At 40.2% G+C, this 132304-nt stretch overlaps 6 protein-coding genes across 9 annotated transcripts in view; 2 read left to right on the forward strand and 4 right to left on the reverse strand.

Annotated features, from left to right (window-relative positions):
* The window catches only part of LOC146317342 (uncharacterized), a 7898-nt gene extending 3557 nt beyond the window's left edge, over positions 1-4341 (reverse strand). Inside the window, exons 1-6 of the mRNA XM_084732434.1 lie at positions 4022-4341; positions 2355-2546; positions 2125-2246; positions 1885-2050; positions 80-195; positions 1-3 (exon numbers count right to left, since the gene is read on the reverse strand). The exon at positions 1-3 is cut by the window's left edge and continues 3557 nt beyond it. Of these exons, the coding sequence (XP_084588560.1) occupies positions 1-3; positions 80-195; positions 1885-2050; positions 2125-2246; positions 2355-2546; positions 4022-4283 (861 nt within the window). The 5' untranslated portion in view covers positions 4284-4341. The remainder of the gene's footprint in view (positions 4-79; positions 196-1884; positions 2051-2124; positions 2247-2354; positions 2547-4021) is intronic.
* A 1686-nt stretch (positions 4342-6027) lies between these two features.
* Positions 6028-14600, reverse strand: LOC146317343 (profilin-2-like). 2 transcript variants are annotated; one of them, XM_084732027.1, is made up of 3 exons: positions 14258-14600; positions 10370-10562; positions 6028-8155 (listed from the first exon to the last, which is right to left on the reverse strand). In XM_084732027.1, the coding sequence occupies exons 1-3, from the start codon at positions 14384-14386 to the stop codon at positions 8058-8060; spliced, it is 420 nt and encodes a 139-aa protein (XP_084588153.1). In that variant the 5' UTR covers positions 14387-14600; the 3' UTR covers positions 6028-8057. The 2 variants fall into 2 exon arrangements, with proteins under 2 accessions (XP_084588153.1, XP_084588154.1); XM_084732028.1 differs by having other exon boundaries at positions 6028-7838; positions 14258-14599.
* A 6333-nt stretch (positions 14601-20933) lies between these two features.
* On the forward strand, positions 20934-55298 carry LOC146317344 (TSC22 domain family protein 2-like). 2 transcript variants are annotated; one of them, XM_084731396.1, is made up of 4 exons: positions 20934-23349; positions 37690-37764; positions 52230-52281; positions 53936-55298. In XM_084731396.1, the coding sequence occupies exons 1-4, from the start codon at positions 21617-21619 to the stop codon at positions 54299-54301; spliced, it is 2226 nt and encodes a 741-aa protein (XP_084587522.1). In that variant the 5' UTR covers positions 20934-21616; the 3' UTR covers positions 54302-55298. The 2 variants fall into 2 exon arrangements, with proteins under 2 accessions (XP_084587522.1, XP_084587523.1); XM_084731397.1 differs by lacking the exon at positions 37690-37764 and having other exon boundaries at positions 20936-23349.
* Positions 55299-57752: 2454 nt separating this feature from the next.
* On the reverse strand, positions 57753-66409 carry LOC146317345 (UAP56-interacting factor-like). Its single transcript, XM_084731398.1, has 9 exons — positions 66199-66409; positions 65915-66055; positions 65645-65811; positions 63156-63304; positions 62792-62864; positions 60288-60343; positions 60062-60136; positions 59752-59878; positions 57753-58327 (listed from the first exon to the last, which is right to left on the reverse strand). The coding sequence occupies exons 1-9, from the start codon at positions 66269-66271 to the stop codon at positions 58226-58228; spliced, it is 963 nt and encodes a 320-aa protein (XP_084587524.1). The 5' UTR covers positions 66272-66409; the 3' UTR covers positions 57753-58225.
* Positions 66410-69107: 2698 nt separating this feature from the next.
* Positions 69108-76283, forward strand: cpdp (CPD photolyase). Of its 2 annotated transcripts, none has more exons than XM_084732798.1 (10): positions 69108-69223; positions 69491-69870; positions 69994-70142; positions 71034-71216; positions 71331-71489; positions 72032-72230; positions 73682-73834; positions 74082-74203; positions 75459-75618; positions 75714-76283. In XM_084732798.1, exons 2-10 carry the CDS (start codon positions 69609-69611, stop codon positions 75860-75862), a joined length of 1536 nt encoding a protein of 511 aa, XP_084588924.1. In that variant the 5' UTR covers positions 69108-69223; positions 69491-69608; the 3' UTR covers positions 75863-76283. The 2 variants fall into 2 exon arrangements, with proteins under 2 accessions (XP_084588924.1, XP_084588923.1); XM_084732797.1 differs by having other exon boundaries at positions 69142-69296.
* A 14177-nt stretch (positions 76284-90460) lies between these two features.
* Positions 90461-95322, reverse strand: LOC146317347 (neuromedin-U receptor 1-like). The gene is made up of 4 exons (XM_084732255.1): positions 95247-95322; positions 93333-94051; positions 92345-92575; positions 90461-90886 (listed from the first exon to the last, which is right to left on the reverse strand). Exons 2-4 carry the CDS (start codon positions 94018-94020, stop codon positions 90576-90578), a joined length of 1230 nt encoding a protein of 409 aa, XP_084588381.1. The 5' UTR covers positions 94021-94051; positions 95247-95322; the 3' UTR covers positions 90461-90575.
* Positions 95323-132304: the final 36982 nt, after the last annotated feature.

A 132304-nucleotide genomic window follows, 5' to 3' on the forward strand; every position in this document is an offset into this window, starting at 1 on the left:
ATCCTGGAACACAAACATCAGTGAGTTACACCAACAATTTTGCACTAAGAGACATTTTAGAATTAAATTTATACTGTACCTTTTTCTCCAGGCATGATGCATAGCCAACAGAGATGACCACACCTTCAGGATGTACAACTACACCGAATCCACATCTGGGTGAGGCTTTCATCAGTGGCTCCCAGTTACCATTCACTGTAAAGGGTATACATTACTGCCAGCCACACTTTCTAAACGGAGCATAAATTCTCAGGGTCTTCCTTTCTCTCAAAAGGAATTTAAACTATTCTTTAAACAAAATAGAAAACAGTTCTAAATAGCCCTCAAACAATACCAACAGACAAATCCTATTACAGCTTGCTTCACTGAATATAACCTCCATTCGAATTCTGTGAGTCAGTCATACATAACCCAATTGAGGGCTAACAGACCACCACTGCAAATTTGCCCAATAATCCAAGTGTAGTCACATCACTAAAGGCTAAATTTGTTTGACTTGACAATTTTGATTTTGCTGGCTTTATGGAACCATTAAAGTTTCCCTTAATAAAGATTTTAAAAAAAAAAAGCTTTCAAGCCCCAGTAAACTTTGACAGTAGCTATTTCGACAAGGAGAACAGTGTTACCAAAGATACTATTAAGGTTCAGTTACATTCAGGTCAAACAGAGGATGCTGCTCTTGTGTATGCTGAAAGGCTGCAACATAATGGAACATGACCATAATTAGTATCATTGGTAATACCTGTGTTTACCCCAACATTTATATCGATATGTCTGCTGCAAATCAGTTTTATAATTGATATATTTATCATAGCTGTCAATCACCAGACAAAATTTTCACTTTATCAATGCATGGGATGTGCCATGTGCACAAGAGTTTCAGGACTTCACAGTGCAGATCTTGTGATAGTGGAGAGCAGGAAAAGCACAGGTTGCAACTTATCCCCCTCTATCACTGGACAGAAAACCCCCCCCACTCACACTGGTTTTCGTCTTCAGTGGGAAGGTACTCACCATTCATTTATATAGCGGCTCCAGCTCCAATTGGCAGTGATCAAACATGACACCCGGATGGGCACGGTAATTTAGCACCTTTTCGGTAACTTCTGAGACCCCTTTGCCCCATTTTCTGTACACATGGGCCGCTTGGCTCGACTCTTTGCGTAAACCCAGCACAGCTGAGCTTGCACCCACATGAAGGTGTGCATTTAACTAGTACGAAGTAGTCCTAAGTCAAGTGTATGAGTGGTGTATAAACAGGTCAATTCTTTCAACCATTTGTCATCTATAAGCTTTTATTGTGACGTGTCAATATTGGGTTGAGCAGTAACTTAATCCATAACTGAAACAACAAACATGAAACTGAAAAATAAAGCAGACAAAGACAGGAGAGAAACTAAACTTCAAACCAGAGATTAGGCTAGAAGCAACAAAAATACTGAGAGTTCACTGACTTAAATAGGTGATTTAACAATAGCTCCATTGGGAATGAGAAAAAGTTCAGAGTCCCACTCCCCATGACATTTCCTGTCCGGTCCAAGTCCTGCTATTAATAGACACATCTACTCCCATCCCACAGGAATCCAGTGTCCCATAAGATTAGGGATAAAATGTCAACCTCTAGTTAAAAAAAAAATAAAAATAGCATATTTCTGCAAATTTTGGTGTAAATGGCATTAAATAATGATGCAGTAAGCACACACAGAATCCATGGGCCCTGACAACTGAACTGAAGCAGCCATTATGTGAATGGTTACACTTGTTTTGGCATTGTCTGTAGATGGACAAGTTATGCATTTCTTCAATGTCTGATTTCTTGTAAACATAAGATTTAATTTTAATACAGAAGCTATGGCATAAAATATTAAGAAAAGCAAAACTTACAGTTTACTTTGATTTTAGCGACAGGAACAGTCCATTCCGTTTTCACAACCATGCCCTCAGCGTGGCAGGTGACCATTGGAGGGTCAGTTGAAGTCTGCCTCATAGAAGGACATGACATCTTCACCGGTAGCCCCCACCAGCGCAACGGAAGAATGTAGCTATCCTCCTGAAAACAGCAAGAAAAATGTTACAAGTGTAGACTGTTCGAGGGCGCAGCACTCTCACATCAAAGAGTCCCACCTGAAGAGTGACAAAACAACCGTCATAAGGTGCAACTAAGACCAGATCTCTCCGTGTTGACCTGATGGTGTAACCACAGCTTGCTGGCAACTTGGACAGAGGAAGAGGAGACAGCTCCTTTCCTGAGAAAGTCGGTCAAACAAAAAGAGGAATTTAAAATATTTTCACAAAAAGGGCTCTGCATATACAGGTTTCTGCTAAGTAACTAAACGAATGACTCCAAAACTCACCCCTGTCCACAAAGAGCAGAGATCCTGGGGTAGAAGCAGCATCTTGGACTTTAAGCTTCATCGAGTCTCCTGTACATTCAACCTTTGGTTCCATTTTAAGGAGTCGTTCCACCGCCACATCATCGTGCTTCAACTTTGAAAATTCATCATTGTCGTTGTCGTCCCCTTTAGGTTGCTTGGGCTGACCCCAGCCTTTTTTAAAAATAAAAAGGCTTGTAAGTTCAAATAAGTGCATCATTATTCAAATGATAGTCTACTGGAAACCCCTGTTTGGCCTGTATGAAACCCAGTAACACCTTCCTATGAACATTTGATTAAAACATCACCTACAGGCTTATCAGATGAGACTGAGCTCATTTCCAGTGTTATGACGAGCTAATTAATTGCCTTACATTGGAAATGGCAATTTATTAGCTAATTACACACACTCACACTGGAAAGGGCTTCTTTTTGTTTACTTAAAAGATTAATAGTACAGTATTCATCTATTTGTTCATTTTATTAGACAAACCATTTCCTTTCCACTAGCCCATTATTAAACTGTTAAGCCTACTTTGTATTTTCAGTTATTTATTTCATTATTTTATTGTCAATGAGAATTTTATGTATTTGATTAAAAACATGAATTTTTAATTATGCTATGGTATTTTATGTTGACTTGGTGCAAATGTTTTCAATGCATGTCTGATATCTTAATGTCTAATGCATTTTTTTTTATTATTCTTTCACTTAAAATGTTTTTTGAAAAAGGCTGTTAAGTTATTCCAAGGGACAATTGGAGGTCCTCAGTATAATGTAAGGAGAAAAAAAAATGCAAAACCTCTGGACTAGATTACCCTCCACTTGAATTCCCTCCCATACTTCCAAAAATATAAACCGTGTGATGGTAGAAATGTATTTCAGTGTGTTATTTTGACACTTCATTGTAATGGCCGATGAGGGCTTTAAAATGAAATATGATACTGGCCAAAAAAAATAAATAATAAATTCTGCTTAAAAGGCATGGTTCACACAAAAATGGAAATTCAGTCATTATCTACTCACCCTCATGCCAACTTAAGGTCGGGTTTAGGTTTTTAGTCCACAAAACACTGCTGGAGTTTCACAGGAAAACAGTGTTGCAGAATCTCCCAAACAATGGAAGTGAATGGCGACCAGTTTTGAAACGTTAATGAAAAACATAAAATGCCTCTATACTGGTCATGTGGTTTAATCCAAGTCACCCAAAGCCCCAACATGCCTGACTAAAAGAAAATAATTTACACCATGTTTTTATCCTGAAACTTCACAGTAGATCTTTAGCTTGGAGCCACGTTCATGTGCACACTGTCTGAACTGTGTGTGGTGTGACGGTGTGCAAACAGCATGTCAGGGCTTCAGGAGACTTGGATTACACCAGACGAGCAGTATGGAGGCATTTTATGTTTTTTTTTTATTAACGTTTGAAAATTGGTTACCATTCACTTCCATTGTTTGGGAGATTCTGCAACACTGTTTTCCTGTGAAACTCCAGCAGAGTTTTGTGGACTAAAAAACTAAACCAACTAAAGGTTCAGTAGATAGACTGAATTTTCATTTTTGGGTGAACTACCCCTTTAAAGTTATAATTACCAGTTTCTGCAATGCATTTTGTGCAGGTTTGAAACACAAATTTAAACCTTACATACCCATATCTCCTTGGTAGTCCTGGAAGTTCTCCGTAGCCTTGTTTCCATTGAGTTTGGCACCTTGCAGAAAATTTGGCCCAATCAAGAGTCTTCCATGGCTCACTTCGCCTCCTTTAGCCTGACCACGGCCGAGCATAGAGTTCCCTCCCGGTGTATCCAGTGCCTTGAGCTTTGTCAATTTTTTGCAGTGGCAAGTAGCAACCAGAAAAAGTCCTACACATAATAAAAACTTACTACTACCCCCTCTCTCTCCACACGCCATTGGAATAAAGAATAAGCACTGCACAGGCAGGTTGCCTCAGCAGCGTGCAGCAAATGCTGATCTTCTCTTCTCAGCAGGCAGTTTTCAAGTCTGAGGTGTAAGATTAGGTCCTAATTGTGAGTAATCAAACACCTGTCCACAGCAGCTGCTGCCATTTGGGTAATTAAGGGCAGAGCAGCAATTTGTAGCCCTGAACATCCCATAGACTGACATGTAGGCTTTCAGATGTGACAAAGACATGATATTAATATTCCTCTTGACAGTCTTGCCAAGTTTATTTGGACAACACCTTTACTCAGTCCCTCCAGGATTTCTTGGGCTTTTTAGGGGGATTGTTGTGGATTTCACAGCAGCTTTTCTAAAAGAAAAAATTGCAAGGCATGTTGCCATGTTTTTTTTTTTTTTTGGTGTTTTTTGCTAAGAAACTGCAAGAACAAGAAAAAAAAATGCCAAAAAGGTTGCAATTTTTAAATTCTTTTTATCACTTATTGTGTAATTCATTAAAAAAATAAAAGAAAACTTGTTCCGGGGAGAATGAAACCACACTCTACTCTGAGTGTTCAAAATATGCCTAAATGTAAATGAAGAAGTTCACATTATCATACATGTGATAAATGTCAATAAAAATGATAAACCTCTTCAATGCCGGTGGCAAAATAAAAATACAACAAAATAGTAAGTAATCAAACAGTGTCTGTTCATTGAGATGTACATGTACTGATGTATGATACTGATACTGAAAAATGTTAATTTAACATTTTTGCGTAAGAGAGAAAAGATTAAGCTCTTAGAAAACAGTGTAACAGTGAGTGAATGTCATTTCAGAAACCATGACAACACAAATAATTGAAATGAAAACCTCTAGATAAGTATACGGTATTTACCTTTATCTAAAATGGGATGTTACTGAGCTACAAAAACTAGTGAAGCTTTAAAAGTCTCAAAGTTTTTGAATATGTAAGTTAAATCTCTTTTTTCTGGGGAGGGTCCCCTCCACCCCGAGCCCTAATTGTGCCACCCCTGAATTTTGCCTTGTAAAAGTACACAGTATTTACCACCATCTGAAACTGAAAAGAATTCCTCAAAGTTTTCAAATAAAAATTTTAAATAGAAGAAAAATACCAAATTATTTAAAATTAATAACGTTAAAGCTATGGTGTCCAGTCCATTAATGAAAGCCATGAGTTTATTTCTTTGGTCGAATCAACATGTCATAAAGTGTCCAAGTTTCTTTATTAGGTAGCAAAAGGTTCGTCTCCTCTCATTCATTCAAAGCTTTTGTCTAATTGTGCTTTCTTTGAGAGGTGCTTATGTTTATGACAAATTTGACACTACTGCAAGAAGTAGAGTCTCCTCAGAATAATTCATTTCTGAACTGTGACAGCCTGCAGCCCATCAAAAATGTGGATTTTCCTTAGGTTTTCTGGGCAGAAACAATTTGTTAGGCTAGTTATTCCAAGGATTGAGTAACAGTTACGGCCACAGGGAGCGAGAACGTGACCACATCCCGACACGTACATTCTCCCATTAGAGACGAGTGGAATCTATTAATTCAAGAATGATGACTGAGAAGTGCTTCCCAGTTTCATGAAATCAGTATGTTTTAACAATCATGTAGAGCTTCATTAATACAAGAAGTTGCAACTGGATATCTGAATTAAAGCTACAGAATTTAAAACTCTTGAATCGGTCATTATACAAGTTGGTACTCAGGAGGCAACAGACAGGACATGTTGGCTTTACCTCTGGTTGGATTAACTTTTATTTGATCTGTCTGTAAACAAGATGTCTCATCAATTCATGGCATTTGAAATAGCAGATTTTGTGGCAGAAGGAATTTCCAACTCAAAAAAAAGACAAAATATTTCAAACTTATTTTTTTTTTCTGTTGTTTTAATTCTGTACATATTCCACAAAGTCTGGAGATTACTGATGCCAAAATATCCCTTAGGAAAGTGCCATTAAAAGTTACTTCTTGCTGGGGCAGCAGTTAAAAATCCAACTCGGTAGTAGCAACAGATCAGATCGATTTTTATGGCACAGAATACACAGTTATTCTCAGAAAATTTTCACAAGACAACTTACAAATGTTCTTATTCCAACCAACACCATTTTCAATATGTTTAGTGTACACAGCATCATTTTTTTTCTTTTAAATATACTTCTAAGTACCGTACTATGACAATTTGTGAATACACCTTTGATGACTAAAGCACAAGGCAAATAATTCCAAGGTGTTGGAGCCCAACAGCCTGGGTTTACAGTCAAAATGCATTCATACTGTAGTAAAATGACATTGCCGTTTCATTGGTTAATGGATATGAAGTTAGCGACAAATCAATTAGTGATGAAAAGTTTAAGTAGTGTTGAAGACTAAGGAAGCAGTTAAATGTTTTACAGTCATCTGAAGTTGTCTTAACCATTTACAGTCAACAGGTGATGCCAACAATCATCAATCAGAATGAGCTGAAGTAATTCTGATAATCCTCTTATACTGACAATTGGTCCAATGGGGAGGGGAGGGGAAAAAAATAACTTCACAAAGCATGAGTGTGTAGTGTTTTACAGAAAGAATTTACAAACAGCAGAAAGCTGACTGACAAATGGTTGAGCCGTCACAGAGGTGGAACGTCCACTGAGACTCCTGGATGTGGTGAAGTTATCAATGAGCAATGCTGACCTTTAACACTACACTCAAACAACAGCCCAACACCACATCATTAACTTTTTTTTTTTTTTAAGACCACATTCAGGTACAACAGCAAAAGCATGAAGTGATGGGAGGGTAAAAGAAGCTGTGGTTGAGGGCGGCGAATTGATACACACACGCACACACAAACGTACAGGACTCTGTCAGAGGAAAATTTTCTGTTGTTTCTTTAATGGAGGCAGATGAGAAGATGGTTTTGGCTGGAATAGTACGCTGGGACAGGGGGGTGGGGGGGGGGGCTGGGATCTGTTATGCTAAAGAGGGTATGCATGCAACTTTTAAATGCCCACCATGCTGATGAAAAAAGAACAGAGACAAAAACTGGCATCTTTTAATAAATGCTCACAAAGCATAACTATGCAAACTGTCGCCACTGTTACATGTGTACTTCCCCTTGGAGTATTAGCCAGTTGCTAAGTAAATGGTACACAAGGCAAGGCCAAATTAGTGTTACATTTTGCCATTTTTTTGCACGCTTTTAGTTATTACACATTTGAATGAACATGCCATTACTGTAGTGCCAAAAACATGAGAAGTACAATGTTAAAGTGGTAATGGTTTTTTCTTTTTTTATTATTTAAAAAAAGGGGAGTGTGTGTGGAGGGGAGTTGAGCGAACAAAAGGCCGTGTATAAAAGTAGACTGGGGAGGAAGTAACATTGTATGCCATCTAATCCTGGAAGTAGTGTCAACACAATGCGGTGAGTGGGAGTGAGCTGCTAAGTTGATGGATGGGTGGAGAGGTTGTTTAATATCCAGACTTCCTCAGGTACTCAGCCATTGCATGTGCTTTCTTGTTAAGATTTCCACCATGGACCGCCTCCTTTCCCATGACTAAAACCAATACTGGAGCACACAAGGAAAAAAAGAGAAATGAACAAAGTTGAAGAGTCTCCCCCCCTTACAGGACGAAAGGGGGGGGACAAAGGTGACACAGTATCTTACCACTCTTCATTGCTATTAAAAGTTTCCAAGACATTTGACTGCTTGCAGGAGAAATCTTAACAGCAATATTTCTTTTCTCTTCTTTTTGTCCCTCAATTTTATCTACGTGAGCTTGAAACATTAAAACCCTGAATCCCTCAAGTATTTTGCCATTGAGTAAGCCTTCTTATTCAATCCGCCTCCATGGACCCCTTCTTTGCCCATTACAAGAACCAAAACTGAAAGAGAAGAGAAAGAAAAAGAGACAGTTAAGAAAAGTAAAAAAAAAAAAGGTAAAAGGAAAGGCATTCTAAGTAAGAAGTACCGTCACCAGAAGTGTCCAGGGATATTCAACTGTGTGCCATTAATTTTAATAATGACAAAATGTGGGGTCCATACATGTACTATCCCACATTGTGACACTGATGACTGTCAAATGATAAGAATTAAGTGTCCAAATTTGCAATTTATCATTCACTTTTGTTTTTAAATGAGGAATTGACCCTTCTTAAGTTCCTGCTCCTTTGTCTTTTCCTGTATTCTGATTCGCTATGAGCCAAGTTCGTCTATGTTGAGGGGGGAAAAAACATTTTGATAGTTAAAAGATGGGTGTAAAATGGACACACCATAAGTAAACTAATAATAGCAAAACACTGGCTAATCTACATTAACCTTTAGCTCTGTAATAAGCTTGTGTTTTTATAACATTAGCTGTCAGATGTATCTACCTTTAATGAATAATGTAGATTAGCTAGCTGCTTAGCTAGCATTTTCCTAACATTAGCCATCAAACATTTTGATGCTTTTATTGAAGATATTTTGCTAACATTAGCTAACTTAAGATGAGACTATATTCTGCTTCTTTTAACAACCTTCAAAATTTGTCTCTCTTAAATATGGACAAGTGTTGCCAAAGTTTTTGACCAAAGTTCCACTGGGTACTAAGCTTGCTCAACTGTTATTGGAGCACAGAGCAAAGAGGGGCGGGACTCAAGAAGGGTTAATTGTGAACGAGTGAGCAAGTGAAAAGGTTAATGAGCAAGAAATTGCAAACAAAACAGTTGTCAGAGGGTACGGTGCTAAAGGAGGGACAGGCTCATACCGCTAAATCAAGATGTGACTATAAAGATGCATGCCAAGTACTAATTATGGGTAACCCCCAACTTTCATGTGCAAAGACTGTGGCGTCTCACTGCACCTGTCTGTACAAATTAAATATGTGCGACACTTAATTTGTGCACTTTAGACTGCCCTTCGTTAAGTACAGCATGCAAAGAGGAAAGACGACAGGTGGAAAACTCAACAGAAAAGGGAGCAGTGTTGGGAAAATGAAAGGAAAACAGTTTGGTTTTGATTGCAATCAGTGTTTCCCCACATCAAAATTTGGCAGCAACCTCAAGTATCTTCAAATACAGTCCGAGGTGATACTTGTACAATGCTGTTTTGGAGCCAATTGTTAAAACTCTTAGATGTCAGATCACAGAAAGTTCTCAACCTGTGACAAACACTGGAGCAACATCAAACACTGAGGACCACAAAGGCAAAGAGATTAGAATAGGCAAACCCTGGTTTTGTTATGAGGTTTATGATTACAAAATCAAATATCTGACTATCAAGTAAATGTAGGTAATATTTTAACTTCACAAGTCTGCGTCTAAAAGTTTTGTTTGAAAGAATCATGATGCTGTGACTCTCAAATGAGATCACAAATTGCGGCAATTACTGAAGATAAATCAATTAGTCATTTGACAAAATTCATTGGCCATCAGTGTTTCTGTAGGTTTCAACTACTTTAAGATTTTCAAGACCTTTTTAAGACCATTATAAATGCAAGTTATGCCAAATTTGACTTGGTATCCTGTACAACCTGGCTGAACCAACATCTGACAATTTTATTTCTTCATCTAAAAAAGAAAAGGGCTGCAAATAATGATGATTTTCATTATCAACCAACCTATCAATCTTTTTCTTGATCAATCAATTAGTTGTTGTTTGGTACATAAAAGCAAAACTACAGTTAATGCAACTTTATAAAAGTAGATTAAAATGATAATCCCTATCAATTTTAAGACCCATCAAAATATACAGGACAATATTTTAATGCCCAAATTCAGATTGATGGATTTTAGATTTTTTAAAGACCTACAGAAACCCAGGCTCAGGCCTGACTAATGATCATCATTATTGATTAATTTGCTCACTTCTCCCTTATTAATCTTGTCTGTTATAAAAATAGACAAAAAAAAGCATCAAAATATCACATTTAATGAACCAGCAAATGTTTGGCCAAGAGAGATAAGATTATGTTTAAAGTTTAGTAAAAATTTGGCCCTGGTTTTCCATAAGTCACACACTTCATGTGAAGTAGCTCTCAAAACAGAAAACATTATGGTGTTTTAACCCATTTCATTAAATGCAATTTTAAGTGTACTGTTTTGCAACTGCACTTTTACCTTTTCCAGCTCTTCCCACAGAGATATTGTATGTAGGTTCTCCTCCTTGGCTCTTCGTCCTGATGTCCATTGTCCAGTCCCCCTCATCCTGGAGGCTGTCTCTGAGGACTGAACACTTCTTTGAGCCCAGAGTGAGACCGCCGGTGTAAAAGGACTCCCTCTCCTTACCGACAAGGACATCAATTTCTTGAGACTAAAGGGGGGAAAGAAGAAAGAAAAACACACAAAACCACAAGATTGTGTCAGTGTCGGCTGATGTGACAAATTATGATGCTGTTTTAAGATATATGCCTTCAAATGGCTTTTTTGTCCAAATAGTCCAAAAGCCAAAGCCAATTTATTATCATAAATGATAATTTAATAAAGCTGCAGATACGAACATTTAAGAAACTAGAGCCATTTAATGTTTGACATTTTTACTTGCAAAATGACCAACAATTAATTGATTACAGAAATAGTTTGTAATTAATTTTCTCTGGATCAACTCATCATTGCAGCTTTAGTTTGTACCTTAAAACAGTGTGTCTTATTTGGAAATTATTTCCTTTTTTGTGGACACTGCCTTCCCATGCATCAGGAGCATTACTGTCAGATTAAAAACATGCTTCTACATTTATTTCATAAAAATCTTTTTTAGCAAATTATAAAATTGAGCTAAAGAAATCAGTCAAACAACTGACAGAAATCTTCAATTTAATAAATGATATTTCAGCCATTTCCTGGTTCCAGCTTCTCAAGTTTGAGGATTTGCTGTTTCTCTTTGTCATATCTGACATTAAACTGAATATGTTGGAGTTTTGCACTGCTGGTCAAACAGAACAAGCTATTTTCTGCAGGTTTCAACAAGCTAGATTTAAGACTTAAACCATGATGAGTGAAATTCTTCTTCTATGAAGAAAAATCAGAGTCCATGTTCATGTCCATGTTTTGTTTTGTAGCTGTTACAGCGTGGTCAATGCAATTCCTCATAGTGACACTGACAATAATGCAACTTTAAAAATCATTAAGTTTGTAAGCCCAATCATTTTTTAAGACCTGTCAAATTCTTATTAAAGACATTTTAATTGAGTAACAGTTACAATATTTCACTCTTGACATTCTATAATAAGAGTGACTTATTCAGAAAATAATCTGCAGATTAACTGATAATGAAAATTTATGTTGGCTGCAGCCAGGGTGGGAAATTCACTCACATTTTTTGTCTGAAATCTAGCTTCACCATTGGCAGGTGCTAACCTCCTACCTTGCAGCCCTATTCAAAAGATTAAAGCCTCTGTAAATGTGGCTTTAAATAGTAAAAAAAAAACAAAACATATGTGTTAATGTTCAGTTTCTCATTAAGCATCCACAAAAACCTGAGCAATGTATTGCTGTGTGTTTACCGCTATAGACGGGGGCAGTGGCAAAACATTTTATCTACCTAAAATAAGAGACAGAAAAAAAAGACCAGCTAAAAAACAAAACATGAATTCAATTGTTTGATCATTTAAACTACTTCACTTTGCCCTCAGACAGTCTTTTCCTGCGGGAAACTGAAGCCACCAAGAGACTTAATTTTACCTCACAGACCACCAGAGTTGCTGGACTACTGCTGCCTTCATCAGGGAGTTTGTTTGTTACTGTGACTTTGGTGTTTTAGGACATTTATTTGGGTCCGACTCAATGTTACTTGCTGCTCATCATGGCAGCCCAACAACTGTGGTGTACTGTGAGGAAAAATTACCATTTCTGTGAAAGTAGTCTTGGTGGCTTTGAGGGGAACAAATCATCCAAGCCCATCAGCAAAGGCAGTCTGAAAGTGAAGTAAAAAAAAGTTGTAAATATAGCATACACTTAAAGTGATATTGATGTCTGCCAGGTAAAATGTTTTTGTCAGCGTTGAGCATTGTTGAGTTGGCTCAGGTGCTGAGCTGGCAGATTAAGCCAACAAGAACAGAGACCTTTGAGTGGGACGACTAAGCAACTGAGGTGGATTTTTTATGTTGGTTTAGGGCTGGTCATTATGTTGATATATATATCTCTATATCGTCTTAGATTACAGCATAGGTGTCGTCTTTCCCTGGTTTTAAAGTTTCCAAATTTACCAGACTGTTCTAGCTGTTCTGTTATTTGGTTTTCCCCACTTGGTCATTATTTCCACATTACTGATGATTAATTATCAAAACTCTCAGTGTGTTAATAGTTTCTGAAAGCATCATCTTTACTATATTATCATTATATGAATATTGAGGTATTTGGTGAAAAATGGTCTATTTAATTGTGTCCGTATCGTCCAGCTACAAGTCCACTACAAATAAAAGTCCTGCATTCTAAACCTTAAGTCTGCAAATATTATAGCAAACTGTGCTTAATGTTGTCATTCTGTAAGAAATTGGTCCCTGTCAGTGTTTTACTATTATATATTAAGTTTCAGGATTAATATTACTGCTGCATTAATTGATATCTGTTGCATTTTACAGCTTACAACTAATTAAGCCAACATAAATACTGGAATTGGTTTATCTGCAGCAATGCATCATATTCTATAACATCAACATATATTATTAGAGAAAATGTGTAAATCTAGATACATATAGTATAGATAGATATCACAGATTAATTTACAAATACTGAGGTATTATTTATAGGCCATAACACCCAGCCAGCCAGCTTGTGGCTTTTATTCATAATTTTAATAATACATGTGAGCACAAGCGTGCTAAATTCAAACCTAATGTCATGAGTAAACAAAACTTTAAATGACATTATTTCACCTAGACCCTAAATTACATTGTTAAAAGGCTATTGTGGATTTGAGCTTGCAGCAGCTTTTAAACCGCTATGCTGGCACCAGTGCTGCATATAAAACTGCAAGATTAAGAATTCCAGCCTGATATTCAGAGAGAGGAGGCCTGTGAACAGAAGTTGGAAACCTGCAAATCTTCTGACATTAGTGCCACAATTTCACATCCCAGCTTTGCCTGCAGTGAGTAGCGGAAGTTAAGTGACGTCTGTGAACCGGACTGGCCCTTGTGCCATCCCTCTCAATGAATAAAAAAAACACACACACAAAAAAAAACACTGTCATTCCCATAAAAAAATATGCAAGTATGCATATGCAGCTGGACTGCTCGCCTTCATAAGGAAGCTTGGTAATAGGCTGACCGAGAGTCCGTCAGAGTCAGCCTTTTTAACCACAGGTAGCCGGTAAACCAGCAGCTTAACGTTAGCTAATCAAAGGGGCCGTGCACACAAAAGCATGCACGTTTTCTTAAGTCAAGACACCCGTCTTCTCATTCCAATTAAAATTAGCATTAGGTTAAATTAGCAGTGTGTTGAAAATCTAATTGGGGCCAGTTCGCGTTCAATAATTGCTTCACGTCTTTAAAGTACGTGTGAATCACAATGAGTGAAGTCTTATCTGATCCACACGAGGTCTAATCCCGCAACGTTTCCTTAGCAGGAAATAGCTGAGACAGGCCAGCGATAAACTGGCCGTCTCCAGAAGGGAACCCCAGGCCCGCGTAAGATCTCGCGATGGTGGTAATTCTTTAACTCAATCCGTTATTTTTTACCTATGCCCACATACGTGGTTATGCCTCTACACTATTCTGATATTAACAACATCGTTGGTACGTTATAAAAAGTTAAACGTATCTTCAAAACGTACGATTAAATAACAACTCTCACGAGAGTTTCGCAAATCTGGGGTTCCCTTCTAAAGAAGACCCGACAAACTAGCTAGCCCACTAAGCTAGCACGGTACCGTTAGCTTGCTAGTCATTTAGACCCTGCGAGGTAACGGTTTTAGCGCTATTCAGTCTGGTGAGCGTCTGCGTGGGTGATACATAACAACAATGTCAAAGGGAACCACACTGTCACTCCAGATACCCAATTTTGACTTCTTACCGTGATATTGTTGAAAGTACCACCGGCATGTGCTGCCCAAACATATTTGGCGTCCGTATACCCAACAATGGCGCTATCCTGACAGCTGCCATCGGCCATCAGGTTTTCCACGTAGCTTTGCCAAGACATATTCAAGAAATTGATGCTATATAAAAATTCCTACAGCTCTGGAAGTAAGGTTGCCAAACGAGAGACAGCCGAGTCGGAAGAAACCCTACAGACGAATTTAGAGTCTCCAATCTAACCCGCACTTCGACGTTAACCAACGTCAACGCTGGGGCAGCAAAGAAAGCCAGGGCAGTGAGGCAGCGGCTGGGTGTAGTCCGTATCAGATCACTCCGCACAATGAGCTCCCCGCCCGGCGCTTTTATGGCAGCAGCAGGCGGCGGAATAAAGAGGGACTTGTCAGCTCAGCCAAGAGTCAACTGTCTGAGGGAATGCCGGGGTACACGTAAAGGCGAGCGGGGACTTACTGATTGAATCATTTAGTTATCCATTATTTCATTCATTGATTAAATTTGAGGGAATAATGACAAAGACTGTCAGACAGTTCAGTTTGCTGGGTAGCAGTGCATACAGGAAACAGTATTCCCTGAGATGTTTGAGGATGGATTCCAAAATATCTTCTCTTTCATAAAATTGCCACCTGATTTAAAAAAAAAATGCACAAATTATGCTTTTGTTTTTTCCCCCTTTATTTTATTTTAATGTTATAGTTTTTGTTGTTGTTGTTGTTGAGGAACAGTTTTCTTCCCCCAGGCTTTAAGACTCTTAAATAATCAACAACACGCACCCAACAATCAAATCCAACCCCTGTGCAATATTTGAATAATACATATATGCAATATACAATACACACACCTACACACCTCACTCACACACTCAGACCCATCTTTATCTGCTATATATTATATGTCAATATTTTTCTTCTTCAGTACTGTATATTTTAATATAAAAAATGCCTATCTTAAAACTATATTTTTTTTTTTATCTTTATTATAATTTTGTGTTTCATTACTTACTTGTTGTTCTGATTTACAGTTATTTTATACTGGAGTATTCTAGCCAAAGTTTTTCACACAATTGTACTTTTATAATTGGTGTGACTTCATGTAGCGGGTCTGCAAGGTCTCAAAGAACAAAGTCCATGCCAAATGGAGTTATTCACTCACACAGTATAGAAAAAACTCCAGAAATGCCCCTTTTGTAATCCAGGCTTTGTACCGTTACTTGGTGACATCGCTGTGTAACATATATTAGGTTTGGGTGATTGGACGAATATATCGCCAATCAGCAACGTGGTGAATCCATTGGTTGAGTTTTGGGTGGTTTTGTGGGGGGTTGCTGCGGGTCCCTGTTATTTTTGTTCTGATTATTCTCCCCTTCTTGCTTTCTTATTTTTCTCTGCTAAAAGTGTTCATGCAGCAAAAACCGCAAGATGAAAACTCACCAAAATTGTCAGGCGGCTCGCAAATTCCACCCTCAACTCCAGCAAGACAAAATGACACTCATTAATATTAAGGTGGCGTTACATTTCTGCAAATATCTTGAAAATGGCTTGATGTAGACCAAAAACTCTCTCACTCTTTTAATGGCTCAATTCATCTGCTTCTTTTATCAATAAGTTTCCTGTTTTAAAAATGTCCACTTTTGAGTTGCATCATCTGCAGACTTTGCTGATCAAAAGTTATCAAAAGAATTTTGATTTGTCAGTTTGTTTGGATTTTATGAGCCAATCATTTGTCATCAAAATAACTCATTTTCTAAAATTTGCAATAACTCTTGAATGCATTGACATATCAGCGTGAAAACTGAGACTCATGTTCAGGAGTGTTTACTAAAGTAACACATTAAAGCACATTGTGGTTTGCCTCTTTGGGGCGCCACAAATGCAAAAAGTAATATCTCGTAAATCTCGTTATTGGCTGCATGGATTCAAACAAAAAATCGTTTTGCATGATTTTGGGTCATGACTCAGTTGACGCATGAATTTTAGTATCATCAATGGAGAGAGGTCTGCTCAGAAATAATGACTTGTTACGCGCACAGTTGACCTACCAAACTTTCAACAAAGAAGAAAATGTCTGAGGACATAATTTCTTTGCTGCAGCCACGCTGTTTTTACATGAACAGCATTTATGTGGGGCCCCAAACCATGAGGAAGTAAAGTCGATATCAACAAAACATGAGAAAGGCTGTCTTATTCCGTGTTCTTATTCATCTCGTGTGACTGTGGAGTGTTGGAGAAAATTAGTGCCCTGAGCGGCCCATCTTCATCTTATCAAAACCAGAGATCAAAGCAGTGACTTCCATTACCTCACTCACACACAACAACCTGGGGCCCCTCTGATTACTTAAAAGGAGAAATGGTTGCATCATGTCTTCTGTTCAGGTCAGATTAAGTCATAAAAACAAATGGTCATTTTATCATAATCCCTGACCAAGTAGACTCTGCCATTAGTGTAGATCTGTCATTGTGCTTGGACTCAGTGAAGTATCCTGCAAGCTGGACACAAAATCCCACTGTGATTCTCTTCTTCTCTGAGTGACAATTTATGACTCTGTGGAATAAATAATGTAAGATAGGATCCAATACAGGCTCATGAACTACAATGCAAATCAAAAAGTCACTTCTACCAGATGGTTTGTCTCTGACGCCAACACAGAAGCTTAAATGGATTTGAGCCAAATCTTTTTATTAGTGTGAAATAGCTCAATAACACCAGACGCAGCTCATCAGCTGTTTGTTTTTGTAGCTACTTATATGTTAACATAATTAAAGTGCACAAAAAATAACCCCCTAGTGTACAAATAAAAGACCTGTCACTTTAAAAAAATGATTGACCCTTCCTAAGTCCCGCCCACTTTGAGCTCTGTGCTCCAATAACAGCTGAGCAGGCTTGGTATCCAGGGAAACCTCAGCTAACTGTCTCCTTTTCTGTCTCCTGTACTTATAGTAGATATGCTATGTGCTAAGCTCGTCTAGAAAAATCCAAGATGTTGGGGATGCTAACGATGTTATATAAATTAGCTTGCTAATTTAGTTCTAGTGTTTTGTTAACATTAGTTGGAACTAGCTAGGACGAACATAGATAGCTGGTAGGCAGCTAGTTGTTTTTTGGGTTTTTTGCTTTAGCTAACTTAAAGGTATAGTTGACCCAAAAATAAAAATTCAGTGATTATCTACTCACCCTCATGCTGATTGAAGGTCACCTTTAGTTTTTTAGTCCACAAAACTCTGCTGGAGTTTCACAGGAAAACAGTGCTGCAGAATCTTCTAAACAATGGAAGTGAATGGTGACCAGTTTTCAAATGTAGAAAACAACTGACAAAAAAAAAAAAATACAAAATGCCTCCATACTGCTCATCTGACATAATCCAAGTCTCCTAAAGTCCCACCCTCACACACCCAGTTCAGACAGTGTGCATGTGAACATGGTTCTACAGTGAAGATTCAGGCTGAAAACATGGTGTAAATAAGATTTCTTTAGTCAACTTGTCATGTTGGAGCTTTAAACCCAACCTTCAGTCAGCATGAGGGTGAGTGGAAGATGACTGAATTTTCAGTTTTTTGGGTAAACTATCACCTTTAAAATTTGGTCATATGTTGCTTTTACAGATCTCCCAACAACATCTTTTAAACCATCTTCAAAATCGGGTTATCTTTTCAACATAAATAAGCCCAGCACAAAGCAAATCTATGTACAGGACACAAGGTAATGTGTTTAGTTTCCTTGACAGGAAACAAGGAAGAAGCTGACTAAGGTTTCAGAAGAGGTCTTGAGACGGGTCACTTATTTTAATATCTGGCACAGCTTCTAAGTGTCCAGCTAACTTTAAAACGCTCACGTCTGGGCTGCCTTAAGATTTCAAGTTGACTAAATACATACACAGACATATCTTTATTAATTCAGTTGTACTTGAAAACACGTTCAACAAGACATTAGGTTGAAACAACAAGTGTTCAGTCACGCTGACGAAAATCACAAACAAATGTGATTTCCTTTCACATTTTCTGGACTTGAGAGGTCAGTTCTCCATTTAACTTACAGCTGCAGCTGCTCCTGTTGAAGCACAAAGACAATTTGTGACTCTGCTCCCAGTGAATTTATTATATTCTAAGTGTACAGATGAAGGTTCTCAGTGTTTTTATTACTGTGAAAACAAGCAAGCGTGACTTATCTCAAAATGTAGACCCTCACACAGCAAGTTTCCATTATATGTTTTTCCTCAAACCATAAAAAGAAGGGTCTCACTGAGGTTTCAACCCTCACACAATGCATTCTTTCAGAAGAACTTGTGTTTATGAGTTCTGAAGTGTTCTGGAAGGAGTTTAGTCAACTTGAATCTATAAAACTTGTATATTTACATTAAGTTTGTGAATAAAGATTAGTTGATTCCTATAAATTCCTGTATGATGTGTGAATTGCATTAAATGATACAAACCAGCTTAAATGGTGGAGAGAAAAAAAAAGGAAAAAGCAAGCAGGGCTCCCTGTCAAAGTGAAAAATTCCCTCCTTGGCCACCAGGGGCAGTGTTCCCTATGGTTTGTAATATTCCTGACTGGTTCACTGTATACTTCTCTGGTGCAGAGCTATGAAAAACACATCCTTAAAACAGGGATTTAACCCTTTATTGATTTTTAGAGATCTTCTTTTGGAAATGCCTCTTTAAGACAAAACAACACGGTTGAAACTGTCATTCTGCTTGCTTGATTGATACAGCATTTAAAATGTGATGCAAATCTAAACATTGTCACATTGTAAGTAGGTAAAATAGGTAATATAGTAGCTCACACCATAAGTATTATTTTTAATTCCTTTTGACTGCTAGATAACAAAAAGTTCATACACTGTTCTCTTTTTCCACTTCACCAAAGGCTGCAGATGCAATGCAGTGCAGTGCTATGACTTGCTCATGCATGATGTATACTGTTCCTCCATCCACAGCCTGGTCATTCAGCCTCTTATCAGTTCCCTCAGAACATACTGCTTTCTATAACATGCTCAAAATGTTTTTTATACAGCTTGACCAATTGGTAAAGAATACAGCCATGTGGTGATGACAGGAGCTACTGGAGCAGCTCTGTCACATACTGGCTGTTATCCCTAATACCACAGTCTAAAAAGCAAACTTCACAGCCTAAATTAATAACACATTCCAAGTCAGACTGAAAAAAGGTTATGGAAACCTGTGTTGAAGGCCGATGCTGTATTGTGAATGATAGCTTTACATAATTTGGTTTGTGTATTCTAGAATTGACCCTCCTTTACAACTTGTAGTTGTAACCTTTAACTTGTAGTTGTTGTAAGCATTTTACACAATGTTCATGGCTTAAAAGGTGCATATCAGAATGTATTAGGGGAGACGGGATGTTTGCAGCAGGGGTTGGTTGCAACAGGTCTTATTCCTCCAATCAGAAACATGCAAGAGTGATGATACTCATACTGTACATGCTTTGACCACACAAGAATTTTTTAACAAAAGCACAAAATGTTCCTGTAGGAATATTGCATCGGTTGGTATATAACCTACTGTAGTCACACTGCAGCATATAGAAATAGCTGGTGAGAGGGAGAGAGTTGATGCTTTCAAGTGCTCTCAATAAAATCTGACCTTTATGATTAAAGAGGGTAGGTCAGAGAAACAAGACGAAAGTCAAATTAAATGTATACTGTACAGTAGTATTTTTACAGCTACTGTGTTTTCAAATGAAAGAAAATTTACAGCAGTCTTTCAATGCATGACAACTTAAAGTTAAAATTCCAGTGTGTTAGACATATAGGGATTTATTGGCAGAATATGGCAGCTATTTAATACAATATATAATATGTTTTCATTAGTGTATAATCACCTGAAAATAAGAATTGTTGTCTTTACCTTAGAATGAGCTGTTTATGTCTGCAGAGGGTGTGGGTCCTCTTCTTCCTATGTTGCACCGCCATGTTTCTATGGTAGCCTAAAATAGACAAACCAAACACTGGCTCTAAACACGGCTTTTAGTGTTTTGTGCAAGTTTTGTGGCCACCGTAGGTTACAATACATAAATGTATTGTACTTTTATGTACAAGATACATAAATAAAAATATTGGGAGAAAAGAACAGAAATAAATCAAGAGCATGAATTCTTCATCTCCCTCTTCTTCTTATTGTTATTATTATTATTATTATTATTATTATTAGTAGTAGTAGTAGTAGTATAAAATATAAATTATAATATAAATATAAAAATATACATTTAAATATATGTATATAAATATAATATTAAACATAAAAATACAATAGACAAATACAGATATCAGGAGAGATTAAGAGATGAGAACATAAATAAATAAAGCACATCATGATTATGATATTGTAATTATATTATTATTATTATTATTATTATTATTATTATTATTATTATTATTAACACTGTAGCCGTTCCCTGCCCTGTACTGCCTGTGTAATAGTAAATGTTTTATGTCATTCTTGTCATCTAAATTGTAAATGGAAAAAAAAAACAAAATGAATGAGGAGATTCAGAGATGGAGAGAGACTGACACCCACTGTCTCACTATTCGCTTTTTGGAATTTATTTTGACTGTGGACGCAACGTAATTTCACTTTTTCCGACGGTGCCTTGAACGCAGCATGAGAGGGGGATTCTCAAACGGCTCGTACGTAAACACACTTGCGCACAGTACCTACCCACGATGCAGCGCGGTTGCACACAACATAGCCATCTTGTCAAGAGTGAGTGAGTGAGGGAGGTAACTGTAGACGCTGTTTTGACTCTCGTTTGTTTTAAAGCGTCAAATTTAAGAGCGTTTTCCTCCCTCGGCCGTTACGTTTGCGTCGCCACCGAATGACTTAAAGCTGGTGGAGCGAGCGGCTACGAAGGACTGCTTTCGAGAAGATGTCTCGCATACTTGTTCCGACGTAGGGGGAGTGTGCAGCAGCCAGTTAGCTAGCTCGGTGAGTGGAGGGCTGCGGGCCCTCCTCAGCCTAAAGTAGCTCCTGCAGCTGGGCAACACACTCTGCGACAACGGCCGTTTGACAACCGCACAGCCGGGACGTTAGCAGGCCGGTCCGGACAGCTCCGGATATCAACCGTCGCACACAGGCTGCTGGGGTGAACCGCGTCTGAAGCCGCCGCATTGCTGGACAAGACGAGACGTTGCGTTATGAGCTCATGAAACGCAACAGGAGACCGAGAGAGGAAGATGGATGGCGTAGATTCATCTTGATCACAGATTGCAAGTAAAATAGACACGAGTGTGCTGTATAATATGATCTGAGCGTTTGGAAGCAGCTCGTCTCTTTCTGACGGAGGATAAACATAGCCATACGGGACTTGGAAACAGGCTGCTGTCAATATGTCGAAAATGCCGGCCAAGAAGAAGAGCTGTTTCCAGATCACCAGTGTGACTCAGGCCCAGGTGGCGGCTATAGGTGCCGCCGACGACACGGAGAGTCTGGACGACCCAGACGAGTCACGGACGGAAGATGTGTCGTCTGAAATCTACGACATGTCCCGGGCTGAGTACGAGCCTGCGTGTGACAGGAGTTCATCTGAAGAAGCTCTGAATAATGTTGGAGAGCCAGAGGCGCCATCACACATACCTCAACCCGGGCAGCCCATTGGGGAGTTCAGAAAAGTTGGAGCCTCAGCTCAAGGTGGGATTGGCGTTGCACCTGGTTTAGCCCTCCTCACCCAGCCTGGGGCGATGCAGCAACATCCTGTTCCAGTAGCCAGTGTGTCAGTGAACACATCCCAGCCTGCTGCTGCTGCAGCGACCAGCTCTGCTCCTCCTCCTCCTGCTCCTGCCACCTCCACGGTGAGTTGCACTTCACGCTTCAGGGTGATTAAACTCGATCATGGTACTGGAGAACCCTTTCGACGAGGCCGGTGGACGTGTACAGAGTTTTATGAGAAAGACTCCGAGGGCTCTGCTGTTAGTAGGACTGTAGATAGCATAAGACATGCCAGTGCAATACTGGACCCTGCTGCAGACAGAGACAGTGGGCTAGGGCATACAGGAGGATCTGTGGTTGCCCCGGCAACACATTCAGGTCAGGGCTTGGGCTCCATGGCGGATGCTTCCCTCTCGTCATCACTACCGCAGCAGCATCAAACCTATGGCGCCCGGCAACAGGGTGTCAGTGTGTCGTCTGCTCAGAGTGCTTTCTCCGGCAGCAAGCCCGGGGCTGTCCCAGCTCTGCCAACGGTGGGAGGCCTCCAGCCTCCTGCGCCGCAGAGCGTGCTGCCTGTCGGACAGAACGGGCTGCCCCAATCTGGTGTCCACATACAGAAGTCCCCCATCATGCCTCCCTCAGCCCAGCCCATCGCGTACCCTTCCCAGCTTCCGCAGCAGCAGCAGCTTCCTATGGGCCACCATCTGACCAGCCAGTCGGAGTACTATCAGCAGCAGCAGCAGCAGCAGCCAGGCCTCGCCACTGGCCAGTCCCTCCCGGCGCCACAGCCCATGGGACAAGGAGCTGCTTCGGTCTTGCCGCCAGCTTCTGGAGGGGTTTCTGTGCCAAGTCAGGTTGGAGAAGTTGCAGGAGCAGGAGGGGGATCTGTACCTCCCGGACAGCCGGCCCCGGGCCTCTTGCAGCAGCAGACTGGAGGGGTGGGAGGCGCCGTACTAGCCGGTGGACCCACTTTGCAGCAGCAGACCGTGAGTCCGTATGCCACCGCTGGACAGCCTCAACCCCACGGCCTCCACCCTCCATCCTCCGTTGTACAAAATGTGCCTGCCATCGCAGTGAGCTCCAGTGTGCCCGCCACTGTGCCCACTGCTGTGCCCAGTGCCTCCAGTGCAGCCATGCCAAATGTGACGACCTCCAGTTTGCCTCCCGGTCAGATACCCCACAGCAAGACGCCAGTGGCTTTGGGGGTGCAGGGCCTCCCAGCAGCTGGATTTGGACATGTCGAGGGCGGCAGCGGCGGTGTAGGGAAGTCAGAGGGTCTCGTCAGCGCACAGTCTCCTGTCGTCTCTGGGAAGGAACCGGCGAAGCCCTTCATGCCTGAGAGCCTGCAGCTCACCACCCCGACTGTCAACAGCCTGTTTGGAATCCACATACCTGTCGATGGGGATGTGGACAGGTAACTGTTAATGTCAAAGTGTTTGATTCTCGTCTTGTTTATCATCACTATGCCTGTGTAACAATTTGAACCAGGTCCGATTATTTTCTCTGCTTATTATTTTCACAATTAATGGTTTACTCTATAAAATGTCCAAAAAATGTGGAAAAGGACAAAGAAAAGAGAAAAATACTCGCATTTAAAAAGCTGGAATCAACAAACGTTCAACATTTTTTTCTTGAGAAATGACTGAAACAGTTAATTAATTATCAAAATCGTTGGCAACTAACAGGGCTGGGCGATATGACTTACCAGGCCTTACTGTTACTGGATTTTTGGGCCAGATGTTTTGGGCAGATGTTGATACTGATATTAAGGAGTAAAAAAGCTATTCCTTATAAAGATTACATACAGGGACACATCTTTTGTAATTATCTTTCAAAAATGGTTAACACTTGTGATAAAGATGTGTATCAGAGGCTGAAGGATCTGAAGGACTCTTCATGTACTATCATAAATGACAAAAGAAAAGCAGAAAAGGCTTACATTTAAGAAAAGTTTGACATTTTTACTTGAAAAATGACAAACTCGTTCAGTCAAATCGATTAATCGAATAATCTGGGCAATATATTGACGTTATATCAAAATCCTGATTTGAGACTAGCTATTGTCCTCTGTTGATTATTTCCTCAATTATTCGATTAGTTGTCTGGTCTAAAAAATGTGAAAAATGTTGATCGGTGTTTCCCAAAGCCCAAGATGGCATCATAAGATGAAAACCCACAACCCAAGTATATTTAGTTTACTGCCCTAAAGGAGTAAAGAAACCAGAAAACAGTCACAGCTGGAATTGGAGAATTTAGACTTTTTTTGTTAAAAATGAAGGAATTAATAGATTATCAAAATAGTTGATTAATTTTAATCATTGATTCAGAATCAATTAACCGTTGCACTTCAAACACACTAAATCATTTTATCTATATTACTAAGGATTATTTATCAAGTTGAATTATGTGATTTTGTCTATATCGCCCAGCCCTGTGTTGCAGCTCTAATTAGAACATGTACAGATGGTGTAATCTAATGTAATCTAATTGTGCCTATTTCAGTGCACAGTTGGAGAGAAGCGTGTGACGGTGGCCATGTTTGGCCATTCGATCACAAGAAGTTTGAAAGCCATAGCAAAGGCAGTGCGGTTTTGTTGTTGGTCATTTGGTTAGTCAGATGAAACAACAGGGTTTTTCCCCTTAGTTTCAAGCAGTTGTGAAGGGAGGGGAGCGTGGAGAAGGAAGAGAGAAGTGGCACACACAGGAAGGAAATTTAATGTTTGTTGTTTCTCATTAGGGTCTAAAGAAGTAAGTAGAGTATAGCACAGTCGAGGAGAACACCCATGGCTTCCACTGCGCAGGCAACAACTTGTTAAACACACATGACTCCTGTAATACTGTGATTCCTTGTGTGTGAGGGTGTGTGTTTGAGTTCTGTGTGTGAAAGCATTTTGTTGAAGGTCTAGTGTCTCCAACCTGCTCTCCCTTCTACTTAAAGATGTAATTTGGATTATTTAATGTGGGGTTGTATGAGGGACTTGTCAGTAGTGGGTGTATTAGCTACCGTAGATGGCGGTCGTCACACCCCCAACTTTGGAGAAGCAGAGAGGGGCACCAGCACTGGAGCTAAACAATGAAGTGCTGTGGACAGGGTCAGTAACAAAATGTATTTAGCTACCCGCCCTTTAGCTACCTTTCCAATGGGAACCCACTGTTATATAAGCCGCTCTCTCCAAACCAACCAAACTCCAGAGGTAAAATCAGAAATTTTACTTTGCAGAATACAGGAGTTGCTGGTCCACAGCTGCCTCCATCTGTTAGTTTGCTTGCATTATTTTGTGACTTCGATGAATCTGAACCATCCTGTTAAAACACCAAAGTCACACAATAACACAAACAAACTTACAAATCGAGGCAGCAGCAGACCAGCAGCTCCAGTGTTCCGTGAGGTAAAATTTCTGATTTCGCCTATGGATTTTTGTTTGTGTGGAGAGAGGGATACTTGGCTTATATACCAGTGGTTTCCCATAGGAAAAGACTGTTTGATGGTTAAGTAAAGCAGAGAAAATGTTCCAAATAAAGCGTACACTGTAACTGTCAGATCTTTTTTTAGGTGCACCATTTTGAAGTGGCTGACCCCGTCCACAGGAGTTTATTACTTAGCCTCTGTGCTAGTGCCCTGCTCTGCTTCTGCTCTCTGTAGCTAATTCACCGACTTATACAACCCCACTTCAAATAATCCAAACTATCCCTTTATGATATCACCCACCAGGACAGTGTCTGAGGTGGCCTTGGCTGCAAACATGATACATGTGTTGCTAGCTGCTGCTCTGCATGTTGTTAGCTCAGCTTTCTGTTAGCTACTCCTGGCCACTCGGTAAACATGCTGCGTGTCTGACCTTTTAATAAGTAAGTTCCCGCTCCGGAAAAGACTTTCTAATACAAACACAGTGAATAGTGTTTGATTTTGTGTTGCCACATTTATGATATCATGGTTTCCACTCTCAGCCCCATCAGGCTCCCCTCAGGAATGTGTTTACAGAGGATTTTAGAGTATTGGCTGAAATAACTGTTTTAGCTTTGTACTGTCGATATTATGTTGTTGAATGAGCTGTTACGTTGCACAGACTGAATGCTGAATCTAAATTTTCATACAGATAAATATAACCAAAATTATAAATTTGTGATTATTCTTTAAGGATATTTAAGTTATTATGTCAGATTGTTGTTTCCTTTTTTTTTTCTGTAAACAGTATTTATGACTACATTTGTGTAAATGTGGCTCAGCAGAAATAATGCTGCCATCTTTTTTTAAATGAATTATTATGGGCCACATGGCATTTGCTTCCTCTCCAACAGTAATCTTTCTTACTATTCCTGAGCTTTAACGCTCTGCTTCACTTGTAGTAGATGGCACACGTGCGGAAATGATACAGTGCCTAAAATCTCTGTGGTTTTCATTTACACTGTTTCAGATATAGCAGAACGTAGAGCAGACAGGGTGCAGACTGCAGAACACTGGCAGAACACTACTTTTCTCTTCATGTGTGGGTGGATAACCTGTTGAACAGTGTTTTAGGGAAGCTTGCACTTATCAGTCTCTGATGTCAACTTGATATTTTTTTTTCTTTTCTGTGCTATCGACCAACCAAACATCAATTGTCAAGTGGCTTTACACACACCTAATGTGAGTTACTTATTGATAGTCAATCGATCAGCTACAGTAGATGGGGAGCGGATTTTGGTTTGTTTGGAGCAAGCGATAATGGTCTTATATAACGTTGGTTTCCAATCAGAAAAGGCTGTCTGAGCAAAGGAAAGCAATGAAAATATTGTAAAGATAGCAGGCACTTAAAATGATATTAATTTTTTTTAGGTGGACCTTTTGTAAGTGGCTAAAAACCTTTTGTTGCCGACCTCGTCCACAACAGTTCATTGCTTAGCTTCCATACTGGTGCACTTTTCTGCTTCTTCAGTGCCAATCGCTACTGTAGGTGATTCATTAACTATTGAGAAGTAACTGATGCAACCCTTCGTCAAATAATCCAAACTATCCCTTTAACACTTTTTTTTTTTTTTTTAAAGAAGACTGTATTTATTAACATCTTTTGTAAATTAGTGCTATGCTGAATTAAACATTAGCAGCTCCTGTTTGCATTGTAATCAGTTACACTATCACTGGATTACTATGAAGAAAACTTAAAAGCATCACCATCATTTGTAAGGAGCTTTGTTTGTTCTCTGATTTCTAAGTGTTATTGTTATTCTGTGTCTTCAGAGTTGTGGCGTGGAGAAGGGGTATGATTTTATTTGACGCTGATTGTGGCAATCAGGTGCCAAGGGTTTTTAAGTACCTTCATCATGTCCATGAGCTGCTGCAGCTCCCAACTGTTGATGAGCGGCTCAAATCAACAGGCCAAATTATACGCAAACTAAAACCCTAAACAGCCTGCAGGTGCTGGAAATCCTTGAAAACACTTGAATTTTAAATGCAGTGTTTTTAAGGTTTGAAAAGTGCTCAGATTTTAGATAAAGTGCTTGAAATTGCAATTGCATTGCTGACTGACTCTGAATAGTTTGCTTTTTAGATGAAAAATTAAAATAAGTCGGATATTGGCTCAGCCAGGTTGTACACGATGCCAAGTCTACATACAGACAGGTGACACATTTTGAAATGTTTTTCTTGAATTTGTTGGGGTTTTTTTTTTTTATCTCACAGTAATGTCTGATTTAATGTGATGAAGAAGTGAAATATACATGTATATAAATATGTAATATACCACCGCTGTAAGGTGCTGGAAAAGCATGACAGTGCACCTTGAAAATTTTTGAAGAGTGCATGAACTTTACTTTGGAATAGGCGAAGGACTCCTGACCTGTCCCTTTGACCTCACACAGTATCTTTGTCTCACGTCCGTCCCTCTGCGCCCACCCTCCAACTCTCCCGCACCCTCCCTCACAACTCCTGGTTTAAACTAGGGCTCACTAGAGTTATTTCATGCCGTAAAGCTACTGTAAGGTGTTATTAATGGGTAATAAAACAGGCTCAATTTATTACTGATGCCTCTGTATTACCTATATAAGTTAACGAGACCATCTGCAGGAAGAAATCCACTACTTCTGTATAGTTTTTCTTAATGCTTGCTACTGGGTTGGAGTCTCCTTTAAATCAGATGAAACAAGCCTGTGTTTACATTTTTTCAGTCAGAGTTACAGTGAGAACTATGTTAGCCAGTTAAAAAGAAACAGGAAGAGATTTTATGTAGATTTATTTTTGATTATATATTTTGTGGCTATTACAGTGGAATCACTACTACTTTTGTCCTTGTCGTAGCTTTAAACTGGCTCCTGAGGCAGTATTTCTAAATAAAAACAACTCAAGCTCTTGGTTCAGATTATTTAATACAGCAGTCAATTTGTAATAACATTATTTAGGTTTATGACAATGCAGTTGACTTGAGGCAGTGTTTTTGGAGTACCTATGTATTGCTTGTGAGAGGGCCCAGCTCTCAGGCTGATAAGAGCAGGGGTCTCTTACGACAGCCAAGTCCTATCAGACATTGAGCAGTAGTCTTTCCACTGTGCCCCTATTCTGGCGATAAGAGACCTGACAGTGGGGTGTGTCGACCAACTGTGCTTGTTGTCACGCCGTGGAGCTTTTCTTTTGCAATACAACGTGGGCTTAATTACTGCGTATTCTGTCCAGGGCCTTTGGACATGCTTAAACACACACCTCAGTGTGTCATAAGCGTGCACACTCCCCTGTGGGCACCAGAGCCCTAGCTGACTGGTCTTTTCTTCTTCTTCTTCTGCTGCTTCATAGTTTCTACCACTGGTGCAGCATCAGTGCGGTCGGTGCTTTGTACCTACCGCCCCACTGATTGACTGACAGACGAGGCCTGACAGTTGTTCCTGTGCAGATGAAGTGCTGAATGACATTCCTCTGCAGCACCAACTGTAGTGTGCTCAGGAAGCTGCAGAGCGAAACTTGTTGTGCCTCACTTCAGCAGGCATTTTAGCTATGCTCGATACACCCCCACCCCTCCCCCCTTCTTTTTTTGTCTCTTGCTTAATTTCTACATTTCCACTGCACTGTTTATTTTACCCGCCACACACGCCACACAACAAAAACACTTCCATTTTCTCCTCAAACAGACTCCTTCAGCAGCTAATATCTATAATTTGCACAGCACAGAAAGATATGTACTCGCACCCACGCATGCACACACAGATTTGACTGCACGTAACGGAAGGTTGTAGACCTTTCCACAGCTTACACAACCTGGAAAACCTCTCTCGGGCCATTTGGTAACGTTTGTCCCCATCTTCCTCCACCCTGCAGCTTCCCCTGCAAGTAATTAAAGCAGAACAGTAGAGATACGGACAAGAGATTGAAGATGTTGTTCTCATACGTAGAATATGATTCACTCAGCTTAATGTTTCCCAGATGGCTTCAGCAACTAAAAGTGTAAAATAACATTGGTCGATTGACAAAATGTTGCACTCGCAGTTGTTGAGTTGCTTCTATTTCATGGGATTATTTTCATGAATATGTTGCGTCTGTAGTCTGTGTGTAATTGGACTCATGCTGGGGAGGTATGGTTTATTGTCCTCCAATAATGGGAGCTTATATAAAATCGGACTCCTCAGGAGGGAGGAGAAGAGAGGAGAGGGGAGGGGAGGGGACTCCTGGCCTGCGATGTAGCAGAGCCGATTCTGCCACTGTGAATCGAGAGCCTGTGTCTGTGTGGGTGGATGAGGGGTGTGTCTTTAAAAAGGGGATGGGTTGGCTCGGCGTCTGCACAAGTATTGAGCCATTACTTTTGGATAAATTCATCATGTAGTTTAACGCAGCTTATGGATTTTCAGTCCTGGTGGAAGTGTGGGCGTACGTGTGGGAGAGTGACACAGAGAGATAACGTACACCACAGGGTCTTTCTCTCCCCCCCTGTGACCTCTGGTTTACTGCTGTATCCTGTTTTCAGTCAGAGTCCCTCACACTGCTCTCCACCTTCTATTCATTTAATATTCCTTAGCTCTCCTCCCTGCTTCCGCACTGGGGCTCTCTGCTCATATCATATGACATTTGGTGGGCACATTTTATCCAGAGTGCCTCACAGAGGTAGAAGCACACTCATTATTTCACTGGACATCTTTGGCCTCAGTAGTAATCAGACCTCTAAACCTGGCTGCCACAGTTCATGCTGTAATATTTTACTTTTTGAGCTGCACAGTACCACATATTGTTTCTGTAAAGGAGCGATACAGTTTCCTGTACCATCATAAATTAATGGTGAATTTATAGTTAAACTTAAGTTAACAGGTATTTTACTGTTAACAAACAGTTGAATGATGCTTATATATGTTTTAAAAGCATTGATTAAGTTGTATGGACATCAGTTGCAACTTTATAATAGCCATCCAGATAATATTTATATTTTATTAATGTACAATGCAGATTAACTGTTATCTCTTAAGATGTTACTCAGTCAGTACCATGAGCTGCATTAACGCCTGTATGGCCCAGTTGTTGTTATTAGCAAAGTGGGACAAAGATGACAACTTATAAAACATGCACGGATTGGCAGTATTTACCCCAGAAAATGAAAATAAGGTTGAATGTAGGTTGATCAGAGCAATGTGCACCCACATTCAGTGCAAGCATGTGGACTCTAACCTGCAAGGAGAGCAAAAAAATTATGCATTTAGTTAGTTGTTGTCATGTTTCATAGCAGCATTTAAAAAATGATTTGGTTATTGAATAATGTGGTTAATGCCTCTTAATACACACAATATTTATTTTGGACAATGTGTGCACAATTTTAATTGTTTTCTGACAGTTTTCTTAGTGTTAGACTAGCCTAAAATAAAAATTTTCGTTCAGTCAACAATGAAATTAGTTGCCAGAAACATCCCTAGAATTTCGTAAACATTTACAAACTATTATAAACATCAGTTGAAACTTACCCAGATGTTTATAGACAACACGTTCTCACTCCCAACTCATCAGATTCGTCAGTTTGGTCAGTGGCCCCATGTTTCAAACTATGATGCTGCAGGTACCCCTCTAGTGTCAGTTTTTCACATGCAGGGCAAGTTAGCAATAATAAATATGCAGCGTCCAGGTAGGCTTTCAAAATAAAAGCACAAAAACGACTTGGGTAGGAAAAGAAAAAGAGATCATGCTTTTATGTCACGTGACCCACGTAAGGTATTATAACCATCAGCTGCAACTTCATAATGGCCATCCAAATGTTTACAGACTAATTATTAGCCATTGACAAAGTCTTACAAATATGTAGTGATTATTATTATTGTGATTATTTTGACAGATACTGTCATTTAAAATCATGATCATGTGACATTTGTTGGGGACTGTACTAAACAAACAATTTCTTTCTTACATTTGGAGAACAAGATTTGTTGTCCAGGGCGTCTCTGCAGCACTACAGTACTTCATTATAATGCTTCTTTGTCATACATATTTCCCTCATCAAAAAAAAAAAAAAAAAAGGCAGGTTCTGCAATTTAAATATTGCTCTTGGCCTTGCATTATACTGAAAGGTGTTTCTTATCCTCAGTATAATAAACACCTCTCTAAACAGTTTGTATTAGATGAACCATTGTAAAAGAAGGATTTATTGCAAGGCTGTTGTATTAGACTGCATTTGTTTTAGACAGGTGTGGCTAATAAAGTGGCAACCGAGTATATTTAGCAATAATGATTAATCTTCCACTCCTGCCATGGGCTCTTTAACGACTGGCTGTGTGAAAGGTGTGTGTTTGTGTTTGTGTTTCTGTGTACACCAGCCAAGTTGTTCATCTTCAGTGTCCCCTCCTGCCTCCTCGCAGCCTTCGAGCTGTTTTCACAAAGAAAGATGCATTGTTCTGTCTCAACTAACGCTTCTAGTCTGTATGTCTGTAGGCTTTTCTTCAGTCATCACCTCCACCCCAGGTACGGAGGCCCTCCATTGTTCTGACAAGCAGAAGAACGTCACCAGCTCAGTCCCACGTCTTAGTGGCTTATTTGAGTGGGGCTGTCTTGTTCTGTGCTGTAGATAAGCTTAGCTGAGAATATGCTCTTTATCTTGTTTTTGGAAAGTGGCGCTTGTGTGACTTGAAGCATTACTGAGAGTCTCTTTTTAGATGTTTTGCACTTATGGCTTTTCATCACCTAGCTAACTGTTCCTGAAATAACTCATAGGTCATTGGGTACTGTCACTGCTTTTGTTAGTTATTTACATTTAATTATCTACTTAAAAATTGAGGTCCTTGGTGATATTTGGAGCAGCTAAACTGAGGAACTGAGAATGCCTTCAGAAACATTTGTGGCTTTGCCTTGCAACTGAAAACACAATAGGCCAAACCGTGCCCTCTTTAGTTACTGTTGCTATGCCTGTCAAGCTTTCTGTTCTCACACAGCACATATACAGTTTACAGTGATAACAGTTAATGCTAAAAGACTGAGGTTAAATGAAATACAACATATATATAACAGAAATGTATTCAGTGACATCAGATTGAGTGCAATGGACCTTGAGACGGCCACCCAGCCGGACCACAGTCGCCCCAGGAAGAGAGCTGAGCTAACCTGGTTTAGACTGAAGAGCAAAGGATCAGTAGGGCAAATAAAGACAACAGATTCAAAGTCCTGGTTAAAGTCCTTGAGTTTTTCTTCATAACTTGTAGCTACTGTGCAGCTGTGCTGTTTGAATCAATGCAAAGAAGGCATGCAGTGCCCAATCTTTCTTTCTTCTTTAAATGAGTATTCCACTGATTCAGCATTGCACCTGTACTGCTCACATTGTTGGACTGATTGATGGACAAAAATCAATAAACCAGATGTGTTAAGCTAGCTAGCAGCTAATGTAGCCTTAAGCTGCTAGTCTCAAGGAAAGATGAGGGCGGTGTGGAAAGTTCACATCTTTCTTACACCACACCAACAGTTTTTTTTTTTTTCACTTTCAGACTTGTAGTCCTCAGTCCCATCTCTGCCTCAAGTGCCATTACTTGAGGTGATTTATCTTCATGCAGCTCTCTCTGGAGACACAAAAGGCTTAAATACAACTTTTTTTGTGTATGCAGTAGTGCTCCCCAACACCTGTAAACAGACTTTGAAATGCAAAACGGGTGCAATTTCCCTTTAGCAAATGCAGGATTAGCAAAGAATTAGCAAATAAAATGTAAGTTTCAGTTTAGTTTCTCTCTCATTTGCTGGCCTGCTCACCCAGTTCCTCTCGCTATCGCTCTGCTCTGTAAGTTTTGGGAAGTTGGCTGCATATCTCTTGTTAACTTTTCATTTAAAAAAAACCCTTGGTCTTGATATTTTTATACTACAAACAGTGCTGGCTTGTAGCATGAATGGATTCTGCACATAAGAAAGCAGCTTGTGTTTGACCAGTTTCCACCCCGTTGGTTCTTGGAAGTACCTTGTAAGTTCCTTGGAAGAGGGGACTTTTTGGGGAAGTGTGGCCCGTGATCAGAAAGTTGTACTAGGTTCCTGCTGTCATCACTGGAGATAACGTTCCTTAGTACTAAGCTATGGTGCAAGTGAAGTGTTAGCAATCAAGCTCCCAGACTCCTCTGGTGGCTATTCTGTAATTGTACTGTGACTCTGGGTGCTCCCTGTGCTCCATCTCCCTCGTCTGCAGCCCAAAACCCGCTGAAAGAAACTCCCATAGGGCAGCTGAAATGTAAATAGTTTTGACCTACTTCTGCGCGGTGGCAGATGGATGGATGGTGCAGAGAACCTGAAGCCTCTTGAGCACCAACACTGAGAGCTCTCAGTGCCCTCTTTTTAACCCCTCCCTTTGCACCCCTAGTGTCTCGATTACTCTCCCTGTCCATCTACCGCCGCTGCCACTTTGGCCCCGCACACTAAAGCAACCATTTGCTTGAATAGAGTAGAATGGGAGGGTTTGCACTGGAAAAGGCTTTGCTAGCTCAATAGGCAGGGTGGGGAGAGTTGATGTCTTCCAATATGAGAAAAATCAGGGTGAAACATCAAAAGAGGCAGCAGGAGTTTGCTAATGCAAGCGGCGGGAAATGGCAACAACCATTAGTTACATTTGGAAAGTGAGGAACACGTGGTGAAAAGAACTGTAATGACATTGTTAAGTACTTATATCGATACTCAGTATCCACAAGTACCCAAATGTAAGTACTTGTACTTGATCGATGCATCCCTACAAAATTTGTAACCCTAGTTTAGATTAATAGCTGTAGTTATATGTATTCAAATGTACTTTGTTAAGTATGCCATTCATGCTTCACATTCAAACTTCAAGTAAACCGCCACAAAATAATCTGGGGCTTCTGTTTTTACTTTCACTCAGTAGTTGATTTGTTAATTTTTTACAGCCATTTATGTTTATGTTCATCTGTGACTAAGAAACCAGCTCACAAACAACTCTTTTTGTTCGTTATATTGTAATACCTGATTGTGGTTCGTGCCTTCAGATCAGACGTGGCCCCGACCACGGCTCTGAAATATCAGTAAAGGATCAATAAGTCAGGCAGACCAGACCGACCCCTCTGCCTCTGCGCCCTCTGCTACGAGGTGAAGGAGAGGGGGGATGGCAGCATAACAAGGGGGATGCATGGTAGTATTCACATGGTAGCTAGCTAACTGGATTTCTGTGTAGCTAACGTTTGTGGTTGGTCTTACTGCTTACTTACTGTTAATAATCACTATTTTCACTATATGTATCTGTAATCTGTCTTTTTTCTGTAACTAATTAAATACAGTGAAGTTTTTTTGCATCCTTATTAAGTCACTCTGTTATATATATATTTGTTACTCCCCAAGCAGACCAAGTCGACCAATCACAGTACTCTGTTTTCATATAGTATCTCTGTCTTGCACAGCTACAACCTGTAGTTAAGTGTCGGCTCTGGTGGGACCTCCACTGAAACCAACACAGGATGCCTTTGTGATACCTTAGTGCAGAAGGCTGTCATAACACTTCTGTCTTCTGTGTAGTTTCCTCTCGCTTTTCGCTCTCTCCCATTTTCTCTTCTCGCGCTTTTACTCTCACTTCCTTCCACACTTCACTTAAGGCCACTGCGGCTTTTCTCGTGCTCAGAGAGTTAGCAGGGCTATTAAGAGGTTCGACACCGTGAAAGTGAACCTTTGACGCGGCCACTGTTTTGCAGCGCAGGCTGAAGGAAAAACCATGTGTCATGCTCCAGTTACATGTGTGACATCAACCAGCAAGAATGCACCAAAAGGTTATTTCCGTCTGCTGCCAGGTCATACGTTTGCTTTGGGGCAGTGTCGGGCAAAGCTTGAGCATGTGCAGGTTCTGAAAAAGAAAAGGGATTTTTGTGTGTGTACATATCTGGTGGGTTACTCCCTCTCTTTCTGTCCTCCTCGCACACACACACACATCTGGGTTTATGAGGAAGACAGCAGTGCTGAGCACATCGACTAGTTGATTTACAAAGAGGGGCTTTCATAAATGGATATTGACATGTCACATTTTGGAGTTACAAAGAGAGCCATTGAGAGCCGAGTGTTTGCTACTTGAAAACAGGGAGCGATGACTCCTCCAGTTCTTACCTCATTCATGAAGAGGTTGCTGGACTCCGAGTCATCTGACCCCGATGATTTCAGTCCGCTGGCTGGCCTGCACAGAGCTCAGAGTTTTCAGTGAAAAGGAGAGGTTTTCTGTGGAGGTGTGTGCCTGCCACGCGTGTGTGGAGGTTTTTCTCGCGGCACAGCCCGCAAAGTAAAATTAAGCAGAGGCATAGGAGGAGGTCTGTGAGAGTGTTTAGTCATGAGGTAATGTGACAAAGGGAGTTTGTGCCAGTGATTTCTAGGAAAAGAGCCTTGGCTGCTACAATATTCACACACATGCTGTAAATCAACTCCTCATTCCCCTGTGCTCTCTGTGCGTGTGCGTGTGTGTGTGCGTGTGCGTGTGTGTGTGTGTGACTCTGCCTGCGTTGGCTCGCTCCTCTGTATGAGTATTTGTGTATGTGTGCATATGCTCATGTCAGTGTACGTTTATATCTGTGTAGATGTGGGAGACAAGCAGTTAGTTTTGAAAGGTACAAGCCTGGAGTAGATTAAATGAGTGTGTGTGAGTGTGCGTGTGTGCGCGCACACGCACACAAGTGTGTGTCAGGGTCAGTCTGGGGATTTCCTTTCCCCTTCCCGAATATACATCCTTGGCATAGAACACAGTGTACTTGTAGCTCACCAGGAACATGGGAGGTAATGTTAAATTCCATAATGTGACACTATGTGAACCAAAAAAGTAAACAAATGTAACCTTTGAAGCGACAGTTCACCACAAAATTAAAAAAACATATCTTCCTGTTACCTGTAGATCTCTTTATCCATCTAGATAGTTTTGTTGTGAAATGCCAAGTTTTGGAAATACTGGCTAGGGATGTAACAATATATCGAATATCGCAATAATAAAATGTCTCAATACCAAACTGGACTGTAATGATATCTTCTGCGATATTATATGGTAAACTCTTAAATATATGTTATTTTTATAAAATGACTGCTATTTACTGCTGCGTTGTTTTTGTTTTACAATAGTACATACACACACTGTTGAGAATTAATGCCAATTTGTTACACATTCTCAAGTCATGGCTGGTCTTTAACTTTATTTTATTGAATTTTATTAGAATTTTATTAAAGAAGGAAAGCGGGAGCTGTTTAAGTTAAAGGAAAAACAAATTATTATACAAACAAGAAATGCTCATGAACTTTTTATCATATCGTTACATCACTTCTCTCCAATACTGGGGGCGTCTCAATTTGAATAATAACTCGAAAATCGATTGAAATTAGCTTTCAGTTTTGTTAATCAAAATCAAAGGCAGAATTGGCACCTCTGACGGTCTTTTTTCTCCCCACCCCTGCATACTTGTGGTGCATCTCGGAAGGAAAAAAGAGACACAGCGAAGGGTATCGGCTGTTGATACGATATCTTTTTGGCGAAGAATTTGAACCATTTATTCAAGATAATCGACAGACCTTGCTGTGAGCAGTTTCATGTTGGAACTACTTTATTTCTTTGGTAGAATCTACTGCAACAGTTTTCTTTCACCATGGAACTGCTCACAACAAGTCTGTCGATTATCTTTAGTAACCGGGTCATGATTTCTGGAAAGAGACGTCACTGTTGAGTTTTTTTAAAATGGAAGATTTTGGCTCTTTGAGCATCACAAGTCAAGTGCCATCTAGTTCCATTATGTTGGAGAGAAGGCAGACATATCTCAAAAACTCGACAACTCACACCAAAACAATCCAGATGGATAAATAGCACTACACACCAGAGGGAAAATATATATTTTGGATTTTGCAGTGAGCTGTCTCTTTAACCCTGAATGAAGCAGTAATTTCTCAACACAGGTAACAACTGAGAAGAATTCCAATTTCTTAGCTGTAAACGAGAGGTTATGGCTGATTTTCTCCCCCTTTTTCCACACTGTGTGTTTGGCTGTGTGATTGATGGCTAACATATTGTAGGTGAATAGCTGGAGGGGAGGTCCTTTTAAGTTTATGAAGCTGTCTCCACCTTTGAACATACCATTCCCTGTGTTGAGGTCAAGACTCCCTTTCCCCAGCCCCTTCTCTTTACCGTGTTTGAATGTCACATATGTTTTATTGAAAGAGCCTTTTCACCAGCCAAGTTGACTGCTTGATACGAGCGAGGGCGTTCTCTGAGGTGGGGAAGAAGTTACGTAAGGAAACATTTCTAGGAATCAAAGTTTGCGTCTGCTTTCACTGTTTCAGCTCTTCAATATATCTCTGTCTCCTCTCTCTTTTCCCTGAATGTGGTTGACACAGGAACCCCTCCAAGGCTTTCTACCAGGCCTTCCAGTCTGGCAGCAGATTAAGGGACTCAAAGGCCCACAGTGATAGGTACAGTACTATACTGGATTGGACTGGACAGGCCTGCAAGAGTGTAACAACATGTGTGCAGTGTTCAGTAGCAGTGAGCTTTGCTTTTCTCCACATGCATGGATTGAGTTTGGAAACAAAGTGTGGCAGCAAGCACAGGATTGGCCAATAGACTCTCAACAACACCTCAGTGTGTATCTGTAATTTTCTTTCAGCTTCTGATGCTGTCTTTGTCACTCTATGTGTAACAGTATATATTAGGGATGTGCACGGTTAGTCGATTATAAGATTAAACGTCGGCTCCAGTAATACTAGTTGTTAAAACTATTTATCAGTATTTTATTCATGCTCAATGCCCGTTAACTGTTGCCTCTAAGGTGTCATGCCATTAGCCGGTGCTGCAGCCCCATCAGACTGCAGCTCCTCTTGCCCTGGGCATATGCCCCGATGACCCACCCAACCCCAGATTCTGTTAACAGCGAAGTCGAACAGATGACAGCTCGTAAAACCGGCGTGGTTTGGCAGTGTTTCGATTTAGAAAATGGAAATGGGGTTGAATGTAGGCTGTGCCAGAAAAAACTGTCGCATAACCCCTCCACATGTGACCACATTGAGCACAGACGTGGACATTAACCTGCAAGCAGAGCAGGCTGTCAGCTGACGTCAACTCTGGGTAAACGATGCTGTTAACCCGCAGACACTGCGATTCTTTTTGGTCTGGGTTTTGGACTGTGGGTTGAAAAAAACTGGTCATTTCCAAAGCTTTTTATAGACACTTTAATGATAAAATTTATAGACTAATTGCTTTATAATCAATGATAAAATGATTGAAATAAAAACAAATAATAAATTGATTGATGTTTTTTCCTCAATCAATCAATCATGTAGTTTATAAAGTTTTTGTTAAAATGTTTTGTTATAAAAGTTTTAGAGGTGTCTTGTTTTTTCTGACCAACAGTCCAAAACCCAAAGTTATTCAGTTAACCATGATGTGAAAAATTGCTGGATATACATCAACCAATATTAGGTTTAAAACGTATTAGGGTTATGAATTAAAAAGATTTTATTGATACCAATGCCATTATCAATTTTGTGTATAGGTCAGATACTTGGGCCGTAAAGTTGTTATAACATCAGATATTTACCCTCGGAAACAGATGGGACACGGTGACACTCGTCCGTAGAGTGTCAGATACACGCCGTTCCTGGAAGTTAAGCCCATATTGCTTAGAAAGAAAATAGAAAATTTCTACCGGCCTATCATCAAATATCAAGTGTTGAAATTCTGCATGGGATGACCTGCCCTACAAATCTTGTTCTCCAGATGTAAGAAAAAATGTTCAAAAATGGTCAGTCTCACTGATCGTGAATCATATTCTAATATCTATCAAACTAATCGCAATATAATTTTTTTAAACATATTGTGCTGCTCTGCAATATCATTAGAGGTGCTGTATCAAAAAAAAAAAAAGTTGAAAAGATGATCACATTGTACGTTTTATAGAGATGGACAACATGAGAGCTCCCCAAAACCTGAAACATCTCGATCGCTGCCTGGTGGCTGGCTGCAGTGTAGATCATACACCCCGCTCCCTCCATGTTAGCAGACGGTGCCAAATTTCGATACCTGGGAGTGCATGTGGGTGAGAAAGTATCTCAGAGTATAGAGAGAAATATAAAGAGGAGTGAGTTTAGAGCGAGCGGCAGCTTGTTAATTTCACAGTGAGTCAGTAATAGTGAGCCAGAAGCTGTCGGAAGTTTAAAGTTTTAAAAACTGAACATGGACAACAGTGGCTGCTGTCTGTGTAAAGTGAAAAGCAAATCCATCGTGCATTGGTTGTTAGTGGACAACAAAACTTTAAATGAGGCATCGACAACTTTGTGTGATTAACTGGCCCGTTGGATGAGCTAACTGAGCTGTCTGCTGTGAGAACTGTCTTGGTTGACTGAGCATTTAGATATATTTAGATATAGCATATAGAGATATTTAGTACGCTGCAACACTGTGTGACATTTATAAGTTTGTCTCAAACCTTTATATGAATGAATTGCAGAGCATGCAGTGTGAAATATTACAGCATGTAAGTACTTAGGTGGTAATGACGACAATAACATGACAGGAAAGATATGCCATGTTTCCAACGCGACACAGACTTAACATTGTGATGACGTGTTTTTTTTCTTGCCTCTAGGGAAGTTTTACAAATAAATTACAGGTAAATAAAACACCCATGGATCATCATCATTTTTACAGATGTTAATGTTATAATGGTGGTGTATGCGGGGAAAATGCTTTCTGGGCTGCTGGAGAATTTTTTTGCTGCAGTACCGCAAGTGGCCACTGGGAAAAATCAGAAGCAAGGCTGAGCAGCGCCGCCAAGTCGAGGTTTTAGTGTACGTCTACGGTGGATCACTACAATGCAGAATGTGGGTCCAGAATGGAAAATAGCAGCGCTCGTATCTGGAATATGTTGGCCTCATTTTTGTACAGTTGGAGCAAGTGGAGACACGTTGTCCATCTGTACTTACAGTTAGTGGATGATCAAAGCTGAAACAGGCGGTTTTGGTAATGATTATATCGTTCACATGAATTTTCACTTCCTCGTAACCTGGTAAAACGGTCTGTGCACAACCTTTCTATCTGCCTGCACATGTTGCTTTCAGTATGAGAATCCATTATAGTCTCAACATCCGAGGGGGTAATTTGTTTAGTAAAATGTTTTAATGCTTTATAGAAAACGGCCAAAACTGTGAAAATAACACAGTTGTTAGAAATGAAACATTAAAACACCCTCCAAACATGCAGCATTCAAGTGAATAAAGGAGGCTGATGTCTGTAACAGAACTTAAATAACTGCCTGGTTTCTAGTGCAGCACTCTCTCTGTTACGTTTCTGTCAAATGACTTTTATTCACGGTCACATTTTAAATTTATCACTGAGCCTCTGAACTGATGAAACGACACTTTAGTGTTCGGCTCACGCAGACACTTGGTGACAAGCAAAAACTGTTATCGAGGGCCTTCAACATTTTCATGATGCCCTTTTACAAAAATGAAAAAGGGAAGCACATGAAACCATATCTGAGTGACAGGAAATGAAACTACTTTTAGAGAAATATACAGCTGACACACCATCACCAGCCACCGTGGGACTGCACACACACACTCACACACACACACACACACACACACACACACACACACACACACACACACACACACACACACACACACACACACAAACACACACACACACAATAATTTCAGGCTATTTGCTGCCCTGGTTTATAGATGCAAACGGGTAAATAAACATTGTAATTTCACTATCTAAACTGAGATGTGGGTACTGTTATTACCTAAAAACTCACCATCTGCTTTATTTTTATCCACTCTCAATGTTGCCAGCTCTAGTTGCCCAATTTAAAGGGACAGTTAAAAAAAAATCATATTTTTCCTCTTATCTGTAGTGCTATTGGGAGAGATGTCTGCCTGGTTTCAGATATAATGGAACTAGATGACAAATGAATGATGAAAAATTACATGCAAAACATTTAACAGCAGTGTCTCTTTCCAGAAACAATGACCCGGTTATTCAAGATAATCCACAGAGGAGCAGTTTCATGTAGGAAGAATCTACTAGAACTACTTTGTTTCTTTCAGACAACAAGTTGTTCCCAAATGAAACAAGGTCTGTGGATTATCTTGAGTTAAGCGGGTCATGATTTCTGGAAAGAGACACTGTTGTTGAGATTTAAACACCGCAAGCTGAGTGCCATTTAGTCCCATTATATTAAAGAGAAGGCAGACTTCCCTTGGGCTCCAAAACTCTGCAAATAACACCAAACAATTCAGATGGATAAATAGCTCTACAGTTAAGAGGAAGAATATGAATTTTTTGCTTTATGGGCGAATGGTCCAATTTAGGTGATTTCCACTGTCAACAGAAGGCAGCAAAGTGGTAAAATGGCACAAATGGTACGGTTATGGGCCCCATGCTTCACTTCTTTTTTTTTTTTTTTTTAATGGTGCTGTTGTGGATACACGATCTCTGCTAAGGGCTGCTTTTGTCTCCATGGAAGCAAAGATAACCAGGGCTTTGTTTGAGACTCTGCGCTTGGTAGGTCTTGGCGATGGCCTTTGGCTCTGACCCTTAATCAGTCTATTTTATTCAGGTTTATTTGGGATCATGTCTGAGGTTCAAAACAAACAGAGCAACGGCGCTCACAGATGAATAGGCGTCTTAAACAAGAAGACTATTCATGCGCAAGCGCCACCAATATTCTGTTTGTTTTCATGCTCGCCATGACCTTTCACCCAATAAAGGCGCCCAGATAAAATCAGAGAAGAGGTTGTGAAAGTGAAGATGTCCTCAGCAAAAGAAGACACGGACTTAAAATTTCTTACACATCCTTTTCAGTCCCTGTATCAGAATAATGTTCAACCACATGGCCAGATAATAATATAGTCAAAATGAAATGTATATAAAGCAACTTACAATATGTGAAGAAATACTCCATGTGTTATATTCAGGTTTGTTTACAGGGAAATGTTTCTGTCTCAGCTAAACTTCCCCAAATGACAGTGCAGAAGGCTGCAAATAAAAGTCCCCCACATGGGCATCCTCGTGGCTCACTTGGCACATGTTTCTGGCAGAGGACCTTTTGTACTGTGTCATCCTCCCCATCCCTCTTTTTTTTTTTTTTTTTTTTCCTCCTCATCAATCTGGACTTCACAATTTCTCAGAAAGAAAATATAAATCTTGCAATAAATCATGCCTGTTGAACAGCGTTTTTGAACTTTTTAGAAGTGCCACATTTGGAAAAAAAAAATGTGTGTGCATAGAAAATGTCGAGGCCAAAGCCCAAAGTGACGTTTTGCCCTTAACCCAAAAATATTCACTTTCAATCATATATTATTTTAAAAAATTCCCACATTTATTTGCAACTTATGTACATCTATCCCCAATTTAGTCCCCAGTGTTAGAATAAATAGGTACACACACATCATTTACTCATCCATTTACCTGCCAAAAATACCTTTTGTATGGTTTTTTAAAAGCGATTTATATTTGTGTTTTGTTTCAACTCATCACCCAACCCAGTCCACCCCGCACACTGAAATACACAGACTGGTCTTAATTGTATGAATGCATTGTTTTTAAAATTAAATTCTTTTCTTAAATTATAACCCCTCTTCTCTGTCACAAAACATTTTTTTAATGTTAAATTAAATTTGACCAGATCTCTGAATTTCAACGCACATGACAATGTGAGCAGCTGAAGTCAGAGCGTTTGGATTTTTTCTTAAAAAAAAAAAAAAAAAGACTCAAAATGATTAATCAATTATCAAAACAGTTGGCAATTAATTTAATAGTCAATTAATAATTGTAGCAATAATAGTATGTATACACATTTGATATGATTGAAATTAAAACATGCTCTGTATACTTGTTGATTTTACTGCCACTTAGCTCTGCATTACAAAGCTACATGCTTTGATGGAAAAATAAGCTCTAGACTAATAAAACTTGAATTTACATCTTAAGATTAGAGGAATTTATGTGTCACAAATGTTTAGTTAAGATTGACTTATGCACCTGTTGTCCTTGGGCATTTGATCAGGCCTCGCCTCTTCAGCTCTCGACTTGCCTTATCATGTCTCAGGCCCAGATAAATAGACTCAGGCTTTGTTTTTACTGCGTTGCTGAAGGAAACCTACTGCTCTTAAATGTGCCGACAGATCTGCCAGAGGCGAGGAATGACAACTATTGGATGTTCAGATGAGTTATTCGCCCTCGCTGCTGCACTGTTGCCCACGCTCCGTGTGAGTGTAAACTTTCCTGCCTCTAATGGACTTTTTATTGACATTCGTACTTTACAGCGAACACTGTATGGGAAACACCAAACTCTACCCGCAGCTTATAAATGTCGGCCGTGTTAATGCAAAAGGTGAAGTTTACAGAAGTGTTGGTTGCATAATCAGTGGCAGACTAAGTTCAAACCCTCATTAGCATTCTGTTTCATCTCAGCCCAGCCCTTAGCCCTCCGGGGCTTGACCTTACATCAGCAGTTACACTATTTACTGTTTGCTTTGTAACGCTGGAGAAACAGGAGACGGCTTTAGCATGCATTCTGCATGTGTTATATTGAAGTCAGGCGATCTAACAAGTTCTTGGCTTTGACATGAGATCTAGAGGCTTAAACAAGATCATGTGTGTCAGGAGCAGCGCTTTAACCAGGCATGCACTCGCTCTTGAGCCCCAAAACACTACTCACTCATGTTGTGGTTTCCAAAAATCCCCTCCACCCCCCCCCCCCACCCCAGTGCCAGTTTTTCTTGGAAGTTCTACTTGTGGCACCAGATGGTGTCCTAATATGGCTTTGACTTGATTGTTATTCCTTCACTGTAACCTTACAGCTGAAGTAAAGAGTAGCCACCCCCAAATGTCATGACTTAACAAAATCATCTTTGGCTCCAGGAAGCACAACTACAGTTTATCATCCACGTCTTGGCTCGGGGCTCTGTGAAAATCCAGCTCACACACTTTGAGAAGTATTACTGCATTGTTGATGTTTTGCAGTCTCCATAGTTATAAACCCATCAGTAGGCTGTCACATGTCCTAATGACAGTGCACCAGGGGAGTTTTCTTCTCTTCTCTTTCTGTGGTTTGAATCTCAGTAGAGTCAGTACATCGCATTGTTGCCTCCACTGAAGCCAAATGAACAAAATCCTCAAGAGTGAGGTAATTAGGCCAAGAAACCAATCCCTCCAGGATCTTACAGACTAAAATGCCTGATTTCATGTCAGCTTTGCTAAAAAATTGTGATGCATGTTGCAACATGTTTCAGTGTTTTTCATAATGAAATTGTAGAAGCAAGTGAAAATTGCAAAAGAAAAGTTTTTTGTTTGATTATTCATTAAAAATCAAAGACATCTTACCAAAAAAGGTCACAATCACAAAAATTCAAACAAAATATACTTTCTTTGACACCCTCCAGGTGCACGTCTTCATTTACAAAGTCAGTCAAAACATTAAGTGAAAAATTATAAAATATAGAGTTGCAAAGAGCATTAATAAAAATGTCAATAGCAATGACAAACCTTGTGTTGTTTTGAGTGCCTGTGACAAAATAAAAATGCAAAAAAATCAGTTAATAGAGACGTGCATGTATAGATGTTTGTGCAGGGGGCTGCTATGATTGGTGGAACTCAGGGAAGCAATTACGTTCCGCTAAATTTGCAGAAAAGTTGTGATGATTGGACAAAATTGCAAAGACGTACGATCGCAACATCACAATTTCCTGGAGGGACTGAGAAGCTATAACACAGTATCACTGTCAGGCATAGATGACAAAAGAGGTGAAATGATTATTTTATTTGTTGACTAGCAGAATATTTGCAACTATTTTGATAATTTATTGATCTGTTTTTGTTAGTAAATAGGAGTGGGAACCTCTTGACACCTCATGATTTGATTCAGAGAGCTGTAACGTGATTGTAAAAGGATTATTGATGCATTAAAGGTTTTGGATTTCTATAGATTTTTTTCTTGCTATGTAATTACCTGCTACTTTTAAATCATAGTGTATTCATAATGATCCATAATTCGTTCAGTTAGACACATCTTGCATACTTTGTGGCTCTTGTCCAGATCCCTGTTCTTTTCATTTTCAGAGAAGAAGCCAAAATGCTTCCGTACCAGGGTCAGGAAGTTCACGGGAGCCATGATGACCATGGCCAGTGTGCCCCCTCAGCTTAGCCTTATGCCCCTCAATAAATTTTATGCCTTGTGGCCACAGTGGCCTCGCCCCCACTGCCCCAGCTGATTTCATCATTTTATCCTCTGCCTCTTTCTTGTCAATACGGTTTTTAGTCATCGGTGCTTTTTGTTGAGATTCTGATTAGGTAACATCAAGTGATACGCTGCACGTACAATCCTTGGTGGATTGGATTTGGAGCCTGATATGAACTGCTGGAAAACTGGGCGGGTTAAGTATGATGCAGTCGTAGCGGAGACGGAGCGTTCGGGATGCGCTGTGAAAGTGAGTGAAGGAATATAGACAGGAGTGTCGACGTGATATAAACTTTCTTTGACCATGAAGCCAGATGTTGCTCTACAACACCTATTAGCTTTACTGTACTGATTCATAATCTTTCAAAAGAGAAAAAATATATTTGGGTTTTTGTTTGAATAGCATTTTTGGAAAATCATAATTGGCATTTCTTACTGTTCACATGAGCTTTGGGCCTAAATTTCCCTTCGCCAGACATTTCCTGGACTTTTTTTTGGCTCCTTTCTCCTTTAACCCAGGGAGCGTCTGCCTTTTGTTGTCAACATCCAGAAACACTTTTGCGTGAACCCACCTAGAATCTGTCTCCAGAACAGCTGCCTTTACGACGTCTTAACAACTGCACTTATTCCTAATTTTTCCCATATGTCTCTCTATCTGTGCCCTGGTTTGCTTTGTTTGACTTTGGAGCTCTCATTAGTTAAATCATGTAAACCAATCAGTCATGGCTGAATGTACGTCTTTGGTAGGACAGTCCCTCTTGATGTTCAGCTGCTCAGCCACATATTCAGCTTACACATGTTGTATGGTGTTGATGGCTGCACAGTTAATCAGAACATTATTGAAATTGCAATGCTGCTCTAATTTTTTGAAAGTGTGTGACAAAGCGGCATTATAATGCATATGCATACATATATGTCATCTTTGAACTGTTGTCTTTTTTCCTCCGGATGTCCCTACTTAATATGCAATCTGTAGTTGAACCGAGTTGTTTCTGCTGCAGGAGCACAAGACAAACGCAGCTTTATATTTTGACGAGTCCTACACTGTAAGTTGATCAGTTGTTTGTAACTCTGTCATTTGTCTGTCAGTGTAAAGCTAAGCCTTTATCCTAAAAACAAAAAGCCCACTGCTCTGAAAATACACACTCTGGAGTTTGAGTTCAGTGACTTCCTGCCAGACACCATTAACATATTGCCCAGTTTAGCCGTTATAAACGTCTGCTACTTCTAAAATATTATGAACGATTTTATACGACTCCTTCCGCAAACTTACAGCATTAATTCAAACTATAATTAACATGAAACAAGTGAACAATAACACAAGTAAATAGAGGTTTTGCAGAACCTGACTGCAGCATTGTTGTCAGACTAGCCTGTATTTCAACTCTGCCTATTTCCTTGATATCTGATGACATACCATCGTCATTTTATGATGTATCACAGTAAATATATTGCAGATTTCTCCTTTAAATGCCCAGGTTGGATAGGTTGGCTAATATTGGTCCATAACTGAGTAGAAATGCAGTAGACCCATACATGTGCATGAAACACTACGTACAATATGTTGTACTGCTGCAGAGCATGTTTTTGTCTGTACTGTCTGAAGTCACTGGTGAAGCAACAAGGGTGTAGTCCAGAGAGTCTGTTCAGGGTCTGTACTTTATAGAGTGAGAGATTCCTCTGGGCACAGGCCTATTGAAAACTCCTGTTAGGGAGGAAGACTATAGGGGAGCCTGTGTGTGACGCCTCGTATAAATTAAACACACATTCTGTACAGGGTGAAGCTGAGGTTGGTGCAGTTTTTTTGGTTATGTAACCGCTCGTGGGGGGGGGTTTGTCACATAATGTGGTCTCCAAGGGGGGGAGAAAGAAAGAGACACTAATGAGCGAGCAGTGACAGCAGAAATGTGAATTCTTGTTCGAAATTCTTGAAGTTATGGGTGTGTGTGTGTGTCTATCTGTATCAGCCTGAGTGACAACGTGTGTATTTTAGTCAGCGCGTCTGCTTTGTTCATTGTGTGATGTACTTGCCTGCAGCTCGTGTAAGACGTTGTCGTATCTGACAGAGATCAGAGGCAGCGGTTGTAGGACAGGGGGATATGAGTGACAGTGTTTCGTAGCAGCAGAGGTATGGAGAACATTCCTTACCAGGTCCTGCCCGCTGATAACAATCTACTGAGTGCTTCCGCTGGCCTCACACACATAAATTGGATGGTGTTGAGAAACAGAACATCTTGTCCTCATCTTGTCGAGAGTCAACCTGACGTTTAACATTTACAGGCATCGAGAGCAAATCAAGTGAGACGTTCTGCCAGAGGTGGGAGTAAGTCTCACATGGACAAGTCTGAAGCTGTTGTGGTGAGAGTCAGTCACATGAAATTGTGATGATGCCCCTGTTTTCACATTTAAATCAGTGGTCATCACTCATCATTGAGTTTTTTCCAGCAGTTGTTGCAGCAGCTTACACCTGAGAAATCTTACGACAGTTGACATTTTGTCACAATCAATAACAAACTGCAGTGGAGCCACTGAAGGGGAGAGCATGGATGGTCAGGGGAGAAATACAGAGTGAGAGAAAGTTAAATGGATGTGATTCATGTCGGGTGAACAAACAAGCAAGAGTCTGTTATGATAACCTGCCCTCCTGTCCAGGTCACTACTGAACAAGAGATTTTTAATCTCAGTGAGGTTTTACCTGGTTAAATAAAGGAGATATATCATTTCACTAAAGTTCATCTTTTGTTAGCTTGGTACTGCAGGGCTCAACATTAAGGTTTGCCCACTTGCCCAGGGCAAGTAATATGCCATGTCAGGCAAATAAATCTGGCAACTCACTTACCCAAAAGGACAAGTGGTTAAAAAAAAAGAGTTAAACTATTAAACTATTTTGATAACCTATTAGTGGTTAACGTAATTTTTTCATGCAGCCTCTCAATAATCTGAATATCTTTGGATTTTAATCAACAACATGAGACATTTAAAGACCTTTGGATGAACATTTTTCATGATTTTCTGACATTTTACAGATGTTTCAGCCTTAATTATACGCGACAATAAACTTTAGTCTTGTTGTTGTTTGATAACCACTGATAAATAAAACGATTTGTCCAGGGGCAAGTAAAAATTTACTTAGGGCAAGCAGATTTGTGACCCACGTGCCCGACCGGAAAAACATGTTGAACCCTGTATAGATATTGTAGGGAGGATGAACCGTAATGACTTTGTTGATCCCAACTGTTCTTGTGGCACCACGCTGAGGTTTTGTGTTAAATGACTCAACAACTTTTGGATGAACTATCGTGACATTTGGTTTAGATATTCAAAGTTTTTAATAATCCAGTGAAATTTATCCACATTCACTGGACGGATTGGCACTTAATGTAGGCAAGTATACAATCAGGGGAGGAGTTCTGGTTACTTCAGGAGGTCATATTTTGAAGTTTGGTTTATGAAAAAGAAAAACAAATGATGTATCAGTCTCAGCTTTAGGCCTTAAGACTGTTCATCTTGTTATTAATACTTTTCCGGTCCTGAATAATCCTGGCTGCATGTGGTTTGAACTCATTTGATCCATCAATAATATAATTATGAGTTTCATATATAGTCTTGACAAACTAACATTTCCCACAACTGTATTGAGAATATTCTGATTTTGATGCAGGCCAGTTTGGATATTCTGAATGTAGCATTTTCTGATTAACACACATGCGATCCGCCGATATTCACATTTTAGGAGAATTCTTTGGACGTGTGTACGGTGCAAGAAGAATATGATTCTCAGTTGGGGATTTTACCGCAGTTTGCGACACATGACCTGCACACGCCTGTTTACTGTCAGCTGCTGTGTGCGTTGTAAACAACCCAACCAGGCAAACAGTTTGCAAGGCGGGGGGAGAAATTCATGCACAAAACAGAAGCCCACGTTTCTGGTTGGAAGGAGAAACACGCCCACTTTTAAACATTATGAAACACTTTGATATCTGCAGGTTTTCATTGGAGTGAAAGAGGGAGGCTGCGTTTGAAAAAATTTGAAAAAATACTGTTTCGAGACAAAGAAGCAGAGAGGCTCCAACCTGCCCACTTTTTTTATTATTAGGAATATTAGTAGAATATTAATTTTCATTAACGTGTTAACAGCTTAGTAGGACTATATTCTGGAAGAAGAACTGGAAAAAAAACATAAAATGCCTCCATATGGCTCATCTGGTGTAATCCAAGTCTCCTAAAGTCCCAACATGCCGTTTGCACACCGTCACACCACACACACACACAGTTCAGACAGTGTGCACGTGAACGTGGCTCCAAGCTAAAGATCTACAGTGAAGATTCAGGTTAAAAACATGGTGGAAATAACATCTTTTAGTCAGCTTGGCATGTTGGGGCTTTGGGAGACTTGAATTACACCAGACGATCAGTATGGAGGCATGTTATATTTTTTTTTCTTGTTGTTTTTACATTTGAAAACTGGTCACCATTCACTTCCACTGTTTGTGAGATTCTGCAGCACTGTTTTCCTGTGAAACTCCAGCAGAGTTTTGTGGACTAAAAAAAACTAAAACTTAACCCAATCTTCATTCAACATGAGGCTGAGTAGATAATGACTGAATTTTCAGTTTTGAATGAACTATCCCTTCAATATGTATTGATTATTAATCGATTAATTGTTTATTAGTGTAAGTTGAGGATAATGCACAAAGTTAGCAGCCTTATTTAACACCTAGTTGTAGTTGTCGGTTTAGTTAAGTGACCTATATTAAGCTTGTCATCAGTGGGCCTCCGTATCGCCCTGCCTGCAGACTGTTTCAGTCAGTCGGTCAGTGTGAAGCGGGCGGAGCAGAGATGTCAGTTTCTCCGCCTCCTGTCAGCTCCTCTCGCTCCTCCACCCGCCGCTTCAGGTTTCATTATTCTAAATGTGGTCACAGATACTCCGCTGAACCGTCTCCGGTGCTCTCCGGTGCTCTCTCCCTTTTTTTACTTCCTCTCCGCCGCTGTAACACGGATGTAGTTCCAGCAGCAGTCAGCGGACATGCCGTGCACCTTCTCCTACAAACCACCGTGCTGCCCCGGGGACCCGAGCCGGCACGCAACCGGCGACCCGCTGCTCTCCTGCCGGACACGCTGCAGGTAACGTCGCGGTAACGTTACCGGGAGACGGTCACCGGCGTCCTGCCCTCCCGGCCTGCAGCGCGAATACAGCAATACATATACGATACATAATGATGATAACTGATCTGAAGTCAATATTTAATAAACGCGTAGAGTCATCAGTGTTTTATTAGACTCAGTAGGAGCGTTTGTTTAAAGAGACTAACTTAAAATTTGCAAAAATCTTAATGTTCCTGAAGGCAACACCAAACTTTTTTGATGTATTTTAATCATAGCATATCAGACAGTTATACTAAAACTTTATTCTAAAATCTGTAGGGCCTGATGGTGATATTAGGGAGTAAAATAATTCTGATATCAATATGTCTGCAGATATTCTTTATATAGTGTGATCCTTCAAATGTGCTAGTGACAAAAATATGTAAGGGAGGCAGGATATTTTACAATTTAACAATAAACTTTATGGTAAAAATGACATACATAAACTTTAATCTGTATTTTTAATAATTTAAAATAATTCTAATAAAAATAGAGCAAAATATATAATATATTCAACTTTATGAATGAAAAACTGATTAAATCTATACAAAATGCTGCCTATAAAGCTAACAAATAAAAACTATTGCATTATCTTCTGTTAAAAAAAAAAAAAGCTTCAATATTGGACAACATATACGCTGATATATCTGCGATAGGCCAATGGCTCTAAAAATAAGAGTTTTAAATGTGCTGATAAGTCTGCAGAGATCTGTGAGATACATCTAATTCGTGATGGATTTAAGTTTGTTGGACCCAGACTTGGCTTGACACCAGAATTTTAAACTTTTATTTAATACTAGCATTAAAAAAAAGTCCTTGGCACACAAAAATTCTGCTACAGAAAAAGAAAAACTCACAGAACATTGTCTGGATTTGCTGCAGCAAGCATTGTTTTTGTACCTTTCATACTATTGACGGTTAGTATTGTGTTGTTGTAAACGTGGTATTGAAAAGCTATAGAGGTGTCGATATTTTTGACAGCCGCAGTTGGACCAAAGAAATGGGGTCATCATTTCTATACATTCACAGATGGTGTAATCTGTTGGTATTAACAGTTTTGTGTTTCTACCTGTTGGGATTTCTGGCGGTCTCTGGAGACATTCCCACACCGACACTTCGACAAACCGATGCATTATTCGTACCAACTCTGACTGGCCGCGTCGCCTGCAGCCCGGCTCGTCTCGTTCTCCCGTGCCCTCAGTGACCTGACCTACATTGGAGCTCTAATGTACATGTTATGGCAGAGCGTGGCGACAGGTTATTTTATATGATCTGCCCTAGATTCCCGCGGTGAGCCGACGGCGGGTGCTTTGATAAATTGAGCACAAGTGTCTTGTCTGCCTTTCCCGAGTTTCCGAGTTTTTATTTCATTGATTGTGTTTCCAGTTAAGTTCATTTGTGGGTTTTCCAGTGTTTTCTGCTTTTGCCATCTGGTGAGGTACAAAGATGAGAAAGCAGAAAAAAAAAAGAGTCTGCTGACAGGAGAAAAATAACTTTCCACAGGAGATTAATTCTAACATTATCTTATCTGTTTTTTCTGTCTCACAGGGCCTCGGGAACCAATGTTGCTGCCATTGATAATAAAATTGAACAGGCAATGGTGAGTAATCCTTTTACCATCGATCATACACTTCTCTGAGTAAAGTTTTGTCTCACTTTTCGCTTTAAAATGTATGAAGTACGGCTGCACTTTTATTTTCATGATTTGCATGTTTGCCTAAAAATGGATTATCAAAATAGTTGACAGCTACTTTTTTTTTGATCGACTGATTGTTGCAGCTCAGGTATTACAAAGGTATTCAGTTACATGGAAAGATCAGAGTCTTTCCACACAAACACTACTGTATCATGACACTGAATCCAAGTCATCTGGGTTCTGCTTTACACGCCCGTCTTTACATGTTCTTGCTTTTAATAACTATAAGGTCTTCGACTGAGTTGCACCAACAAAGATAAATTAAATCCAAGATTAGCTGTAATCAGAGTTGAGAAAGTTTAAAGTGAGTAAATTCAGACTCAAAATAAAGCAGAGCTCTGTTGCACAATTAAAAAACTGTCAGTTCAATTAATCTAAATTCAAGTGTTGTAGGGACCTAGAAAGTATAAAAGGGGAGAAAAGGGTTAACTTTCTGCTGCTCTGTATTCCTTAACATTACATTGTTTGTCAGCTAGTTAAAAAGGAAGTTTTCCTCGCCAGGATCGCCTTCGTGCACAATCAGGTTTAAAAAGAGTTCAGTCTGGACCTGCTCTCTGTGAAAAACGCCATAACTTTCTTATGATGTGGAACCAGCTATCTAAAAAATTAATAAAATGTTACATTGTTTGCTTGTTAGATAAGATAAGTTGCATTGTTTCAAGTTCAGTGTTCTAGTTTTCCTGCACTGATGGTCTCTTATTCCAAAACCTTTGAGAAAAAACTTGTTAAATTACACGCAGAGGAAAATAAATTTTGGGAAAACATTTTTACAGTTGCCGTCTCTCTCCAAATACCCTATAAATAATAAATAATACATAATAAATAAAGAGGCAACACAACTGTCCAACTATACAACAATCTCTTGTATGAAAATGAATGTGAAAAGAGTTCTGTTGCTACAAAATAAAAGCATGGCCCTTGGGACAAAAAAAACAAACAAACAAACAAAATAACAATCTTGTTTGCCAAATTAGTGGAGTAATATGGCCAAATAGTACACCATTAAAAATGAACAACAGCACAGTAAAGAGACTGTTTTAATGGTTCAGCTGGTGTGAAATAAAGAGACACATCAGAAAACTGGGCTGAGTCTGTCCCTTTATTATCTGGCAGTCCATCTAAAGAATAATGCAGCCATTTTAAAGCTTAAAGAGTAAATTTAAAGTAAACACTGGATCAAAGTTTACATTTGAGTTTAAGGTTTTAGTGCAAAAGAATTAAATGTAATCTAGGTTTAGAGTAAAAACAAAACTGAAGATTAAAGAGAGCTTTAAATTTCATCTTGTTTCATCTTGTAATTTAAAGTTAAGCCTCGATTTAATCAGGTTTTAAGATGAATCTTTGTTGGTGCAGCTCAGCCTTTATGTTTCTGTTTGTCTTTAAGCATGAAGAAGCACTGAAAACAGCTAGAATGAAAACATGAACAAGTGTAGCCTTCAGCATCGAGCTTCACTCTGATGTCCTTGTCTGAACATGATAAATCAGCCTCCTTGTGACCGTGCCGCCTCCGGCTCAGGGCCTATATGTTGTTTCATGTCACGCTCTTCATCCACTGCAGGACCTGGTGAAAAGCCATCTGATGTACGCAGTGCGCGAAGAGGTGGAGGTCTTAAAGGAGCAGATCAAGGAGCTGTACGAGAGGAACTCTGTGCTGGAGAGGGAGAACGCCGTGCTGAAATCCCTGGCCAACAGCGAGCAGCTGTCCCAGCTGTCCGCCCAGTCGGCCGCCGGCTCGAGCGCCGCGCCTCCCCAGCAAGGACTCAGCCAGCCTCAGCAACAGGCCCAGCCTCCCCCCCAGCCTCAGCCGCAGTCGCAGTCACACCCCCAGCTCCAGCACCACCCCAAACCCCAGCAGCTCCAGACTCAGCCTCAGCTCGATCCCGGCCAACAACAACAACTGCAACCCAACGTCACCTCCGCTTGAAGTGCATCTGCCCTGCTCCACACGGGGCAGGAAAAAAAAAAAAAGAAGAGCATCTTCTCTACAACTTATTACAATTAGTGTATGTGAAATTAAAAAGAAGAAAAAAAAAAACTTTGTCTTCTTAGCCACCAGCTTGACCACAAAGTACAGTGCTTGTGTGTGTGAGTGAGTTAGCAAGTGCGACTGTGAAACGTAAGTGTGTGTGTGCATCTGTACTGTGGGCCTTTCCAGTGTTAATGCAATCATCAAGACAGAGAGAGACGGAGAAAGTGTGTGTAGAGTGTCAGGGAAGGTCACGGTGTTGTTTCTGTTTTTTTCCATCTTGGCTGTGTTCCCGGATCGGTTGACTGCTGGGTCCAAGCTCGCGGACATCAGGTGTCTCGTCTTGGACCGGGCCCGAGCCAGGCCGGCCTGCGACCCGACCTGAAACCGTTGAGGGTGTGGAAAGGGGGACGGGGTTCACCTCTTCATAAGGGACAAATGAGAGTGATTGTCAAAAAGAGAGCGATTATTTTTTTAAACGAGAGATAATTGAGTGGGTAAAGGGGTATTTTTAGCCTTGCTGTTTCATGTTGTAAAGTAAGAAGTGGGAGAGAGAGTCTGTTGTTTTGTTTTTGTTTTTTGTTTTTTTCGGAGCGCCACACCGCTGCCGTTACTTTCACATCAAGTCCAACCCTCGCATCGGTCTTTTGAGTTCTACTGTTAAGTGTTTTTATTTATTACGGGGCTGCTATTTTCACAAATGAACAATTTCATGAAACCTGTTTAACAGTAAGCCCAGTGACACGTTTCCTCTTTTCTTTGACAGTGTTTCAACAGATTGACCCACACTTCCCAGAGGCAATGCTTTATATTTGTTCAAAATGTAGGCAAGACAAACAGAAACAAAAGAAATTCTGACAGACGTTTAACACTAACTCAAAATTTTACTCTGCAATTGCCAATTCATAGCTCAAGTCAAGATCCAGAATGAATGTACATTTTTGTATAGTATAAAGTATTAAGAGCCTTGATGGGTGACTCGTCACCCGTTGACATCAAATCTGAAAGTGAAAGTTTGGATTGTTTGAGGCGGGGTTGTGTGAGGTACTTATCAACAGTCAGTGTTTTAGCTGCAGCAGATGGAGGTCGGCAGGTCCAGGAGAAGCAGAGAGGGCCACCGGCTGCTGTGGACGGGATCAACAACAAAAGGTATTTTAGCGACTTGAAAAAGGTCCACCTAAAAAAAAAAGATAAATGTTTCAGTGTACACTATGTTTCGAGTATTTTCAATGCTTTACTTTGCCATCAGAAAGCTTTTTTTCCTGCAGAGAAACCACGGTTACATGACCCAAGTGCAACTTTATCCAAACCAACCAAACCCCATAGGTGAAATCAATCATTTTAACTTACAGAACACAGGAGTTGCCAGTCTATCACTGCCTCCATATGTTAGTTAGTTTGTGGTATTCTTTGACTGGAGTGAATCCAAACTATCCTTTCGAAACACAGAAATCACACAATAACACAAACAAACAAAGAGATCGAGGCAGCGATCAGCGATTCCTTTGTTCCCCAAGGTAAAATTGCTGATTTTTTCCTACGGAGTTTGGTTGTTTTCGAGAGAGCTGTACTTAGCTAATACAACCACGGTGTCCCACTGCAACAGGCCGTCAAACCACAGAGCAGCAACAATCAATTATTAATCGCCAACCATTTTGAGTCTAAATTCTGATTTCAGCCTCTCAAACATTCTCTGGTTTCTGTCCTCTGATTGTAAACTGAATGTCTTTGGTTGAGGACGTCGCCTTGGGGTTTGGGAAACAATCATCTATATTTTTCACCATTTTCTGACATTTAATGGACCGTAAAACTAATAGATTTATCTAGAAAATGATCAACAGGTTAATCGATAATGAAAATACTTGTTAGTTGCAGCCCTAACAGCAAAGTAAAGCAGCAAAAACTTTCTAAAATGCAGCGTACAATTAAACTGATAATGAGTTTTTCAGTAGGTAAAATACCTTTTGTTGCTGAGCCTGTCCACAGCAGTTTGATGCACAGCGTCTGTGCTGCTGCTCCTCTCTGCTTCTCCAAACGGAGGGCGTGTCGGCCGCCATCTGCTGCAGGTGACACACTGACTGTCAATAAATGCCTCGTGGAACCCTTCTTCAGATAAACCGAATTATCCCTTTAACGTGAGCCTGGAGAAGGCATTGGATGAAGTTTCAATTCTGTTGCTAGTTTTCTCTGAAAGTGAATTAGTGTTGCCATGCCCCCCCCTCCCCTCCTCCTCCTCCATGTTTTTTTTTTTACCCCTGATGTTTTTCCTGAGGGGGCCACGGGGGGGAAAGCTGTGAAATCATTCAACCTACTTTGTAACCAAAGATGCAAAGCTGTGTAAATTGATTATTTTTAAATGCACACTCATGTATTTTCTTTTTCTTTTTTGTTTTTGTTTTTTTTGTTACTTCCTCCTTCACAAAATATTTTGTTGCTGTTCAGCATGTTCTGCATGATCTGTAATCTTCAAACCACTTTCTTACCTCATTTTTATTCAGCACTCTTATTGTAAGATAGTCTGTGAACAGTGTAAATGGGGAAAAATGATGCAGAGCAGAGTCGGCAGAGAGGAAAAAAAAAATAACCTAGTGTTACTGACACTAGTCACAGAAAAATGAAGTGAGCCATGTTTTGTTCATTTAAATGGTGTTTGAATTTCATATGCCAATAGTTTTGTTACATTGCAAATTTTAATGTATTTAAATAAAAGCAATATTCAGATTCCAAACTGTCTGATTCTTTTGTAACAAACTGTTTTAGTACAAGACATTAATGTTTTAGTTCCAGAGGTGGGAAGTAATTAAGGACAAATAATTACTTTACTTGAGTAGATTTTTCATGTCTGTACTTTTTTGACACCTTTTTACTTTTACTCCTGACATTTTAACTAATTTCTTTATACATTTACTTTATACTGCTTACATTTTCAAAACAGGCCTGTTACTTTTATGCTTTTAATGCATTTGAGGGGAATTATTTTTATAACTGCACACCGACTTTCTCAGTCTCAATGTCTATATATATATCAGTACATCTACTTTTCCCAGTCTGATTTTTTTTCCTGAAGTATCTGTACTTTTACTTGAGTAAAGAAGTTGTGAATCTGTCTCCTTCAGACATGTGAAGCCTTTTTCGTTACTGTTAAACAATGTGAAATATGCGCCAACTTCAGGAAGCTCTAGATAAAACTCTGAATGTGAGTGGATCCTCTTTCTAACATTCATAAACCCAACACCAGGATACAGTGACACACATGCAAAGAACGTGTAAATGAATTCTCTGGATACCTGAAGTACTTGTCTGAACATTAACGGGGAGGCGGCTTGGTTTCTGTTTCACAGCCAGATGGCGCCGTTTGACTCTACAAGAGAAGATTTTCTGTGCGTTACAAACTGATCTGAAGCAAACCTTTAAAGAGAAACTTGTTTATTTTGAAGAAACATTACAAAACAATTCTCAAAAATGTCAAAAAAGGGTATTGAGAACATACGTGCCACCCTAGCAAATACATAGCGGTCCTTTGTGAAAAGAAATACCTTCCAAGCAGTCCTTAAGAGTAGTGTCACCAGTTCCAAAGCCCAAAGAGGGGAGAAAAAAAACACTTTCCTTCCCAGATTAGGACATCCACAATACAAACAGCGCAGTACAATGATATGAACAATGAATGGGAGCTCATTTTAAAACAGACTCTTCCACCGACGCTTGCCTTCTCACAGCTGAGCCGTCGTGCGCGTCGCACTCGTGTCCCACTCGTGGCCATCCTCCTGTTGGTAAAGTCAGTGGGTCGGCACGTCCCATCCGTCAGAAAGGTGGGGTTCGCTGTGCGGGTCTGAGCGGGATAAAAGGGTTTCCGGGCATCACTAGTCGCCGTCTTCTTGCCTTCTAGCCCACGGTGACAAACCGGCTGCCTTTAGTGCTCTGTGCTGTGGCCGTGCGCCGATCTTTTAGGATGCGGAATCGCTCGTTCAAGGTCATCGATGTTTGCTGTGGAGAGAGAAAATACACCAGAGACATGTTAACCGCAGTTAAAGGAGAAATCTGTAATTATATGCAACTGTACTAAATCATAAAATGACCATGATGACATCAGAGATAAAGGAAACATGTTGTGTTGTTGTTTGCCCTTTCGTGTTGATTACAGTTCAAATTAATGCTGAACGAGTGTCTGAGTCCTAAGAAATCATTAATAGAGAGAGCAGATGTTTATAACAGTTAAATTGAGCAATATGATAAGGAAGTCTGGCAGGAAGTCAGTCAAACTCCAGAGTGTATATTTTCGGAGTAGTGGGCTTTTGTTTTCAGGATAACGGGCTGAACGTGACGTTGAAGAGTGACAGTTATAAACAGCTGATCAGCTTACAGTGGAGGACTCCTCACTGCCTGTTAATGTTGCGCTCACTGATAATCAATCAGTTTGTGTCATTTTTTAAGAAAAAAAATTCTCTGATTCTGATTAGATGGGAATATTTTCTGGTTTCTTTTTTCCGACAGTAAACTGAATGTCTTTGAGTTGTGGACAAAACAAGACAATTGAGGACGTCACCTTGGATTTTGGGAAACACTGATCAATAGTTTCTAATATTTTATGGACCAAACAACTAATCGATTAGTGGAGAAAATGACAGAGATTGATCAATAATGAAAGCAATCATTAGAGGGAAGACTTTGAAAATGAGGTCCAAACTAAGGTTGTAAATTGTAAAATCTTTCCTTCATTGATCGTTAAGTTAATCAATTAATCAGAATTACAAAATCTTTAAAATGTTGCATTTACCAAACAACCCCTCGATCAAAGTTCTATTTCCACAGCAACGTGTTCCACGTTCTCCGACAGCGTCACATACACTCTTAGAAATAAAGGTGCTAAATAGAACCATTTAAGGTTCTTCAGCTTGTCCCCATAGAACCATTTTTGGTTCCTGATAGAAAGTTTTTATAAAAAGGTCACTTGGGACCCTTTCAAAGAGTTCTACCTAGAACCATGTGTGAAAGGTTTCACCTAGAACCCCCTGTGAGAGGTTCTACAGAGAACCCTTTTATGGTGCAGTGCTTCCACTTGGCACCCTCTCTGGAGGTTCTATCCAGAACCTTTCTACCTTTCTAAAAGTTCCAACAAGAATCCAACCAGAGAATCCAAGTGTTTTATCTAGAGTCAACCCAGGGGGTTCTACCAAGAACAGTTTCATATTATAGTACAGAGAACCCAAAAAGGGTTCTTTGGATGAAAAGGGTTCTTAATGGAACCCTTAGTCAGAGGTGAATTGTTCTGGGTAGAACCACAGCTCTTTGGGAAGAACCCTTTTGTCATAAGAGTGTAGCTTATGGAACATATAAAGGGCTGCATATTTCAGATGTTTATTTGATAGTAGATCAATTAAATTTTACACGATCAATCAGGACGCTCTCACCGGTTTCCCAACACTGTTGATGTCGAACTGCAGAGGGACTCCTTTTGGGATTTTCTTCTCCACGGTTTCCACTTTGACAGGAGCGGCGGTGACAGCTGGGGGATGCAGGGTCCACGCGGTGGGAGGCCTGCGAAGAGGTCGCACAGTCTGTCAGTGACCGAGGAGGTGTGAAGGTCACAACCAACACGTGCATTGCCAAATATTATACTATGAATTAAAAAAAAAAAAACAGCTTGTGGAAATGATCTCATAAAAGACGTCTAAAAAGCAGAGTGTAAATAAAAGATCCTGCAGGGTTTGTGATGCTTACTCAGGCTGCGTCCTGGCTGTGGGGTTGTCAATTGAAACGGTCAGGATTCCACTGCTGGTTGTTGATGTGCGCCACCTGGTGGAGAAACAGAAACACTGACCTGTAACAAACAACAACAACAGACACCGACCCTGAAATGGCAAAAAACGGTCTTTTTCTCCCTTCAAATGATTCATATCCTCCGTGAGATTTCCTCTTCTACAGATAAAACACTCAGAATACTCACTGGCGAGTTCTGACTGGAGGAGCGCGAGGATTTGGCTTCTGCACCTGAGCCTGTACCTGGAATATGAAGCATGAAGATCAAACAATGACTATTGATATTTGGACTAAGTCTAATAAAAGATGCAAGTGTTAAAAAGCCCAAATAAAACAGGTTATACTACAAATGAGAACTGAAAATCCACACATTCAGGCCTCTTCAAATATTCGGGGACGTCCTCAGTGGACAGGACTGTCTTTCAGAGGCTACAGCAACTTACAGCAAAGTAGTACTGATATCATATGAAAGCAGAAGTCCTGCTGTGACCTGCAGGATAATCACATCCTCATGAAACTTCTTAAACTAAAGACCTGGGACATCCAGAGGATGTGTGGCTTTTCTAGGTATATTGACAATAAGGTTTTTTTTGAGCAATTCCCACAACAGAACCATCTAACCTGCTCACCATCTAATCACTGGAAAAAGCTTTACAGATGTCCTCAGGATCTGTGTGTCTTCATGAGGCATTTGTCACCATTTTTAATCGATCCTCAGGAGGTAAAAAAGGGTTGAATTGTGCATCAAATCTGCATAATATTAACCTTAAACCTGCTGCAGCAACTTATAAGACAAAACTGGGCATGGAAACGGCCATCAAAAACTTAATTATGTTCTAAGCTATACACACTAAACTTTCCTAACTTGAATAAGCTCCTAAAGAAAATACAATGTTTATGACTATTAATAACTGTCTTTATCTTCCAAACTTTCAGATGATGTGTAACACTTCTATGTGGCATATACTTTTCACCCACTGTCTCCCACAAAAGACCCATTTTCCCCTAAAAATGACAAAAAATGGGTTTACGGTATGGATGGAAGGAGTGGAAGAGGTTTCATCTGTTACATGTACTAACTCTCAACAGTCCCTTTAACACAGAGATCCTGCAACACTGCCGCAGTGAAAACCTGTCATTATGTTGGCTTTGCTTTTGTGCACAACCTTCCAGAAGGAAAAGAGGCGTCACGCCGGGTTCAGAGCGCCATGATGAGCAGTAACCTGGCTGTTCACACCAGAAGTGTCCCTCAACAAGCGATTCTGCTCCTCTGCTCTTTCCAAATCATACGTAGAGCCGACAACCTTGTAAATTTATAACGCAAGGCTTCTCTTTTGCAGCCATGTTGTTAAAAAGATGGCAGGGAGGGGCTTCTCTCCTGCCTCTGTGTGTGTACTTGTCTCTCTTGCTCATCATGATACAATATTATATCGATTCTTTGGACAACGACACAGTCTTTGCTGACATCACAAAGTCTGTCACGGTACGATTCGGTTCAATTCAGTGGCCTGCCATCAATATGAGACACTGTAGATTAAATCAGGATCAATTTTATGACTGAACTCTTACAGACATTTGTGACAGACAGGCCGTGGGAATTTCAAAATAAAGGTGAATCTTAAAGATGACGATACAGATCGATATTTTCGCTTTGCATCGATCATCTTGGATCTTTGAACACTGAAAAGATATATTGATCGTAACACCCCTACTGCTCAGACTCAACGGACAAATGTGGAATAAGAGAATAAAACACAATCACAAACAGCTGTGAACGTGTAACACAACAGCACTTTGTCCTGCCCTGTCCTGCTGGCTCACCCTTTTTACACAAACATTGATTTAGTTCTGTTGCTGCCTGTGCTGCTGGTTGAAAGGCTGAACAATGATTGACCACTGGGGTCTCTCTCGCACTTTAAACTACAAAACAGCAAGACGGCAAGAAGCTTTCTTTGGTTTGTGTCCATTTGTGAGAGACAGAAAGCACAGAGCGGTGGTGGAAAAAGGTAGAGACTGAATGAGGAGACACTGAACTGATAGTTTTGGGTAAACACAAGCTGTCATTTTCTTTAGATTGTTTTCACATTAGGCATGACTGCTTCATTCTGTGCCTGAGTATTATTTCTTCCCCTCTCTGCTCCCTGAACAGTCAGCTTTCACTTTAGTAAAGTTGTTCTGTACCCACTTACATCACCATCTACACAGCATTTGTTTATGTTGTTGCTATGGTTTAGAAAAGCCTGCCAATCACAAGACCCCAACAGCAGCTCACTTCCTTGTGCACATGTGTATGATGTATCTGAGTACACATGATCATCTTTTCATGTAGGCCCAGGCACACTTCAAAAAGTTCACACTGATCAAATGAACTGGACTTTGGGGTCAAGTGTACTCTGATCCGGGCCCAGGTCTCTGATGTGAAAGCCCCCTTGGTCTTGTAAAATTGATTAATGAAAGCATAAAACATGTATTTTACATGAATGAGATATTTTGACATAACATCCTAAAAAAAGAAAACATCCAACATGTGACTGCCATTACATTCCATGAGGGTGAGTCAGGGGTTTGCAACTCCTAAGTTAATGTAAGCAAATGTTGTGATTTGTTCTATAGAGAAACGTGAGGTGGAATAACAGCACAACACTCCTGGCTGTGTAGAAGAGTCTACTGCAACACGTAGCCTTTGTGTACCTTGAGTCCTCGGCGAAAAAGAAATGTAGCCTGGCGCGCTTCCCTCTGAGTCTGCTGGACGGGCGGCAGTGGTCTGCATGAGTGCAACACAAAAACAGTATTGAAACACAGCAGTGTACTCAGTGTAGGTTTGTTAAAGTATATTGAGTGTGATGCTACGTATGCTGCAAAGTTAACCACATAATGTAGCACATTCAGATACACTTAAGAGATTGCACCTCTTAAAACTCAGTCTTGTGTGTAATTAGATACTTCAGAAACCGGCCTGAGTTTGAGTTCTTGCACCACTCTGTTTTCAGAGAGGATTATACATCAGCAGCAGAGGACTGTGGGATTACACCAGTTGTTATAAAGGTGAGCTCACCGCCGCTGCAGCTGAAACGGTCTCCTGACCGATGCTGCATTCTGGCCTCTCTGTGGATCGGGCTGCCTGTACGGCCGCCTCTGTACCTCTGGCTTCCTGTACTGAGCTTCAGGGCGTTGAATGAAGGGCTTTGTTTTCTGTCGTGTTTTCTGAAAAGGGAAGTGTGGCGGAGGACAGATGCAGTAAATCCAAATGCAAAACAAGCAAATCATAATGTTACAGCAGAGGATTAGTTAAAATCTGAAATCCCCTTTTCAGCATTTATACTTGGTTTCAAATACCAAAACAAAATTTAATTTATGAAGAAGAATACAATGCTTAATGTATGAAATGAAGTGTGACGTATCTTAAACAGAGGAGATCAGCTGCTTCACCACTAAACTCTCAAAGCACAGATAAACGCTTTGAAAATAATTAAAAGTTCAAAATACTTTTGATAAGAATGAGTAAAGTTTGTGAATCCTCAAGGGGAAGGACATACCTGAATACTGAGCGTGTAAAACACAGCTTTAACAGAGAAAATAGTAATATATTTACTGTAATAAATCATAAAACCTCCATGGCCATCAGAAATTAATGAATTAACCTGCTTTTCTGACAACAATCATACGGCCAGTATGTTCTTCTTTCCGCCCGGAACAACTGTTTTAGTTTCTATTAATGAGTCATTTGAATCCATTAATCTTTTAGAAGGAGTTGATGTTTATAACAGTTGAACTGAGCAATATATCAGTGTGTGTATTTTCAGAGCAGTGGGCTTTTGTTTTCAGGATAACAGGATTCGCTTTACATTGATGGGCAATCTGTGGTTATAAAGAGTAGATCATCTTACAGTGTAGAGCTCATCATGGTTTATTATGGTCAGATTACAATATTGCACTCATTTTGTGTTGCCACAGTTTTTTCTGCTGCCTGCCTGAGTTTCCTCAAGTCTGGTGAGGAGGTGGTGGGGGGAAACAACTCTCTTCAACAGCCCGTATATTAAAAAGAATTTCAACCTATTTAATATACGGTCTACGGCTCCAATTCGCCATTTGGACTGAAGTGCTTACTGACGTTTGATAGAAACAGAGAGAAAAACAGATAAGGGTGTTGTAGGAGAGCTGCAGCACTTCAAAGTTCCAATCACATCCGCTGATTCTCATCGACCTCTGCTAGCCTTGAATGAATAACAATTCTGGGATGATGGGAAACAAAATGGAAAACTTTCTACGGTTGTCTGGAGCAGACAACAATGGGGGCAGCTAACGAAGAGAGCTAGTGCTTCCTGGATACCAGACGGCGGCCGCTGATGTCTGTTGCCAGGCGACAGGATGTGGAGAAAGCTCTGCCTCTGGGCATGATGAAGGTCAGGCAGAACCAGGTCATTAAAGCAAGAGGATCAAGGTCTGCTGGTGTGCCAAGCTCAAAGACAAGGCGAGCAAGACTGGCTGTGGTTACCAGGGTAACTAATAATATTGCACAAGTTTTTTGTAAAATACTTGAGCTCTGTCTTTCTTTTGAGACTCTTTGTTGGTTCGAGATCTCAATCAAGCTTGGCTGCAATACCAGCAACACATGGGCGAAGTTTCATTAGTTTTCTTCAATCAGGACTCTCAATATTTTGTATTGTTCTCTTTTTACTCTTTGTTTATGTTTTGATGGGGGGGGGGGGGGGGGGGGTATTCTATCATCATTCAACTTCCAATCAAGGCTCAACCTGTTCCACTAAGACAATTTAGCCTGGTCTATTCATCAATGCTAACTCAAGCAGGGTGAAAACAACCTTCCATTGTGATTAATCAATACACACATTATCAAAACCATTAATCAAATCAGTAATGAACAGCAGTCAATGTCTGCCAAAGTCGTCATAGCAGGTAGCGTTTCTGTAGTCATGACCACACAAATACACATATTAGTCTGTGAGAACACAAAACTCTAGAATCACAAGATAAAAGGTGTCATATGTTGACAGTCTTCTTGTCAGTTTAGTATCATTATAATCCATACAGGCAAACTGAATTTCCATACAAACTTTAAATTTCATTGCCTCAACTCTAGCTGCTATTTTATTGTGAAATGACCATGGGAATGCATTAAAAAAAGAAAAAAGATTTCTAACTGAAACACATACTGGTTGGTGGTAAATTTTGCTCCAAGATGCACGATAATGGTTGTATGGTCACTTTGTGGTCTTCTGAATCAGAATCAAATTGTAACGTGCAAAGAGGTATCCACCCCCATTTCCTACTGAATAATATACAAGCGTTTGCATTTTTCAACATGGCAGGATTCACTAACAGCTTCAAGACAGCTGCGAGACAACAAGTTTGTCCTCCAAAAGAGACATTTTACACCATCACAGAGACACGGTTTTAAGGGAACGATTTCTGTACACGATTCATACTTTCTGAGCAGATTTTGTTTTATGCACTCAGTTAGATTAATGTCCTGATCCCAGAATAAGACAGAGTGTCGGTGCTGGTCTGGTGTGTGTGTCCTGTTACCTGGTTGATTGCTGCTCTGTTAAATGTGCCAACTCGTTTGAGCAGGGCAGCTGGCCTCCTGGCTGCCAGGCCTGTGATAACCCCCTGACCCCGCCGTCGACCCGGTGGTGGAGGGACTCTTCTGTTTCTTAATTTAGGTGCTGCTCCTCCTCTGGCCACGCCACCTCCTGGTACAGACGATATTAGACATGTACGGAACTGTTTCGGCAGGAAAGTAGCAAAGGTTAACAATGATGCAAACAAAATGGGAGGAATGATTAGCGCACACACCTCTCTGGACTGGTCCAGCAGTCCTGGGCGAAACTCCCTTAGCTTGGGTTAAACGGCCTTTCTTCTTCACTGGTCGTCGGTTCACAGTGGCCTGTCTCCTTTTTAACTGTTGTTCTTTTTTATTCAACCGAATGATGTCATCTGTTAAATGTAGCACAGGAGCAATAATAAACAGGAGCGTCTAAATGCTCAAATTAGATCTGTGTAGCTAGCTACTGGCAGCTGGTTAGCAGCTAACGTGAGCTAGTACTCTATTTCAGTAACGTTTGTGTTAGCCATCTTACCTAATGACATGTCGACTTTATCAGGAACTGCCGGTCTTTTCCCCCGCCCTGCTGTAAAATCATCTTTGTTCATACTTTAAAATCACGACAAACAACCCCGAGTGCAAAAAGAAACACAAGAATCACTGGCCACTGTGCCAGCAGCTCGTCTCTTTAGAGGCTAACGTTACGCTACAACATACACGACCCTCCTCCGAACGTAAACGGCGCCGCGCATGCTCCGTACGGTCTGGTGTCTGGAAGGGAGCCCTGGATCTCGCGAGAGTTCTAATTTTAACCCAAATCATGGGTGTGTTCTTATTATTATCACTTTCCCTGCAAAGTGGCCTGCACAGATTCTAAAGCCATCTGTCACTGGGCCTAAAACAAACAATGGAGCTCACAGAGGAGTTTTATATCTCAGATATTTTTATATTTCATATTTTAATTTTAAATGATTATTTTACCTGTTTAAATAACATTTGACTTGTTTTCTAATAATATATAAGAATATTTAAATTGATTAAATCATATTTTAATATTTTATATGAATAAAGTTTAATATGTCTTGAAGTATTGTGTTTGTAAGTGACATTATTACTCATAATTATCAAGGATGACATATCGCATAATAATAGTCTGTAACATAATATCACATAATAGATCCTTCTACATTTGTGAACAAAGCTGTGCGTGCATTTTGGAGACCACAGCAGCTTGTCAGTGGGCTGCTGTAAACAGGAGCAGTGTTGATCGTGTCCTCAGTCCAGTCAAGATGTTTAATATCTTGGAGCCATAGACGCCACCGATTGCTCTGAAACGGTCGTGATCCTGTTGGAATTCTGAACAGCTTAAGTTTTCCAGTAGAACATCAATTCTGACATATCACATATGCAACAACCAGACATTTAGGTGATTTTGGTTGCTGGTAAAACATTTAATTCAACATTTGCAGCCTGATAACTTGCCTGGATGACTGGAGGAGACCACTACTTCTATTGCCAAAATGCATGTGCAGTTTTTCAATGACATCAGCTGTAAAAGGGTCTAAAATCTTGAAATATATTCAGAAAGCAATAATAAGTGTAGAGAGATGGTCTCATGAGTTAAAATCTCCTGTTTCAAAATCATGTTATATGCTGGTCACTAAAAAGAAAACAGACAATGAGCAGGATTAAGAGAAGCATTTTTATACATAAACAGGGTTCTGTTGAGAGCCACCTGTGACACGGCTGCAAAAAATCATCTACAAAAACTTCACAGGATGCAATATAGAGCATTAAGAGTTAGCGTGGAATCAATTAAAACCACACCCATCAATGCATTGCTTGAAATCTGGTGAGCTGCCATTGTACTTGAGAAAAACTAAATTATCGTTAACATACTGGATAAGGATTCAGTGAGAAGGAAATGGAAATATAGCTTCATCTGTTCTGAGGAACTGTGGAGTATGTAACATTTGCTGGTAAAGGGTTTGGATGGAAAATTAACCAGAAAGTGTCACAGTCACAATTAGACTCTATACAATATAGTCCAGCGGTAATAAGTAGGAGCGGTCTTCTGTGGATATTTCCACAATTCAAAGTAAATCTGCAAATATTAGACAAGAAAACAGAGTGGACAGAGAATAATCTCAACGTAAGGTATCAGAAGGAATACTAAGCAGAGTGGAAACAGTAAAAATGATGGTACTTCCAAAATTCTTATTTTTATTTCAAGCATTACCAATACCAATGACAAGAGTGGACTTTAATAAATGGAATAAAATAATTTCAAATTTTATATGGAATAATAGAAGACAGCAAATCAAATTTAAAACTTTACTACAACAAAAATAAGAAAGAGGGTTGTCCCAAATTTGCAGAATTATTTCTGTGCTGCACAAAATCTTACAATGTTGAAGAGGATGAAAGGAATACAGAAAAAGAAACTGTAAAGCTATTAATGTCAATTTCAATTATCAATTCATTGCAAAGTCATGATGTCACACACTCCGATACAGTACGTGGCGGCATGCACCTTTAACGCTGGTTTGTAGCCTGACATTTAAACCAAAGAAGAAGAAGAAGAAAGAAGGTCTGGATGCTTCCTCATAAAACACTAATCATAAATAAGATAAAGGAGGTTGTCCTATAAAATCGTTCATAAATGTTTCCCTGCCAGTCACTACATGGAGACATTTAATAGAGATTTATTACATTTATTTTGGCATTATTCTCACACCAAGAAACTGTGGCAAGACCTTTGCAGATTTATCAGTGACCATATTTTCAAATACTTTGTTTTATAATGGAAAAACATTGTGCTTGGTGTCTTTCTTTCTTTTTTATTTTATTTTATTTTATGTGCACACATATAAAATACATTAATGAAGGAAAGAAAAAATGAATATATAAATGTGTCAGGAGAGGTCAGGAAGCCACAGGCGTATACTAGGGACCCCCCTCCTTTTAAGAAAAAACAAATCAAAACAAACAAATAAACAAATAAACACCATAATACTAATCAAAACAGCACACACATCATTTGAGAGTCCAGTCCAGAGTCCTTAAACACCCTCAAAAAAGATGACAAATACTTTTTTTCATCACAAATCTTCTGGTATTTTTTAAAATTCAAAGAAGTGAATTCTCAAACAAACAATTTTACAATTTTCTTGAAAGAAACTGAAAGATAAATAAAACTTATTTCTTTTTTCTTTGAACAAAAAGGATATTAAAACGTATGATTTATGTACGTCATTTAACATTTTTATGTAATGTACTTTAATTTACCTCTGGTGCTTCTGTTGTGTTTATTTTGTATACTGTCTCATTGTATACTTACTGTTTGTCAATAAAGCGCAGAGAAAAAATAGAAGAGGAAGAAAACGGTGCCGCGCATGCTCTGTAAGGACGTTCCAGCTGCATTGTGGGAAATGAAGTTCAACGCAACAAAAAATAGTGTGTTACAAAACCAAAACACCGGCGTGCTCATGTAACTGGTTGTGTAAAGGGAAATACGGTGTTTTCGTAACAGGACCGTTGAGAAGCGTCTTCGTCTGTCGGTTGTTTCAAACCACCTTCAACCGACGTTTTTTAAAGTTTCATTCATTGTATGTTTCACTGCATTTGGAGAAGGTAAGTCATTTGAATTAATAGTTTCCTCGTTCGTGTTGTTTAACATCTGGCTTGTGTTACTGAATTACTTTTGTCGTCCTAATTCAGTGCAACATAAACTTTGCTTCGTACTTTTTTGTTTCTGTGATGTTTTGTAAACGGACGCGGAGTTTTCTCGAGTTTTTCAGCCTTTTTTCTTTGTGGTTCTCCTGCAGCTCATCTTTTCTCTCCTCCGCATCAAGGCAACTCTTCTCGAGTCTTGTTGCCCGCAGTGATCCGAGCCTCACCTCACTGTTCTCCTGCCTGACGAAGTCATTCATTAATAAAACCATCATGTCAGACAAAAAACGTAAGGCGACATCCGCTCCTGCTGCTAAAGAGCCCAGCGCCAAGCAGCAGAAGTTGTCTCCCGTGCAGGAGGTGAAGAAGGACAGAGCTGAGGGCTGGCTGCAGGAGCTCCTGAAGCAGCAGAGGACAGACAAGGAGGACATGAAATTCAACAAAAAGCGCCTCCGTTTTATCTCTGACACTGAAAAGATAAAGCAGGGCTCAGAGGGGGTCCTGTACTGGATGTTAAGAGACCACAGAGTACAAGGTAAACACTTTAAACGTCCCCCAGCAGTGCAGTGGGAGACATGTTTCTGGCTTGTATTTTCTCCATGTCTCCATTAGTAACATGTCCTGTGTTTTTTTGTTTTTTCCCCCTTCTGTGTTCTAGATAACTGGGCACTGATCTACGCCCAGAGGCTTGCTGTGAAGGAGAACCTTCCTCTGCACGTCTGTGTCTGCCTGCATGTCCCAAAATCAGAGCTGTCCACCCTGAGACATTACGCCTTTATGCTGAAAGGTCTGGAGGAAGTTGCAAAGGTAACGACTGATCAGAAAAGCCGAACATTAGTAAATCATCCAGATAAATCTTTATCCAGGGCTTCTGCAGGTCTTTAAAAGATCTTAAAATCCAATAATCAGAATTTTAGACCTTAAAATGTCTTAAAATGTCCAGGGCTGCAACTAACAATTATTTTGTTGATTAATCAATAAGCTGTTTGGTCCATAAACCAGAAAATACTCACATGAAAAGCTGAAATCAGAGAATTTGTTTTTCTTTAAAAAATTACGCAAACCAATTAATCGATTATCAAAATGGATGGAGAGTAATTTAATTGTCAGTTTTGTGGAGAGAATCTGTGTTTATCAAACTGTAACAACTTAAAAACGACAACGACAAAGTGTAAAAATGTTTTAGAGATTCATCAGAGATAAAAATCATTGCAGCTGCAGTTAAAGGGAAAGTTTAACATTTTTCATCATGTCCAGTCAGTGTTGATGGTAACTGTAATCAGTTGAAGCAGTAAATTCCTCAGTGCTGCTATGTCAACCAATAAAGCTGAGTCCCCCTGCCGTGGAGCTTCCTCTGCAGTGCCTACATGTACCAGGATGCATTGTGCAGGAGCTACCGACACCCACGCCCATGTTACTGTGCATCACCACCCTGGCCTCCAGCTACCACTTTGTTTGGTCAAAACACAGCATTAGGTGACAGAAACAGTTCTAGTAGTTCTCCCTGAACACCAGCTTACATCACTGTGACATCACTGGGTGCAGGAAGTTGGCTTGACATCACGCCACACACACTTCTTTACTGAGTTTAGGTGTAGTTACAGGTAACATTATGGGTGAAAGTTGGTTTGGGCATTTAGAAGGCACACAAGTCAAACACACTGTACTCACTTGTTGCTCTGCCCCAACACCGAACAGGAATGCAAAAAGTTGGACATCCAGTTCCACCTGCTGCACGGTCCGGCGGGAGAAGTTCTTCCCGGCTTGGTGTCAGACCGCAGCCTGGGGGCCGTGGTGACGGACTTCTCCCCCCTCAGAGAGCCGCTGCAGTGGTTGGAGGGCGTCAAAAAGAAGCTTCCAAAGGACACTCCCCTCATACAGGTACAGTCTCACTCTCAGAGATACCATTGTTTGATTATTACTTAAAACTTATTAATTCACCTCCCTCAGTATTCATTGTTATATCAGTTAAACACCTAATTCTCCTTTTTATAGGTTGATGCCCACAATATCGTTCCCTGCTGGGTAGCGTCGCCTAAACTCGAGTACGCCGCCAGGACCATCCGAGGGAAAATCACCAAACTTTTGCCGGATTTCCTCACAGATTTTCCCCCGGTAGAGAAACACCCCCACACGGCTACAAGAACTGCCAAAGTAAGTGCTGCAGTAACGGTGAAGGGCACGCTCGGGTCGGCGCGAATTTAAGTTAATATGCTCTTGTGAGGAGAAGAACGAAGCGGTGCATTTGTTTTTATGTCACACTCAAGGACTTATGGATCGGTTAAAACAATCATAATTTGTCTTCTCCTAAAAATATTCACTGCTGTGGAAGTGTTTTCTGAGATCAATACAGGGGAAAGTGGCCTGTCAGTGAGCTCATTGATGGGGAGTTTGGAAGTTGCAGTAAAGCACTTCCTTTCAACCTTCAGCCTCTCCTCTCCTCTTCACATTATTTATTGATGAGTGAATAAAAACAGACTTTTTTTTTTTTTGGCCGTCCAAAAGTTTAAATCTCCTCCCCAGCAGCAGATATTAAAGCCGCAGGAGTTTGTTCTTCCACTGCAGTGCCGTGATTGATAAGTGAGGTGAACAGCTCAGAACTTTATTCACCTCTTATGAAGTTTGAAAAAAAAAAAAAAAACGCTGTCAGCTGTGACCTCTGCTGATTTTTTTTTTTGTCTGTTTTCTTCTCACAGCCAGTAGACTGGGAACAAACCTTAGCCTCCCTGCAGGTTGACAAAACAGTTGGAGAGCCGGAGTGGGCTAAACCAGGCACCAAGGGGGGCGTGGCCATGTTGGAGTCCTTCATCGATGTACGCCTTAAACTGTTTGAAACCCATCGCAACGATCCAAACGCCGCCGCCCTCAGCCAGCTCTCCCCCTGGATCCGCTTCGGTCAGTAGCACCATTAAAAAAACAGAGTAAATTTTATGCATGACTAAATTTACTCTCTTATTACCACATTATTGTGACCCAAACAACTACGCACCTACATCGGAGCTCTCCTGTCCGTCCCACAGTCCCAGAATTGTTGATTAATTCACTTTTCTGTGTGTTTGTGCAGGAAGTTCATCAGTCAGGCTTTAAGTTCAGGATGTTGTTGCTGAAGGTTTAAAATGGAGCTGCAACAATTCATCAAATAATCGATCAGTTGATGGAAAGAAAGTTAGTTGCCTCCATTTTGATAAATGATTTATTAAGCAAAAATGTCAAACATTTCATAAACAGGAGGATTTGCTGCTCTTCTTTGTCATTAATGACAGCAAACGAAGAGTCTTTGTGTTTTCAACTGTCGGTTGGACAAAAGAATCAATTCAAAGACTTTGGGATCTGGAGAATTTTGATTAGCATTTGTAAACTTTTATTGTTTTGTCTGACATTTTATGGCCTAATCAATAAATCATGAAAATCATGAAAGGCCTTCTCCATGTCACAGTTTGTTTTAAAGACCCCTCAAAGCTCTATTTAATTCAAAACTGGTTTTAAGCTACAAAAATAGTGAATGTGCTGATTTCAGAACAGCTTCGATGTTCCTGCTCTGATCCATATTCATTCTAGAAATAAAACAGATACTTCACATCATTATGAGTACTTGTGAAATTTGTTGGGTAGAAGTTGGTCGTTCAAAAGTCTGACTGAAACTCCAACCTTGTAACTCATTTTTATATATTATATATTTTTATTCAGCCCTGCCACTGTGAGTTATGTGACAAGTTTGGATGGTAGTGATGTAACAAAAGTAAAAACTCAAGGAACAATAATCCACAACAAAAAGTCCATGGATATGATATTCATTGCGATATTAAAAACAAAGAAAAATGATGATTTTTTCCTTACTTTCCTTTCCGAACTAAAATAAGTAATCATGTAATATCTTGATAGATATCATCACAGTCTGGTGCAGTATTGAGACTTTTTAAAATTGCGATTAGGAGGTGCAGTGGATCACAAAATTAATGTTTTTGAGATTTTTCAAATCAGCAAAAAAGAAAAAAATTAAATTCAAATTCTATTGAAAATGCACTTGGCTTTGATCTCGTAGTAATGATATCGTGATACTGTGATCAAACTCCCTGCTGTTAGTTATGTGAGACGTTTGGATGGTCTGTCCAGAAAGCATCTGTTTATCTGTGTTGCTGTTTAAGTTGCTGAGATATTCAGCAGCCTCAGTTCAAAGTGGACGGCCGTGACACCAGATCACAGAAAAACTTTCAGAAGTTCCTCATGCAAACTCTGAACTGGGGAAGACAGGGTTTTATCGCCGCTTCCTCGATCTGTCCATCTTTATGTGGCTCTTTTTTTTTTCCTTCATCCTGCTCAACCGTCTTTCCTTCTCCTCCCATCAGGCCACCTGTCCGCCCAGCGGGTGGCGCTGCAAGTTCAGCGCAGCGGGAGGAAGGCGGGTCAGCCCGTCTCCTCCTTCATTGAGGAGCTGGTGGTGCGCAGGGAGCTGACCGACAACTTCTGCTTCTACAACAAGAAGTACGACAGCGTGGAGGGTCAGTGGAGATCTCAGTAAACTGCATCCTGTTCACTCTGTCGTGTCTCATTAGTGGCAGCAGTTAGACGAGTCACACGCTGAACTGCTTGATGATGATTCTGCTCCTGAAGTTGTCTTCTTTTGTTTTGTTTCTGTAAATGTTGTTGGATTGTGTGTGTGTGTGTGTGTGTGTGTGTGTGTGTGTGTGTGTGTGTGTGTGTGTGTATGTGTGTGTGTGTGTGTGTGTGTGTGTGTGTGTTACTCAGGTGCGTATGAATGGGCTCAGAAGACCCTGAAAGATCACGCCAAAGACAAGAGGCCGTATATCTACACACGTGAGCAGCTGGAGAAAGCAAAGACGCACGACAAACTGTGGAACGCTGCTCAGGTACAACATTTATCCTAAAAAACACAACAGGTCTCACAGTTTCCTTCTTATTTAAACGTTAAACATTTGCTTGTTCGTCTGTGTTAAAGGGATATTTATTTTTCATGAACTGCTGTTGATGTGGTCAGCGACAGAAGGTATTTATATAAGGTCCACCTAAAAAAAAATCATTAAAAGTTTAAGCGTACGCTATATTTAGAATTTCACCACTTTACTTTTGTAAACCAGAAGCCAGATGTGAGTGTGTCCAAATGAGGGATGTGTTTTGTGATTAAACATGGTCACCCTCACTAGTCAGCAGCAGAAACTAGTCTGTTAAACTATTCATCAATACTTTATTCATGCACGATGCCAGTTAAATGTTGCCTCTAAGATGTTAAGCAGCCGCCCGCCACTATTCAGGGCTGCAGCCCCTCTCACCGAGCACGTATGCCCCGATGGCCCACACAACCCCAGATGTTGTTATCAGCAAAGTTGGACAGACGACAGCTCATAAAACCAGCACGATCTGTCAGTGTTTCAATATAGAAAATGGAAATAAAATTGAATGTAGACCGTGACAGAATAAATGGATATACATCCCCTCGACCGGAGTGATGTGTGACCACAGGAAGTACAGTCACCTGCATGCAGAGCAGCTGCTGCTGCTGCTAGCTCTGCTAACGTTAGCCACACTGTGTGTCAGGCTGTCAGCTAACAGCAGCTCCAGGTGAACAAAGTCATTCGCCTGCAGACACTGAGATCCTCTTCGGTCTGAAAAGGTGAAGCATTTAGTGAGTTTTTGTCATGTTTTGTAAGTTAATGTTCAGTGTTCATATTGCACGGTGCAAAGTGCCACATTTCAGCAGCATTAAAATATTATTTGGTGATTGTAGACTGTAATTTTACCTCAGATCACAGGAGCTGCTGGTCTCCCGTTGCCTCAATCTGGCTTGGAAAATGGCAGTTTTCTGTCAGGAAAGGCTGTCTGACATCAATGAAAAGTGGTGAAAATATTCTAAATATAGTGAACACTTAAATGATCTTGTTTTTATTTTCAGATTTTTTTACACGTGGACTTTTTTTTTTAAGTGGCAAAAATATCTTTTGCTGCTGACCCCGTCCACAGCAGTTCATGGCTGAGTTTCTGTGCCCCTTTCTGCTTCTCCTGACTGTCATATACTGTAGCTGATACACTGATTACTGATACCTCGTACAACCCAGGATCAAATCCTCCAAACCACCGTTTTAAGCTTTGTTTCTTTTTCTCCATTAGTACCAGATGGTCAGTGAGGGGAAGATGCATGGTTTCTTGAGGATGTACTGGGCTAAAAAGATCCTGGAGTGGACTTCTTCACCAGAGGAGGCGCTCAAAATCGCTCTGTACCTGAACGATCGCTACGAGCTGGACGGCCAGGACCCTAATGGTTTTGTCGGTGAGGACGCAGATTAAATTCTCATTCGTGCAAGTGTGCTGCTGATTTTACTGAAGTACTTTCCTCACATATTCTGTTTTTTTTTCCTCCTGTAGGCTGTATGTGGTCTATTTGTGGCATCCACGATCAGGGCTGGGCAGAGAGACCCGTTTTCGGGAAGATCCGCTACATGAACTACAAAGGATGCCTGCGGAAGTTTGACGTACCCCAGTTTGAGCGAAAGTACTGTCCCAAAAACCTTTGAAGCGTTAAATGTTTGAAAGATGGGAGTAAAACGCCTGACAGCCGACGTCTCCTCCACCTCTACCTCAGACAGCATCTCTCTCTCTCGCAGTGGATTCTTTTCTTTTCTTTGTTTTATTCAGAATATTCATTGTTTTATTGCTTTGGCTGTTTTTTGTTTACATTTTCTGCTCATTTCCTGTACAGTGTGCTGTTGTTTAACTTAACACTAGATTTTGATCTGTGGTGCCTTTTTAGTAAAGAATACTTTTTACTTTGTTTTATGCTGTTTTTATATTACTGTTTGTTTTGTTTTGTTTTTTTACACAAAAGTAAAGTCATACTATTTTCTGCTCATTTATATTCACTTGTGTTGACAGTTCATTTCTTCATTTACAGTTCTCACAGTGTAAGACCTGAAATACAGCGTATGTTGCCTTCAACAGACTTGTCTGAACTTTCTTTACTTTTCGATCCACCTACAGTTTCTCTGAACTGATTGCATTTAAATGTACAGGATTTGTACTGGTTCCGTTTTCAAGGTTGGAAAAGTGCTTGGATTTTGGATAAAGTGCTTGAAATGACTTGAAATTGCAGTTTAGAGCTTCAAGGATTAGTTATTATTAATGATTAAATTAATACCTAATTCTTTTTAACAGATTAATTGATTTGAGTGTTTTTTTTAAATGAAAACCTCTCCTTTTATATGAGTCTTTTCTGTTTTGTTTTGTTTTTAACTTTGTGTAGATAAATGGGCTAAACAGGACATTTGAGGATGTCACTTTGGGCTTTGAGAAAACTGATTGACAGTTTTCACCTTTTTCTGACCAAACAACCAATTAATCAATTATTCAATCACTACCTGATTGAATAATTTTGATTTTTAGATCATGTGAAGAGAACTGGAGGGATTGGGACTAAACAGCTGTGTAGTCTAAAGAAAACCACTTATCAGTGAGGATCATCAGAAAAAAAGGCTTCACTTTGTTAGGGAACATAAAGATTGGACTCTGGTTCAGTGGAAAAAGGTCATGTGGTCTGATGTGTCCAGATTTACCCTGTTCCAGAGTGATGGGGGCATCAGGGTAAGAAGAGAGGCAGATGAAGTGATGCTCCCATCATGCATAGTGCTTACAGTAAAAGCCTGTGGGGGCAGTGTTATGATCTGGGGTTGCTTCAGTCGCTCAGGTCGAGGTTCAGCAACGTTATGAGCCCAAAAACTGAGTTCAGCTCACTACCTGAATATACTGAATGATCAGGTTTTTACATCAATGGATTTTTTTCTTCCCTGACGACACGGACAGATTCCAAGATGACGATGTCAGGATTCATCAGGATCAAACTGTGAAAGAGTGGATCAGGAAGCATGAGACATCATTTTGACTCATGGACTGTCCACCACAGAGTCCAGACCTGAACCCCACTGAGAATCTTTGGGATGTTCTGGAGGAGACTTTACACAGCGGTCCGACTCTCCCATCATCAATACAAGATCTTGGAGAAAAATTAATGCAACTCTGGACAGAAATAAATGTTGTGACACTGAATAAATTTATTGAAACGATGTCATGGTGAATGCATGTCGTAATCAAAGCTAAAGGCGGACCAATGAAATATTAGTGTGTGACTTTTTCTGTCCAGGCAGTGTCCAATACAATAGAATAAACGCATAGAAAGCAAAAAGATCATAGAAAAACTTCTTGCTTATAATAATATTTTCAGCACGTAGATGCTGCTGAAAAACATTTCAGCACCAACGGTCAACATATGAATGACAAAAAAAATAATTTGATTAAAGAGAAACTCATATGTTCTTAAAATCCAAAACAAGAAATAAAAAAAAAGACACATACAGTATCTCATGGCTGTATTTGCAGGCTCTTGGTTACATCACAGTTGCAAATGTAGTTTTATTGAGGACTGATGTAATTAAACACAGAAACAAAAACCACTTCTACCCAACCTAATTACCGCACCCTCTGTAGTGGATAAAAACAATCCCTTCAGGAAACAACACACTTAACACCATTTCACAAATTACAGTATGGAACCTCCTCGGAGCTGTGGGCTCTTTTGTTGTGTTAGTTCATCTCAGGGTAAAGAAATATACGTCTCTGAAGACGCTGCTTTCATGTGCAAATTAGCTGGAGTCAGTTAGTGTAGTTATAGGGGATAATAATATTACAGAGTGATGTGTTATACTGTGGTTTAAAGTCGTCAGCCCTAACAATAGTTCCTATTATACTGGTTATTTTCTTTCACGCGCCGCTGATGAAGAGTAAATCAGCTCTTGATTGAAAGGTGGATGAAAGGCAGCAGGACTCTGAGGCATTTAAGGACCAGAACTGAGTTTAAAACAGGTGTTTCCCTTGAGAAGATAAGACTGTGTTGCGCAAACCCACAAAGCAGTGTGTAGATTAAAAGCAAATCATTTAGGGGAGACCAGGGAGTGGTGTAACGCCAGGTTAGTTTGACCAAATATGGCACACTCCCATTTCGTTTGTGGCACGTCTCTGTGAGCAACACTGAACCCTTATGTGACGCATACATATGTTTTCTTGTCACTTTCAATCACCCACTTTATTCAGAACTGTTTATTCTTTATTCTTCAATAAAGTTCTGTCACAAATTTGTTAGTGTGCATCTTAAACCAGCAGATTATCTCACATTGTTACATCCATCCCCAGATAGTGTTTATAGCTCACCTCAGTGGGGTAGGTTGAACCATTAGAACTCTTTGTATTCAATATTAAAGGCATAGTTCACCCAGAAATGAAACTGCAGTCATTATCTACTCACCCTCATGCTGATTGAAGGTTGGGTTTAGTTTTTTTAGTCCACAAAACACTGCTGGAGTTTCACAGGAAAACAGTGCTGCAGAATCTCCCGAACAATGGAAGTGAATGGTGACCAGTTTTCAAATGTAAAATAAAAACAACAGAATAAAAACATAAAATGCCTCCATACTGCTCGTCTGGTGTAATCCAAGTCTCCTAAAGCTCCAACATGCCAAGCTGACTAAAAAATGTTATTTACACCATGTTTTTATCCTGAAACTGTGTGTGTGTGGTGTGACGTGTACAAATGGCATGTTGGGACTTTATGTTTTTTTCTTGTTTTTTTTAACGTTTGAAAACTGGTCACCATTTACTTCCATTGTTGAGATTCTGCAACGCTGTTTTCTTGTGACACTCATGACTAATGACTGAATTTTTATTTTTGGGTGAACTACCCCTTTAACTCACTTGTGATCGTGTAGTAGATGCTAAAATGAGTTTTATTTATCGTGGACAAATATGGGCAGCATGTATCAAAGTTTAAGAGATCCAGCACAGACAACCACTGAGTTATGGACGCTCAAACAAGAAGTGTTACTAACATCCCTGGTCTCCCCTACATCAATCATATTCTAACTGATCATGTTTCCTTTAAGAGAAACTGCAACATTTCTTAACATGTATTGATCTGGTAGTGATGTTGTTCATTCATGCTTATAATAATAAAGCACAGTACAAATACACGCGCACATGTGGATGACCATATTTGGGTGTTCTTCTTCTTCTGCCACGACTGTAAACAGATGAGGTGTGTTTTAAGTAAAGAATTGTTCACCCGGTGCTGAAACAACAACCCCACTGGAACACCAAAACTTCACTTTAACTCTGAGCATTACCTCAGCTCTGACTCGAAGAGGATGTTTCTGCTAATCTTCAAGTTTTTTTTTTTTTTATTCTGCTGCTTTTCCTGCTCTATTAAATAGAATTATAGCAGAGTGACAAAACTTTGTGAAGTCTCAGCTTTGCAAGAACACAGCCACAGTTCACAGCTCTTTTTTTTTTTTTTTTTTACCCTGCTGGCGTGATTATTTACTGCTGATACGTTTCTGATAGAAAAATGTGCAGCTGACTCTTTTCTGGTCTCACAAAGTTTGAAGAATGAATTAAGATTAGACACCTAAAATTAGCTCAGTGGTGTAATTTCACCGACCACATGACTTCTGCAGCCTGGAGCTCTTCCTCATTTAAAAGCCGGTTATAAACTCTGTGTTTGAACCATCACGCACCCATTATCACTTCAGTGGTCCTGTTGCTGCCTCAGGTGAATATCAAACAAGAATTATTTTTGCAGTTCCCAGTATTTATAGGAAATTACAACCTTTTTTTTTCAGTGTACAGCCATGTGAGGCTGCGCCTTTTGAGCTACAAACTGATGTCATAATCACAATGTTAACATACCACAGACTACACCTGCTAAACACAACGATTTATAGGGCAGGTTTGCAAAGCTGGACCTGTGCAGGACTCTGTACATGTCACTATCACACATTCACACGCTAATCACAGATGCTACCATGCAAGGTGCCTCTGCTCTGAACCATCTCATTCACATGCCCTCGGAGGTCCTGTGGGGTTCAGTGTCCCGCCCAAGGATACTTCCACATGTAGATTCAAGGGAGCTGGGAATCAAACCTCTGGTCTTCTGCTCAATCCACTGCACCACAGCCGCCCGTACCTCTTTTGGAATTCATAGCCTCATAATTTGACATTTCCTGTGTGTGTACTCGACTTCCTGTGTCATATTTATGACTTCCATTTGAGGGCAGCAATTATTGCTCAAAATGGTCGATTTTGATCGACCAAATAAAAGCTTGTAAGAATAAAACTAGTCTTTTATCAATGTACAATTCAATAAATTGATTAAAGAGGAACTTTTTATGACATTTTGAGAGGATGAACTCATCCTCTGGGGACCAGAAATGTGCGTACAAACTTTAAGTCAGATCAAAATTTGTTTTAATAGCCCAATGTCACAAATCACAATTTGCCTCAGGGGGCTTTAATCTGTAATTTAATGGAGGTTCATCTAATAGCTGCAGAAATATATCAGTCTAAACCAGACCTGGGCAAAGTACGGCCTGAGGGAGACTGTTGATATAATTTTACTTACCGTTTAACTGTTATCAGGCTTTTATTTTGAAAGGGGCCAGTGCTGTGTTCACTGGCATCTTATATATTAAAAGTGTAACTTTATTCACTCAGTGACGTACATCCATGCTGGTTACACGTTCTTCTTCTACTTCTACTTTTGTTTCAATATATATCTGGTATGCAGATGCAATAATGTGAAATGTCACGTTTCGGACCCTGCAAAGAAAGTGTAAAAGTGTATTACTCCCACACATTTAGACGAATCCGGCGACTGCTTTGTGTGCTCCGCCCTCTTGCAGCGCCGCCATTGCTGCTGTGGCACACTGTGTCTGTTGCTTTCAGTGTCTGCTGGTTGTGTCTAGAAGGGGACGACAAATTTGCAAGATTTTTCATGGTTACAGTGAAAATATTCACTCTCACGAGATCTCACGGGTCTGAGGTTCCCTCCTGGACACTGTGTCCGCAGCTGTCTGCTGACAGTGGCAGACAGATAATTGTATTGACGACGTTAAACAGCAGCCCTCAATAACTGATGAAGGTTCCTTTTAGGACTGAGATATTAACGTCCTTAAATGTTACACAGAAGTCAGATGTTGGTTGTGACAGAGATGAATAAGGGAGAAGAGAAAAAACAGACCACCTGCACCACATTTAAGTGATGGAGTACTGAGTAATATATATTAAAAAATATATATGATATATATTATATATATTTTTCATCAGGTATTCAAGATTTTCATGAACTGTTAATATTTTCCATCCACTCTGACACATGATGGTTCTCTGTACGCTCTCAGACAGCAGCACCCTTCATCAAGTAAAACTTTGCATATTTGCTATCATTCATTTTTTTTTTTTTCCAAAGTTGACATTTGACTCGACTGTTGGAGCGCCTGAACTGCACAGGTTCTTCCGGACTTCCTAGACATTGTTGTCACAATTCACACTCAAGCTGCAGGGAGACGCCGCCACAGTAATGGCAGCTTGTTAACTTGTGGTACGTCACCGGATTCGTCTATAGAACACTTTTGATTATCCCATTATCAGACAATTGATCTTTATTAGGAACTTATATCACATTTGTCCATGAACCATGCCAGCCTGATCAGCTGTGCCCCCCACCCGTTTTAGATCAGTGGACAAACCTGTGAATGAAGACATTAATCATTTTTCGTTCACTTTTATCACATTTCTTTCTTCAGTTGTCAACTATAATTCATGTGTAACACGCTGTAAAAGCCACACTTGGAAGTGCTGTTGTCTAAAAGCTGCTCTGATAGTTCAGTGACATTCAAAATGTCACACAGATGCTGCTGTTAAAAAATGAACTCTCACCAGATACATGACAAAAACAATAATTTAATTATAGGGAAACTCAAACCATCTTTAATCCAAAATAAGAAACAACAAACATGTACAGCATCACAAGTTCATGTTTGCAGAGACGTGGTTACATCACAGTTGCAGTCATAGTTTTATTGAGAACTGATGTAATTAGAAATAAAAAAAAACAGTTGTATCCAACCTAATTACTGCAGCCTCTGTAGTGGATAAAAACAATCCCTTCAGGTAACAGCACGCTTTACAATATAGAACTCCTCTATATGGGCTCTTTTGTTATGTTAGTTCATTTCAGGGGGCAAATATACGTCTCTTTCTTGTGTTAATTGGCTGAAGCCGGTTGGTGTGTTTATAGAGAACAAGAATATTCCAGTGTGATCTAACCATGAAAACTTACTGTGTGTCTTTAATACGCTCTAAGATGAGCCATGGTTGAAATGAAATTAAAATAATGATTATAATTAAAACAGCAAGCAGTGATGAACGGGCCCTCGCACCGGGACGAGGCACTGAACTGTTTCGTGGACCGCAGGAGGGAGTTCAATATCACTTCTGCTCTCCACTTGGTGGCGCTACAGAACACCCAGTAATTATACTTTGTCTTGACCCTCTGGGCTGATAAAAAGACGGAGCATGGACCCCCTACTACATATATATAATAAATAAATAATTTATTTCCTGTATTTTGAGTTCTCCTCTCATTTAGCTGCTGTGGCTAATGTTAGCGTGACCCTGATGGTTCCTGAGGTGGAACGTTTGTCAGAGTTTCTCGCTCGTTAAGTTACAAAACGATCCACTGTGGATCTCAAGAGTGTCAATAATACAGAGCTAACTAGCTTGCAATTGTTCTTTCCTTGGTTCCTTCCTTCCTTGGTTCCCTCTTTGTTTCTCTGTTTCGTGATTCCATCCTTCCTTGATTCCGTCCTTGGCTCCTTGTGCCCTTGTTCCCTTCCTTCTTTGGTTCCCTACTTCATTCATTCCCTCCTTGTTTCCTCCCTTATTTCCTTCCTTCCTTGGTTCCTTGTTTACGTTCTTGTTTTCTTGTTTCCTTATTTAGTTCCTTGTTAATTTCCTTGTTCCCTTATTTACTTCCTTGTTTACCTGTTTCCTTTTTCCAGATTTCCTTCTTTGTTTACTTCCTTCTTTACTTCATTGTTTCCTTGTTTGCTTCCTTATTACTTCCTTGTTTCCTGATTTCCCTACTTGTTTCCTTATTGATTTCCTTCTTTACTTGTTAACTTCCTTGTTTCCTTATTTATTTCCGCATTTCATTATTGTCTGATTTACTTCCTCATTTACTTCCTTGTTTAATTCCCTGTTTCATTGTTTACTTCCTTGTTTCTTGATTTAATTCCTTGTTTGCTCCCTTTTTGACTTCTTTGCTTCCTTGTTTACTTCCTTGTTTCCTTATTTGCTTTTAGAAAACATTTAAAATGTGTGTATTGTTTTACTGGTGAGAGAAAAAAACAAGAGCCTGTTGATTCCATCTAAAATGAACTTATTTTGTCTCTTTTATGAAGCTAAAATCTCCCGTGTTGATTTCCTGATAAGAAGAAACAACCTTTTCATTTATTAAGTTTTAACATGTGTATATGTTTTCAATCGAGTGTCAGTATAATATGGGGAATACGAAAAAGGCAGTAAAAATAGTCAAAAATGTTTATTTATGCACAAATAATTCTTAGCAGCGTACCTTTAATGAGACCATCAGAAAGAAGATAATCTATTTCTGTATAATTGTTCTTCATTCCTGTCGGAGACTCCTTGGAATCAGATGAAACAAGCCTGTGTTTACATTTTCCCAGACAAAGTTACAGGGAGTCGTATGTTAAAAAGAAACAGGAGGAGACTTTTACTTTGATGATTTTTATTTTTGACATTATATTTTGTGCTTATTACGATGGAAACACCATGACTTTTGTCCACAGGGACCTCCAAAATCAACAAAATCTCACTGTAGTAGCTTTAAAACCAATAGTTGTGGTGTGGACCAGCTGACAGGCTGTCATTGTCGTGCCTGGAGCAATGCCTCTAAAAACATAAAAAGATAATATGCTGGATCACGTGAACCGTGACTTCCTCCGGTGGTCCTGGGGAGTTTTTCCCTCCTGACTTTGCAGGTGTGTGAGTCATTCCAGCAGCAGACTTACAAACCCGAGGAAAATGCAATCACAGCAGAACGGCTGCGTCCTGGGATTTACCTGTCTTTTGTGAAATAGCTTGCTTATAAATTGAGTGGAGAGCTAATCTCACCCACTAAGACCGGTATAACAAGGAGAAAATGAAAACAGTGAAGCGGTGCCAGAGTTTAATCAATGTGCTGTTGATATCCCTTTTTCCCTTTCATCCTCCAGTATTTACAGTCTCTGAATTACTTTTTGCTTACACTGACATTGGCTGTAGTGTTGTAAGTACATTTTCCTGCGAGTACGTGAGCTCATTGCGGCAGCTACCCCGCTGAATAATGTTGTGGCACAACCTTGACACTCCAGTACTGGTCTGTACAAGCAATTTGCAGCAGGGAGGGAGAGAAGATGTCTTCAAATTGTGTTTCTTACATTATTATTCACTGAACAGGTTTCTTTATGAGTGAAATTCATTCCTCACAGGCCCACGTTTTTGCCCTGAAATCCATGGTCATGCATTAGTATTCTGACATTATTCCCTAATCATTTTCCATCCATTCATTCTCTGCATCCATTTATCCTCGACTACAGGACGAAGAAGTGATGACATGCATGCACTATGTGCTGGACCGATGCATGGAACGCCCTGTGTTGAGTTTTCTGATTCAGTTATTTTTTACTCCCTGGAAGAACAACTTAAAAGGCACGTTACCACGTTTTGTCCACTGGAAGGGCACTTTAAGCAGTATTTGGCCACTGTGTTGGATGAGTAGATCCACTTGGAAGGAGGAAGAATCAGGTCAGCTCAGATTCAGGCAGGGTCATAAAGTAACTCCCAGACATGTCTATAATGCAAAGGTTTGTTTAACATGATATGAATGCATAGAAAACTTGTCAAAATTGGGATTCAAAAACACTTTGACATCATTTACTTCTAGAAGCTTCGGTTTTCTAGCCCCTGAAATCGGGTGCGGCCGTGACCTTTTGGCGAAGTTCCCATATGTGCCCGTCTGTTAATCCTGAGGGGGGTATGGATGTGTGTGCCAAATATCACAGCAGTCCATCCGATGGCTGTCAGGACATTTCACTCAATACCACAAATGTCAGTCTCATGGTGGCACAGGAGCACAATCAGGGGACAAACAAAGTCAGTAGGAAGCATCACTTGGGAACCATTATTACCATGGCAACCCATCAAACAGCTGTTTAGATATTTCAGTCGACCGTTAATACCATCTTTACCATTAGCCAGGGGTGGACTCATGCTGTCTGAGGGTCAGGTGGGAAGAAAATTAAAAAAAAAAGGCACCGAAAGTTATAATGCATTTATGGTGAAACAGTTCCAATCGCTGGTTTGAATAAAATTGTTTTATTATGTGATTTAAACTACAACAACCAGCACACCTCTGTATTAAAAACACACAGGGAACTGTGAGCTATTTAACAAGACAAGTACTTTATACTTTTACTTGTAATTGAGTAATGTTTTGGTAATGTAGCAGCCCTTGTTCTTGAGTACAGATTTTCTTTCACCACTGATAATTATCAATCATCAACCATAATTGGGAAGCAACTAATATGGACCCCAGAAAAAGTAGCTGTTAGGGCAGTGATATACTTGCTTTTAACAACACGTTCGCGTATGCATTACGTCTGCCTCACGTATCCTGCGTCCATTGTGAGCATCGGTTGTGCACGCGCTCAGAAATTAACGCTAAGCGTCCACAAGATGCAACACACACATGTCTGATAGGGGCAGTGTAGGGGCCGAAGGCAGTGACAGGGTCAGGGGTCAGGAGACACGTCACCAGCAACAACAATGGCAGGAAGTTTTGAGGACAGGCTCATTGAACAAGTCCACAACTACCTTCATCTTTATGACGTATCGTTGCCACTACACAGCGACAAACATGGCTGCTACGACAGCTGCTGACAGATGTCACAATAAAGGGAAACAGGCTCGAGACCGCTATGTATGGAAAAAAAGAACTAATTTCTTTTTTCTTTTGTTTTTACAGGTGGTGTATGGTCTCAGTTTTTTGTTGCGCCCTCTAGTGGTGTTTTGCAGTAACACGTGTAGCCATGTTGTGAAAGTTTGCTTGACTACGCAGCTGTTTGTCTACGTGAGCGCATGGTCAAACAGCAAGAATATCTTCAGCCTTTCTTGGGGACCCAAAAAAACATTAAACAGTAATAAAGAAGGATCCATTTTGAATTTTAGTGGCATAAAGATGAGCATGATAGCATCAGAAAACTGTTTCTTTATTTTCCCTACATAAATCATATTCATTCAACTTTGTTGCACCCTATATTTCTCCCATCGTCATCCCGATCCTGCCCCTCAGTTTGGGAACCATTGATTAGAGGAATGTAGGGGCCAACTAGTTTTTGAGCACCCTAGAGGACACTTCATCATGTTTTATATACCAAAGGGGCAATCAAGAAGCCACTTTTTGTTTTTTGAACACAGCAGCACCAGGGGGCGATTATTTGATGGTCTGCATGCAACCAAATTTCTACCTTAAACTTAGTTTTGTATGCTTCAACCCACTGCTGGATGTTGGCTTTTGGGTGTACAACACTCCTGCCAGACGCTGCCTGTGCTGCAGCTGGTATTGAATTATAAACCACGGTGCTGATGTACAGGGACTGCAAGCAGAGTCACAGCGTAACCTCTGAGCTCTGAGCTCTGCTTAACACATCAGGTCGAGGACATATCGGTCTCAAATCTTCTCCGTCTTTTTTTCACAAGTGCAGTTCTTGTTAGAATGACCTTCGAGCTCCATTCACACCATCAGTGTGAGTCCCCGTCCTCACAACACGCTTGAACTCATCTCATTATGAAACACCTCACATCATCCTCTCTGCAGTGACTCATGTTTCCTCCTCCGTATCCTTCTTGTCTCTGATATGCTTCTGTGCTTCTTACTTTACCCCCTGTCCTAACACTTGTCTCAAATTATCATTCTGGTGTCTTCGAAATATTGTAGGAGTGCTGTAGCGCTTACATTTCCATCCCATACATTACCATTGCATTAATTAGGATTATAAATTAAAAACTGTAACTCCATTATGATGTGAGTCAGGATGATGCACATAAATGACTTAAATGAACTAGAAAACAAGTAATATGATGCCAGAAACTTTGCAGTTTATCCCTCCTACGATTCCCATTGAGTCTCACATTTTACTTTTTATTGTTTCCATTTTAGGATTTTATGGTTTTCAACATGGTGACATTTCCAGGTCTCTGCTCATTTCTGTGACTAAAAGTCAAAATGAAACACATCATATTTCTCATTTGGGTTGATTTGTGCTTTAATTTCACAGCGCCCACATTCTGCTCACATAACTCTTTAAAGTTGTGAATAAAATGATACAGTCTGCTTCATGTTGTTATATCAAAGTGCCATGGGTGGCCATAATAACCGCACTCTTGAATGAATACCATTACTTGGGTGATGCTGTGAAACAGCCTTTTTTGAAAGAGTCTATTTGCAGAGCCGGTGGGTAAACAGTGTGTTCTGTTATGGTGATGGAAGTTGTGGGTAGACTGCTATTCATTAGTGTTGGTGTGGCACACTGATACCACTGTGCCATTATGAAGCGATTTGTCAGTATCCATCAGTTATCCGGTGTCCTCCTCCTGTTTCATTTCATCTTTTCCATATTATTGACCCAGTGACATCATCTTTCTCTTTAGCCCCGACCCTTCATAATCGTCATCTCCATTTGTGCAAATTCATTTTTCCCCTGCGCTGTGTGTCACCCAAAGTTGAGATGAGACAGCCGAGTGGAAAGCTTCTTGTAGCTCTTGGCAGACCTCGTTACTCATAAATAACTTGAATTGTTCGGGCAGCACTTTAACCACGCTGTTTACACAGAAGACATTTCTCTCCCGGAGCTGGTTGCTCGACAGGAGTCTGAACATGAAAGCAAGTGCAATAAGTCATTAACCAGTAATCAGAACAGTAACGATGCTGTCATCTTATTTCAAGCGTACAAGCTCAGAAAAATATACATGCTTTCATAAAGTTGTACAGAATACAGCATCAGATCCTACACACTTAAATAAAGACTTGATAAATATTTGTGTGCCCTACATACACGTACTGTCTTCGACACAATTTGCAAAATATTAAAGAAACTGACCCTTCGCTGAGCCCCTCCTCTGACAAGCAACAGTCCAATCATAGTTTAGAAACTCTAGGAAGAGTGATACACTGTGTTTCATGAGATTAGAGGGTGGTGTCTTTTTTGTAGTCTTTTAAGAAGCTAATACAGAAGAGCAAACATGTGAGGAATGGATTGCATTTTGTCTTTATCTGCTCTAATGTGAGCTGCAAATGTTAGCATGTCCAGCTAATGGGCTTACTACCTGCAACAATGTTATGCACAGAGCTGGCCTGGCCTGACTCGGTTTGACTTGGCCCATCAGTCCAGCATGGCAGGGATTTGCATTTCCATGACAACAGGGTTACCCGCTTGAAGGTGTGTCTTTTAACTGAGGAGGAGGCTCAAGTCGATGTAAACCATTCATATATGTCTCTGGGATAAACATGCCTTTTTCTTAAATTCTTCACAATAAAAGACCATGTTATTTAATTATTTAAACACTTTTATTATGAAGAAGCACAAACAGGAAATGTTTTTGTTTGGGGTTTCATCAGCAGAACTTAACACAACTTTGACACAGCTGAAATGATAAAATAAAGCAGATACCTGAAAGTACAAACATCGACACAGGAGAGAAACTACATTTCAAAGTGCAGAGATTCAGTTAGAAGCTACAAAAGTACTGAGAGCTGAACATAGAAAGACTTTTCAAAATGTCTTTCTCTCTGCTTTCCTGCACACACAAGCTCAGTATCACAACACTCGCAAGAAAAGGAGACTCGTCACAGGTCGGCCGCCGCCAGCCTGTTTGGAGGCGGGTCGGCCTCCTTTTGGCATCACTGCAGAGTCGGTGCATCTCAGGCACAGCTCAGCGTACAGTACAGCACGGTTTGACTCGGTGCACCCAAAAGCGCCAGTGGAAAAGCCCCACTAGATACCACTGCATTGGACAAACTTATATTTACTGAGGAGGGCGGGGCTTCACAAAGTGGCAGTTAATTCATTACATGAAACAAGGACAACACTTGCATATTTTACTATCAACAAAGCAATATTCATTTCTAAAATGATCATGTATGTTTTTCTGATGATGCTTTAAATACGGTGTAGAATAATAATATTGTACATTGTATAAGTAATTACACCAATACACAGTTCGTCAAAGAAATATGTGTGGAAATGGCAAATGAAATAATTATGCCTAAAGTATTCTCAGAGTAATTCTTGAATACTTACAAGGCACATGACTAATCAGCTTTGTCAATAGCTGTGAATATCATACACCATTAAACCATCTTACACAACCTATAAACCAATCTTGTGGTTATTCCCCTGCTACCCTCAATTAACTTTCACTTTCAGCTCTCATTCATTTCCAGACAAACATTTCTTGCTTCTAAACAGAAGCCATTGTGTATTCATTCTTTGCTGTGAAAACGTGTTAATGATGGCACTCAGAGCTGCAGTGAATAGGCAAGCCTGAAAATGTAAAGCTTTACATTATACAGTGCATGTACAGTATATACAATAAATAAATGTACCTCATACACAAACAGAAATTATACTTTTTTTCAAGACAGAGAGAGGTGATGGGTTACATTTCCCATGCATAAAAATGCTGTTGTATCATTTATATGATAATTTCATTGTTCATCCAAAGAATTTACCTCTGAGAGATCAACGTTGCTCCAACTCATCATCTTTTTGCTTCATTCAGTACGTTGGCTCTTGGGCCTCTCTTTAAGTGAGTTACTGTGAATATTTCTGAAGGACTTCCAGATACTATAGGAGTGTGTGCAGCACGTGTGCGTCTGATTTCACCTACCACTGAGACGGTAATATCCTCATGTTTGGGGCTAAAACATTCCCATCTGAAGGGTGACAAATTAAAAGAAAAACCAACATAAATGTCTTTCTAAGGTGTTGGGTCACAACAGCTTCAGCGCTCCCTTGGTACGAATCTTCCAAAAGATGATTCCCTCATTTGGTATGTTGATGATGGTGGGGTTCAGCTCAAAATCTCCCATGGGTGTTCAGTTGTCATGAGCTCTAGCACATGTACACCAAAGGAGACGATTCACACAATTTTCAGGCTTGTCAGACTATTCAGTGACCCATTCTTGCCTGAATTAGTTGCATTTCTCTACTAATTTATTCAGTTTTTCTTTTATTTTGTCACCCGTCTGTGTGTAATGATCTTGGATTTCCTTTGGCTCCAAAGAGCCTAAGTCCATTTCATACTGCTGGTCATTTTCTCGCTCAAAGTGCTGCGCTGGGTCATCTGTATGCTGGAACGTGCCGGCCAGCGCTTGGGGTAACAGGTAATGTGGCTGAACATTTCTCTGAACTTGGTGGACATCAGGTTGTAGAGGATGGGGTTGATGGCAGAGCTCAGGTAGAAGCAGACTCCCGAGATGATGTGGACGGGCTCGTAGACCATTTGGTGCTCTCCGGACTTGGTGTCCATGTAGCTCCACATCAAACGGTCCAGGTGGAAAGGAGCCCAGCAAAGTCCGAACACCACGACCAGCACACCTGGACAAGCCAGAGGAACAGTTAAGCTGAATAACAGATGCACTCAGCAAAAATATGAAGGCTTATACACTTGATTTTGCTCCCATTGCCCATGAGTTGAAGTAAAAAATCTAAAGTTTGGGAGTAAAGTTGTCTAGTGGCAGTAAATGTACAGTTTGACCACAAAACCACTGCGGTTCCTGCGACCTGATATCAGGTTGTGGACCACACTCTGCTCCGCCTAGTTTGCAAAATGTAGATAAAATATGTTTTCAGTGCCTTTTTACTGAACACCATGCATTTGTGCATATATTGTCGAAAAAATAGACTTGTAGTCTAAATAAAGGCTTCGGGTTGTATTTATGTGGAGGCAAGATGCAGCGAGCTGGTGCAGACAACTGCACTGATAAAAATGAAAGCCCTTTTGTTGCGTAAGATGTACAAGTGAAAAACACATCTGACTTGCTTGCAGTCGAGACTTCTGCACACAAAAGGTCAATTTCTCTCAAATTTTGTTCACACATTTGCATTATAGAGCACCTCTTACATCATCTCTATCTTGGAAAAAGACATTTATTATACACTGAACTGTGGCTATTTGACATAGGGCTTCAGACACCATATTTTTTCCCAGGGGGACAAAGTCATAACCTGCCCTCCTCTGTCTCTGATGGCTAGTATTTATTGACTACAATGGGTGGGTTGGTTAGATTTAGGCATGAGGAGTAATGTGTTCGTGTTAGTGTAAGAATGTCAGGGTAAGCTACTCAGAGAAAAAGTAGGTTGGGTCATGACTCTCTCCCTCCTGGGAAAAAACAGTATCTGTAGCCCCATGTGAAATAACAATAGCTCAGCAGGATTTGACATTAACCCTTAAGAGGTCGTGGCCCGATGCTCTGTGGCTGCAAAAAGTTACTCTCTGGTCATCAAATACTCCTTGTAGCTGGCCTCCTCTGACTATCAAGTTTTATCCCCACAAACAAAAACACACTGATTCATTTGCGCCTTTGCGACAAAATGTGAAAATTTAGCAGTGAATGGAAGCAGGAAGTGGCACGCAAGTGGCAAGCTTGTTTATCCATTGGAAATGTTGCCTTCAGAAAACACCACATCACAATTCATGGAAAAAGTGGGCACACAAGTGCCCTTTACATGCATGAATTTACATTGGGCCACCAAAAATCTACTTTGGCCAAATGTGTTGTTTGGTGTTGCATTTATATTTTTGTTGGGTGTAGACTCACACACATACACACACACACACACACACACACACACGCACACACACACACACACACACACACACACACACACACACTGTATACACCCATAGACATCTGGAGAAAAATGACATAAATCCCATCACCAGAATGTGACAGAAAATAAGACAAAGATAAGACCAATGGAACAGAAAAATTGTGTGAAAAATAACAAATACCTATGTGAACAGTGGGGGCAAACACTAATGATGACACCTACACAGCATTTTGGTGACTTGCAGGTTGCGTTTGCTCATCTTCTGCTTGTGGGACCTGGAGACGCTTTCCGGTCCAAAGCTGCACCTGTTGTCCACCACGGTCATCACCTTCTCCCTGTGCAGCTGCAGGCCAATGAGCAGGTAGAGGATGCTGATTATCAGCATGGGCAGCAGGAAGAAGACCAACGTGGAAATCAGGATGATCCAGTTGTACAAGGGGATGTTGACCACCGCTGAGGATGGAGATGCAACAGAGGAAGGTGTACCATGTGTATTTTAGCTTCATATATCACTGCAAAACATCTAAGCCCTTTTAAGTCAATAAAAGGTCAGAAAATGGTGAAAAATGTTGATCACTGTTTCATGTTCATGTCCCCAAATGTCTTGTTTTGTCCACAACCCAAAGATATTCAGTTTAGGGTCAGAGTTATGGTTAGGGTCTGTCTGAGAGGAAAAATATTCTCATGTAAGGAGCTGAAATCTAAACATTTTGATTTTTTTTTTTAAAAACAATTAACTGATTATCAAAGTAGATGCAAATGAAGTTAATAGGTGATTAATAATCGAAGGAGTCATTTCAGTTCTAAGTATTTGTTGTTCGTTGTCAGGTTTATTAGTTTGTCCAGCTGTTGCTTCCCTTGTCGTGTGCAACTGATTGATTGACTGTTTGATTTAAAGACAAAAATGTTGAAATCTCCACCCAGAGAAGCATTTTTTTCAGTAGAAGCCATGATAATGAATTGGCAGCTGCATGCATGGTAGTAAATTTTTTTTTATTTTATTTTAAAATTGTAATCCTGTTAATACCAGGATTATTAAAATTTTAACCATGCTTGCTAAAGTGTTGTTGGAACAGCAGCATGCTGATATACAGTGACAAACATTTTTTTTTAAATATTATCATTTATCATACATTATATCTGCTCAACATCAGCATGTTAGCTCTAAAAATAGCAAAAATAAAATTAAAATTGATATTTATATACGTACCACAGATACGAGACTCAGGGAAGTCTCGTCCAAACATGGGATCCAGCTCCTGGATCCCATGCAGACTGGTGTTTGGCACAGCACACAGCATGGACAGCACCCACAGAATGAAGATAACCCTCTTGACGTGAGCACGTGTCATCATGTGTTTGACTTTGAGGGGGTGCACCACCGCCACGTAGCGCTCCACGCTGAGCGCCGTGACGTTGAGGATGGAGGCGAAGCAGACGGTCTCGAACAGGAAGGTTTTGAAGAAGCAGCCTCCCTCCCCGAACAGGAAGGGGTAGTTCTGCCACAGGTCGTAGAGCTCTAACGGCATGCCCAGCAGCAGCACCAGCAGGTCAGACACCGCCAGGCTCAGCAGATAGTAGTTGGTGGGCGTCTGCATCTCCCTGTAGCGCAGAATGACGGTACAAGTCAGGGAATTGCCCAGTACGCCCACCAAGAAGATGGCGAGGTAAGTGACGCAGACAGGAAGAAACCATTGGGACCTCTGACGGCCGAGGTGGTTTTCCAAGAAGTTCTTCAGAGGCAGGCATAGTTCATTAATATCTATTGCACTTGTGTTAGCCAACACCCAGGAGATATTCATCCCACACAACCTCGCAGCCTCGGGGCAGCCTTCGCCGCTGAAGAATGTGTCACCACTTGTGACAAGAGCTTCAAGGGAACAGTTCAGCTCAGGCATGTTGCTGGATGGCAGGAAGGTGACTGGGTTTCTAAACTTGGAAGAGGTAGAGCAAAGAGGAGAAAAATGTCATTTAAATGTGCATGCCACAGATTATACAAATGAAGCTCAGTTTACTCGTCACAAGAGGTACGACTCAAACCTTTTCCTGTTGAAAGAGCTCGCCAAAATTTGAAAAAATAACCCAGATGATGTCAGAGTGATGTCATCATTTGGTTTGTTGCACTTTGATAATAGACTACTGTGTGTATTAATTGCAACAGTATTAGGGTCAGAAAATGTATCGTAAAACTGCTCCCAGCACATCTGCTGCTTCCAAAATATCTCCCCAAGGCACAGTATATTTAAAGGAACACTATACAGGATTTTCCTAAAAAAAAAAAAAACAACGTATAAACTAAAATTTAAGACCCACTGCCTGTATTTTCTTATTTTCTCATTATTTTGCTGTGTTTGGGAGGTTTCTGGGCTTAAGCCTCTTTAGCTTGAGCAGAGAGAAAAAATCACTGATGTGTCTTCATATCTTCACACAACAAACGGCGTCTTTCTTGACTTGTAAAATCATTTTGACAAATATCATATGTGTAATTCATGGAACAATTTGGACAGGATCAAAAAAAAAAAAATCTCAGGTAATGTCTGAAAGAAATGAGGAACTTTGCTTCTCTATTTTAATTTTAACCATCAGGTCACATTGTCAAGCCAGGTCATTTTTATTTTTCTAGCCTGAATACCTCAAAGGGCTTTACAATTTGTACAGCATACGGCACCCTCTGTCCTCAGACCTTTTTTTTCAATAAAATGGAAGAAACTTCAGGAAGAGCATCAAAGCAGGGATCCCAAGCAGCTGTAACTTGTGCAGTCTGCAGCGACCAGCAGAAACTATGCTCATGAGTAGAAGCAGCATGCAGACAAAAAGCAGCCCAATCAGTCTGAGGGCAGCAATAAATAGGATGTTTGGCATAACTTTTCATGTTCTCATAAACTCAGACTTGTAAAAAGAAGCTTTCAATAATTTTTCTTTTTTGGTAGACTCTTCTCTAAACACAAAAAACTGTCGTTTCACAGTAACAATGTTGTCACAATGTTGTCTTATAAGGAATTTATGTTCGGCAGAATACTCCAGGGAGGCTTTTGTTTAGATTTCCTGCTGGATCTGTTTATCCATTCAACATGCAACAGAGTTATTAAGATAACTTCATGTCAGGAACATAACAAACACTCACCTGCAGTTTGTGGGCTCCTCGAGGGCTTTCTCTTCTTCTAATTTACAGGATGACCAAGATTTGAAGACATGCAAGATGATGTATTCCTCTGCATCCCATACTAGTTTTTCTGACACTTTATCTCGACTGCTTTGGTGCCTCAGTGCGTCACAGCTGCCTTGACTTCCCGTATTTGAGCGCCGGAGTTCACCCCACCTCTCTTTCTCTCTCTTCTCTCCCTCCCCTCATCATCAGAGCATCTTGTTTGCAGCTTCGACCATTAGCCGCCTTCTTCATCTCTCTCTCTCTCCTCCAATTTGTCTTCTTTTCTTCTTTTTTTCCACCTTTTTTGGTCTCTCACTGTATTTCACACATACACACACACACATACACACACACAATTCCATTATCTTTATATGTGAACCTACAGAGGCTCTATACCTTGTCATCCTCCATTCTATTACTTTTCCCATTGAAAGACCGTGCATTGCAGCCATGTGAAAATTAAGGTTGAGATTGCTTTGACCCAAGAGCCCATGGATGGCCTGAGTGTGTTAGTGAAGTGGAGGACATATAGAAAAAAAAAATGTTTCTGTTCCCATTTATTGCAAGTCAGAAAGACAAAGCAACAAATCCCCTGAATCAATAACAGAATAAGAATTTGAAGTAAGATGCAAAGAGGTCTTGTTAAGATATAAAATAACACTGTGGCATGAAAGCTCAGAAATTATAGAAAATTAAAGTCTATTTTCATCCAGAGTTGCGCAGAGAATTGGCTGTGACAATAACTGGTTTCTCTAGGAAATTTCCAGATTCAACCAATTCTGCACGACCTTGCAATTTTTTCCAATCTCTGCAGGTTTTTCCACAAATAGCATGTTTGCATTTGAAGTCACGGTGCTGCATCGCTGTGGTGGGAAATGCAGATAGAGGGTTAGGGTTAGGAAATTATTTTCTCTGGAAGAAGCAGTCTAGCAAACGGTAAAAATGCCATTGTTTCATGTTGTTTATGTTTGTTCTAATCGGTCCAACTGAGAAACAATGAAGAGCTTTGATCAAGTGTCTAAAGTTGTGGTTCAAAAAGGGGAAAAATTAAAAATGCTGACTGAAAAACTGAAAAAGTGGATTTTGAACCTTCCTCTGCAGGTCGGAAGGAGTGTAGTTGGATAATGCCCACGTGTGAATGACCACTGCATCAAAAGTAAGTTATCTGCTGTGGCCTTCCTCATGTAGCATTAGCTTATAGTTAACTGTTTCTTTATTTTTTTCTTTGTTTTCTTAGATTTGTAGTCCTGTAACTGAACAACATCTTCAATTGCGTTTCACTGGGCCTTTGAGGGTGGGTCACCTAGTAACATAAACAACTGTAACGTTAACGTCGAGAGGTATAGAGGCGGTGGCGTTGAATGTTTGTTGCTAACCACTAATGCTAAGTTAACCCACAAAACAATAAAAGAAAAAAACATGCACCCTGGAAAAAACCAAACAGCAGTTATCGTGGAGCACCTTGGTACCGAGGTCGACGACCCAACTGCTGACAATAAAAAAGTTGTATGTCTCCACACTTTTGTATGCTTTTATTTGTTGTTTTAAGTGGAAAGATGTCTGAAGAACAAGGTAGTTGCTAGTATCTACTGCTGCGATAGCCGGCAAATCTTTTAAATCAGTTAAAAAATCAATCTTAAGTATCACATCCAACATATCTACTTATTTTTTGTTGATACCTTCCTGTTGTAATAACTTCTAAGGTAGCACAATACAGACTTTCCTCCACCTTATCCATAGCTGCTGTTTACTTCCTGCCTCCCATCTGACACGTCACCAGCATCACATGACTGCAAACCACCTATTTGACCAATTATCATACCTTCAAGTGAGCTCCACCGATCATTGCAGGCCCCCTGCTTGTGTAAATGTGTATGAAAACTTAATTATCTGTAATCCTGTAATTCACATAAGAATTACCAAAAAAAGAAAGAAAGAACCTTTTTTTTTTGCAATGTTCACTTTCTACCCCAATCAATTTTATGGCCAAAAAAATAAAAAATAAAATCATGCATCTCACTTTTTTTTTCCTTTTTTTTTTTTAAGAAAAGCTGTCTAGGAAATCTGCCGTTTTAGGTCTCAACAATTCCCCAAGAAGTTGGCAAGATCCTGAGGGACTAAATAATAACAAACACATTACAAAGAACACAATTATCTGTTGGAGTTTAAGACCTGTTTCAAATGCAAAATATTGTATTTATATAAACTGTGTTCACTGTTTCTGGGGCTTTTGTGTCTTTATTATGATGGGACCGATGTAATGAAACCAGTAAAAGGGGGACAGAGAGTCGGGGGGGATGACATGCAACAAAGGGCTGCATGCTGGAATTGAACCACCAGCAGCTGCAGAGGACTGATAGCCTCAGTACACGGGGAACACACTGTACCAACTGCGCTACAGAAGGACCCCCACTGTGTTTAATTTCAACAGTGTAGCACAGACCAAAAGCTTTTTGGTTTTTCATGCATCATACATTTTTATTTCTTCAAATTCATGCTTATATCTTTTTGTAATAGAGGCAATATGATGTAACTTCAAGACATTCAAGGTTCTCAGAAAATGAGGTCCTCTGATTTTGGTCCTCCACTGCCAGCAGGTTGCGCTTTTGTTTTTTAAGGACATGTTTTGAAGAACCATAGAAGAGGACGGCCATTAAATATTCACAGTGTCCTACTGACTTGGTTTTATCCTGCATTTCCCTGTGGTTCAACCAACAGTTCAAAGTTTTTGCGAAACGTCTCAACATCTACAAGATTGGCACAGTATTTTCCACAGACAGTGATGGTTCACAAAGGATGAACCTTGATGACTTTGGTGTTCCCTTACTGAAAGGTTTCAACAACTACTGGACGTGTTGCCATCCAACTTGGTTCAGACAGTCTAATAACTCTGATGACTGCTTAAAGCAGCGGTTCCCAAACTTTTTCAGAAGCAGCACAAAGTTTGCACCCCTCCTCACCCCACAGTTTTTCTCCATCTAGATAGTTTTGTCGTGAGTTGTAGAGATGCAGAGATACCTCCAAAAATGAGCAACTCACACCAACACAATCTGGATGGATAAATAGTACTACAAATATATATTTTTGATTTTGGTATGAACTGTCCCTTTAACTTTCCACTTGATCATTGGGTCAAAATGTTCATTTCTCAAGAACTTTGGATTATGACCAAATACCCCCAAAAACAATAACATCATCAAGGTCAGCTAAACTACAGTGCTAAGTAGCAAATGTTATTATGCTAACATGTTAAACTGACATGGTGTACATGTCAGACATACCTGCTTAGCATGTTAGCATTGTCATAGTGTTGCTATTCTACTGTTAGCATTTATCTCAAAGCACAGCTGGACCTATGTAGCTAGCATGGCTGTAGACTCTTTGTCTTCTACTAATCAATAACTATGAAAAAGTTGGACATAGGCTACTTATATTTGTATGCTACAGGTGTCAAATATAACCACACTGACGTACCTCGAGAAACTGGTCAATGGGAAGTTGCGTTAGCTGGAATTCAGATTGAAAACAGCCCGGCAGTAAAACCAAATGCACACCCAATTTGATGTCACCCATTGGTTTGTGGACTACCGTTTTGAAGACAGTTTGACATAATAGGAGTCACCATATTGATTTTTTGCAACCAGTGCATGCACAGTACTGATGACAGCGTGGAGGTGATGGGTGATGTACTGCGACTTGGGCGGAGCCTGGTTTGGCTTGTTCGTTTAGCAGGAAATAGCGGTGGCATGTTTGGTCACAAAGTGTCTCATATTACAGCTAAACAGAACACTAAAATGTGTTTCTGCAAAGTAGGCACTGTTGTAACAAATTATTGATCCATGTTTGATCAGCAATGCCTAGTTTGACAGGTTGATCTGAAACACAATGAAACACAATGAAACACAATGGTGGCTGTCTGGTTGCAATCTTTCTCGTATTACAGCGAAACAGTACTCTAAATTATGTTGCTGGCAAAAGTTTGGACAAGAAATTGGCAAATAGGATTCTGTAGTGACAGAATCTTGATCCATATTCAATTAGCACTGCCTAGTTTAACAGTTTGATCTGACTTAAGTGAGTGTGTGACTGTGTGTTGCACTAACCTGACAAGCTGTCCTTAGAAACAGTTTGGAAAAGGGCAGGCACTTATGTAAAAACACTTGACAGGTGACTGGATGAGCCATCAGTCACATATAACACAGGCTCACTTCAACCAAACAGCTCAACTCACAAAACCGAAGCTGAAGCCAGATGGAAGAAGAGCGAGGACATCTTTTCCATCGATAAAAGCCTTCAGTGTCGTTCTTTGCTCTTCTTTCAATGAAGAAATTCCCTCCAGTTCTGATATATTTGATGCTATCACTGTATCTACGTTAACCTCTACAGGAGCCAACGTTGTTTGTTTGAGACAAGTCGTTTCCACGGACGCTTCTCACCATCAGACGCCTTTTTGCAGCCACTGGAGACACCCCCTGCTGGCCTTTAGAAATAATGCAGGGTTAAGGTACTTTGCCATTGGCTTCACTTTCAAGGCTATGGTTAAAACTCTCCAGGAAGTCCAGTTTGAGAAACAGATTAATGCCGAAAACACTGTACAACAGCTTCTAATACTCACAGGCAGGATTGTACAACTCTGAAAAGGCTGCATCTTTCGTCTTTATAACAACAAAGTGATTATTAAGTAAGTGCAAATATTTACCATGGTAACAGTCTTGTTACCATGGTTTTAGTGTGTCTTTTGTTGTTATTTTCATATTTTAAAATATAATTAGCTCCAACCTAATGTAAGCTGCACTGCATGATCAGCACAGTCTCATTACATCTTATTTCATCACATCTGCAGTCACTCGCCAGAGAATGAGAATCAGGCTGAAGATATCTCAATGTGTGAACAGATGCGTTGATTTCAAGTGAGTCGTGCTCTTCAGTACCTTCCTGCATTAAATGCACAGCATGAGTCATCAGGTGTGGCACCATGCTTGAACTTTAGGAAGTAAAATATTTGAATCTTTAATGCTCAGATAGGTATTTTCCCCTTCTGCAAACCAAAAGCCTAATTAATGAAAATACATGTTTTTATATTTATGTATTTGTTCAAGGGAGAGCAGAGGAAATATTTGAAAATCTGAGGATTGCTTGGCTAATAGAGCAGCTCAGTGAGAAACATCCTACGCAGTAAATTTACAGACAAGCAGAGACGGGATTTCTGAGTGCAATAAATCATCGACAGAGCCTCTGTCAGAGGGCAGAAAATTCACAGTTTTGGCCGGCTGCACACGCCTGTATGACTGTCTCTTGTACCCCCACTTCCCCATTTCCCCACCTCCCCCCGCAGCGGTGTCTAATTCAATCACGGCTTTTAATCCCAGCGCAGGGGCTCCAATACTTCCCCGGCAGGAAACTGACATGTTCTCATCGGTGCCTCCATTTAGTCAGGCATTAATTGGGCCTCTGTGTCAGACTGAGACAAAAAGCTCTGATTGGGGCGAGACACCCTCAACGTCATGCCAAGTCAACAACGCAAGGTTTTTTTTGGGTTTTTTAAATTATGGCTCACGGTGAGAGGGTCTTTGTCAATTTGATTACTGAAGTTTTCGAACAGTCTGATGGACCTTTTTTCCAAAACCCACAAAACTAAAAAGTCACACTGGGATCTGCACACAGACACAGAAAGAATCAGTTCCCCCATGAAAAAAAACATATTTTCTCACTTTCCTTTGGAGCTTTTTAGCCATTTATATGCATGCAGATTGTTTGGTACGGTAGATGACTTTATTTGACTTTCAGTATGTCTTTGTTACTCCTGATTATCCAAAGACCTCCCTGCCAACAACTTTCATTGGAACTCCATTCTACTGGGCGTAGAAGGGCTAATTTTTCAACACTGTGAACTTCGAAAACAAAATTCCTTTCGCCTCCATTGTGTTGGGGTTGTGGCCAAAATCTCACATGAGTAAAATGCTGGCCAAATAAAACCAAAACTATCTACATGGATGGATATCTCTAGAGTAGTGGATCCCTATTTGGAGGGTTAGGGTTTCAGACTGGGAGCATATTTCTGAAATCTGATTTTTAATTTGATCAAGGCAGTATAAGACACATCAGTGGTACCAGGCTTTAACAGAAGTTGGCTGTAGGGTTATATGAGAAACAGCCCATAATATATAATATATATCAGAGTAACTGCTAACTGCTGCTAACTGTAGCTGCCATTAGCTAATTGGTTCAGTTAGCTATGCAGCTAAGTGGTCCTATTAGCTGACACCAGAACCAGAGCCAGGTGAGCAGACAACATCACCAGAATCACCATCGTCCCAGTGAAGACGCCCAGAGGACCTGGACCGAAAGCAAATTCAGAGACCCGTGATTTAGCTACAAAGGCTCCAACCAGGACTGGGGATGAAGAGGTGAAGAGCCAGAATATTTTCACATTTTACTCTGTAAATTAAGGTTTAATTTTGACCAAAACAGAGTTAGTTATTGTTGGAAGAGTTGGAAGACAAACCAAGATGGTTTTGATGAGTTTTGTTTTTGTTTCTGTTGAGAATGAAGAATGTTTTATTAGGACAATAAGCTAATCTTAGTTCAATAACAAACATAAAATTGAATACAGTTATATGTTTCCGTTTAATAAGGAAATGAACATGAGAACATTTCCTTTCTTGACAATTTGTGAGTTTATTTTGTTTATTTATTAAGCTAAAAAGAGCTAAGTGAGACTCTGGAACATCATGAACTCAGTGCTTGCACACATTTCCCAGCTGAAACCACTGAGGGTATCCTGAGCTACAATACTGAATTAGCCCCTCTTTAGGTACAAAGTGGTATTATAAGGCAGGATGGGGCCCAAGCTAGCTGGTTAGCATGCTAACTTCCATAGATATCTTTGTAACATGATACATTGGCATTTTTGACATAACGTGAAAAATGTTTGCAGTAAATAAAGCACTAAAATTCTTAGATACAGTGAGACTGTCCTTGTGTTAGTGTGATGGGTGTGTTTGGTTTTGTGTTCCCGTGTATGAAATGACAAATTAGCTACATAAAAAAAATGAAAAATGTATTACCTATTCTGCCTCAGCCTCTGGTCAGGTCAGGCTACTGGTTTTCATCCACGTCACATGCGACGTTGGCCTTGTCAAAGAAATGCATGAGCAGCCTGGAGAAGTTTTTCCTGCTCATATTAAATTCTGTCACATATCTTCCACTGCCTAGAAACCCCGTCTCTATGTGGTGGAAGAATAACAAACAAAGTGCATGAAACAGCAGCACGATGTTAAAAAGCGTCCAAAATAACAATGCAGTGTGACTGTTCCTGCTGAAATATATTATCCTGAAGAGCATTAAGGCAAACCATCATGTGTGAGGTTGCCGGGCTGCAGAGGAGCCCCATGGAGGCTGACGGCGGCTCACAGTGTGACACTTCAGTCATGCCAACACCGTTTTGTTGCATGTAAGAATGGCTATTGGGAGGATTCGTGTTGGGGGGGGTTATTTTAATTGTGTACAGCTTTTCCTGGACTTCAACGGCGCCTGCAGAGGCTGCATGAAGGAATCATGGCAACAACAGAAAAACCCAGTCAAGAGTCAGTATATGTTTATATCTATTCTAGAACTTGAGATCTGTGCCTGATCCGAACTCGTCGGTTCCATCGGGTTCTGAATTCTTCAGTCTATGGGGACCCAAGTAAAATCTCCTGTGTCCCACCTGTGGATCCCGACTTGGTGTTTGGTAATTACTGCTCCAGTCCAGTTTGCCTAGATTGTGCCACTGGTGCTTCTCAGGTTCCCTCTAGTGGTACATTTGATAAAAGAAAAAAAAAAGAAATAAATCAATTTATAAATATATAATCAAAACTTTGCAAGAATTCATATGAATATAATCTCACAAAATGTAAATTCTGCCGCTATAGGGTTCTCAAATTAACAGAGACATAGATATGAAGTAGCGTGGGGTCATGGGAGTTGTTTTCTTCACTCTTAAACAGCCACAATAGGTGGTTAAAGGATCTGGCATGAATCAGTATTACTTCATCCATGAACATGATTTGTGCCTAAGGTTTTATTCACATTCACAAATTCCTTCCTCACTCTCTGGCGTGTCCAAAGTATCCCGTGTTTTAGCAACTACCAGCTAGTTAGCACTGGTTAGTAAGAAACACACGGTCATCTTGAATAACTGAATGGTTTATCTGCACTTTAAGATTGTCAGAAACATTTGAGATAATGAAAGTACACAACTCAACAAAATATACACGTATCAAGCATTTTTAGCATTTTTAATGTGGTCACACATGAAGGGGAGTAGCCATGAATTTGCATCCTTTCTTTGCGTCAAGTTCAACTTTGGTGAACTTTGAGAGGATCACAGCCTCAACCAATGGCAAAGAGTCATGTTTGTTATTCACTTCAGCAGGCGACAGCCCCCTCATTCTGTGTATATGTGACTGGATCTTTCAATGATGAGGTCACTGCAATGGAATTTAAGATGAGTTTTGTCTTTCCTGTGATATTCTTGTTTCGATATCAGCCTGCTGCATGTAGAACAGACTGGGTCATCCATGATTAGATAGGAGCCAAACTGTGATGGCAGTTAGCCACTGTCTTCCTGTGCGGGCAGCATGGCTGTGGCTGACAATCAATAATAAATAATATTCTTTATTAGGATTAAACTTTCCTCCTGCGTTGACTGCCTACACCACTGTATTTTAATATCAGTCATAGTGGAGCCTAACTTTTTCCGAGGTGGTACGCGGTGCAGAAAGCTTGAGAAACGCCGTTTTAATTGATGCACCCTCAAACTGACTTGGAGCTTTAATTAACTAAATGTGGAGTGTTAAAACTGTGAACCGCAGTCCGATGTGAGCTCCACAGGTCATGTGCAATGAACAGCTCCTGCAGGCTTTCCACTGTTCTTCTTGTTCATATTCATGCAATTACAGTCCCTTAAAATGTACGCAGCTCCAGCTCTCTTTTCCAAGCCAAACACCACGCTTTAAAGCTGTAAACCAACCCCCGGCTAATCCATTAATCTATAGTATTTTCATGGTTTATGGGCGCCACTGAATTTCATTATAGGAGTAAGTAATTTTGTGCTGTTTCCCAATTACATAATTGCATCCATATAAACCCTTTTTAAAAAGAGGAACGCTTGCATTAAAACTACCTTGCAAACAAATACTTTATAAAGTCACAGGGTTCACAAGACTCAGAATAAAAGAGTCTTTGTTTAGATTTAGTTACAGCTTTTAATGAAGGGTCTTTTTATATTAACTGATAGCAAAGCAGCAGGATATGTAGACGGTGGCTTTTTTACAGCAGTGACTGCAGCTGCTTCTAAACAAATCTGACATTTAAGAGCACTCTCTCGACGTTTCTAATTGCATCTTTAACATAGATTTGCAAGGGAGTGTCTGCGAGTGTCTACTTTTTAATGAGTCAATCTATTAAAAAGGCCAGTGGAGATGTTCTCTGTGTTCCTCGCCCTCCTCCTGTGAGGCTGTCCAGTCAGAGCAGCACGCCTCCATCACAGTGTCCATTATGGACGGAGACACAGTTGGAGAGGCTGCTGGAGAGCATCTCTGCCTCACTCACTGCAACCGGTGGCTCCTCAGAGGTGCAGCTGCCAGATGGATGGTGGAGAAATACTTTTAAATAAACAGAGAGTAAAACAGCCTCTTTGACTTTTACTGGATTTTCAGAGCTGTTTGTTTTCATATTGATTTTAGATAGTATGAATGTGAAAATGGAGATGAATATGAATATACTTTGAGTGCTTCAACGTTTTTGTCCAAAAACAAGGTCCAGAAATATGATAGCATATTTATTTCTAAGTTCCCATGAAGTCAAAATCGTTTTAAAGTTTTATTTGCATTTTATTTTATTTATCAGTTTACATTTTATCCCATGTATTGCACTATTTGTCACTTATACGCTCTACAATGACCAAAAAGTCATTTTGTGGATATTCTCGGGTGTTTTTAATGGTATTTCTGAGTTTGTATTTTCCTCTAAAATCATTAAAAACTGTTGATAAGTCATCCTGGAGTACACTAAATTTACACCCACTCACTTATGATGCCACTGCAGCATTGACGGAGAATATATCTGTGCACAGAAGCAGTCTGGAGTTTTTTTAAGGAACAGAACTCGCTGTACACAAGCACAACTTTATAACTTTATTCACTGATTTGGTTGAAAATAGATCATATTTCGTAGAGATTTTTCCTTCTCATTTCCCCTCTGACATCCTCCGGCTGCTCAGCTTCAACTCTGTGATTTAATTACAGAGTTTTGATGATGGACAGCTTTGTTGCTGAGGCAGCTAGCCATATCTGTTAGCTGTTAGCTGCGGTTTGCGGGCAACAGAACCGGCTCGGCAGCCTCCCAGTGAATATGGCTGGTTACCGGGATGAACACAGCCTCCAAGACTGACAGGGAATACAGTACCAAGTTTGTTCATGGAGTTTCATGGTGGAAAGGTTGCTTTACTTGTTGCTAAAGTTAGTTAGCTAACCGTTGACTAGTGTTAGCTTGGTTAGCTGTGACTCAGCCCAATGTGCCAAACCCAGCAAGAAAACCGTCTCAATATTTTGGCCTATTTCCTGACATAAAACTGGACTCACACCGGGAAGAGTCTGCTAATGAATCCCCCCTTCCTACATCCATGAGAGGTTTTAGATGCACAGTGACATTTTTTTAAATAAAGTTGCCAGCCAGCACCAGCACTTTTGACAGAATTCACTGATTTTTCAACACCAACATAATATTCAGTTTCATGAATATGTTAACATGGAATATATCAAAAGACAGAACAGATCTTCTAGTTTCAGACACAAAAACTGTTTTTTTCTCGCTTCATTCATTCTTTTTTTTATAACCACTTGAATATTGGATGGTTGCATCAAAAAAATCCACTTTTCAGACAAAAACTGAGGAAGTGGAGTTTTTGTGAAAGAGATATTTATAACCAGAATATTGACATCACATTTTTATCACTTCATATTACGTGTGTGACATGACTGTCACCAGACCCTCTACTTTGATCTCATACCGATCCACCCATCACATTTCCATAAAAAAAATCACACTGAGGACCATTTTAAAAATGTTTTTTCATTTGCCCTTGGGAGAACCTACAGTTGCCGTGACACTTGTGAAAAACACAAAAGACCCTCTTTAATTAAAGCCTGTCTTTGGTTTGTCATGGCGGTGCAACACAGGAGAAGACTCTGTAGATCTAAAGGGCTCATTCTAAGATAATGAAAACACAATAATTCTTACTTCCAGGTGATTATACACTAATGAAAACACACACACACTTAGTATTATATTCAATTTCTGCCTTATTCTTCCAATAAATCCCCATAAATGTTTCACACTGGACCTTTAAGTGAATTATTAAGCAAATCTGTCCAACTCTGCCGTCTGTAGTTCCAGCTTCTACAGTCTGCTGCTTTTCTCTGCCTGATGTCACTGTACATTCAAAACCTTGAGAGTTTTAGACGAACCTGACACGCCAGACGGTTTGTTACACAGGACCATCTGGGAAGCCGTCTGTAGAAACCGTTTGGAAAAGGGCAGGCACTTTCAAGAAAAGCCCTGGCAGGTGATTGGACGAACCATCTGTCATGTCAGCTAACTTAAACCAATCGGATGAACTCACTGAAACCGACGCTGAAGCAGGGAGAAGAGTGAAAACATCTTTTCCTTCGATAAAAGCCTTCAGTGCTTTTCTTCGCTCTTCTTTCAACAAAGAAATACTGATAACTGATGCTATCACAATGGCTACGCTAACCTCTTCAGAAGCCACCATCGTTCGTTTGAGACGGGTCGTTTCCATGGATGCTTCTCAGCGTCAGTGCACCTAAAACGATGCCTAGCACTACCAGTATCCCTCTGAGGACGCTGATTGGCTCGCTGGAGCCTGGCAAGATGGATTCTTGCATGATCTGATGAATCCAGCGTCCTGGCACGGCAAGTTTTAGACTGTTGATTGGACAAAAAACCTGAACGTTTCATAATTTCTCTGTGTTTCATTGGCTAAAGAAGAAGTTTAAAAAAGTAATTATGAGATTAATTAGCAATGAAAATAATCACGAGTTGAAGCTCTGCTTTGCACGACATATATGGAGTGAGAAACATACAGTGTCTGGATGAATGGTGGATTTGTGGCACCATAAAACAGGCTGCTACAAAGAACAGTGAAGTGGGCCGGGGTATGAAATCAGTCAATAGCTAATGGAGATGAGCAGGGTAAGGTACGTTCTGTACGCTTCTTTTGATTATGTCTCCCTTTCCTTCTTTCTGAGGTGTTTTTCTTCTGATCCCTGTGAAGATAACTGTCACTAAGCAGATGGATTCACACTGCAGGGAGCTTGAGCCAGCGCTAAGCTTTTATTTTTCGAACAATAACAACACGCAACAAATATGATTCATCGCCCCTAACTAACTTCAGGGATTTATTTTTGCACTTTGATAAAGGTGACTCACAAGAGACATAAAATAAAAGAATGGTCAAAACTGAGACAGCAGAGACTGAGATATCCTGACTATTGGACTGACAGTCTGATGTATGGGTCAAGTTTCAAAATCACTGAATCCTACTTTTCCCACTTTTTTAGACCTCCCCTTGCCTGCCTCAGAAAATGTCTGCTTCTTTTAAGTACAACTAAAATGCAGCTTTAAATGCAGATATACAGTACCCTCACCCTCACAAGCACAGCATGTCTGCACCACGGTTCTGATCCGTCCTCCACACACCTGAAAGCCCCACAAGCAGCGTTACAGAAGCATCTCAGCAGCGGAGCATTTTGCCTGTCTGATTATGTTCACTTGCTCAGATTTTGTTGATCAGGTCCTCTTTCCTTGCTTTTTGTGCTTCTACCATGGATAAACAGGATACGTTTCTTTCCTGTCTGTCTTTATGATCGTGAGTCTGCATGGGGTCTTTTATTTTGAAAATTAACCGGATTCTCCCTGCCTTTTCTGAGTCTGACTTTCTGCCTGTTCGATCTGGTCTGTGCTAATTGAAGCGAGCATCCGTCAAAAATAGACTCTGCACATATTTGAAGCGGAGAGCCACTTCTGGGATGTGTCGAGGTGCTGCTGGTGGGATTAGGAGCATTGTGCAGAATGGCTGCGATCGGCTGCGGCTGATGGTGGAATTTAAATTATTTCACACCAACATCTCCAATAGTTATTACTAAATGTATAACAATGAAAGCATTAGCATTAGGGAGTGTCAGACATTTGACAGACGTTAGGGAATATAACTTTGATTACATTTGTACCATTAGTGAGCGTGGTGCTACTTTGGCATGTTCAGCATCTCAGAGTTGTTGTTATTTCCAGGAGGCTTTGAAAATGTAGAAACGACTGAAACCAATAAACCAATGGCAGTCTGCATCCTGTGAGTCAGACTAACCTCGTCCTGTCCCAGAATGCAGCTGCATGCTTACTGTTAAACTCAGCCAACTGGCAACTACTAACAGCGCTGTAACTGGCGACACCACAAGATACATCCGTGGCACCGATGTAGTTATGCTGCAGCCAGTTAGCTCCATCAGCACTGTTTGGTTGTGGTTTCATCAGATTTGATTGACAGTGGCCTGACAAGTAGCAGACAAAAGCCCCAACATACTGTTTGCACAACGTGCCACCACACACACACCCAGTACAGACAGTGTGCACGTGAACGTGACGTGGCTCCAAGCTAAAGATCTACAGTGAAGATTCAGGCTAGATTGGGGCTTTAGAAGACTTGGATTACACCAGACACTGTTTTCCTGTGAAAGTACAACGGTGAGTAGATAATAACTGAATTTTCATATTTGGATGAACTTTCCCTTTAATGTTTTTGACGTATTCCTGTTATTTGTATGCAGATTGAAGAGAGTGCCCTGGTTTCTTTCACAGGTCTTCTATCAGTCAGCTACAAGCCTAAAAAGAACCACAGATATCATCACACATTCAAACCCTGCAGCTTGTTCTACAAAACAAAATAGTTGTAGATATGAAGAGGACCCTCGGGATCTTATATGAGCCAGCTGTGTTTTAAAACTCATTCAAAGCAATTTTACTTAATACACACTTGAACACACACCGTCCCCATGACACTGCTGCCCTGTGTAAACCTCATAATAATGACAATAAAAGATCCTCCGTCGTGTAGTTTTATGGGCTGAGTGTGTGGTCACCAACACAAACACGTCTATTTTTACTTCTAATGTGATCTTTAACTTCTCTTTAAGGGGCCACTTACACTCTTAGAAATAAGGGTTCCAAGAGGGTTCTCCCTCAAGGGCTGAGGTTGGCTGGGTTCTTCGTAAGACTAAGGGCTCCACTGAGAACTCTTCATCCAAAGAACCCATTTTCTTGTTGAGAGCCTTGAAGAACTCTTTCATCCAAGATTCTTTGTAGCATGATATAAAAAGGTTCTCAGAATAACCCCCTGGGTGGGTTCTAGATGAAACCCTTGAAATATAAAAAGGGTTCACAATAGAAGTCCCCGAGTGGGTTCTTTTTAGAGGGTTCTTCTGTACTTTTCACATTTGATTTAGTTTACTCAGAACTTTTTGCTTGTGAAGTTTTTTTTTAAAGAAAAGGTTCATCGTGGATTCTTGGCAAGACTAAGGGAACCCCCAAAAAACTTTTCATTCAAAGCACAGGCTTTTTTGTTTGAAGAAAGAGTTCTTCAAGCATTGTTAGGATCCTTGAAGAACTTGTCCAGGTTTCTTTGTAGGACAATATAAAAGGCGTCCAGATAACCGTAACCCGTGGAACATAAAAGTGTTGAACCATTACATCATAGAAAGCTTCTTTATAGAACCTGTCATGTGAGGTTCTCGGTGAAACCCTTAACAGATGGTTTAAGGTACAACTCTTTATGTTGGGTTCTAGGTAGAACTCTCTGAAGGGTTCCAGGTTGAACCTTTATAGAAGACTCTACCAGGAACCAAAAAGGGTTCTCCTATGGGGACATGCTGAAAAACCCTTTATGGTTCTAGTTTGTGGCTTCATTTCTTCTTTTTTCTTTTAATTATTATTATTTTTTTAATAAAACGTATACAGATGAATCCACCCAACATAAACAACACAAATAATAAATTCAATATAAATAGATTTGGAAAAAAATATAAAAAGTATAATAAAACATACATACAGAACAGAAAAGTCCCACTCAAAAAGAACGTATGCTGCACAATATAAATAATATTAATCAGTAAATTGGGAAAAAAAATGATATCAGTAGACGGAACAATCAGAGTTTCTGAAGGAAAAAGTGCCGGGGTTCCCAAAGTTACCAGAACTTGTCTGATTTGTTATTTAGATCATGAGTCCGTTTCTCCAGATGAAGAACAGCTGATATCCACATGTCAGCTGTAGGGGCCTGTGGGGCAGAGAACATCACAACAAGATGCACGTTTTAGCCCAAATAAAAGAACTGTTAGCACCTTCATTTCTGAGAGTGTACGTCTGGTGACATGACAGAAATCAGTCACTCTTGTACTTGTGTAAACGTCTCAAAACTTCACGTCAAGCCGTATCACAAACACTACTTGTTACAATCGAGCTGAAAACAAAAGAGCTTCAGCCGTTTTCTGAAAAACGCAGCACAGATTTCGACAGCGAGATCATGTAAAGTACAGGTTATGTATGTGTGTCATGCTGCTGGTGTGACACTGCACAACACTGCTGGAGTTACTGTAACTAGATTCATAACGGAGTTAGTGTTGGTTCATTAAGCAGAGAGACTGTGTCTGCATTCAGAACAGAAAACGCTGCATGACAGTGAACAGGGAGGTTTCAGTCTGACCTGACGTAACCTCGGACTCATGCAGGGTGTGCACTGTAGGTAATAGCTGCATCACGGCAACACTGGTGCTGCAGTTCAGCTATCTGTCCTCCTCGACAGCTCACAACTGTGTAATCCATAATTATGTTTATCCCCTGTTTTGCAGAGGTGGTTAGACTTCCTGTCATCGCTACTGACTTAATGGAAAGGGCAGCAGTGACACTCTGTCGTACTATTGCCTCTCCAAACTTGGGTATAGGCTTTTTTTAGATGCGACCACAGTTTACAGAAGAGCACGCAGCAGTGATACGCGCTCACTTCAAACACTGTGAGAATATGTACTTCGGGACATTCTTCAGAGAGGTCGCTGAGAGATCACTCATAAATTAGAGTTGACAGTTTAGCTCGCTGGCGTGGTGGTTCTGCTGTTACAGATGCTCCCAGCTCCCAAACATCATCACAACAGCAACATGCATGGCGGCACAGCAAACAGTCCCCGTGTGGGAAATAATCAAGACAAGAAGACTCTCTGCAGACGAGCCGAATCAAGTAGTAGCAGTGAAGTCAAAAAACTCAGCATCATCACATTCACCATGTGAGCATGACGGCCTTTAAATAGACTACTGAGTCAATTTAAGGAGATGTGACAGGTGCCGTACCTGCTGTATCACATGAGTCAGAACGTCCCGCCAGAATGAATTTATTAGTTAACCTGAGACTGTTCAGAAAATGCTTTGGCTTTGTGGCACCAACACAGATTAATTTTTAATTTTTATCTTAAAATCAAGATTTGAAGATTAAATTTAACCTGTGTGAACCAGTAAAAAACACACTTGAGTAGGTCTGCGCCTAACGTCTAATTTTGTCTCATTTCCATCATATTTAATGTGAGATCTAGAAAAATACTGGACCTCAAATTCAAAAGGAGCTGTGATGCATGTTAATTTAATCACTGATCACTGTCAACCTTCACTGAACTGAAAAATCTGTATTTTGACTTAAAACTAAGCTGGTTATGACATGAAGTTATTTCATCGCTGGAGTCATATACAGGTGAGATGATCACTGGCAGGGTTTTTTGAATCATTCTGGGCCAAAGAAAATACTTTTTTAAATTTTCTGCTGACTAAAATTAATTTCAGACAGTCTGTAATGTCATTTTTTGGCATTTTTCATTCATATGTGGCTCATAAAGTGAACAGAAAGTATAAAACAGCTGAAGGACACCCTTAGATAACACATGGTGTAAAGTGGTGTGTTGTTCTCCAGGTGAATCCGTGCTCTGACAAGATGCAGCAGTTTATAGCCGTGTGTGGATGCACGATATGCAAATTGACATATTTTCGTAATCGATTATGTCAGTTACGTTCATGAATCTCCTCAGCCCTGCACTTGAGGAGGTTTAACTTTCAACACGACTGTCTTTTTGAGATGGACTGAGCAAAAATAATGAAAGATAGCTGAGGGACAGACTCAACCCAGTCGAGTTTTGTGACACATGTCTTCATTCTTTCTTTCACACAGTTTCTTTCACTGCACTCTGCAACAGTCTCTTTTTTTTTTGGTGCTCTTGTCCGTTTTTAATCTTCCATTATTTGGCCATATCGCTCTATTAATTCAGTTCTAGATACAACCCCTGGTAGGTTCTTGTTAGCACCCTTAAAAGGCAGAAAGGTTTTGGATAGAGCACCCAGACAGAGTTGTGGGTGGAACCATTACACAATAGAAGGGTTCTCTGTAGAACCTGGTGAAACCTTTCGCAGGTGGTTCTGGGTGTAGTTCTTTATGTTGGTTTCTAGGTAGAACTCTCTGAAGGGTTTTGCCAGCAACCAAAAGTAGGGCAATCTGAAGAATGCTTTATGGTTCTGGTTAGCTGTTTATTTCTAGTGTTCTTCTAAGAGTGTACTTCTGGTGACCTGACAAAAATCAATCACTCTTGTTCTTGTGTAAACTTCTCAAAGCTTAATTTGAAACAAAGACTGCCCACTGAACACGCATGTAAACACAGAGAGGAGCCAAATCAAGTGGCAGCAGTGACGTACGAGTCAGCTTTCCCACATTCACCATGTTAGAACTAATCCGTCCATCCGTCTTCAACCATTTATCCAAAGTCGGGTCGTGGAGGTAACAAATCCAGCAGGAGATCCCAGACTTCCCTTTGCCCTGCTACATTAACCAGCTCTGACTGGAGGATCCCAAGGTGTTCCCAGATCAGGGTGGAGAAACAAAACAGGCTGAGCTGCACCAACAAATACTAATTTAATCTAAGGTTAGAACTAATCTCAGATTAAGTCAGTATTTGTCAGTGCAACCCTGCCTACATTGTTTTATTTGCATTAGTTGCTCTGCCATACAGTGCAGGCCTCGTTTTTAGCATCAAGATGAGCTCTTGACTCTTCTTCCAACCTTACAGGCCTGAGTTCAGTGCACAGTGTTATCCTCCATGTACTACAGTCATCACAATAACATGACAGCTTTGTTTACAAGCCCACATCTCGTGGGACCCTGCAGGAACCCAGCCTTTGGCTGACTTCATTCCAAAAAAAGGACACAATATCCCACATTTTTAACTCTGTCACCCATCTGGTCTTTCCATTGTTTGCTGAACATGTTTATATTTTGTATATATTTTGAAAACTCTGTTCTTTCACTCCACAGTAAAACTCAAATGTGTCCTGACTACACACACAAAGCTGATGGTACACGTGTATTATATATCAGTTTCTGCAGTACACTGTTTTGGCTGCCTGTCAGCCTATACAACAAATGAATTTGCTTTTTTGTTTTGTGCTGACAAGAAGTGATATAATATGTGCGTTGGCAGACAGCAATCAAACAACAACCTTTAAGTTTTATTGTAAACTACATTATTTGAAAGAGTGAATTTAATAATATACACAAAACAAACATTTTCCAGCCTTTCCAGAATATAAATCCATTAGTCTATTAGCCAAGAATTCGATGAGGAAATTGATAACACCATCATGTTTGCACTGTAAATAAGACACTACTGTCAGGACATGACTATCTTAGCTTAGCATAAACGCTGCAAATAGCTAGCCAAGCTACCAGCACCTCTAACAGGTCAGTGAAGCGTGTGACTTGGACCGTGACGTTGCCAGACAACCAAACATTTTTCACTTTTCACTCTTTTACTCAAAGATTTTTTAACCTACATATTTAATATCTTAAAGCAAATGAGCTACATGGCTCTGCCCACTGAGGGTTGGTTTTATTTTGTTAGTCTGGAGTTTTGCAGGAAATCAGCGCTGCAGAATCTCCCAACTGCGTGTGTGTGGTATGACGGTGTATAAACAGCACGTTGGGACTTTAGGAAACCTGGATTATGCCAGATGTGCAGTATGGAGGTGTCTTGTGTTTTTTTCCGAATTGTTTTTTAATCTTTGAAAACTGGTCACCATTCACTTCCATAGTTTGGGAAAATGTTTTCCTGTGAAACTCCAGCTGTGTTTTGCAGACTAACAAAATAAATCCAACCCTCAATCAGTATGAGGGTGAGTAGATAATGACTGAATTTTCATTTTTGGGTGAACTATTCCTTTAAGTAGCCCCTTCATTTGTTCTGTTCTATAGACCTTTTTCACAGACATGAAATAGAAACAAACGCAGGTGTTTTGTGCATGTTGGCTCAATGGGAAGCCTCTGCTACACTAAATGGAACCAGATCTTAACTAGTATGATTAGTAGTGTTTACCCTACTATTTCACATTATTATGGCTGCTGTGAAAAAGGTCCATTTTGTGCATTATGTGGGACAACAGTTAACATCACCAGCGCACTCAAAAATTAAGTGGATTTAGTATGCAAACACTTTCTGAGTATAATTATTTGTCATTCAGTTGTAATTTTTGCAGTGTCAGTGGCCTTCATTTCTCCAAACCTGCTCAGAATAAGTATGCAGTGTGAAGGTCACTTGCTGCACTTCACCTCTCTGACACTAGGAGGTGCTCTCGTTCCACGAGTGAATGATCCTGCACTGAAGGTATGAGGAATATACCTACTGAAACATACAGCAGGTTGCATCATGATGTAATATTCCCTGTGTCCTCATGCCAGATAAAATTACCGCCTCCCCATCCCCGTTTCTCAGTTTGTGCAGCGACCGGGCTTCTCCCTCTCCTCGCTCCGTGTCACCACCCGTCACGGGGATGAGGAGGAGTGGAGGGCTTGGAGGGGGCAGACAGTCACAAGTGCTCATCATCATCACCACTACCTTTAAATTTGGCTGCGGAGTCATTTCTGCTACACGCAAGTTGTTGCAGTCTGCAATCCTCCCAGGGGTTTGGTCGGACTAATCCACTCAAACATGAAATAAAGCTTTCTCAAGGCGTTTGACTCACACACACACACACACACACACACACACACACACACACACACACACAGGGCACATGGCATCACCCTGACCTCATTATGAAAAGGTTTCACAGAGCCTTCGACCCACAGATCGACTCCTCTGCGTTTTTCTCCAAGCTGAGGCCGATGAGGTCATGATCGGCGGGTCTCCGGGGGAAAGTAGAGTCTGTTTGATGCACAGCTCCTGCTGTTGGTGGAGGCGGTGTGAGAGGTCTTAATATGAGGGGGGCAAACACTACAAGTTTATGGAGGATAGAACAGATTATTCTCTCTGCTTTGTGGTTGTGAAAGGCAGGATGTTTGCAAACAGCTGCCTGTTTACTCATCCAGCAGATAGAGAGCAACATCAGCCGAGTCAAGTAGAACTTTATTTGTCCCAAGAGGGGCAATTGGTTGTGCTGCAGTAAAAACAGTAATATCACAGAATATATACATAAAAAAAACACACATGGCAATTAAATGCAACATATAATAAGAAGTAAAGACACAGCGAAGATAATTAGTCTCTGTTTGAGTTCTGCTAAAATTAAAGCAATACTTAGTAAGTGTGGCTGAACGGTCGAGCTGATATTATCTTTAACTGTTGGAGTTTAGCAGTGAAATTACTGCGGAGGAGAGTTTTTTTTTAAGCAATTATAATATCCATTTCCCTGGAAACACACAGAGTCTGACTAACAACTGAAAAACATCACGTCAGTCACATCAGTAGAACTCCTCAAAGAGTACTGTAAATCTGTACTCAAGTACAAGTACTGTAACATTACCACAACATCACTCAGTTACAAGTAAAAGTACTGGTGGTAGAAAAATACTTAAGTAAAAGTACAAAGCATTCATCGCAAAAACTACTCAGAGTATTAGTTACTTTCCATTGATGTCACAGTCATCTCTCCAAACTTGGGTTGCAAATTTTGTGTTTTCCTGAACCAATAGTTGAAAATCATTAATTCTTCTTCATTAATAATTTGTCATTTTTTCTCATTTTATGTCTGAGTTTATTTTTTCTTATTCGGCAAATGGTTCTGTCAGACAAAACAAAGTCTAGACTATTGATTAAATATCATTAATGGCAATTAATTGATTAATGACTAATCATTATCATCTTTACTCCAAACGTGTGCTGCCGCAGCATTTTGTTTTGTTTTTCATTTGTATTGCCTGGCTTTCATTGGCCTGTTTGCGATCAGATCACCTGATTGGCTGCTAAAAAACAGATGAGAGGTTTACATATTTGTGGTCCCTGTTGAGTCTGCAGCTAATTTGAGCTAACATTAAAGTTTTCTGCAAAAAAACATACAACTGCTTTGTTAGCTAAATCTGCTGTAACTAAAATATTGGCTAAATTTTTTTTTCTTTAGCTACTAAGTCTGTGAGCTTGATGTGTATTTTTAAGCTAGTAGCGTCTGTCACAGACTCACACAAACATTTCTGGTTTCCCCAAATATTCCGTATTTGTTGATGTTTAACCTTAAACCTCAAAAGTGACACGTTTACTGCCGTCACAAAACTGTTTGCTCTCGGGCTTTTTGCACACAAGAGAAGTCGCTCCTGCATTAAAGGAGTCGTCTGCAGCAAACTAGTCTGTAGCCTCAGAGGCCCACTGTGGTTTGTGATTTATTTTCATGAATAAATATGTTTCAAAAACATCCCCCCTGTGGGCATAATAATATTTTTGTTGTGCTGCCGCGCTGAACTGAACATGTTCTAAATGTCAGGTTGCTTGGTCACAACTCCACGTTGTATAAATCTGTTAAATACTCAATTCATCGTCATTCGAAAGTCTGTTATTTCTCTTTAGCAGACCTTTGCTATGAATGCCGTTCTGATTGGTTGGTCAGAGGAGATTTTATTTGGGTCACTATTAGACTGGAGCCAACAGACATAAGACTCAAAACATAAAAGAGTTCGGTGCAAAGAGAGACTAAGGTATCCAATAAACAGCAGGCAGAAGCAGAGTCAAGTGCACAAAAATCAGGTCAAATCTCAAAGACAACACAAGGAACAACAGCTACAACTCAACTCTCAAGTAACTGAGATGAACTGGCAGCACAAGTTCTATATACACAAGGGAGGAGGGGTAATGAGGGACAGGTGAAACCAATTAGGGCGGGGCAGGTAATCACAAAGGCAAGAAACACACCGGGGCAGGAAGTAAAGCATCTGAAACAAGAGGCAAAGGTGAGGATCAAAAATCAAACAATGAAATCATAACCATAACTGGGACATCAGGATGTAACAGTCACACAATAAATAAAAAGACTACGGAAGAAATTCTGCAAAATTTAAGATTTCTATCTGCAGTGCACCTTTAATAAAGCATTTTAAAACGTGTGCATTGTTTTACTGATGAGAGGAAAAAACAAGAGCCTGTTAATTATTCAAGCCTGAATGAAGTTATTTTGTCTCATTTAAAATGTTCCACGCTGTAAAAACTAAAACCTTAGAAAATTCTAAATTTAAAAGCAACTTACTTCAGTATATTTCTGTTTTGAACCCAACTCAAAATCTTAATCTTTAAGAAAATTGTACCAACTAATTGAGATAATTTACTTTTCTTCATTAGATAAATTTGAATTTTTGAGTTCTAGAAAAACCCAAAACTTTATTTCAGAAATTACTCACTGATGACAATAATGTGATTTTTTTTTTTTTATTACAATACCTTCTGTGTTTCTAAACTTCAAACACTCAAATTTATCTAAAGAAGAAAAGTAAATTACCACAACTAGGTCAGCCAAACTTTGGAAAACTTTATTTCAAAACTCAAAAAACAACTGAAAAAGTGTGCATGTGAACGTGGCTCCAAGCTAAAAATCTACAGTGAAGATTCAGGATAGAAACATGGTATAAATAACATTTTTCTAGTCAGCTTGGCATGTTGGAGCTTTAGGAGACTTGGATTACACCAGACGAGCAGCATGGAGGCATTTCATGTTTTTATTTTGTTGTTTTTCTTATGTTTGAAAACTGGTCACCATTCACTTCCATTGTTTGAGAGATTCTGCAACACTGTTTTCCTGTGAAACTCCAGCAGTGTTCTGTGGACTAAAAAAACAACTTTCAATCAGCATGAGGGTGAATAGATAATGACTGAATTTTCTTTTTTGGGCAAAGTAGGTCCCCAGAAAAAAAAAAGTTTGGAAAACACACTGACTTAAATCGTATGGCGCAGCTGTTGGAAACTCTGAGCCAGTAAATGTGCCGGAAAACCAACACGAGGAACCAAAGAGGCTAAAAAGCTCAGTAGAGCTGCAGAATCAGTGGGGAGTTTCTGAACTACCACAGACACCTTTAACATTAAACAGTTAACTGATTTATTTTCAATATGAAACATAACATATGTTGTTTAAACTGGACCCTCAAGCAAGACTCAGATGAGCAACTGTTTAAATTTATTCTGAAAAGGCGAGCTGAGATTTAAAGGGCTGATCAGCGTCTCTCGGTGGAGCAGGGCGGATGACAGGTAGACGGACTGGAGTGATGCTGGATGAGGCAGGCAGCCAGATCATACAGGTGAGTAGTGGACCTGAGGCGTAGGAGAACAAAGGTTACGCAGGATTGTAGTAGACACGAGGATTAACGAACTTGGCCGCAGCATACTGAACAGACAGACTGAACGAAGGCTGGAGTAAAGAGCCGAGGTGTTTATACTCCTGCAGGTTGACTGGCAGCAGGAGTGAGGAGCACCAGGAGTGCCACACCCTCATGAACAGGACTGACAGACAGGGGAGCTTTATTGTGAGTTTCAGTTTCACTTCAGTTCAGTTCAGTTGTCCGGCCCACAGCTACACTGTTTTGATTCACTCTCAGTGCTCTCATAGCATCCCAGCAGGAAGCTGTTTTCAGAGAGAAAGCTCTGATAAATCAATCCACAGTTCTCTACCTGCTCAGCACAAAACATCACACAGACAAAGTTAACAACTACCCTAGTGAACATATTCTAGCATTTAGCTGCTAAAGAGCCAGATATTTCTCTCAGAGGTCGGTGGAGATCAAAAAACAGAGCTCAATGTAAAATGAATGCTAGGGCTTAGATTATTAGACTCCAGATGAACGCTTGTTGCTTGCTTCACCCAAGTAGCAAAAAGAAAAAAAATCATTTATTGAAGGTTTTAGTACATTTTGGCGCTAACATCAGTAAAACTCTGAATGCAAGACTTATACTTGTATTTTTGCCATAAAATATGTAACATTTTAACATTAAAATGCCTAAAAATGGTAGGCATGTGTTATATATTCTGTTGAGGTGTGTCCTTAAATTATCACAAATGTTTCCCACAATGCTCAAATGCAGTGAAGAATGTGATTTATTCAAGGTTACAGTGTGTTTCTTGATAGCTAGCTAGCTAATATGCTCACTACTCACTACAGCTTCTGGAAAAAACATAGAATATGTTTACTTTGAAAACTGGTCACCATTCACTTCCATTGTTTGGGAGATTCTGCAACACTGTTTTCCTGTGAAACCCCAGCAGTGTTTTGTGGACTAACAAAATAAATCCGACCTTCAGTCGGGATGAGGGTGAGTAGATAATGACTGCATTTTCATTTTTGGGTGAACTGTCCCTTTAAATGTTTTGGGCAGTGATACACTTTAGCACAGTTTTGTCTACAGGAAGGACACCCAGAGGACATTTCATCACATTTTCTCTACATGAAGGTCCCCTTAAAAGGCACTGTATGATGTTGTCTTGGACATTTTGCCACTCTAGAGGGCATTTATTTAGTTTTATCTACCATAGGGGCATCCAAGAGGGCACTTTTGTTGCATTTTTGCACCAATGGTTTTGGGTTAATTTGGGGTCGACGTGTCCAAAGTTCTGACACAAAAGGTCACAGAATGTCTTGTACCGGCTGAATTCAGCCCCGGGGGAACACGCGAGCAGCCTCTGCAGCAATCTGCTCAGCCTGCGTGATGATTTTTGTGCTCGAGTAGAAGCTGAAGTGGAGGATGCGGCTGTCTGACTCAAATCATTTTGCAGGTTGTGCAGGGTGAGAGAATACTCTGTTAAAGTGTGGACCTTTAGCTGGAATGACTGCCAAACCGAGATGGGACACACCGGAGCGCCAGACAGTTTTTCCTCCAAATGAGGAGTGTAAGAAGCAAAACCATCTGACACCAATTACTCCACCTGTGGAGGGGGAAGTGGAGAAGCTGTTAGATATTGCAGCGGACGCCTCTTACCTGGACACTTGTCGAAGAAAATCACATATGATGAAGAGGTCAAAAGCCTCCAGGTTTTCTAGCTTCTGAACATTAACTTGTGTTAATAATAGATGTAGAAAAAGCTCTGGATGTCACGTTTCTCAACATCTGTATGCATGAGACTCCTGAATGCAGCATGACCGGAAAATGAATTACATGATTGAAGAGCTTACATGAACGCATTTGCATTCAGTGAGTAAACAGAGTGATGTGACACACCTGTAATGACCACAAGCTCACACTGAGTATTTCGCTCTGACCTGCTGCGGCTGCAAAGAGTGAAACAGTTTCTCAATTTCAAGAAGCAATATGCAGCAACTTTGTATGCAAAAATTAGAACAACGGTCCAAATAGCGAGCTGGAGCCTTAGACAGTTTATTAAATTGGCTGTCGTCCTGTTTAATGTCCAATCTATAGTTGAAGTGAGTTGTTTCCCCCGCCACCCCCTCCTCCCCAGACTCAGTGAAGCTTGGGTAGGCTGCAGGAGCAAAACCAAGCGATGTCGAGTCCAACACCGTCTCCTCCTCTCCAGATTTGAGGAAGCTCAGGCAGGCTGGAGGAACACTGCAGGAGTGCAAGACAACTGCAACACAAGCTGTTTGTAACTGTCAATTGTCTATCAGTGTAAAGTTAAACCCGACATCCTGAAAACAAAAGCACACTGCTCTGAAAACTCACACTCTAGAGTCGGAGTTCAGGAACTGCCTGCCAGACTCAAATATTTACTCCTTCTAAAAGATTATTAATGATTTCTTACCTGTTGGAGATCAAGCAGAACTTTACAGCTTTATTTAGCCAAATCAATCATTCAGTCAACAGAAGTGTGAACTGGACAAACCCGACCACCCAAATGACACAAAAGAAGGGGTATACATAGACATAGACCTGGACATGGATGGACATGGTGCACGATGCACGATTGTTGATGGGACCGTCACATTATAACTCATTCAGCAAACCTTCGGCATTAATTTGAACTCAAACGTGAAACGGTTTTGCCAGCATGAAATTTCAATGAAGGACACTGCAGCTGCAGCGTTAATGTCTGAGAAGCAAGTATTTCAACTTAACATGTTTCCTTAATCTCTGATGTATCATGGTCACTTTATGATTTGATATAGTAATGTATATAATACAGTAATAATAGTAAAATAATATATTAAATCTGTAATCTATTTACTGTAAGAAATAATAAAATGACTATGGTATGCCATCAGACATTAAGAAAACATGCTAAATTTAAATACTTGATTCTTGATGCTCCATAACTTGAGTTATTGTTTGTCCATTTCACATTAATTAGAGTTAAAAAATAATGCTGAATGTTTGACAAATGAGTTTGTGTCTGATTATGATTTGTAAGAAATCATTAATAATTTTTCAGAAGCAGTAGATGTTTATGACGGTAGAACTGAGCAAAATGTTAATGGAGTTTGCATTTTCAGAGCAGTGTGCTTTTGTTTTCAGGATATCGGTCTTAGCTTTACATCGACTGACAACATATGACAGCTGATAAACTTACAGTGTTGGACTCGTCCTCACTGATTATCAGATTACAATCTTGCACTCGTCTTGCACTCCTGCAGTGATCCTGCAGCCTGCCTGAGCTTCCTCAGGTCCAGGTTACAACTCACTTCAAACATAGATGGTACATTAAATAGATTTCAGACTGTTTAATACACTGTTTCCAAGTTGTTATTTGGACTGCAGAACTCATTTTTGGATGCGCAATTATTTCATATTGCTCCTTTAAAGCTATGAGGGGCCCTTTATTAACAACCAGCACTGCGCTCATATTTAAAACCAGAAATATGTTTACAAGGCAGAGGCAGCGTCAGAATCAGCAGGCGCACTGTCTTTCACTCTCCGTCCTCTGTTATCTAATTTGTCTCAGTCCTGTTTGATCGTGTCCCCGCTCCATCTCAGCTGATGAAAAACAATTGTCTGTATTCATTTTCTGCCTCCGCTATTCCCTTTTCCTCTCCTCTGCCTTCCTGTGGGAGCCCAGTTGGCTGCGCTCTAGGCTGGTGAGGGATGTGAACATAGAAAATTAGCAAACACGCCAAAGCCAGTAATTGTTAAATTGCAGCAAATGGACCCCATGTGAGCCAGGCAAATAAACTCAGAAATCAACACAGCTTACCCAGACCCAGTTTATCTAAATTCCAATAGTATGCTCAGTAATGGAAAAACACTGTAGAAATGCCATTTCAAATAGACCCCGATGTAATCCCCAGCCCACTGGGGTCCATTTAATCAATGCTACAGACATGAGCATAGAGGAGGAACAGTCTGCAAATGGAAGTGGAGTTCTGAGTCAGCTCACAGGAGATTAAAAAGTAGAGGTGGATGAATAATGGAGGAGGAGAATGGTGGGAAAATTGCCGAATGTGGCGAATCATCAATAACGCCTCCTGTGAATAATTCTGAAGGAAAAAAGACTTCTGCTGAAACTGTCTGTGCCCACTAAAATGGAATTGTTCTTAATTAGTTTTTGCTGTGTGTTGCCTCACTCTCTGGATGAGCACTCTTTACTTCACAAGTCGGCTTCTGCTCATTTGTGTCTCAGATTACCTGCAATCCTGAAATCTCCATCTGAAATCCCCCCCCCCACCCCCACCCCTCCATTATGCAAGCTCCCATAAAATAACTGACAGCTTTCCGCTGATTAGCTCTGAAGTTTCGGGAGTCAGAGAAAGTGCAGCAGGCGGGAAGCTCTGCACACACCTCGAAACGTGGGGCTGCGGCTGACGCCGACAGCTTCACGAGAGGAGTCGATTCAGGAGCGGTTTCAGACAAACACGTCGAGCTCCCCAAACCAACACCGATTCATATTTAATCAATCAGCGGTGCACAGAACAACACGCTGACAGCAGTTTGTGAAAAGCCCAGCAGTGCTCGTGCCCTTAAGCACCAGCTAACAGCCAGCTCCCTGTCTGAACATAATCATGTATCATTACTTCTGCAATCAATGAAGCAAAACGCCACTCCTGCACTATTTCATGTCGTGTTTCAGGGGGCTCGTGAGGACTCTGAGATCTTTATTTTGGCCTTGTTAGCAAACAAGGAGCACCGGCAGACAATGACAGATATTCAAATGTATGCAGAATAATGTGGAAAGTCTTTGGGCAAAGTCTTTCCCTGATTGTTTTTCCATCATTATCTGTCAGTGTTGTCCCCCATTAACTTTGTCTCCCAGTGTTTGTTGACAGATCATTTTCTGGTTTTCTCTCATCAGCACTCCTAAAGGAAATTATCTACAAGTTCCTGTTGTTGTGAACTGACTGACGTCTGTTGGTTTTATTGTTTTTTTGCCACAGTTTTGCTAATATTGTCATTGTGCCATTTAGAGGCTTTAGCTTGCAAAACAAACATTGTATTTAGAGGGATTTGACATTTTGGCATATAGTAAATATGACGCTACAGCTAACAGCCGGTCAGGTTAGCTTACATTAGCTTAGCTGGAAACTGGGGGAAAACAGCTAGCCTGACTCTGTCCAAAGATAACAGACACCTACCACAACCTCTGAAGTGAAGTAAATTATTTGTTACATGTTTTTTCTTTTTTAAATCTGTACAAAAACCTACAATTTGTGTTGTTAAATATGTACGTTCTGTCCCTATTGGTCTCTCTCACATTAGCCAACAACCAGATGTAGTTTGATGAGGTCATGAAGTAGCATGGGATCATAGGACGGCTGTCACCTTTACTTTTAAACGACCACCATAATTGATTAAATTCTATCGGGCATGGATCAGGCAAAAATCATGTTAATGGAGGAGATAATATTAAAGTTTTGTTCATGTAATGTTTGTTTCCTTCCTCAACCTCTGACATATATGAGTTTTCTATAAAGTTATATCAACTAGCAAAAAACAGCAGGAAATGCACCGTTAGTCTTATTTATTATTTCATTTTGTGGACAGTTTTCAACTAACAGTTAAGAACATTGATATTTCTGGGGACAGCTCCAGAGATTTTATAGTCAGATTCTTTTTTGTTGCCATGCTTGTCCTAATATTTTATTTTCACTGTGAAATATAGAGGCTTTAGCTTGCAGATGAAATCTTGTATTTATATGGATAATTTGATATTCTCTGAAATGTTTGAGTTAGAAGAGAAGACTGATTCAACTGTCATGTCTTTACAGTAAATATTAAACTACAGCTAGCGGCTGGTTTGCTTATATCAGCTTTTTTGAAAACAGGGAAACAGTTAGTCTGGCTCTGTCCAAAGGTAACAGAAGCCCACCAGAACCTCTGAAACAAAGTAATTACCCCTTTATATCTTGTGTTTTTACTGAAACCCTATGTGAAAACCTGAATGAAAACCTAAATAAATATATAAAAACACATAAAAACAAATATTATTTATTTATTATTATCATCCGTGTCAGCTTTAACTAAAATCGTAAAAATACAAATTGACAAGCATATGATTATATTAGCAGAAGAAGTTTGGTATAAATTCCAATGTTTATTAGTTTGTTTTTCAGTGAAAATATGATGCTCTTGTCTACAAGCTCAAAAAAAAGTGCATTATAATGCAAAACACCTGCTTCTATCTTTAAACTGCCTTTTGTGGTCTCCGTAAATTCAAAATCTATATATTAAGTCAGGACGACTTAAAGGGCACCGGATTCACCCAAGTGTAAAAATTCATGGTGTTAAAACACAATATGTAAATTCTGCTGCCAGGGGTCTCTCACATTAAAACAATGACAACAGACGTAGTTTGGCAAGTGGCACGGGATCGTGACAGTTGTTTTATTTGCTCTTAAACAACACTAGCTGATGAAAATCTATCTGATATGACTCAGGCAGAAATCACGTTCATGGATGAGGAAATATTAAAGCTTTTATTCACGTTCCATTTATTCACATTTGCTGATTTCCTTCTTCATTCTCTGGCGTGTCCTGTGGATTCTCTGAAGTTATAGCGGCTAGCTAGCAACAACTAGCATGAAACACACCGTTACCATGAAAAAATTTGGGATTTCTCTGCATGTGAACATTGTTAGAAACATTTGGGGATAATGTAAATACATGACTTAAAGGTGTAGCACGCAACATTTTCCCCAAATTAACAACATTTCTATATCTATGTATGCATAGACTCAAATAAATACAATCCCTTACTCTCAGTATGACTCACTAGAAGTGTGCGGTGGTGCCGTATTTGCAGAAACTGTCTGTATTTCCTTATTTTCTCATTATCGGGACACTTTACCAACCCAAAGTGTTGGACGTCCTGAGAATGAGACTCAACAATCAGCTCTCCTTCTGGTATGTTTACTCACAGCTTCATTCTACCTGTAAGAAAAGATCAAACATATATGCAGAGTTTTTAGACATTTTAACGCAGAAATGTCACATATTTTACCATTAAAGGGGATTGTGTGAGTGGATATTTCTTAGTGGCGCTATGATTTCCTGCTAATCTAACATAACTGGCTGCAGCTTTATATTCACCATCCAGACATGAGAGTGGTAATTTCATATAACTCTTGGCAAATTGTAAATGGGCTGCATTTATATGGCGCCTTTCTAGTCTTCCGACCACTCAGAGCTCTTTACACGACGTGCCAACATTCAGCCATTCACACACACATTTATACGGTGATGGCAGGGGCTGCCATGCAGCGTGCCAACCTGCTCATCAGGAGGAGTATCTAATGCTCATTCACACACACACACACACACACACACACACACACACACACACACACACACACACACACACACACACATATCAATTGCACAGCCTTCAGGAGCGATTTGGGGTTCAGTATCTTGCCTAAGCTGTGGACTGAAGGAGGCGTCATATTAGTGGACGACCCGCTGACTCTGCCGCAAGACAGCAAATAAATGTATTTCCCAAAATGTCAAACTGTCATATAAAAATGTAGGACTTGCTGCAAACATAAGCAAATTTTAATGTTCAATCGAAGTTTATTCTTGTCCAGTTGTTAAAACATCCTCATAACAATTTCCAGTAGCTGTTCTGGAGCCTCCAGTCGTATCACATGATCATCATCAGGAAGTGGAATTTTCCAACTTAAATTATAGATGTTCAAAATTTCATTGAGAACAATTTGAGGAGTCCTTAATTTATTCTAAGATTAGTTCTAATCTGAGTTTAGCAAAACTAGATTCAAAATGAGAAAATCCAGATTTAAAATTAATAAGAGCTTTGTTGCACAATTAAAAACTAATCTAGTAAATCCAAGTTGAGTGATGTAAACTGAAATGAAGTAGGTTAAACAATATGAGGATGCTTACCCAGATTAAACTGAATAATTACAGACATATATAAACAAACAAACAAGCAAACAAACAAACAAATAAATTAGACTGCTAGGTAGCTAAAAGGTTAAAACACACACACACACACACACACACACACACACACACAAATATTATGTTGTTTGGTAGCTAGCTAAAAAGTAAAACACAAACATACATTATATTGTCTGCTAGCTAGCTAATAAAGGATAAATGTTTGCTAGCTAGTTAAAACAAACAAACATAAAAAGTTGAATTATTGTTAGATAGCAAAAACTGTTAGCATTGTTAGCTAACTAGCTAAAAATGGAAACTAAAGCATTACATTGTTCACTAGCTAGCTAAAAAAGGATTTTGAAAGTTAAACCTCCTCAAGTGTGAATTTAAAGGCGATACTGGATCACGGTTTAAATTGGAGTTTAAAGTTTTGGTGAAACAGAATTAAATTAGAGTAAAAGCTAAACTGAAGTTTAAAGAGACATTTAAATGTAACCTTTCTTGATTTTAAGCTAGTCTGTTGCAGCATAAATCAGAGTAAAACCATGATTTAATCAGGGATTTAAAAAAAAAAAAATCCTTATCGGAGGAATTTAACTACAAATCCATGACATCTGGGATAATTCAAGATCATGTGATATGACTGAAAGCTCCAGAACAGCTACTAAATGAGCCTTGTGGTGAGAGTGTTCTCAGTTTTATCTTCTACTTCAGTTTAAATGTTCATACTGTGAAACAGATTGGCATTTAATATCATAAATAACCAGAATTTGTTGATTTCCTTTATGGATTAAAAGAGAATTTATTTGATGGATTCCTGTGACGAGCTTACATAAACCATTTATTCCCAGCTGTAGGATACATTTTAAATTATGCATCTAGGAAAGACTATGAATCATAAGTATGGGTTATGGTTTTTAGTTTTTAGTGCTTTAAATTTTTATTCAGATGATCAATGTTTTTTAGGTGCAAGAGAAAGAAACATACAGCGAGTATAAGCCCAAAACATTGAACAGAAAAATGGCTGCCTGTCTAACATAAATCCACTGCTGCAAACGCACAAAGTTCTGTGTGCACATGCATGTTTATTACACACACAGTGTGGTGGACTGGACAGACTCCATAATTCACAAGTAGTTTGCAGGAGACAGTCTGGCTTTGTGGAGATGTTCTGTCATCCCCTCTTGTCAGCTTAACACCGCTGTCCCACAGAGCTAGTTTTCATTCCCTCCACCTCATCCTCAGCTCTTCATGTCTCCTCTCCATGCTCTGTAAAATATGTATTTTTCCCCCTGAGCCCGAGAGCTGATTTCTCATCTGCAGCAGGCTGGGAGGACTCTCCAGAGCTGCAATTCTTTATTCCGCCTGTCGCGGCAACAACTGAAGCACACACAATCCCAGTCCAGTCAGCAGCTTAAATCTTGGGATTTGACTGCCAGTTCATCATGTCTGAGGGGTGAAAGGTTGCACCGGAGCAACACCTGAAGATAAAGCTCGGATCAACCTGAAGGCATGACTGCACGGGGACCTTTTGCACCCAGAGAGAAACAATAACCCTTTTCTCCACGTAAGGAAAGCAAGTGTAACGGGCTTGGCACACTCTGCAATCCCCATCAGTCAAAATTTGGCTTGTCAGGCTGTTTCAAAATAAGAGGAAGAATGAAAATATACTGCAGCGTGTACTTAAAGATACTGGGGGGAATTCAAGGACTGTTGCAAAGCTGAATTCATTAGCAGATTAAATTGATTAAAGTTGAATGAATTCATTAGATTTGTAAATTTTGTCCAAAACACTCCCTAAGTCTCTCTGGAGCCTCTTAAACACACAAACAAGCAAACTATGAGGGATTTTTAACAAATAAAAGCCACGCAGCAGCAGCAGATGCTTGATTTTGCACTGTCACATATCGTTATTTACTCGGCGTGTTCATCATGCTGCCATGAAGGACACTGTCTGTCCTTTTTTTTGTCTGAGTTTGAGTATAGCTGGTTAAAGAGAGCTGTCCATCACTGGTTTCAGTAGTGGAGGCTGACCCAAGCCTGCTGGGAACTGAACTGTAGTTAATTAGTGCACAAAGCCCGGGGGACAAAAGGAGAAACTTCGGGGTGGAGGTGATGGGGGAGCTGGGGGAGGGGGGTGAGATTTGGGAGAGGGGGATAAAACGGGGGATCTTGAGATTGTAGCACAGAGGAGACTTTTTTTTGGAGGGGGGGGAACTTTGTCTGTGTGTGTTCCTGTGTCGGGGTGCAGCAGGAGGGGGGGCTGAAGCAGTGGGAGTGGGATGAATTAGAAGTGTGAAGGGGAGCCTTGTCCCTGAGCTGAGAGCTACTACCAGCCAACACACACACACACACACACACACTGTCTCTCTGCTGGAACCCACCAAGGGACAAAAGACCGGGTGGGTCTGGGGGAAAGGGACCTAAAAGGAGAGACTGCGAGACAGAGACTGCAAAAGGTCAAAGTATGACACGAACTAATGAGCTCAGACGGTCTGTCAAGACACTGGTCTGAAGACTTCACTTTGATGAGGAGTAAAACTGTATCGTCTTTCATAAACGGCCGCCCAAAGAGAAACCTACTGTATGTTCCTACGGTACGGGAGACCGGGGACAACTTTAACAGTGGGCAATTGTAGGACACTCAATTCCTCCAATCAGAAACAAACTAGAGTGATGACACGTGAAGCCGTTACCACACCAGACTCTTTTTTTTGTTTGTTTGAAAATTAAAATTCAGTCACTTCTCACCCTCATGCCGATTGATGGTTGGGTTTAGCTTTTTTCAGTCCACAAAACACTGCTGGAGTTTAACAGGAAAACAGCGGTGCAAACAATGGAAGTGAACGGTGACCAGTTTTTAAACATGAAAAAAACAACAGAATAAACGACGGTGTGCAAACGGCACGGAGACTTGGATTTTACCAGATGAGCAGCATGGAGGCATTTTATGTTTTTCTCACAGTTGTTTTTTACGCTTGAAAATTGGTCACCATTTACTTCCATTGTTTGGGAGATTCGGCAACACTGTTTTCCTTTTAAACTCCAGCAGTGTTTTGTGGACTAACAAAATAAAACCGACTCTCAATCAGCATGAGGGTGAGTACATAATGACTGAATTTTTATTTTGGGATGAACTATGCCTTTAACTTACATGTTAATTATATTTTTTTATCTGAATCCAGACAATACACATTTCACTTCTGACGTGTACACATCTGATCAAATTATTTGCAATTTTGTGCTGCTTTTTTTTTTTTTGCCATTACTCTGTACATGCTCAGTGGGATTCTCTCTCTTGGAACGGGAGCAAAATCATTTCACCTCAGCAGAAAATTACTAACATCTTGTTTATCTGTGATAACATGATTTTGAAAGAAAATGAACATATTTAACTAAATTTAAATGTCAGACTCAATTCAGTCTAGTTGCTGGCAGAATAATTGCCTAGTCTTCTGCAAAATTTTAAATAAGACTTTTGCTTTAAATACACATGATGCCTGACAGATGAACGAATTTGAATCAATTTACAAATAAAATCTTAAGTAATAGAGATCTTATTATCTGTATCTGTACGTATCCAACCAACAAAATTATTTATTCTGCGAACCAAAATAAACCCGACCTTGTGTTACACGTGTTTCTTATATGACAGTGCATTTCAGTGTGTGTTGAAGGATAATACATATATATATAATAATAAGTTACAATTGCCCCTAGTCTCCCCTATTCTCAGCAGTGAGTTTTCAGTGGCTCTACTCAGGTCAGCATGTAGACTTTTATTGTGAAATCGATCACTGAATGATATCCATTAGCATGACTCAATTGATCAGGCAAAGTAAAATCAGTGGATTTGCTTTTGTTAAATCACCGAGTGTAACTCAGATCACAGGTGGTTATTATGCAGTATCAGCCTCAAAAGGCCACTCAATAACCCGCGGGAGGCGCTGTGTATCCATTGTTATCAAAGCTCGTATCGACGCTCTCCGCCAATGCGACCACAGTCCATTTAATGCCAGAATTGATCGGCATTCAGCGGCGGTGAGCGGAGCGTCCAGGCCGGTGATACCTGCTGCCAGGACGGACAAACACGGCGGGCTGGTGGCCGCTTCTGTCTGCTGGCCAACCGACCAACCAGCCAGCCTCCTCCTCCTCCTCCTCCTCCTCCTGCTTCTCCCGCCTCCTCACCCTCTCATCCTCCGCGCCCCCCGCCAGCTGCGTCAAGCGACTCAGACACGTTCAGCAGAAACCCGGAAGTGTAGCATGATTGACTTCAAAATAAAAGCGACCCCCCGCCCCCTTCTCTTTCAAAGAATAAATAAGCACTTGATTAAGTACGGAGCTCATCACCCCGATCAGTGATGCCACAGCATCCGGTGATTAACAACAGCTGCTATGACATCACTGGTTAGGATGAGGTCATTTTCTGTCCATGGACAGCACAGCAGCTGCTGTTTACCGCCAGGTGTGACTCACCTGTGAAATGTGCTTCATTTATCAATACTGATTATATTTTGACCACAGACTGAATCTTGAAAAAGCGCCTGATTGATGGGCAAACAGATGAAAAGGCTTTATATATGAGCCCAGAATAAGATATAATTCCCAATTTATTCATTTGTTTGTTTATCACAAATTAATTTGTCTTGGAGAGAAACTGGTGTGACAGTAGCAGCTGAATAATAAATAAAGTTAATAGTTTTTTCATAGTCAATCAATGATTAATCAAAATTGCCAACCCTATTTTTAAATAAAATTCACAATTTAGTTTTATTTATAAGATTACATATATGCAAGTAAACTAATCTATGTGTTCTTGGAGAATAACACAAATAACACAACCTATACATTTGTTAGAACGTGTACATAACACAGGAGATTATTTTCTTTTAAGATAAAATTAGGTTCAGACACTGATGTGGATCAGTGGCAGCAGATGTACATGAACAGATACATGGTAGCCTATAATTTTTCAAAAACTAAAATACGGTATGGGTTACACATTAAAATACAATTATATATTCACAGATTACTAGATATAGTGTTTGATGAAAATATATAAATGAATAAATAAGTGAAGGTCAACACCATAGAAGTACAAGATCATAAAACTGTTGTAGAGTTTTTCCCTCTTACGTGGTCAGAATCAAATTTTTTGAAATAAATAATTGAAGGTCAACATCGCAGAAATACAAAGTCATAAAATTGTAATGCAATTTTTCCTCCTTACATGGTTACATGGCTGAACTGATTGATAAATAAATAAATGAAAGTAAATAAATAAATACATAAATAAATAAAAATATCAAGAAGTAGTAGCAGAAGATGAAGATGGTCAAAGACTAAAATACAATAGTCCTTTAATAAAATAAT

This window comes from Lutjanus erythropterus, chromosome 12 (genome assembly GCF_056507025.1).
Source record: "Lutjanus erythropterus isolate fLutEry1 chromosome 12, fLutEry1.hap2, whole genome shotgun sequence".
Lineage (NCBI taxonomy): Eukaryota > Metazoa > Chordata > Actinopteri > Lutjaniformes > Lutjanidae > Lutjanus > Lutjanus erythropterus.

Coding starts and splice junctions, on each gene's coding strand:
- LOC146317347 (XM_084732255.1), bottom strand. CDS start 94,020: ATGCCTGAGCTGAACTGTTCCCTTGAAGCTCTTGTCACAAGTGGTGAC. Junction 92,576..93,332: donor CCCTGAGTCTCGTATCTGTG/GTACGTATATAA, acceptor CTCCATCCTCAG/CGGTGGTCAACATCCCCTTG. Junction 90,887..92,344: donor GCAAGTCACCAAAATGCTGT/GTAGGTGTCATC, acceptor TGGCTTGTCCAG/GTGTGCTGGTCGTGGTGTTC.
- LOC146317343 (XM_084732027.1), bottom strand. CDS start 14,386: ATGTCTTGGCAAAGCTACGTGGAAAACCTGATGGCCGATGGCAGCTGT. Junction 10,563..14,257: donor GTACTTTCAACAATATCACG/GTAAGAAGTCAA, acceptor TCCCCCCTTTAG/TCTCAAGAAATTGATGTCCT. Junction 8,156..10,369: donor TGTGGGAAGAGCTGGAAAAG/GTAAAAGTGCAG, acceptor CTTCTCTTTCAG/TTTTGGTTCTTGTAATGGGC.
- LOC146317345 (XM_084731398.1), bottom strand. CDS start 66,271: ATGAACAAAGATGATTTTACAGCAGGGCGGGGGAAAAGACCGGCAGTT. Junction 65,812..65,914: donor TGCTGGACCAGTCCAGAGAG/GTGTGTGCGCTA, acceptor CGTCTGTACCAG/GAGGTGGCGTGGCCAGAGGA. Junction 59,879..60,061: donor ACAGCCAGGACGCAGCCTGA/GTAAGCATCACA, acceptor ACCTCTTCGCAG/GCCTCCCACCGCGTGGACCC.
- LOC146317344 (XM_084731396.1), top strand. CDS start 21,617: ATGTCGAAAATGCCGGCCAAGAAGAAGAGCTGTTTCCAGATCACCAGT. Junction 37,765..52,229: donor TCAAAGGCCCACAGTGATAG/GTACAGTACTAT, acceptor TCTGTCTCACAG/GGCCTCGGGAACCAATGTTG. Junction 52,282..53,935: donor ATAAAATTGAACAGGCAATG/GTGAGTAATCCT, acceptor CATCCACTGCAG/GACCTGGTGAAAAGCCATCT.
- cpdp (XM_084732797.1), top strand. CDS start 69,274: ATGTTTCACTGCATTTGGAGAAG. Junction 71,217..71,330: donor AGGACACTCCCCTCATACAG/GTACAGTCTCAC, acceptor TCCTTTTTATAG/GTTGATGCCCACAATATCGT. Junction 72,231..73,681: donor CTCCCCCTGGATCCGCTTCG/GTCAGTAGCACC, acceptor TCCTCCCATCAG/GCCACCTGTCCGCCCAGCGG.